This window comes from Micropterus salmoides, unplaced genomic scaffold, assembly GCF_014851395.1.
Source record: "Micropterus salmoides isolate LMB-PRFRI ecotype aquatic unplaced genomic scaffold, ASM1485139v1 Ms_hic_scaffold_2, whole genome shotgun sequence".
Classification (NCBI taxonomy): domain Eukaryota; kingdom Metazoa; phylum Chordata; class Actinopteri; order Centrarchiformes; family Centrarchidae; genus Micropterus; species Micropterus salmoides.
Genome location: NW_024041150.1, coordinates 37,770,563 through 37,893,602, shown reverse-complemented (window position 1 = coordinate 37,893,602; position 123,040 = coordinate 37,770,563). Strand labels below are relative to the sequence as shown.

Here is a 123,040-nt window from a genome sequence, read left to right as displayed (position 1 = left end):
ATTTTTTATACATACCAGGACAACAATAGACATAAACCTATACTAATAAAATAATAATGTTGTTAAATAATATTTTTTATACTTTTTGCTGAAATTGTTTTACTGACAGTATTACATGAGACTGATAATCACATACTGTGCAGATGCCCTCCTCAACATAGTTTCACGCGATCAAGCTCAACATCTTTCACCAATAGTGACAGAACTGCCCATCCCTCCCTATAACCCTTTAGCTCCTACGTTGGTTTTTTGAACCCATGCCTCAACATACACATCTACACCGAGGAAGTGGTGAGCAGACCATTATGCTGCCTTGAAATGGGTCATGTTTACCGTCAACACACCCCAAAGTTCCGTGAACATGACCACACATGTCATAACCACAAACTCACAAGTTCCATTTGAAGGCAGAATCATCAGACGTGTGTCAGTCAGCAGCGGGAAGGATGAAGGTCGCTGTGTTATATCTCAGCCTTTGTGAGAAGCATGTTTTCCTCTCTGTGCTTTGACTTAACAGTAGATCTCACAAGAAGTTTTATTGACTCAATCTCAGCAAGTCTAAAATAACTCCTGAATCTTCTCTTCTCTCTCTGCTGTGTGTTTTCATCTGACACCAGAAAAAGTAAACAGGTCTTTATGCATGGTTGTCTTTAACTGTTTGGCTCAAGTAAAATAAAAAAACTTTATTTTAAATTCAGGTTTTCAGTGGGGTAGGGAGGCCAAAGTCACAAACCTCTGACAATTGAGGTGTTAAAGAACAAGAGATTAAGAAAGAAGCTGTGGCTCCACGGCTTTACATTACAAGTTTTTAGTTTATCATATTGTCTTTGTAAGTTGCAGAAAAGATGTTGATCTTTCAAAGCTATAATTGGTGTTTGCTAAAAAAAATTTTAGTTTAGGAGCTATGCCCTTCCAAATTGAAGGTTTTACAGCTTTTAGCAGACTTTTCCAGTTTTTTATTTATCTCTATAAGCACAAAAAAGGCACCAAAATGTAGCCACATGCCTTTTCTCCCTAAAAATGTCAAAATCCTGGTCAGTGGATGTTTAGTTTTTTATCTCTGATCCTTAATTGATTGGAAAGTCTCAGTCATCTCCCATTCCCTCTCTGTTGTAGCTGCAGGCTGAGGCTGATCACTAATTCTTTAACTTGCTGTATCTTCCTCCCTGTTTGGAGTTTGGACACAAGAGGTATATTTTCATGCTCAGCTACTCTAGCACAAACTAAAAAGTCCAAAATGTTGGCTGTAAAGCTTTTTCTATTAAGCAAATACACTTTTTGTATCAACACATCTAATTGCTATGGTGTTTGAACTTGATTACAAACTAAATATGGTTAACAAATTCTCGTCTAATGTTAGTTCATTATAGCTTTAAACTTTACACAGCTGTTTGTTGTTGGAACTTAATGATGCTAATTTATTCTGCCATTTTTTGGCATCTACTCTCTCCGTACCGTTTGTCCTACAAACTTGGTTTCAACTTCAAATTGTACATCTTCTTCATGAGATGGGTGCATCACCTGTGTAGCTATATCTGTAATGGTTGATTTTGTATTTTATTTTTATGCATTTAAAATGAATGGGAGCTGCACATTGCACCGACATGTGTAGCAATCGCTAAAAATAGCTGGCAGCTCTCACACGCATATTCTTAAGGAAATGCCCATTCTATAGTTCAAAATAACATCCGTAGTGAAACAAGGAAACAACAAGATGTAAAGGTGACAAGCTTGCTGAGTGTCCACACAAGTGCTCCTGCTTGTTCACGTCAACAAAGTCATGTAAAGTTTGCTAGAGGTGCATTTATGATTAAAGTCTCACTTTGGCACCATGTGTCTGTTTCTTGCAGCCGCTCTGAGCGTCCTTCCCAACAGATCCCAGTTCTTTCAGTACGAGTCTGTCTCTCTGAGCTGTGGGCAGCAGGGAATTTCTTCTGAGTGGAGCGTTAAGAGGAACATATCCAAAGACAAATGAAGAGTGTCTCAAATTCTGGCGAAGAAAAGATGAATCACACTGCTTCACAGTTGACCTTTACCCTACAGACACTGGAGTGTACTGGTGTGAGTTTGCAGCAGGAGAGCGCAGTGAAGCCGTCAGCATCACAGTGACCAGTGGGTTTAAACATTTTCCTCCATACGACTTTCTGTGAAGCGACACAAAAGGGTTGTTGTCACCGTAACTGACCAAGGCTTATAGTTTCTGACAGGCAATTTGACAATTCTCAAATGCTGGTTGGGGCACCTAGTTCAAGAAATACAATCTGTTGTACAGTCAAAAGTTTCTAACAACATTATTTTTTATATTTTCGCAACAAGCAGCTTCTTGTGGTGTACCAGACTGTCTTTTCTAAGTAGCATTTGATGGACAGAGCATGATGTTATGAGGCCACAGAAGTCTCAACCTGCCTCATGTTGAGTTATGAAATTATTGTATGGATACAACACTGTGCCTTGAATAATTGTGTTTGTATGTCCCACAGTGGACGGCATCAACTGATCCAAGTCAAAAATTACACTGGCAAGAAACAATGTTATAAATGATCATGTGTAGATTTCTTAAAGCTTTGTGAGCTCAAAACTTCCTTGTATTTCTGTCTGTCCCTGAGGTGGCACTGTGATCCTGGAGATTCCTGTCCTTCCTGTGATGGAGGGAGACGATGTGACTCTGAGCTGCAGAAACAAGAACATCTCCAACCTCATAGCTGATTTCTATAAAGATGGGCGTCTCATCAGGAGCAGCTCTACAGGAAACATGACCATCCACAGTGTCTCTAAATCTGATGAAGGACTCTACAAGTGCAAATTCTCTGGAGCTGGATCACCAGACAGCTGGCTGATTGTCAGAGGTGAGATAATAAGTTTCATCTGCTTACAAACAACTGTTTTATTTTCCAACTTCAGGCGATGTAATGTGCAGTAAATATGCACAATATACCCCAAAATGTACCGCTAGTTTGTTACATATCTGAGTTTAGATACCTTTTATTTCAGCATACAGTATTTATGGAAATCATTCAGCACTATTATTATGAATACTTAAACAATTGTGAAAGATATCGGCATATACACCATGTAGGATTATATGTTTGCAGGAGAAAAGCTTACCTTCTATAGTATTGCATGTTTTTCCACCTTTCATCAGATTCTACAGCCGTGCACCTGCTTGGTGCTATTTTGTAAATATCACTGTGAAACTGATTTTCACTCTGTGATCAGAGGTTTATCTTGCATTTGGACTATTTACGCTGGTTTGGGGAATTCAAGAAGTTTAAAATTGGGACATGGCAGCCACGTCATACTTACAGCCTCCATCCTTAAAGTCTTAACATATGTATGTCATTTGATCGGTTTTAACTTGTAGACTGAAATAAAACTCAGTAATCTCCCTGCAGAGCCAGCAGCTCCTGTAACGTCTGCCTGCAGTCTGATCCATCATGTAGTCGTAGCGAGTCTTTACCTGCTGTTCACCATCGTCCTGGGACACATAATAGACAGAAGAAAGAACAAAAGAGGTGAAAACTAACTCTGATGGTTTTGTTTTGGATGTCCAAAGTTTCTGTTTCATTCATTCTTCTTCTCTCTTTTTCCTTCTTTGTGTTTCTTCTTCAAGCAGCACATCAGCTTGTTGCAGAGGACAGAAACCATCATGTCGTTATGGAGGTGGAATAGATTGGACCACACACAGATATAATAATGTTTATACATGTGTCTGTATTATGTTTCACACGTGTTTATTTCATTTCATGCTCATAAAAGAATAAATGCTTTTCTGTGTAAAGAAGTAGCCTGTGACAAACTGACTGGCAATTGTATTCATATTGCACATTTGATTACAGTTTGACTGACTGCTCTGTACATTAAAGTGCACACAGCAACAAGTAAACATATTATAATAATTGATATACAACAAACACAGACAACCACCCACTTTTCACACAACCATCCCACAGACACACAAACACACAATACTAATCACAAGCCTGAGAAAACAGACATGTGGACACAGCTGTGACAGAACTCAGATTATCAGATTATTATTATTAGCTGGTTGGTTCCAGAGAAGCAACAAGAGAAGCTAAAAGCACCTTCAGCAGATCTGGAACCAGTTAGAAAACCACCACCTGTCAGACATATACTGGGCAGCCAAACCATTAAGTTTTTTTTATTGTGTTTTTATTATGGTTTCATTTTCATGCATAATTAAACACACCAGAGAGAGAGAAAACATCAGCTCATCAATACAAAATCAATAATTGTATTCAGCACATGTGAAAAAGAAAAAAATAAACAAATAAATAAACTTTTCATGGCTCAGATGTACACTTAATGAACTACACCCTCAACACACCCAGAACTGGTAAATTTAATGTAACTTTCATTTAATCGTATTTGTTTATTTGACACAGGCAGTGCTCATATCGGCAAAGTAGCTCTAAATGAGCCAGAGTTAGCTCGACAGGCTAAGTTGTCCCTGGCCAGTTACTAAAAAGGCAACCTAAAAAAAGAATTATAATTCAATATTAAATTATAATTCATATGACTTATTACAGTCAGCACATAAAAGCTATGTACAGCCTACAGAATAATAAACAGGTATTGTGCATAACAATAACTAGGCCTACCCTGCGAGACAGTGTTTTCAGGTAACTTGGACAGGAATAGATTTTTCCTGTATGACAGGAATCTCCCATTCCCAGCTGCATTTGAATGTAGCATTAGCCCGTCTAAAGAGCTGTCCGTGGTGCTGAAACCCAGAAACCCCTGAACGTCTTCTCCGCCCTCATTAAATATTCAGATTTTCCGTCTCGTGCCGTCACGTGGGATCACGTGAACCCATCATCATTTATATTATTAATCTCTAAAAAGCACCACGAGAGCACGACGAGAGCGTGCTCTGGCTGTGACGCGAGGAGGCTCGAGTGTGGCGGAGGGCGACGTGATAACGTCACAGAAAACGTGACGCCACGCTCTCAGCCGAAGATCGTTTGTGTTCGAAAGACCACTGTTACCACGGCAACACCAGAGAAACAGCCAGCTTAGAGCCGCCCGGCGAGACTGTTTTCAGGTAACATGAAGTGTTTTAACACAAATATATGAGACAGAGAGAAACAAAGCTGCTATGTTAGACAAAAAATAAATAAAGTAGGAAGCTGTCAGGAACTATAATCATCTTCTGAAACCTCAATGTGTTGACAGCCTCAGTTTTCTTTGCGGTATATTAGGAGATTACAGAACAATAGATCAATTTAGATTCAAATTTAAAAGGGAAAAATACAAACTGACATTATAAACACAAGACAATATAACGTATATATAACAGCTACACTATATTAATAATGTAATAATGTAATGTCGGCTACATTACACTGTTTTACAGGTAGTGGTTGAAGAAGTAGTCCTGCAAGTCATGCATTTAAACAGTAGACTAGGCTACTTAAAAGTAAAAGTAGCCTAGTCTACTCATAGTGCGGTAAAATGTTCCCTGTCAGTGTTTCACTCTTGTATCTGATGTTTCTGGATCAATATTCCTGCCGCATTACATATGCCTGGCCTATGTTACATTTTGCTGCTGTAGATGTTTAAGGTTGAGCTATTAACTCATTTGTCCTGCTGGGTAGTTTAATCTATAGAAATGCATCATGGTCTATAAAATCATCAAGTGTTTATAGCGCCGCTGTCCTGTGAGAACTGTAAATCTCTGAAAGTCAAAATTTATTTTTATTTATCTTAAGAAAGAGGAACAGGAACTCTTCATCCTTCAGTTTATCAGAAACATGCACTTTTAATTTTTGAAGTAGGCCTGCTCAAATAAAGAAGCCTAGAAGTAGCCTACCTTTCAAATTATAGGCAGCTTACATCGACATGTGGAGTGAAAAAGTTGGATCGATGGCAACAATGAACAGTTCAACCACAGACTGTAGAGTTCAACCAGCAGCTTTTTATGGTTAATGCCATGGGAAATAACAAACTGTTATTATTAGCCTAAACGCTGTTATTTTAGTTTGCTATACTGATCAAAATGATCTTCTCCTTTTTCTTCTATAGTACAGTAGGCTTACTGAGTCCACCACTTTCTGCGTTCTTCCTCCGATGTTCCTGCAGGCTGCAGACTTGTTTACCATTTGGGGGATCCATCTCATCATAACTAGACGATCTTTGTCTCCCCTCTCCCTCTCTCTCTCTTCCTCTCTCTCCCTCCCTCTCTCTCCCTCTCTCTCTCTCTCTTCCTCTCTCTCCCTCCCTCTCTCTCCCTCCCTCTCTCTATCTCTCTCTCTCTCTCTCTCTCTCTCTCAGACTGAAAATAGATCCAGCTGGGTTTGGTCTGGCCACCATCGGCTTCACCACTTTGACCAAAATAAAGGGACAAGATCGACGCCTGGCGACCGTTAACCGGAGGATTTACCGCCGTTTTTTGGTGTCTCAACAGCCTACATATACTTAAAAAAAATCTTATTTAGCCTAGGCTATATATTTTTGTTTTTCTTCCCGACCGAAGTGATGTCTGTCGCGGGGTTGAAGAAGCAGTTCCATAAAGCCACCCAGGTAAGGAGAGACCGTGCAGTCTGTCTGTTTATGTCTGTGTTGGCTGTCTCATTCACATTTCATACATAATCTCTTCTTCTGATGCTTCATTTCGCGGGGAAACCGTTAGATTGATGGCGCATGATGTGAAGTAAACATTGCATTTTTAAATGCACTAATATCACTAGAAAACGTGATTTTATCTTTAATAAACGCATTAAATTCTGCTTTTATTCTTCCATTTAAAGCGCCATTTGCACATGCAAATTGGAGATATATATTTATGTTCAGATTTTAATTGAAATTAAGCTGTTTAAATCACATTAAACATAAATGTAACGGGGATTTCTGGAAAGAATACAGGCTGTTGTCTCGCGGTGTTTTAGTGCGGGTTTGCGTGCAAAAGCGGGGTATACCCCCCTCACACACACCCACGCACACGCACGCACGCACACACACACATGTATTATGTAACGGTATGAGTTGAAAGTGTGTGTGTGTGTGTGTGTGTCTGAAGAGCTGATTGGCTGTCTGCACACAGCAGGGAATTCCCTCCATCCTCCTTTTTACATCCCTCTGTTTATCTTTATCTTCCCGACATCCCTCCATCACCACCCTTAGGCTATGTCCTTTCCACCTCCCCATCTTCCTTATTCCTGTAACTGTAGGCTACACATCCATCCCTCCATCATCCCTCCATCGTTATGGCGCTCTGCCTTCCCTCTAAACTTTCTTCCATCCCTTCATCTTCTTTTATGAGGCATTTGAACATGCTTCCATCTCTTTTCATTCATCCACCATTCTTGTAACCAGTCCTTCATCCTTCCATCATCCGCCTCTCCATCTTCTTCTATCATCCTTCTATACACGCATCCCTACATCTGTCTTTTCTCATTTCCCTCCATCCGGCTAACTTCTTTTATGGTTCCTCCACCTTCCTCACATGCCGCCGTCTATCTTCATCCATCCGTTATTCTTCTAAGTAGTCCATCTCCATTTTCCTTCTTTTCGTTCTGTAGTCATCCCTCCATCATCTTCTTTATTGTCCTCTGTTTACGTTACTTCCTTCCCTCCATCTGTACATCCTTTCTGTCAGCCCTTCATCTTCCTTTTCCACCTGTAGTCATCCCTCCACTAATTCCCTCTAAATATTCCTCCATCCTCCTCTACATCATCGTCATCAGCATCAGTCTGTCCTCCTTTCTTTTCATCTCTCCATCCTTACTTCATCTTCTTTTTGATGCTTCTAAATATCCCTCATCCTGTCTCTTCATCCATCCAATATTTTAGTAACCACCTGTCTTTCCCTCTGTAGTCATCCCTCCATTATCTGTCCATCTCACATTTCTTCTACCCTTTCATATTCCTGTAACATAATTTCAAACCTCCATTCCTCTGTCAATTATTCCTTCATCTTCTGTACATCCCTGTTTTTTCATCTTGTCTTTCCTTCCACTCTTTTGTCATCCCTCTAAACATCTCTCCATCATCCATTCATCCTATTTTATGATGCCATCCCTCTTCTCTACATCCCTACATCCATCTTTAGTTGTCTTGCCTTTTCATCCATTCATCAGCCCTCCATCTTCCTTTTTCTGTCTTCTATTCACCCTGTGGTCATCCCTACATCATAAACACCCCTCTATCCTCCCTTTCTCTTCTTTTACACCTCTTTTATTATGCCTCTTAACATCCCTCCATCATCCCTGTAAACACCCCGCTGTCGTCCCTCATTCACATCCCTCCATCACTCTTGAATGCCACTCCTCCATCTTTCTTTTCCTGAAATCACACCATCCTCTCTGGTTGCTCATAACATCCCTCCATCCCTTTTTATAATCCTTCTAATTGCCTTCTCATCCCTTCATCTCTTTATGGCGCCTTTCTGTTTCTCAATTTTTTTCTTTAAGTGGTCCTTTCCTTCCTCCCTTATCCCTTCCATCTTCCTTTTTCTCCATGGTCATCTTTCTTGTTCATCATTCCTTCATCATTTTTACATCCCCCATCTTTCTTTTAAGCCTGCCAGTCATTCATCTGTCTTCTCTCTAAGCATATTTCCCCCCACTCTGTCATCCCTTCATCACCTTTCCACAAATATTATAATCACTTTCATCACTTTATTTTCCATTTTCCTTTTAGTCATCCCTCCATCATCCTTTGAGACGATCTTCCATCATCCTTTTCCTTTAACCCTCTTTACATCCTTCCATCCTTCCTCCCTCCTGTCTTTATTTTCATCTTTCATCCATTTGTAAACATCTGTCCACCCTTTATCTTTTCTGTTGGAGCATCCAGCCTCACCCATGTTGCTTTCATCTCACCATTACCCCTGTAAACATCCTTCCATCTTTCCATCGACCCTCCATCACCTATCCTTCTATCATCCTTCATCCTGCATCAAACTTTGACATTTAGCAGCCCGTCCTCACCAGACAAACAGCCCTAAAGGTCGATTATGCAGAAGCTTATTATGACCCATATTTACATTTTTAGCCAGGAAGAAGTCAGGTGACGTAGAGCGAATAAGTCTGTGTCAGGAGGTGGTGACCTGGTTTTAACTGCCTATTACTGTCCTTTCATAATGTCAAATTTCTGAATGAACGTAACAACAAAAGTGCGGGTATGAAATTCAAAAGCAGCATCTTTGAAACATCACACACTTTCTTTTGTACCAATCAACATGACGCTGACCTTTTCCTTTCAGAATAAAACAATAGACGCTGACATGAGCGAAAACAGAAAAGTGATTCATGAGTAATGCCTTTGACCTTTTTATCCTCTCTGCTGTTGGCTGCTCGCTGATGTTGAGCGTGAATGCGAGATGAAGGCAGATTTTAGAGTTTAACGTGACAGACAGAAAGACAGACAGCGGCTGTGTGAGACTGACCTGACGTCTGTTCACTCCACCCAAACACATTACACCACCTCCTCCTGTCACAGCTGTCGACTGTAAATACAGTCTGCAAACCTTTTTGTCTACAGCCACGTGTGTGAAATCAGTGGAGTGACCCTTTAAAATTACTGCTGCAACTAATAATGCTGCGACTGCTTCATAGTTTATACTATGGCTACTAAAGTTAACACTTAAAAATGATGTAAAACCTGAAAGCATAAAAGCTTATTGATTTAAAAACATTAGTTGAAGAAATTGGTGTTTATGAAGACTTGCAGAGAGAGTTAGCTGCATGGACACAGTTTTGGATGTGCAAACCCGTTGGCTCTGTAGGTGAACTTTAATGTCAGATATCTTCATCTGAGCATAGATCTGTTCACCACTGCTACACAGTCTAATTCTAATTCCTGCTGCGACTTCAGTCAATGATATTCTCATTTATGGACATCTTATTCCACTAGAAATTAATAAGAGGCATGAATGTTAAAGAATTTGACACTGTTGTGACCTGGCTCAAAAGGCCACAACAAAATCAGAATCAGAAGGAGCTTTATTGCCAAGTAGTGTTTTACACATATGAGGAATTTGCTTTGATGATGAGGTGCTACACGTAGACAAACATGACAGATATAAATGTAGAAATGTAGAAATATGGAATAAACAAAAGCTATTATCTAAGAATAATAAAAGAATAGACAAAAATATTAAAAGTATTTGCAGAGAAAGAACAATGTGGCAGATATATGCATTACTCTGGTTTGTGTTGTGCAGACGTATTGCATAGGAAGAGAATATTATGTACATGAGTATATAAATATAAAATAAAAAACAACAACGATTAACAATTAACAAGAAATATGTGCAGTATGCCAGGTTTGTGCAGAGACATTTGTGTTATTTTTAAGGGGGGGAGTGTCAGTGGGGGAGCTGGGCCTCGTTTATGAGGCTAGCTGCAGACGGGAAGAAGCTGTTTTTGTGGTGAGAGGTTTTGGTCCTGATGGATCGCAGCCTCTTGCTAGAGGGGAGATTCTGAAACAGTTTGTGTCCAGGGTGGGAGGCGTCAAAGTGATGGAAGATTGCAGCCAATCACCTTCTCTGCAGAGCGAATGATACGCTGCAGCCTGCCCTTGTCCCTGGCAGTGGCAGCAGCGTACCAGATGGTGATGGAGGAGGTGAGGATGGTCTCAATGATGGCGGTGTAGAAGTGCGCCATCATTGTCTTTGGCAGGCTGAACTTCTTCAGCTGCCACAGGAAGTACATCCTCTGCTGGGCCTTTTTGATGATGGAGGTGATGTTCAGCTCCCACTTGAGGTCCTGGGAGATGATGGTGCCCAGGAAACGGAAAGAGTCCACAGTGGCGACTGGCGAGTCACACAGAATGATGGGGGAGGGTGGGGCTATGCTATTTCTGAAGTCCACAACCATCTCCACTGTCTTCAGAGTGATGAGCTCCAGACTGTTCTGGCTGCACCAGGTCACCAGATGGTCGATCTCCCACCTGTAGACGGACTCATCCCCACCAGAGATGAGCCCAATGAGGGTGGTGTCGTCTGCAAACTTCAGGAGCTTGACAGACTGGTGACTGGAGGTGCAGCTGCTGGTGTACGCAGAGAGACTACCTTGAGGAAGAGAACGTAGCCTTGAGGGGAACCGGTGGTGATGGTTCTGTAGTTAGAGAGATGTGTTCGCATCTTCACGTGCTGCTTCCTGTCTGTCACAAAGTCAGTGATCCACCTGCAGGTGGAGTCAGGCACGTTCAGCTGGGAGAGCTTGTCCTGCAACAGGGCCAGGATGATGGTATTGACAGAAGAGCTGAAATCCACAAACAGGATCCTGCTGTAGGTTCCTGGGGAGTCCAGGTGCCGGAGGATGTAGTGAAGGGCCATGTTTACTGCGTCGTCTACAGACCTGTTGTAGGCTCTGTAGGCAAACTGCAGGGGGTCCAGGAGTCGGTCTGTGATTGTTTTTTAGTTGGGACTCAAAGGACTTCATAACCACAGAGGTCAGGGCAACTGGTCTGAAGTAATTTAGTCCAGTGGTCCTTGGTTTTCTGGGGACAGGGATGATGGTGGAGGCTTTGAAGCAGCCTTAAAGATGTCTGTGAACACCGGAGACAGCTGATCAGCACAGTGCTTCAGGGTGGATGGGGAGACAGAATCAAGTCTAGCTGCTTTGTTGGGTTTCTGCTTCCTGAAGAGTCTGTTGACTTCCCCCTCTGAGATGAAGAGGGGGGGGGTTGAGCTGGTGGACTGGGACTGGGGCTGAGCAGAGGAGTCACAGGGGATGGTTTCCGATTGGCTCTCGAAGCCGCAGTAGATGACGCGAAGCAACACAAAGGAGGTGAACCATATCTGCACAGCTGTAGGGTCGACATGCATACAATCACTGGCACACACGCCTGTGATGGTTAGGGTGAGGGGCTTCAGGGAGCTGAACGCCTACTATACCTGTACAGCGTACTTATCTAACAAGTTACTAGCTACACATGCGCCTCCAGTCTACTCTGTGTAAGCCCAGGGTGTCTCATCCAATCCAAACCTTTCTAAAGATTCCCAGCCAAGAGGATGAAGGTTTTTTTTATTATTTTCTTTTAGTGTAAGCTTGATCAAAAAGAAAAAGAGGAAAAGAGAAAAACAAAACTCCTAACCTTACATAAAGTCTGAAATGTGGGAGTTTTGTGTCTCTTGGGTAACGTGCAAACGTCAATTTAGCAGCATCATCGAGCTAAATATGGAAAAATTATTTTGACCATGCTTTAACCTCCACGCACTGTGTTGTGTTTGAAACTGTGAGTCAGAATCAATGAAAATGTAATTTATTTCACACATGTGACCCTAAGAGCTTCACTGACGTCGTTAAAAACTGTAAAAGATCAACAGGAGGAGGAGGGCCGATTTCTAAAGAATACTGTCTGTCTTTTGTCCTGACTGTCAACGGGACACGTTCCTGCACATTTGTTGCAAATGTCAGATGAAGCGATAAAGAGAGGAGATGGTGTTTATTGATCCCTGAGGGGGAAACCAGGTCACTGCAGCAGAACAGAACTGGAAATAAAGATTAAAAGTACAGCGGCAGCAGAGACAGAGCGCGTCCTGAAGGCTCAGACAGCTCCAGGGGACAACATGAACTGTGAAACAGCAGTGGTGGAAAATACATTTACTCAAGTACAAATCTGAGGTACTTGTACTTCACTTTTGTCTTTACTTTTTTATTCTACTTTTCCACTTCAGAGAGAAATATTGTACTTTTATCTGACCGCTTTTCAAATGTGAAGATTTACTTTTAATTGTTCAGATCATTTTGATAAATGTGTCAGTAATGTTGGACTGTTGGTTGGACACAACACACATTGTGAAGGTCTCACTTTGGGCTCTGGAGTAAACGTGACGGCATGTCTTGATATTTACAATTATAAACAATCGATTAAAGGACAAAAAAATCAGTAGATGAATTCATGATGAAAATAATTATGAGCTGCAGTCTGACAAAAAATACTTCAAAGTTAGCTCCACCTCAAAAACTGCAGCAGTAGACTCCTGCTTTTACATTAATGCATGAGTAAAAATAATCTAATGATATTGTATATAATAGTACAGTCGCAGGGAACATTTTACTGCACAGAGAACTTTTACTTTTAATAATTTACTTTCATTTTTTCTGAATACATTTACATATATTTATATAAGTGTCATTTTCAATGCATGACGTGTACTTGTAAGGATCTGAATACTTCCACCACCCCTGGTAAAACATCCACTCTACTGTAACCTGCTAAAGCAATTCAACTTTTAATATTTTCTAAGCCATCCAGCAGAGACGTATAAGGCTGCTCAGACTGCTGATCAGAGTCTGTGCTCTTATCGAATTGTTTTATGTTTTCAGGGATTTAACTCATGTGGTAACAGCAGGAAGGGATGTTGCAAATACAGCAAAATGCAGCAGTACATCATCAGTAGAGTTTTTGTGTGTTTCACAAAATTAAATCGTCATTTCTGATACCAATTACGATTTACCATCGTTACAATATAAAAATTATACCTCAGGCAAATGGCAACAAATCTATCTATCTATCTATATATATATATATATATATATATATATATATATATATATATATACATATGATTTTTATTAAGTATCTATCCATCCATCCGTCTTCAACCGCTTATCCTGCGTACAGGGTTGCAGGGATGTCAATGTAAAATAATATTATTATTGATGTTATTGTAGCTGTTGATTAAATAAGTAAAATCTGAAATAATTATTCATTTAAACATTACAGCCAAAATTCTTTCTAAAATAAATCTTTTTATTTTTATTCATTTTCAATAGTTTTGTTTTTAAAGTAAGACTTAAGAGTCTTCGGCCGTGCTAACCGCTCTGTGAGGCTCTTGTTAGGCACAGTGGTGCTTTGAGCTAAATGCTAACTTAAGCATGCTAACAAGACATTTGCTAATGAGCACATAACATACTATAATGTAACATGTTGGTTTTTCATGGGATGTTTCCTTTCCTTTACATATAGAGATAGAAATGAATCATAGATGGATCACATACCAGTTAGATATTGATCACAAATCCAGATTCTGTATTTTTCTCTGTGTCACATGTTTGAGCCGACGCGTGGCGTCTCTCTGAGGTGAGATGTCAACAGTAAGAGGGTGAGCAGGCGGGAAGCGAGGCCTGAAATAGATCTGTGAATCAACGGAAGGCAGAAAGAGAGGGGGAGTCAAACGGCACGAGACGTCAGAGACTGGTAACTCTGGAAACCAGGAAGGGAGGGAATCTGTCCGTCTATCTGTCTATAAATATATGTCTCTCAGTGTGAATTGAAATTTGAACCTGATACATTGTCTCTCTGGTGTTGATTAACCATTAAGACGTCGGCCGCTGTGATGTCTACGTGGTTTATTCATGCCAAGCAGAGCGCGGCACACACACAAGTAAAACAGACCTGTAACGGGGGCAGCGTGGGTGGATGCTGTGTAGCAGAGGTGATGGATAATTACAGATGATTATGTGCAGCGCTGCCACAACATAACTTCTAAGCATTAGAAAGTAATTACAGGTTAGAAACTGTAATTTGGTGTAAAAAATAACAACAACAATAAGAAGAAATAGCCACAACCCTTTAAATTCAAAGGTACAGTGCTTCATTCTGAAATTAAGACTCATGTGGGTATAATTTGGTTCCTTCGGTCTAATTTATGTTGTTGCTTGTTTTTCTCCAAAGTCAGACTTAATTTCCCATCAGGCTGTTTCCTTCACTCTTTCCTCCTGCCTGAAGAGGAACAACTTGTTCAGTCACTCTTACCTTTTTTCCACCATCTGCTATACCTAAACTCGTAAACAAAACTTTTATTCTGATAAAAAGGGCTCCTCTTTCTTTCTGTTTTGTGCTGTAAAGCAATCCAGCAGATTTATCTCCAAATCCTGGACATTTCGCTTTAAAATTCACATTAGAAAACACAAAACAGTGTTTCCCCCAGGATTTTGTGAGACTATGGTGGGTGGACCTTGGACCCTCTTGGGGGTCCAAGAAAACTTTGTTAAATACAGTAATCTAGTACACTAAAGGCAAGATCTATGAATAGTTTTGCACTCTAGTAAACAATTTGATCATAAACACATTGTATATAAATGGTAATGGACACATGTAACATGTTTTAAACCTCCTGTGAATATTATCCAATTTATCTTGTTTCCATACATTGTGTTAACACCTTATTTTGAACACCGGACGTTGTCACATGCGTATTCTCACGCTAAGTTCACCAAGTCCGATGCAAAACACAACGTTAGAGGTCTTTAATGTTATTATGATAAGTTTAAAAGTGTTTATTCGGGTTCATTTTGACACCATGCCGTAACAAATTAGACTGTGGGGGCCACCATAGTCTCGGTTATTAATGTAAAACGCTGGAATACAAGTGACCAAAGGCAATAGTGTGAAGACCATAAGGAGCAAATATTAACAACCATGTTAACAAACAATAAACAAAACAGTTTGAAAGAACAGACAAAATCTCCTCTATCCCAAAACAAATACTCCAACCACACATGCAACAGTATTGCCTTTGTTATTACTCATACAAAGTTAAAGTAAAAGCTGTCCGTCCTGAATGAAAAGCAAAGGGCTCACTGCAGCCCCTGCTTGACTGTATGAAGGACATCAAAACGTGGATGAACCTAAATTTCCTCAACCTAAACGGAGACAAGACAGAGATGATAGTGTTTGGACACCCTGAACTGCTTGATGTAGATTCTCTCGGCCCTTTAACTTCAAACAGCCGCTCAACTGTGAGGAGTCTTGGTGTTGTATTGGATGGTGCGTTTAAATTTGATAAACAGATATCCGCCACTGTTAGATCCTGCTTTTTCCAGTTGAGAACTACAGCCAAGGTAAAGACCTATCTCCCTCCTAAAGATTTGGAGAGGGTGATTAATGCCTTCATAACTTCCCGCCATACTATTGCAACTCCTTATATGTGGGCTTAGACAAGTCATCCATTCAGCGCCTGCAGTTAGTCCAAAATGCTGCTGCCCGCCTCCTGACAGGAAAGAAGAAGAGGGACCACATCACACCTGTGTTGCGCTCCCTCCACTGGCTTCCTGTTCACTACAGGATTGATTTTAAAATCTTACTTTAAACTTTTAAATGCCTTAATGGATTGGCTCCATTGTACTTAACGGAGCTTCTTCACGTTCATACTGCAGCAGAGATCCACCAGTCTCCTCCTCCTGGATGTACCCAGAAGCAGACTTAAAACCAGAGCCTTTAGTGTAGCTGCCCCTAACCTGTGGAACAACCTGCCAGTCCATATCAGAAATATCAGAACGGCCCCAACTCTCGAACGTTAAATCACTGTTGAAAACACATCTCTTTTCTTTGGCATTTCCTTTGAGTTAAGTCTGTTATTATTCCTGGCAATTTTATTATCACCATATATCGTATACTGTATATTATAATGTTTTATTGCTGTACTTTTACTGTGTGCGTAGTGTCTTGTTGTTGTATTTTAACCTGTGAAGCACCTTGGTCAACCTTGGTTGTTTTAAGTGTGCTATATAAATAAATTGATATTGATAATATTGACACAAAATCAGTAAAACATTAATGCACCACCTTTAATTTACAGATATGCAGTCGTGATAATGCACATTTGTTAAACCATTTTCAGATAAAAAGCTGTAAAAACCTGCCGTATTCGTCCTGCTCAGCACCACACAGCAGTTAGAGACAAGCTGGTGAACATACTGGAGCATTTAGCAGCTAAGGAGCCAGATATTTCCCTCAGGAGCTGGTGGCATTTCACCTAATGAAGAAAACACTATTGGATGAGTTTAGTTTTGAACCATCTTACAGTTTGTTTGGCTGCACTGTAAAGACACGTATTTCGTCTTCGGTTGCTTTTTTTCTGATGCAGTAGCTGCATCAAGGTTTGTTTGTTGCCCCCAGACGCTGTCATTTTGAATGGACCTCTGGGAGCTGGAGTATTTAAACACACCTGCTGTTTCTGCCAGGAACCACAGGTGTAGGCAAATCAAACATATTCATACAAAATAGGCCTATACCAGAACCTCTAATTTATTTAAGTCAAACTTTTAGTCTTAGCAGCTTTAGCATGAACGTGCTTGTGTCAGTGAACCGGTATTATCTCAGTTTTGTGACCTTTATTTAACCAGGAAGTGTTTTCTTTCAGATGAAAGACGGTGCAAGCGAGCGCTCTTGCTTTCTATTGGCTCCATTGGGATTGTGCTCTCAGGTGTGTGCTTATTGGCTGTGGAAGGTGACTCAGCCAATTGGATGTGAGGAGTGGGCGCTGAACATGAAGTCTCTAAGTGGGGAACATTAAAAGTTGATGTGAACGCCGACTTCCTGTCTGCTGAGACTTAAAACTAGGACACATCACAGCACGTGTGTTTATATATGTGGCTCTCCAGTAGTTGCGTTTTCACAGATGGATAATGAAAACTGGAGCTGAGCAAGTGTTGGCAGCGTGAAGCCCACTATTAAGTCACCGTGCCCTAGAGCAAGATGGCTGCCACTGCCGCCGCTGCCAGCAGAGACAGGAAATAGGACACCTCAGTCCATCTGGCTGAATAAAACATGAGAGAGCAGGAAGGAGGTTAAAGTGACAAAGTAAAAGGTGGGTTTTATTTGTACAAATTACCTCAATCTTTCATCACATTTTAGAAGAAGCCTTCATGTTGTGATTTAACGCAGACTCTCAAATCTTACTCCATGTTTACCTGTTATACTGAACTCCTCTTTTTAATTTTATTTTCGTTCAGTAATTCTTCCCAGTTGCTTTGGCTTTGCATTTTGATTAAACTCTTTTTAAGCTGCTGTCAATTAAAACATTTTCCTGCACAGATATTCCACATTAAAAAACATCCTTTGGCTTAAAGGACACAATAACTTTAATAATTATAACATCTTGGAGAAGTTCATTATGAGCACCAGAACCAGACTGAGAGATTAAAAGCTTTAGGAAACCTTTTCAGGTGTTTTGAGTTAATTAGCTGATTAGAGCTCTTCATTCATCTTCATCGACATTTTTGTATAATAAATTACTTATTCAAATATATTTTGAGATACTGGAGTTTTGATTTCCATGAGCTGTAATATTTCACTTTATGTGTGATGAATCTAGAATATATGAAAGTTTCACTTTTTGAATGAAATTACAGTAAAGAAATAGCTCACTTGAGGCTCAGGTGTACGTTTATCATATCACAGTTAAGGGGCGTTGATCGGCCCGATGTGAAGCGGAGTGCCGAACAAAGGCCCTTAACTGCTAAGGAACATAAATCAAAGGCTATAATTTAACTACTTATTTATTTAATCTCTCTGGTTTCAAGACCTGCATCAGAGAGTTTTTGAATTGTGGCACTGCAGTGGTTTGTGTATCTTTGCCGTGTCCCTACTTGCTTGCATATTCTTGGCAGCGTTGTTGCCAGGTGATACTGTGGTAGACAGGTGCAGTACTGATACTGAGCCTGGTGTTACTTTCTAGCTTTACTTTGTCGCAGAGTGATACGGATCTGTATATAAAAGAAAATAGATCACAAGGCAAATGACAGTTCGTGCAAATCTTGTGCTTTTTTTGAAAATATCATATTTACTGTTAGTTGACCTTTCAGAGCAAACACAAAGTTTAGAACCATATAAAATCACATACAGCTGTACAAAGGATAAAATAAACGTTGAAATATGTCTGATGTGCAGTGAAGAGGATTTGTTTATGGTGTGAGAAAATAACCTTTTGATACTTATATATTAGTGCTGGGCAAGGATTGAAATTTTTAATCGCGATTAATGGCATCGTTACGCGTAAAATTGAATAATGAAATCTAAAGCAGTGTATTGCGCAATTTTAATGCACGGCTATATACACAAAAGTGTAATAACATGTGGTTTGCAAACACTTTAAACAAATAAGGTGCTTTTCCCCTATCAGTATTCCCTTTACACAGTAGCAATATTTCTTGTAAATCTCAACCTAAACATTAATGTAATCAAATCAAATATTAAACCAAAGCTATTTGCCACTGTCGGGGTCGGTGCATGTGTTCACTTGCACAGACTTCCCTCGGTTAAAAACTTGAAATGTCGTGATAATTTTACAAGCAGAGACCAGGTAACGTTGAAGCAACCTTGAACATAGGGTGCAGATGTTGGTTTCGGCTGTTTGAGTTGTTTGATAGGCTGCGTCATTAACAAGCAAGCGGCTCACCTGCTGCCGTGGTGGAAAAATATGGAAAAAAGATGACAGCATCTGCCGAAGCCACCCTCCTCTGCTGGGTGATTTGCAGGCTGATCAACATCCCACCCCTCCTGTGACCCATGGTATGACTGTATGTGTATCCTGAGCCAGTGAGCAATGGACTTTCAAAATAATAATAGTAAAATAAAAACTGCGTTAATGTGCGATAAAATAATTGTTTGCGTTAATTAATGAATGCGTTTAATAACGCGTTACATTTACATTTACTCATTTGGCAGACGCTTTTATCCAAAGCGACTTAAGTTTAACGTTTACGTGCCCAGCACTATTATATATATATATATATATACTTAGTATACTTAGTAATTTACAAAAAGGCTTTTAATATTAAAACATTTGCTGGTGTTTTACTGATGATAGTGTAAAGTGGGCGACACACAAAATCAGACAAGGGCGCATCTGGATGTAACAATGGACGCTCCGGCTAGTAGATAACAAAACGAGTTGGGCGATGCTTTGGATTTTTTCAGCATGGTGGCCAGATCAGAAATGTTAGCATTAGAACTAAATAGTACACTAAAATATTTTTATGAAAACATTTGAGGAGAGAAGTAGGCAATCAAGTAACAGATTACTGATTTAGATTTGATCAGCACTGCCTAGATTTACAGTCTGCTGTGAGTTTCGTGAGCCTGGTGCATTGGTTGAGTGTCTTGTTTATGCAAATACAGATACCAGGAACAGGTCAGTCAACTTGCCGCGGACCTGCTGTTGAGTAAATGAACAGTATCTATCAATGGATCCAGTGTGTCTCCAGCGTAAAAATGGCAAACTTACTATTACCTACACATTTCTAGGCTCTAATTCCAAGATATTACAAGGACAGAAACCCCTTGATTTTGATAGAAACTAAAAATGCAGATGTGGAGAGGTTTCTATTTCTGTTGGAAACGGCAGCTGAGACAACAATCTCACCACAAGGTTGAGTCCTCAGCAGATGGCTTTTGAGAAAAAGAGAAACGACACGCTCTGTTGTTCTAATGACGGACTTTTCGGTGGACACATGAGCTGTTAAAGTGTTGCTCATTTCACCCCTCCTCAACATTTCAGGACCATTATTTGAATACTGGTTGAAGAACCAAGAGAACTAAGAAGAACCCAAAGAGGCGGGACGTAAGAAACAAGGTAGTGTGATCCAAATCAAAGTCGCTTCAGACCGCGACCGTAACCTAGCAGATGGTGTTACTCACAAGTCCACAACCACACAACATCATTGTTCCACATCTTACAGAGTCGGAGTTGCATCGTCTTTTAGGACTAAACGTTGAACTGTTGCCGGTGTTCTGACGATCTCTGCTGCCTTACTGAAAAATGCTACCATAGCGCAAATCGATAGACTCGACTCTACTCGGCCCTGCTCCGTTTTCCATTAGACAGTATCCAGAGATAGTACGTAGCTTGTCGTCATAGCGACGCCACACACAACTGCCGCGACATAATGTTCAATGCGACACACACACCAGCGATCTACACAGCTTTTCTCTTTTTTAAATTACGACGGTGTTTTGACGGCGGGAGCAGAGGGCTCTGTGAGCAGGCAGCTGGCCGGCCTCATACGCTCCTCCCGCAGGTTGGTGCAGGCTTCCCCCGCAGCCACTCACGGAGCTCCTCAACTCCGAAAATATTCAAGCACATTTTTGTTCCGCCATCAATTCTCATAAAACTGTCAATACTGGAAATCTACACAGCTGATTTCACCTCAAAACTTCTCAGAAGTGGATTTAGTGATGAAATTCCATACAAAAACTGTAAAATATAAAACTTTCTGTTGCTGGCCTCTGTCTGGTGCAGCAATGATGATGCAGTGAATAGTGAATATTCTCTCTGACCAATCAGCAGTCTGTCCTGTTTTCACGTTACATTTTAGTGTCACTCAGCTCGCTTGGAACCTTGATGGAGGTGAGGTGATATGAAAAAAAGTACCTGGAAGCAGGTACAGGTACAACATTTCTACAACGGAAACCCAAACAAAGGCGAGTCGAGCCAAAGGGCCTCCGCTCAGACTAGCTTGGTTTGAGGGCGTGCCTGACCCCGCTAGCCGCTTGGCAAGCTTTATGACGCATTTTCACTGTGACATCACAAGTAAAGGAAGTGAAGGGCTGGACTACAAACGAGCTGTTTTCAAGCAGTTCAGAGCAGAGCTTTCTGTGGGAGATGGGAACTCCCTTTGGGCTGGACTTTGGGCTTTTTCACTTTGCAAACCTGTTACATGCACAAAAAAGAGATATAACTAAAGGGAAAAAGCCAAACAGCATAATACCACCTCTTTAATATTTTGTCAATGATCAGATGAACAACAGCAACAGATTGGTTCGATGTCACATTTTTAAAAGTACAAATAAAGCAGATGGAAAGGATCTGAATCACGTTGTCTCTCTTTCTCTTGTTTTGCTTCCTGATCAATTGAACCTCTCTCCGTTATCGTTGGGACAGTGTTGTCGTGGCAACAACACACGTGCGAGAGAAATGCACACACACAGAGACATGCAGGGCTGTGTCCTGGTTGGCTCGCTCAATAATTGATCAGCCTTGAGGGCACTGCGCCTGATGTCGAAGCAGAGAAAGGGAGAGCAGGGTGTTTCTTCCTGTGTCCTTCGGTGTCAGGTGTGTTTTTCAAACGTATTGCCCACCCCCCTCCCGACCTTTGACTTCTGACCTGCTTTTGGTTTTTGGTGATGTAGCTGCAGCCATAAGCCACTGAGGGAATTCACAGCCTCCTTTGAAAATCAATGAAAGCTGGAGGATTGTAGTTTTTGTTCACCGAGGCAGAAACCCTCTCATTGGTTGGTTTAAAAATCAGGGTCGGAGCCACACGTGTCAGTAGAGCTGCAACGATTAATTGATTGGTTTATTGGCAACTATTTTTGAAAATTGATTCATCAGTTGGAGTTATTCTCTGTAAGTTCTCTGGTTCCAGTTTCTTAAATGTGAATATTTTCTGCTGTTTTTACTCCTCTGTGACAGTAAACTGAACATCTGGACAAAACAAGACATCTGAGGACGACATCTTAAGTTTTCGGAAACACAGATCGAACAATTGTCACCATTTTCTGACACTTTATTGACCCAACAACTAAATGATTAATTGAGAAAATAATGGGCAGATTAATCGAACATGAAAATAATTGTTAGTTGCAGCCCTAGATGTTAGCGCCGTTTTTCTACGTGTTAGCAACAATAGATATGCAACAACCAGTTAGAGTTTCCAAATAAAACTAGTGGTTAATGTTATGAAACATCGCAATTTGGTTAGGTTTAGGCAACAAAACTACTTCATTAGGTTTAGAAAAAAGATAATGGTTTGGGTTAAATAACTATGTTATTTGCGTGACTTAAATAACGTAAGTTAATTTACATTACTTATAACTTACATAACTTATGTAACATCCGTAAAGGAAGACTTTTCTGGTTATATATAGTACTTTAAGCATTGAACAATGGCACTAGCCATAGCTTTTTGACGCTAAGGGAATGAGAACGAGCTGGAGTTCATCTGTTTGCATTCTTCTAGTTTGTTTCAGGTCAGTTTTTATTTACATCCTTACAATGTTTTTATAAAAAAAAGGCAGCTACCTCTGAATGTTAATGAGTTTCATCCCGATGCTCTGACCTTATGCCCCCCTTTCAAAATAAAAGTAGTGTTTGGCAGCTAAAATGACATATTGACACATTGATGCTGACGGCGATGGTCTGGCTGTCTCTAAATATAACACAGAGGTCGAAGTGTGTGTGTGTGCGTGTGTGTGTGTGTGTTTGTGTGTGTGTCCAGCCTGAAAACAAACTAGTCTTCTAGAACAAGAAGGAAAATGGATCCACAGAGTTATTTTTTTGTTTTGTTTTGTCTTTGTTTTTTCGTGCTGTCCCTCCTCCTCTTCACATATACAGGAAATGTTTATACTGTCACAATATAAAGACGTAGTGAACACATTGCTGAGCTGCCATGCATACTAATGAATCACCATCAATCTGTCTCACACCCTGCCTCACTTTATCGTCTCTCCCACACTCCGTCTCTCTCTCTCTGCAGCACTCTCCAATTCCAAATACCCAATTCAGAGTAATTGTCTATATTACAGCTGCGTTTTATGAAAGTATGTGTCTCTCTGGTGGACATTGTTATTGCCCCATCAATCCTCACAACAGGGTGGCCCTGCAGGGCTCCGGCACTCTCATATTTCTGAATGGAGTTGTCTTATAATGTGGTTGAGTCACAGCTGACAGATCACAGAAAGTCTCGGCCAGGCTACCAACTCTATTATTTTAGAGTGGCGAAACTTTGTGAATAATGTTTTTATTTTGGTAATTAATAGTATGTTTTAAATGTAAAGACGTCGCACTCACTGTTGTTGACACCAGACATCTGGTTAATATTAAGCTGATATTTAAAAGGTACATAACGTAAGAGAATGAAGACGATGGAAACTTGGATGAAAACAGTTATGATAAAGTTATATGAAATGTGAACATACATTGCTGGCAATTTTATAGCCCCCAAACAGGGGGAAACAGTTAGAGGAAACACTCCAGGAAGACACTGCGCTCATTTAAGAAAAACAGCACATAACAGCTCGTTATTTTTACACAAACAAGATATAATTTGTTAATTAGTGAGGATTTTGTCACACTTGGGCAGGGCTAGCTGTTTCACCAAGTCTTTATGCTAAGCTAAGCTAAGCTAACTGGCTGCAGCTTTATATTTAGTGGGCAGACATCCCACTGCTAGCATTATAGCTCTCTTGTAACTCTCTGTAAGAAAGCTTTCCTAAACTATTGAACTATTATTGAAAGAGATTTAACATTCTGCAGGATTACAGTGTAGAAAAATACACTTGTACCACAGTGTAGAGAAACAAAATTACAGAAAATATCACTTATATGTATAATTTTCAAATTTATTTTAAACGCACAGAAAATTGTATGGAGTTTGGTTGGTGGCTAGTCAAATATCTATCTATAAGTCGTTGGATTCAGCTGGAGGAATAGGGCTTTATAATGTGAGTATTAAAATCCCGGCAGAGTGGCTCTGGTGGAGGTATAGTTCACTGCAAAAACTAAAATCTTAGTAAGATTAATTATCTTAATTGAAGGCAAAAATATACTTGTTTTTTGTCTGACAAGATATTTCTTCTTACCAGGCAGCTTTTATGTTTGAGAATTTCACAGTTTTTTTGGCATTAAGTAGCAAGTGAAATATTCTTGTTCTGTTGGCAGATAATTTTGCTTATTTAAAGTAATATTTCCCCCATTTTAGTGCTTTTTTTCGTGTTTTTGAGAGCTCCATTTTTGCAGTGTAGCAGCTGTAAATGGGGAAAAGAATGACAAACAATACAGAATAATCAATGAGATCAGATCTAATATCTATTGTAATTTTAAAGAAGCATCAGCTTGTGATACAGAAAAACCAAACCTATATTTTTATGGTTATTCCTCAGCATCCTAGAAGGCTCCAGTGTAGTTTAGAAAACCAAAAGGATTGTGTTACTCATCACAAAGCAGCTGTCAGGAATATTCCCTAAACCCCGCAGACTCACGGCCTGTGGCTCCAGCAGCTCCATGCTGGTGAACGAGGCAGGGACTGAGGGCACTGTAATATACTTTATGATGTGAATACAAATGAGTGTGGAAACAGATGAGAGTGTCTGAGCTCTGAGACACTTTGATGTCTCAGACTGAGTCATTTTATTGAGTCTTTCAAATTAGATTTTTTTTATTCAGGCGTCGATCTTTGTTGTCTCTTTGGCCGCCTGAATATCTCATCTCTCGATTCTCTGTATGTTTTTCTTTATATCTATTCACTTTTTATTGCAACGCTGAATCTCTGCCCGTAGTGTGACATCCTTTCTATGTGTGTTACAGAAGTAGTGAGTGACCCCCGTTGCATAACTCATCGTCATACCATCTCACAAGACTAAACAGCTACTGAAGCCTGTGAACAGCATCAAGATACGTTTACAGTTTGAAGAAAGAGTTTTGGCTTAATTCCTGTTGGCTATTTCAACATTTCACTGCAGCATCACTACCATTGTGTCCTGAAAGAAAGATCAATGTAGGAACCAAATTTCATGGCGATCCATCCAACAGTTGTTGAGATATTTCAGTTTCCCTGATGTACAGCATATATTTTGTTTGAAGATTTGAAGACTGGAAAATTCCCTTTTATTCACATCCCAGCGTTGACAGGTGTGCGACATGTCAGGCACCAAACCAGCTGATATTACTTACTGGTCCAAGCCCCACGTTTTATTTCACAAAGCTCACGCCAACGAGTAAAAGCCAGTCCGATATTTACTTTGTCTGGTCCCTTGCTCGGTGTCTCTCTCTCTCTTCCTCTGACGTCTTCTTCTCTCTTTTTGCAGACTCTGCTATGATAGCCATACTGAGAATACCGAGTTATATCTTATAGCTAGCTTGCTGAAGAGTCTTGTTGGTGTGTGAGCAATGACAGAGACGCCATTCTCCCTATTACAAGTCAGTTTACCATCATAGTGATTTTGAAACTGTCGTTTTAAGATAAAATAACAACAAAAAGTTGCTTTAAAAGTTTAAAAAAAATATAAGATGTTTGTTTTAAGCATGCGGACAGGTGGGTTTCTAGGAAATGTGCCGCATGAGGTAAAAGGACAAGCAGTCACCCGTACTGTCTACTGTTTACAGTAATTATTCCAAGGTGTCACTGTGTCAACAAAACGGTCCATCTTTAACCTTCACAGCTCAGCAGAAGGAGCCGTGGGAATATGAAGCGAGGCGACGCCAAAACACACAAACCTGAGTTTTAACTTTTCTTCTTAGTATATAAAAAGAGGAAATGCAGTTTGCAGTTTCTTCTCCACACTCTGCTGTGTACTGATCCCGACTGTTTGTAGTCCAAGGACGTAAACAGGAGTAGTTATGGATCTCTGGCGCTTTGGCTAATTGAGTATAGACCAGCTATCGATCAGGGATTGATTGTGCATTAACATGACACCCAGAGGAGCGTCTCAAGAGCTGGAAAGAAATGAAAAGACCATTCAATTTTCTGCTCACTCGCTTTTGGTTATGTATGTCATTTATTTTGAAAAAAGAGTTGGCGAATTTGTTATCTTGGTCACTAACACGACGATAATGTTGCCCAGTTTTTACTTTGAAAGGAGGTTAAATAAAGCTGGATGGTGCAACACAGCTAACATGCTACGATAGCTTCCTCCATTTTGGACTCTCTGTCTCCCCAAATAATCAATACATGTCAACACTGCTTGCTATTGGTCGCACATCTGAAGGTCAAAGTTTAATCGAAATTGAACTCGACAAAAAAAATTGCAGAAAAATATGTTTCTTCCCTCCTTTAAAACTGATTAAAAGTTTCTAAACTTTCTGTAATAATGTGATTATGGTACTTTTTAAGCCACGTTTGTGTAGACACAGGAATAAAGGCATTTGGACCCAAGCGCAGAACACACAGGCAGAGCAATAAATGTTTCTAGTGTTTATTTAGAAACAAATTAAGAGGGAACACAAGCTTACAGGATTTGTGAGGCAGGCGGAGATCAAAACCAAGCAAGCAGTCCAAACACATCCAGAGGGTACAGGCACGTCCATAATCTACAAAGACATCAATAGACACAGTTAACACTGAAGACAGGCAGGGACACGTGACGAGGTCAGGAGGAATGTAGAGACAAGCCGACACTGAACAAATAAAATACTTATATAATAAAAATAATATACAAGTGGGAGGTCAAAAACAAGTCACAGGTGGAAACAGTCAGGGAAGAGTAAAGCAATCAAACCAGAACACCACAGCAACACAACACAGAGACGAGAAACCACAGAGACAGGAAGTGAAAAACACAGACAGAAGAGGAAGTACTTAGAAAAACAGGAAATACCAAACGAAACCCCACAAACCAGAATCATGACAGAATATCCATTCATCACTTAATAGTAAGAGGTTCTTTTGTATTTAAATGTGTTGAAATGTCACATTGTGTGCTTACAAATCTTAATCATACTGTGTCAGTCGTGTCTGTGTGAGTCGAGTCGTGTCTTTGAAGGTAACCACAATACCTTTCTTCTCTTCCTCTTCTTCTTCTGCTTCTGTTGTTATTGGCAGTAATGCATGGGTGCTGCTGAGGTGTTTGTGTTGTCTGCGAGCTGCTGCACTGCAGCTGGTCAGAGGCTTCCTGCTGGAAACTCACCGTCGCCCCTCCTGCGAATTTAAAACGTGTCTGCAGAGCACTGAAACCTGCAGGAATTATAATGCAACACGTGCAGCTGTTTGCACACAGAGAGCTTTACACTGAGCCCCCCACCCCTGTTGTTTTTGTTTCTCCTGTCACCTTGTTTTCTCTTGTGTTTCATCTTTTCCTCTTAATTTCTTCTCTTCCTTGGTCGCACCTTTCCTATTCCCTCTCCTCCTTCCATCATCGAATTTCAAATTTTCTCTCATCTATCATCCTACTTTCTCTTCTGTAATTAACTCTAAATCTCAGGAATCCTGAAATTCGTCCTTTCCTCTTCTCCTCCTCGTCCTCCTCACCGTCGGTCCCCGGATCCGATCTTTCCCGTCCTGTCTGGCTCAGATCAATCTGTTTGATCCAGTTATCCACTGAAAGGCAGCGTAGATTCTGATCACAACTCAGAGAGGGCTTCGGATCAGATTTTGTGAACTTGTCTTGTAGTTTAGATAAAAGGTTGTGTGATCTCTGTCTCTCTGGGCATCCTCGTGCCCTTGTGTGTTAAACTAATCTCTCTCAAAGCTTTGTTGTTTAGAGGAACTGGCTGATTCTTCTGGGGTTTTTCTTGCATCCTTTTTCTTCGTGTCTCATGCCTTCATTCTGAGTCTCACTAACTTTTTCAATCTCTCTGCTTCCTGTCATGGGCTTAAAAGAGAAGGAGGAGTCAGTGTCACAAAGCAGTGCAAGTTTTAAAGTACGGTATCTCACACTGGGGAACACGTCCTCATACCTAAACAACAAAACAGATGAGGATGTGTATACAATATACAGTAGAAGACCGCTTTCCAAAGCTATACATATGAGCGTTTCCCATACCAGTCCAGTGGCAGGCGTAGAGGACCTTCAGTATGCTATGTAGGTCATGTGATCAAAGTCACATGACGTTTAACATGTGATAAAAGATCATGGGGTTAAAATAGGTACATTACGTAAGTCATCTTTTATTTACCTTAAAACAAGTCAACTTTGACACGGGACTCAGACCTCATTGTCATGAGTGAAAGTCCTGAGTTTACTTACCGTTCTCTTCAGCCATACGGGCTGTTTTAGCATCGTCCACATCATTGTTTTGGTTTTAACGAACGTTTACTCTTTTGGATTTTAGTCTCTGCAGCACACAAACTCTGAGAAACTCACTATACATCACCTGCTCAGCACTTGCTGGTGAAGAAAGTGGAGCATTTAGCAGCTAAAGAGCCAGATATTTCCCTCTGGTGTTGGTGGAGCCTAAAAAACAGAGTGAATATTGGACTTACATTCATCAGGCGGATACAAACACAACTCTATAAAAATGCTGTGTTGTTTTATGTGATGTGTAAATAGACAACCTTCTGGGGGGAAAAAGCCCATATAGCAACGCTGTTTCTCTTAACACAGAACATGTCGTGTTTGTTGACTAATTTGCATTTTGAGTTTGGATCACAATGTGGTCAAAATCGAGGTAACGGCATGTTACCTCCAGATAATATCTCTAGAAACAGGTTACATGTAAACACCAAGTGGACATCCAGTCTGTCTTCTTTGTTTTCAACTTTTGTCCTCTTTCCTTTTCTGTTTTTTTTGCTCTGACTTCCTTTTCTTTCTGTCTCTCTGTCTTACTTTTTCCTGCCTCTCTGTCTCTTTTCTTTTACCTCTCTGTCTCCTTAGATGTACTTTTTTCTCTTCAGACCGATTTGTAGCTCTACATGTAATAAAATAATAGAAAGCTGTAACTGTCTCCTCTTTTTTGGCTCTCATTCCTTCACTCTGATTTACCGCAGGACTAAAACCTCCCTCTCGCTCTCTGTCTGGTAATGAAATTTCGTTTGCAACTCATAGTTTCTCTCTGATGAGTACCTCGTGAAGAGACTAATTTTTATTCCTCAGATATATAAAGCTGGTAGAAAGCTGGAGAAATAGATGTTTGGGTTTCTCATTGTGCGTCCGTAAAAGCTTGCATAATTTCTAAACATTCACCAAACCTGTGCATCTTATGATGTAACCATCCCTGCTGCTATTAAAATAATTGCACCGCACATAGAAACCTGGCTCAAAGACAAAGGTTAGACCCTTTCTGTTATAAAAGCATTGCTGGCTGGGAAGCAAAGCCCAATTCAAGTGGTTATTTGAGATTCTGAATCATGTTAAAGCAAAACTGCAGCTGTCACATGATTATCTGCAGCACGGTTTGTCTTGATTTAATTCAGCTCCACACAGAAGGTGATGAAACTGAAAGCAACGGCAGCAACAACGACAGCTGAACCTCTTCACCTCCTTCCCACAATATGATGATTCTGCTTTCCAAAGATTGCACCCAGTCAGAAAAGTTAACTTGCAAACACAAACAAAGAAGAAGGAGATGGCAGGGGGAGCTCCTCCTTTAATGCCTTATAGAAATGTTAAACTTCAGACTTCCTATTATGAAAATCTCAACAACACAGAAACATAAACTCAACCCCTGGATACAACCGATGGAAACACACTTGTGTCCAGCCCGTGCTCACCAGAAAAACAGCCATATAGGTTGATTATCGGCATCTTATTATAACCCATATTTATGTATTTTGTTAGACCACGACCTCAAGATGCGGAAGAGGTCAGGTGACGCAGTATAATGAGCCACAAAGTCCTTGTAAGGATGAGTCAAAAAAACTTTCACTCAAGAGTTCCAGGTTTGAGTCCCGTGTGAAAGAAACAAAGTTGAGATGTTTTAAGTGAAATAACATTTTGAAGATGACTTACATAAAGTACTTGGTTATATAAGACCTCCCCTCACTGAACCCATGGCGTGCAACAAAAAAGAAAACAAGAAGAAGAACACCAAAGCATGGGGAATGTTGTGTCCACATACTTTTGGCCATGTGGTGTACAGTTTCTGTTTAGCTTCACGTGAATTACTTTTAAACCCTTTTGTGTTGTTAAAACTTGCAGATACTGCAGCGTCCATGTTTCTGTTTTTTTCATTTGGGCACTTGAACGCACCAAAGTACAAATTATGAACCACAAGCTCAGAATTTCTAACCTAAAGAAAGAAAACTTAATCACTTAATGATGATTTCCACGTTATTAGGAGCCTGTAACATTTTTCAAAAGCCAACATCAACAGAGGTTTATAAATTATAAATTAGATTTTGCATAAATAGCCCGAGCTGGCCATCAATCCAGCCTTTTATCCATCTACAGTCCAAGATGGCGTCTGAGTGCTTTGGCAGCCGTTCAGACAGATAGATGAGCCGAGTCCGGCTGCCAAGCTCTCCTCCCCGGTTCCTGTTTCTCCCCCTGATAGGCTAATTCTCCTCCACACAAGATTTCTATCAGCAGGAGAGGAGGGATATCTGCTTCATCGGCTGTCAAGGCTCTGTGACCTCTGACCTTTGACCTTCTCGCTGTCAGCCACTTGTAATGACATCCTTGTAATGAAGCTTATTTTTCTCTATAACTCATTGGGAAGGCCTGAAAAAAAAAAGATTAAAGAGGAAGAAACAGGGAAGACATGAGAGAAGGAGGGATTGAGGACAAGTGAGCAAGAGATGGAGGAGGTCGGAGAAAATATAGCTGACGAAGTGGGAGTCGCAAAAACAAAAGAGAGAAACTGACAACGGGCAACTGTGGAGGAGGAGAGAGATGTAGAACAGATGGGGTTTGTTAATGCCTCAGTGGTCTAAAAGGTGATTAATTCTACTTTCCCTGTGTAGGTGTGTGTGTGTGTGTGTGTGTTTAGGCGGGTTGGTGGGTGTGAAACTACTTTCACTGCCAGCACCCATGGGTCCATTTTGAGTTTTTTTTTCCTGTGCCACCAAAACTTTTCTGTTTGTTTGTGGGTGAATAACAAATCCAGAACAGTACACAGCAAGCGTCTCAACACAGCGCCCTCTGCAAGCCATGTACAGTACAGAACTGTAGATAGATAGATACTTTATTCATCCCTGAAGGGAAATTGCTGTGTTGCAGTCTGCAGAGGTGTACATGAATAAAATAAAATAAAATCACAGTTATAAAACATACAGAACTTACACAAAACATATACCATCATCTCAACAGTTTCCATTAAAAGGCCACATGTCTGCTGAGAAATCATAAACAATCATTTGCTGTCAAAGTAATCCAGTGATGATTGTCATTGTACATTCACGGGTACATTACAAACAGGAAGTGCTAACGTACATGCTTTTACTTGTGCTAATATGCTCAAATGTAAACAAATATAGGCTAAGGCTAAAAAACTAAGCTCAAGGTGTAGCCCAACGCTAACTAACTTGTGCTAAATAATACATGTGCTCCTCCATTTGTCTAAATTTCACTTCTCTCCTTACTTCTAATAAGCCAGATGAATACCACTACTACTTTTTCTTCTTCTTCTTCTTCATACGTATTTAACATAGTGACAAAATACGCTCTGTAGAGCAGTTTGTCCATTTGGGCTACTGTAGAAACATGGCAGTGCATCATGGTGACTTCATTGTAAGAGGACCTGCGGTGTATGCACATAGAAATGGCTCATTCTGATGTATAAAAAAAAATACGGTTCTATATGTAAGGTCTTCATACACCACTGAAAAATAGTTCTGTCAATAGATCCTCCTAAATATTATACACACTGGACCTTTTAAGATGAGCATATCAGACCCTTGTTTCATGCCTCATGTTCCCTCATGAGCAGTTAGGGGTTCGAGGCCTTGGTCAGGGCACTTTTTGGCAGTGGTTCATGCTGGACTCGAACCAGCAACCCCTCCGGTTACCAAGCAAAGTCCCTTAAAGACTGAGCTAACACCACCTTTTTGGCTCAGGCCTCATGTGAAGTCTAATCAATGTCAAAATCCAATCAAACGGACATAAATCGACATCAAAAACATCAGTGAAAGAGAAACGGCAGAAGATACTAACTCTGCTGAGGGAGATGGATTTATGTAACAGTGTGTCAGTACACCTCTCTGCAACCAGACTTAGTGTTCCTTAAAGACGAGCGTCTGTGTGTGTGTGTGTGTGTGTACGTGTGTGTGGAAACATGAGAGGACCCAGTCAGATCCCTGTCTCCATGGCAACTGCATCTTTCTGCTCATCTGTCTGTCCTTCTCACTTTTCTATCCTGCCACGGTTTTAGATTGTTTTTACATTTCATGATATGTTTTTTTTCCTACTCAGTCGCTCACTCACTCGTCCGTCTCTCCATTTCCCTCCATCAGGATGACTTTGATCAGAGCATGGCCTCTGTAACACACGTGCAAACACCCAGGTGCTCAGGTGTGTCAGCGGTTACATAAACACATGCACACGTTTACCTTTATGTTTGCATGGCTTGTTAGTTTGATGAAGAAGACGTGCGACATCTGCTTCACATACCAGAAACACACACTTAACTAAAACCACATCACAGTCAGGAACAATTTATAAACGAGCTTTAAAAAAACAATGGATATATCATCATTATAATAGTATGGGTTTTAAAAAAGGAAAAATATGGTCAACTTTGCAGATATTTTACTTGTGCATAAAATGTTTCAATCAATAAATTCATTTAAAAAATCTTAACTCATCGACCAGACCTACTACCAGAGGTGACTGTAAAAAAGCATAGAGAAAAAGTTTCTTGGGCAGTCGGCCTTTTCCTGGAACACTATACCCACAGAAACACAAAATATTTCTTCTCTCACCTCCTTTTCCAAAGATATAAAACAGCGGTTACTGGATAATCAAATATGCTGTCATAACTTGCAGTAGTGTCATTGTTTCTACAAATAGCTGTGCTCATATGCTGGTGTCTTTTTTTGTCTTTTAAGTGTCTTTTATGTCTTTTATGTTTAATTTGTGCTTGTGCGATTTTGTCTATGCTTATGTGCTTTGTGTTTATATGATTTGTGCTTATATGTTTTATCCATGCTCCTGTGTTCTCTGTTTGTTTTTATGTGCCTAAGTATGTTTTAATGTTTTCTGGTTTTTGTTATGCCATCAACCTGCCAGGGAATGCAGACAAAAATTTGCCTGTATGGCTAAATCTGGCCATTTACATATTGGTCTTAGTCCTTATGTTGACTAATGTGCACTGTACCTTTTAAACACACAAACTTGGTTTTCCCGTGATAATGAGTTAATTAAATTTGTTTTGTCGACATCTCAAGTTATTTATGTCATCTGGAAATAACAAATGTTGTTTTCTTAAGATAATGACGTAATAATATCTGGCCCGCGGCCAGATTACTTTGATAGCGGCCGGTGCTGAAATAGATCTGTCATGACAGCAACAGTTACTCACATACTCACTTCCTCTTAAATGATTGTGCCTACAAAATAAAAGTGCAAGAAAGTGTTTTTTTGCAGCAATGCCTTATTTCAAGTTCAATTGAGAGCTTTTACTTTGAAAAGTTCTGAAGGACATTCAAAGGAGTCTGTGCCTTGCTTGACCCACCTCTGAAATATTGGATTTCCCTGAATGAGAAGTGCAGGACTTTCCTCTGCCTGGAGATACTGGGGAAATGTGTCCATAGGTTGATGAATGTGGACCAATCACACGCGCACGCTCCAGCACATGCTTTATTGTGAGCATGTGAAACAGTCTCTTCACAACAACCCTGAGATTGAGAGTCCCATGCTCCCACTGAGCTAACCAGGGATGCTGTAATAAGACATTAGCTGTGTCTCAATTCAGGGACCGTTTCCTTCGAAGGCTGTATTTGAAGACCGAATACGTCACAGTCAATGCAACTAGGCTGTCCCATTTCAAAGGCTCCTTCATATGCGTCCGACGAATGAAGCCTTCTTTTCGTCTGTTTGGAGGATCCAACAGCTGGATCCTTCGCAGCCCCAGGTATCCCGACATTCATTGCGCACCGGTTGATTGTCCCAGCGTAAATAACGGCATCGGCTGTGGCTGTGGAGTTGAGCCCCCCGGATTTTACCTATAAATGTAAGTATTGGATTTCAACTCACTTCAAAAGCCAACTACACAAATGTAAAAAGAGGCATAAAAGCGCAATGTGTCATTTAAAGATTAGTATTGTGGAATAAGTTAACGAGAGTTTAGTGATTGGCGAGCTAACGTTACCTGAGGTTATTGATGTGCTAACATTAACATTAAGTTAAACTCGGCTGGGCAAGTTACAACCTAAAAAATAAAGCCTTTAACATCTTCACTTAAAATCGAAGAGGTTCAGATTCAGACCTGCGTCTTACCGAGATTGTCGCAATATTATACATCACTAATACTTCATATTATGTACATGAAAATAACGTTACCACGTAACGTTAGACTAATTTAACGTTAGACGGGTTGTGAACCCTGCTTGGTTTTCAGACAGTTAACGTTAGTAACGGTTACAAAAACCTTGGGATATAGTACACGGTTAATGTAACCAGGTTATTTTGTGATTTATGCTGCTTACTGTTTGGTGATGTGAAGCATAAAACTTACTTGAACATGTGGTTTTGTTTTAGGGAACAAGGAGCAAACTGCCCTGTTCATTAAACTGAGGGGGGAGAGCGACCACCTCTTTCTGCCAAGGTGGCTTGGAGGTAATTAAAGTATCAATAGCCCTTTTGTAATATCTGCATGTAATCATCTTGTACTTAAAGTTACAGTTAAATGAGCCACCATCCTATTCAAAGCCTTTAACAATAAGAAAACCAGTAGATGGGGCGGCCCTTTGTTGTGTTTTTGTGTTTCTGTCCCGCCCTGTCACCTTTTCCAGTCTTCACAAAATTACCATTTCTTTTGTTTCTCTGTGATTAGGACAATTTTGGAGAAAATGGGCCTGTGGGGGAAGGTGACTTCCCTCCAAACAAAAAAAAGTGGGACAATAAAAAAAAAATACAAAGTATGTATGTGTGATTTGAAACTTATATATTCTGTATACATTTTTTTTTTTATAATTTTTGTATAAATCGTTCACTGTGTAGCATAAAGGGAACTACAAACTGCATTCATCTTACAACCCTGTTTTAATATAATACATACATTTACCTTGTATGTTGTATATTCATTTAATTCATTTTAGTCATGCACATTAATAAACACAGTTGCTGAAATTTGTTTTTCTGCTGTTGTCATTTACCATGATTGATTTCCTGTGCCTTAGGATTGCAAGTGTCCAGGGTCAGGAGAGGGTGTAGGGGGGGAAGCCCACTGCTGCAACTTGGCCCTGGTTTGTCCTCATGGATGAGGTGTTGGGATAGAGGCCTTCCACCACCCCACCTGTCGTAATTGCCTCTATCCCTGAGGACACACCAGGGCCAAGTAGTGCAGTGGGTGACCAGGAGGAGGAGGAGGAAGAGGAGGAGAGCCATCTGAGAAAGAGAAAGAGGGACAGAGAGGATGAGCTGCTTCAGCTTCTTAAGGAAGACATTAGGTTGCAGAGAGAGGCAGAGGAGAGGAGAGAGAGGATAGACAGGCTGTTCTCTCTACTAGAGAGACCTGCAGAAAAATAAATCCTTAAATAATAATATATACAATATTTATTAATTAATTCAAATAAAATATTTATTAAATAAATTATTTTATTTTCTGTGGTCTTTATAACTATAAGTATTTACAACACAGTGGATCGAGGCATTGCAAACACTCTGGAGACCACCCTGTATGATGCCCCACTTGCCAGCCAGAAGAGAAACACCAGGGTCTCAATCGTGGCACCCCATCCGTGTCTCCGTTCCTGGTTTAGGGGGCCCAGTAGCACTCCCAGGGCCTCCCTGCTCAACCGGAAATCCGGCCGTGTGTCCTGCTGGCTAAAAAACCTGTCCAGCACAGGCACACTCAGATTTATCCTGCAGTACAGGGGCCGGGCTGGTTTAGGGAGACAAGTATGAAGTGTAGAGAGCTTAGTTAGATAAGGCTTGTATATCTTTATATTCAACTTGCTTTAGCTGATCAATGACAAAAACACTGTAAATATTTTAATATTAAAGTAAGGTTAGGTTTTCTTTAAATATGAAATTATGTTGTTAAAGTGAAATGGCAGTAGCAACAAACTACGTTAACTGTGGTTAACATAACTGTTTAGCTTTAGGAAGCCTATAGTACCTAAATACATATAAAATGTAATGTTTCTTAGTTACTTTCCCCCGTATTTACCTGGCCAGGGTCCTCTCTCAGCCTGAGGTACATCATGCGGCGGCGCCGGCGGTGAAGTATCTCTAGTTCTTCTATTAAGAGGTAAAATATAAAAATTAAAATATTAGTCTCCATGCAGGTGGACCGCAGCTGTGGAGGTTGCTATGCCACAGGAGCGGTGCTTTCCCACGCATGGGTAAGGGCGGGGTCAGTTGATGACGCAATAGAAAGTCCTCCGTAGACCAGACCGTCTCATTTAACAACGGTCGGTTCGGCCTTCGTAGGCCACGAAGGCCACGCCCTTCGAAGGATGAATTGAGACACAGCTATTGACTATATGCCCGATGCCAAAATTACTTACCGACCCCTGTGCTAGACTTTCATTTTGTTTTCTCGAGATCTCTAATTAATTATGTCATTATCTCGGGAAAACCGAGTTTAGTTATCTCAAGATAATTGTCCCGTTATCTCGGGAAAACAATATTTGTTATTTTAAGATTATGACATAAATAACTTGAGATCTTGAGAAAACAAATTAAATTAACCCGTTATCATGGGGAAAAAGAGTAAATAAAATGTATGAATGTGTGGCCTCTTAGTGCTTCAGTACAAAAGTACTTCTCTTGCACAGATATGCTACATTACTAGATTGTTAACACTGAATCATAAATGTGTGATTTTACTTTTGTATCTGGTCGAGGTTAATCAGTTCTAGGTACAGTTTGGTAGTTTAGTCAAGTATAGTCACCTGATAAATGTGAGGGGTCTTAGGATGACTAAGAGAGGAAATCTGTTTTCAGTTTTTGGACTCTTTGCATTTTCTGTGAAATACTGGATAGTTATACCTCTTTGTGCCTCGAGCAGTTCATTTAAATGAAAACATGTGAGAAGTGGAGAAGTGAATTGTCTCTTTGGTGGACGTGCTGCAAACAACTCATGCACATCTGAAATGTGACAAGGAGACACAAATACGCTGATTTTAATCTCTTAACAGTGTACATCATAAACGTATTGTGTTTTATGTACAATTCAAAAAGTAACTACAGTTTAGCTGTTGGATAAATGTGGGGGACTTAAGTACTTTAGTAGATTAAGTTAAATTACTTTCTACCACTGGATATAAATCTCATTGAAATGAATATCTGTTGAATATTGCATCAGTGTTATGATACAGTAAAGCTATATAAAGCTATATAAGTTGGTCTTCATTCTTAAGATTTTAATCTGCCTGTGGAGGAAGGACATTCTTAGTTAGACAAAAGAAAATATACCAGAGAAGTGTGAAAAGGAAGGAGTGAAAAAGTGGAGCAACAATACAGAGCATTTTATACAACACTTAACATCTCAATCCGTCTTTGTTAATTTTCCAGCGGCTTTTTATGTTTGTTGCAATGGGAAATAAAAAACTGGGTTATTATACGCTGTCGATGTTAATTTGCTGTCTTACAAAAATCTCTCTGCAGAACTCTCCTGTTGGAGCTGTAGGTAGCCTGACTGAATGCATGCAGTGTATATATATATATATGCTGCATGCTTGAGTGTGTGTGTGTGTGTGTGTGTGCGTGTGCGTGTGTGTATGTGGGTGGGTGGCTGATGTGAGTCAGGATTGTGGAAAATCCCTCTGCCCCTCCTTCCCTGATATCTGAGGCGATTAGAAATCGGGAGGTGTCACTCTGCGGCACTTCCTGCGATCACGACAGAAAGATGTATCCAAGGTTAGGCACTGTGAAAGCAATCGGACAGATGCTGCGATATTTATGAGTCAGCTTTACTGTGTCCACTGTGTCTCGTTAATAGAGACAGGCCTGTTTACATCTGTTTTAACCAAAAACTTGCTCTGGTCTCTGTAATTATTACGGCCTCATCAAGCTCATGCAGGTCTAGACAAGATCTGATAACAAGAGTCCAAATGGCTGGCAGAAGAGACACCCGGAGTTATAGTTGTTACACAACATTATGTAATTTCATTATGTAATTTGTTCTTTCAACACCTTTATTCTCCAGACCTCCATGAGCTCGGCTAGACAGACGTCTACTAGTGTTAGAATGACAACTTATTTTTGTTTCCCGATCAAGTCCAAGTCTCTCTACTCTTCTAAAAGACAGAAGTCGGCTCATTCAGGAGTTTTTTGGATGATATTTGAGTTATATATATATTTGAGTGTGGTGGTTCTTTACCCAGGAAGAAAATGTAAATTTTAAAGTTAAATGCATCAATCTGGTGCACTGTGAGAGAATGCTTCCGAGCCTAGATCTATGAAGAACTTTCTGCTCCAGTAAACAATTTAATCATTAACACATCGGGTCACACCCACAAAGCTTGGTAAATGAGACAAGGCTCACAAAAATGGTTAAAACACAAAAGCGCATACATTTGAGCTATCAAATAAATTTAAGTGGTTACCTGTGTTGGACTGGTTTAGTCTTTAGAAAATTTTAAATACGCTGGATTAAATAGACTTGTTTTGAATGAAAACCGTTTTTTTTTTGGTGCCAAACCGAACTGTAGAACATGACAGGTGATCACCTCAGGACAGCACCAGTAGCTCTTCCTGGATTTTGCTTTCTCATCTTGAAATAATTAAATAATGCTCCTGATCTGAAAATAAAGGGTTCAAACATTAAGCTTTAAACTGTTTTACTTAAACTTGATTAAATTTGCAAATAGCCTGCATTTACGTTGCATGATGAGCATCTATTTTGATTAACAATTAATCATTAAAGTCATTTTTTAAGCGAAAGTGCCAGACAGATTTGCTGTGATAGTTAAAATGCCTTTGGGTTTAATACTTGAAGGCACCGTCTTGGGTTTTAGGACACTGTGATAACAAGAAATTGATTGTTTGCTTTATAAAATGTCGGATGCAGATTCAGGTCGTGTGCTGTCTCTATGAACTCTTGTCAGAGTTCACTAGCTTTTAAATGGATCACAGTAAAAATAATGAAACTCGGCTCGTCTGCAGGGAGGCGCTCGGCCCTTGATGAAGGATTTCTAATTAGAGGGAGGAAGAGGCTGTTGAAGAATTCAAGCTGTTTGTTCGCTGCCTTCAGACGCCAATATGCAGATGAATCAAACGTTATTGACTCACTTTAATGGCACAAATAATAATACTGAGGCCTTGAAGGTTAAAACTCACACAAAGCAGTCCTTGTTTTCCGTGCAATCAGTCGACTAATGTCGTCCACAAAGGTAACGTCTTAACTTCATCTTCAGTTTCTACCATGTTTTTTTTTATTTCTGTCTCGCTTTCCTACATTTCGTATTTTCTTTTCTTCTCATGCCCTTTTAACAGCACTCTCCTTTGCTCTACTCTCTCTTTCATCTCTCCATTAAGACTTTAAAAGCCGTCCGGCCTTTCTTCTCTCAGGGTGGGTTAAACAGATTACAGTCTTGGAAAGACAGAAAATCCTAACCCTCTCTTTCTTCTTCTTCATTCTTTCTTTCTTTTACAGAAAGTCAGTGAAAAGGTTGGAGGTGCAGAAGGAACCAAGCTAGATGACGACTTCAAAGAAATGGAAAAGGTAAACATATCTATGGGTCGATATGTTCACACAAAATGAAAAAGGAAATACTCCAAACCAAATGAAAGTCAAACCACTGACGTACACATAAAGACATTCAACAAATAAGTTTATAATTATGTTCTTACGAGGACAAACCATCCTTGGTTGAGTGCACTTTCACCACTCTCATATATTCAGGAAAAGGTTATATGTTTTATAGCTTTAGAAGATTTTTGTTATTGTTTGACAGAGCCAGGCTAGCTGTTTCTCTCCAGTCTTTATGCTAAGCTAAGCTAATTGTAGCTTAATATTAAACGAACAGACGTAAAACTGATCAATCTGTCAAGCGAATAAATGTATATGTACACAAAATGAGAGATGGAGTAAATCTTTATTACTTGTTTATTTTTTAGGTAAAGAGCTGCTTGCTTCTTATTAATCAATGTACATTAATATCTAGATTTAATCATCGTTAAGTTAAGGTTTATGTGATGTAATGTTGTTTAATATCTCTCACAATTTTCCTGATATCTTTTCCTCTGCAGAAGGTGGACATCACCAGCAGAGCGGTGTTGGACATAATGACCAAAACTACAGAATACCTACAACCTAATCCAGGTATGAAGTGCAGTTAAACTGCATGTGGGGGGAGAAAAACCTTCGGCTGGGTCACACACTGCGTAATCCTTCTTCAGTAAAACAAATAGATTACATTAAGTCATTTAACTGATGCTTTTATCCAAACCGATTTACAATTGCTATATATATCAGAGGTCGCACGCCTCTGGAGCAACTAGGGGTTAAGTGTCTTGCTCAGGGACACATTGGTGTCTCACAGTGGATTTGAACCCAGGTCTCTCGCACCAAAGGCATGTGTCTCATCCACTGCACCATCACCACCCAAATACATACAATATAGATTTACTGTAATTTCAAAGCAACTGAAAAGGCTCAGGCTAATCAAAAGTCTCAGATTGGGTATAAAATTTGAAGCAGGATCATATGCCATTATGCTTTTATCGACCTGTAGCCCGTTGTCATTCCCAGGCGTCACATAGCTACACTTTTGTTACGTCCTTCGGTGTCTGGTACCAACGCCTATAGCATCATTGTTCAACGCTAAAAGTAGGCTAGAATATAACCAAAAGGTCTCAGTAAGGAGGTGGATGGGTAGGAAAACCAGATTTTCACCCAGGAGAACGGTGTTTGTTTCTCTTGTGAAGCAACAAGATTTCTTTTATGAAGCGACATCAAGCGGTCTTGACCTGACATCCATATGTGATGCCCTGGGAAGAGAACAGGTTGCGACGTGATGGCGCCATTACACCAAGAACTACACTGTATAAGTGAAACTACTGCCAATCTGTACCTCACTCCTTAACTAACTTGCCTGGTTACACACACGCTCTGGTCTGCACAGGTCAAGATGAACTACCTCTCATATGTGCTTCTGATCAGCGCTTCATGTTGTCTATGATCAAAATTAACAAACAGGTTATGCAAGTTTATATATTATTAACGTCCAGCAAGGAAATGGTTCAGATCATGTGTTCCTTTCCATTGTTGCTGCACAACACACCTGTCTGCTTGAACTGTTATTCCCACGTGCATTAAACGTTTGACAGCACAGACATTTAAAGCTCCTGGAATGGAAACTTTGACCATCTATTCCCTGTGATTAGAAGTGCTTATCAGCAACTTCCCAGCTCTACACTGCAAAGTGACCTTGTTTCCTACCACCGTCCGCGTGCTGCTTTCTGATCATGAATTCAATGTTTCTTTGATTAAAATGAAATGCACCATGACTCTGCAATAAATTAGCACATTCTAGGATGTAAAATAGATAGCAATAAAATATTTACCACACACATCCAACTGCCACAACATGTCGCCTGAATTTCACTCACTCACAATCTAACTCTTGCCACCCTGCAGCATCCAGAGCCAAGCTGAGTATGATCAACACCATGTCAAAGATCCGCGGGCAGGAAAAGGGACCTGGTTACCCACAGGCTGAGTCCGTGCTGGGCGATGCCATGTTGAAGTTCGGACGGGAGTTAGGGGAGGAGTCCAGCTTCGGTAAGTGGGAGTACACACATATTAATGGTGCTGATTGATATCTGTAAATGCCTGTTAGCTTAGTTTTAGCTAACTCTGCTTGGGAGGTAAAGTTGCTCTTGAAGTGAGAGGAGCTGCTGGTTCTGTATTCCCATTTTAATTCATCGGGTGTAACCAAGTTCAAGCTTTTGGTGTGACTATTGAGAAACAACCAATAAACTGCAAAACCACAAGAAAAGGACAGTGGATTTCAAAGTTAAGTGTAGTTGGAGTCCACATGGCCCTCTCGACACTCAGAGTACTTGTACACCAACTAAACACACACTAATCAATGCAAAGCCTTGGCTCTATTAAACAATCTGTTACCTCTTCCTGTACAGGGAAATCTTAGTCACAGAGAGGCAAACTTTCTCTTACCTCTTTTACTATCCTCTCAATATTTTCCGCCCCATTCCTCCTCCCTCTCAATTTTCCCTTCATTCGTCCCCTCCAGGTCTGGCGCTGATCGATGCCAGTGAGGCAATGAAAGAACTCGGGGAGGTGAAGGACGCTCTGGACATGGAGGTCAAACAGAACTTCATTGACCCGCTGCAGAACCTCCACGACAAAGACCTCAAAGAGATACAGGTGAATAAGACACCAGTTAAAAGGTCACCTGATACCATTAGTCCTTAATATATCTGAAAAATGGAAACTGTAATAGAAGCTAGAGAGATATCTTGCAGTTGAATAGTTGTTCATTACAGTTGCCGTGTTGTTTATCACTTTTTCCCTCCACTGCAGCACCATTTGAAGAAGATGGAGGGCCGACGCCTGGACTTTGACTACAAGAAAAAGCGTCAGGGGAAAGTGCAGGACGACGAAATCAAACAGGCTCTGGAGAAGTTTGACGAGAGCAAAGAGATCGCAGAGCAGAGCATGTTTAATCTGCTGGAGAGCGATGTGAGGACACTCATTTACTTTGATCATTGATTAATCTGCTAGTTATTGTGTTGTTAAATCAATTAATTATTTGGTCTATACAACATCACAAAACAGAGTATTGTCTGACCAACAGTCCAAAAACAAATAATTCAAATGTCTTTAAATGTAAGACGAAAAAAAGCAGTAAATTCAAGAAAGTAGAGAAGCTGGAATCATCAACAGTTTTTTTTATAATTGATACTCAGTTATCAAGTTAGTTGCAGATTAATCGACTAATCAATTAATTAGCTCTGGTTTACTTTAATGACAGTTCACCAGAAATTATTTTGTTAAATTGTTGTTAATTGTTAATGTAGTTTGTCAGTGTAGAGAGTGCAGTGAACGTCTCGGCTCTGGCCCTTCAATGAGCAACAAAAGTGGAAATTTGCAGAAAGAGAAAGAGCTGTCACATGTTGACATGGCTCTTGTGTTACTATAGCTACACACCGTTTTTGACAGATCCCAGTGTGTCCAAAACTACAGTGGAAAAACAAAGGGCAGCAACGCTGTGCCGTGCCAAGCCAGACTCAGGCCCAGCATGGGTACAAGACAGGAATTGGCAGGCAGTGGAAACAATGTGTGTGTGCGTGTGTGTTGCAGATAGAGCAGGTGAGCCAGCTGGCGGCGTTGGTTCAAGCTCAGCTGGAGTACCACAGCCGCGCTGCCGAAATCCTCCAACAGCTCTCCAGCAAGATGGAGGACAGGTATTGATCTATGTGCTTGTGGTAAAAATAAACCAGTTAAAATGGATCAAGGCAGTAAGACAAACCTTTTTTAACTGTGTCTGGCCTTTACACAGGATAAAAGAAGTGTCCAGTAAACCGAGGAAGGAGTATGCTCCTAAACCCAGAATGACCCTGGAGCTGCTGCCCCCCAGCGAGAGCCACAACGGGGGGATACATTCTGCCAAATCGCCCGGAAGATCACCAGGTAGAGTGTAGTGCTGGCGAATGAGTGCTTGACCTTTTTCTTATTTCTACAATTGTACTATGTTTTTCTATTTACAATGTTTTGTAAACAGTGAAACGAAAGAGGAATAAATTTGCTGGTGCTGTCAGGTGGAACAGTGAAATCGGTTTACGAAAGATGGCAAGCTATCTTAGCCAAGTCACACCAAGTATTTATGACTCAATGATCACCTTATCTGACACATGTCTTGTAGTCTGATTCCAGCATAAACACATTAATGGCGGTAAGAAATGTCGCAGGACACATCGTCCTCGCAAGCAGCCAATAAGCATGCTACTAGCCACAGCAGGATGTAAACTATTAACTTTATAGTACTCATTTTCTAACCTGGTATCCTGGTCCTCTTTTGGTAGAGCCAGAGAGTAGAAGTACATAACTGCAGGAATTCAGACTAGATGTACTTCTTTACGAATCATCTTTACATTTCAATTGTTGCTGTCATAACTGCAGAATCGTACTGGATGTGCCTTGTGGAAGTCAGCACATTTGGGGTAATAGCTAAGTTTAGTTGAACTCTGGCTGCTTAACCCGGTAATTTAGCAAAGTGCTCGTCACTGTGGCTCGTGCAGCTGCCAGAGAGAGAGCACATTGGACATTGGTAACGTCGATCTGGTGTTAAAGCCCTGATACAAAGACAGCTCCAAAACTGAAACTCTTTTGCCAGAATAAAGTATTTCTGGCAAATGTCTGCTACAGTCAGACAGTGAACAAAAAAGATTTCTGCAAGTTTACTAATGAAACACAACAATTACAATGTACTGTGTACAAGGTACCTTGGAAATTATGATTAGTAAAACCTCCCTTTATGCACCTTGTGGCTTTACTTTCCCCGAACTTATTCCAAGGAAACATTTGAGCAATTTCTTGGCTGTACAAACAGAGTCAGAACTTCATTACCCAAGAGGCAAGAGCTTCAAAGAGCCCCTAGAGGTTTTACCTCTCTCTGACTCTCCTCTTGCTAAACCTGCCTTTTTTTCTGTGCCCTCACAGCCCCCTTGGACCAGCCCTGTTGCCGAGCACTCTACGACTTTGAACCAGAGAATGAAGGCGAGCTGGGCTTTAAAGAGGGCGACATCATCACCCTGACCAATCAGATCGACGACAACTGGTACGAGGGCATGATCAACGGCCAGTCGGGCTTCTTCCCCATCAACTACGTGGATATCCTGGTGCCGCTCCCTCATTAGGTTCTGCCAATGACCTTACCCTACCCCCCACCCCCACCAACCAATCCAGACACCCCGAAAACAGCCTGTATTTGCATAAACAACAAAACACCTTCTGCTTCTTCTTCTTCTTCTTCTTCTGTGCTTCTGTGAGATTCTGCTTTCACAATATCGACTGAAATGACTGCGACGGAGACGGGGTGGATAACATGAGGCAGTAGGACAGTGATGTAGAGTAGAATTTTAGCGTTAGAGATGCAGAAGAGAGGCATTGAAAGGGACGAAAAGACGAAGACATGATGACCTTTTACAGTACAGTGCTCATTCAGTCGTGCTCCGCTCAGCCGGGCAGCGCTGGATACCAATGAGGCTTTGGAGACTTATCAATAAGGCACGGTGTAAATGTACGTGCATGTATCTGTCTGTATATGCGTTTCGACCGGTTCTTACTCTGTTATGATAAAGCCAGCACAAATTCCAGCTCGTCAGTTAAACTGCCGATGGCTTTTTAGTGATACTTTCGTCTCTCCTTAAGTTTCCTGCGATCTTTCTCTCAAAGTACCTCTGTCTTTTCTACCTTGACTCGCCTTCCTGTGCTTTTCTGTCTTCTTATCTTTCTTTGTTCTGTCCCTCCTTGGCTCGCACTGCCTCTTAGCATGGCTCCATACCGAATGCAGACCTCTAACACATGATCCAGAGCTACAGTCAGTCATCAGACCCTTCTGTCTGAGTATATCTCATGCTCTTGTAACATCCTCTGCCTTTCTCAGAGTCTGCATCAGATGTAAGCTCAACGGCTGTATGCATGAACCAGCCAAATCAAAGGTTTGAGTGATAAGACGCCAGCGAATGTTGTTTTCGGTAGTGCATCTTCAGAGGAAAGCCGTATCTGCAATAAGTAGATTTTTTTTGAGAATGAAGCAGAGAGGTCTATGGTTTTGAAACCCATTTATCTGATAGTGGGACTCAGCATGGGCACAGACAGGTTTTAAACGTTTAACAGGTAAGAAAACTCATTCAACACGTCAATTAACATGCCAGCTGAAGCGAGGAAAAGGAAAACACTGGGTTCCATGATTTCCCCCGACAGCAGTGATATGCTAACACAACCAGCACAGACCAGTTGTACTGAACAGAACTTCTCACCGGGTTGGAACCGAGAAGTCATGGGTTATGAAAAGATGCTCTCTTTTCTCTGTATACTATTCTGAGTTACCCATTCAAAGTATTGTGTGTGTACTGTTTGGAGTAGATGCTTGTTGATTCGCCTTTTTTGGGTCTCTTGCATGCAAGGTAGATGGTAACTGTTCTAAATGTCCTGCTTTAGGTCCTCTACTTTCAGTTACATTTACAAAGGCTCAGTGTCCTTAAGGCAACAGAATATCCTCCATTAAGACAATAGGCGTTTTTGCACCGTAGGCACTTTTTTGTAGTTCTAAGAACAGTTGGAAGAACCGCTCCCCTTTTTGTTGTGTCCGCACTGCAAGAGCTGGGAACGATCGTAGTTCTCAGAACACCGTTTTTTAGGCTCTACTTCAGCGTAGGTACTGTCCCGGCACAAGAGGAACGTCGAAAGATGTAAGTTTACATTGACTGGTCGAGCGGCTGGTTTGTCTCAGCCAGCAGCTAAGTTTACAATAACCTGACTGATGTTAAGATATATGGCAAGCTAATCTGAACAGTTGGACGACATACAGATACCTTTCATTTCAGTATGTAAGAATTCGCTATTAGCTGAGCTAGCACGTCAGAGCATATCAATACTACAGTCTTCAATAATTTTGCCCTGATGCCTATTTAATACGAGGTTACTAACCCATCCCTAGGTATTTCCCCCTGAAATATTTTGTTCAAGTGACATAAAACAAAATTTACCTGTCCTTGTACCTTGATGATATGAAGTAATGTTACTGCCAATTGTTGTAAGAGTTTTCATCTCTTAGCTCGCCATATTGCTCTTTTAACCGCATAGTTCGCACATATTTTTTCCAACTCCGTTATTGTCATGAAACTAACGACCCACAACAAACACGTGCTCACAGATCCGACCACGGCGTCTTCCAACTTGTTATCATGTGTTGTTGTCGTATGTCGTGCGGAAGCGTCGTTGCTATTCAAACCACTACCGGCCAGCCACGTCACTTCAGCATTCATCTTGGCGGAGTGAATGCAAACAGAAGAAAAGCCCTTGAAGGTATGTAGTTCTTGGGGGAGCTCCCCAGTTCCTCTATTATTATTATTATAGATTAAAGAACCTCCAACCTACCCATTACATTCAAGAAACTTCTGAACATTGCAGAACCTTGGTCACACTTTGGACTGTGTAAGAATGTTCTTGGACTTTATAAACAAGTTGTAGGGTTCTCGTATATTCAGGCGTAATCAGAAGCTACGTCCTTCTACAGCAGGGGTCGGCAAATAAATCTCGCATCAGGCCAATTTTTTTTAAGCCATTGCATGGCGGGCCAGAACAAAGTCAAATTATTTTAAATCCTTGTATACTCATGCGCACGTTTAGCTTGGCGGTACCGTGATACTAGTTTGAAAGGTTGTAAGATCGACTCCAACTCACTGCGGATATTTATTTCTTTAACAAATTGATTATAAGGACACTTTTGCACATACTCACAATAAAACATGTGCTGCTGCAGTGTGTGCGTCCCAGCGTTTGATACCCATTCATAAACCTAAGGACGCTTATTTTCATTTCCCTGAGGAAATTCAGGGAAATCCAATCGCACGTTTACTGACGGCTTTTTCAGAGGTGTGTCACGCAGGCCAGAGACTCTTTCGAGTGTCCTTCAGAACTCCTTAAAGTAAAAGCTCTCAATAAACTAAACATAAAGCATTATAGCAAAAAATGCTCTTGTGCTTTTATTTTGGAGGCACAATCACTTAAGAGGAAGTGATTATATGAGTAACTGTAGCTGTCATGACTGAGATCTATTTCAGCACCAGCCGCTATCAATTTCTTTCGGGCCAGATATTATAGCTGGCGTGCCGGTTCTGGCCCGTGTGCCGCCTATTGCCGACCACTGTTCTACATAATGAAGAATTAATGCAGGATGAAGAACCCTTCAGATATCCTGTGCTAGTTCTGGGAAAGCTCATAAAATCACATTCAAACATACCAAACAGTTCCTTTAAGGTCAGTAGGCGGTCAGTGTTGGTGGTAACAATTAGCCGTGCTAGTTCCCTGGAGTATGCATCGCATACAGTATAAAGTGGGACTTCAATTCAGTTCAATGGCTACAACTGTTACTCCACCAAAGTGCCGGACACCTGTGTTGGCATGCATTAGAGGTATTCTTTATAAGGCAGTATTAAAGAGTATACTCTGGTAAAGAACTTAATGAAAGGTTGATGTTATGGACTGTTAAAGGTTATTTAATAATTCAACATTTTATCACTGATGTTACATTAAACAGATGGAGACAAATCTACATTTTTACAGCAATGGAAAGAATCAGTTCATGTTAAAACAACTGCAACTGTTGTGGGGTTTTGTCTTTGACAGAACATTTTTAAAATAAATATGTTATCAATTTTTTGTCTCACAGCTTCAGGCTGACGCACAAAGTTTCGGGAGTCGTTGACTGTTGCTAGCTACAAGAAAAGCTGGCAGGTAATTTCACATACAGTTAGACAGATGACTCCATTTGAGTCAAGAGATTTAAGATATCTGTTCAAATGTGTTGTTCTGTTCAAACGAAACATAAAACTGAAGAACTTGCTATTATATTCATGGCTGTGTTGGAATGGGCATTCAGTATGGTGCTGGGTTTATATCGACTCCATTGTACATAAAAAACTGAACAGTGTCAAAGGTCGGATAAAGAGCCTGAACTGTACCGAGGCCACCTCTGCTCTGGTGCACATAGGAAGGTAAAGTCAGTCATCGTGACAGAGTTATTGTTCTCATTTACCATGTGAACATGATTAAAATCAAATTTTAATGAACATTTTTAAGGGATAAAGCTTAAGGTTTTTCTATCCAGGCATTTTTAATTATTACATCATAAAATTACATCACAAGGAGTCTGCACTAGCACGACTAATGCTAATGTGCCAGATGTGGCTAGCCAGCTAGCCTTTTAGCTTTACATTCTTACATACTTGAGTTTTAGTGATGCGAAATATTTTAAAGTAAAAGTTTAGTAAAAGTTAAAAAAATGTACAAACGCTACAAGTTTGTATTCTGATAATGAATTCTCAATAGTTGTACTGCATTACAACCCAACGCTGTGGTGACTGAAGTGTGCTGGGGCTTATCCAAGGTGCATTGTTTGTCAAGCTATGGGTCTATGAGTCAGGGCCATAAAGTAATATAAAAGTAATGAAGTAATATCTTCAAAGAAAAAATAACTTATAACATATGTGGACGGAGGATGGGAAAGATTTAAGAGTTCCTCTTGAAAGCTATCATGCTGTTTTTAGACACAAATAATAATAACAATGAAAAATAAAAAACTGCAGTTTTAACAAGAGATTCAGTATAAACTATTGAGAGTCAATAAACATCTAATACCAAGGCAATAAATGATCTAACAATAAAATTAAATGTTTCAATAAGAGGAAGAGATGGCTCTGAAGGAAATCTATCTATCTATCTATCTATCTATCTATCTGTCTAAAGTGGTATAGGAGTTAGACATCTCTTCCATTGCCAAAGCACCTGTGTGACAGCAACAACACAATCAACACAAAGTATAAACAGTCTCTCTAGTTCTGTTTCAGGGTTAACAACTGTGTGTTCAGTGTTTTTCAGTTTTGTCTTTGTGTTTTGGGTCTGAAACCTGATTTTCTGAGTCCGCCTGTGGAAAGTCTGTGAGCTGCATGCAACTGAACCGCTTTATCTAATCTAAGAATCTAAGCGAATCTAAGTTCACAGATTAATTTTCTATTGTTAAATTACTGTATGTATTGTTTGTTTTTTTATCTTTTGACTTGGTTTAGCTATATTTGTATAGTACTCCTCTTCAAATTACAAAGTGGATTAAGACTTTTGTGAATTTTCTTGAATATGTTTATTTATATTGCACCTTGTCCGAATTGTTTTCCTGCTCTTTTCTTATTTTGAGGGGGGTAGTTTTCTTTTCTTTTGTGCTGATTTGCCCTCTATGGCGACATGTATTCTAACCTCAATGAGGGACTTGTACAGTGTTACACTCCATTTTATCCTTTTTTGTCAACCTCGGCCACATTACCTCCCTGAGTTAAATTTCATTATCGCTCTCTGATTGTCAGATGCAGCAAAGCGATCCTGTTTCCTCAGAGACATAGCAGGAATATTCTCTCTGGTTCGGCTAAACTTGAAAAGAGTCTGCTTTTCTGGCTGACTTTATCTGCGTGTGCGGCTAAATTCATGTTAACTCTTTCTAAAAACATCTACCTTAATGTCCAATCAATATCAAAAACTCATTAATAAACTAGTAAATCACACACAGGGGCAGCTGTGGCTTAGAGGCAGAGCAGGTCGTCCACAAATAGGAAGATCAGATGTTTGATATCCGGCTTGGCCAAGACACTGATCCCCAAAAATGCTACCGAAGGGCATTAGTGTAAAAATATGTGTGTGTGAATGGGTGAATGTTGACGTAGGCTAGTGTAAAGCGCTCTTAATGGTCGTTATATGTGAGTGCAGTCTTTACAAAAGGAATCAACACCACTGTTACTATTAACTGAACTATTGTTGCCTCCTTGAATCCTTTTGTCTGTGCATTTAATATGAAGGTACAGAGCCAGTTAGCTTAGCATAAAGACTGAAAAAACAGTTTGCCTTGATCTGTCCAACACCAGAGCTTAATCAAATAATTAATCGCCTTCTTACCGAATTAGACGAGAAGATTGATACCACTATCCTATGTGTTTAATATGAAGCTATAGAGCCAGCAGCCACTTAGCTTAGCTTAGCATAAAAACTGAAAACAGGGAAGTTAGCCTGGCTCTGTCCAACAGTAAAAGAGTTAATTAACTGCTTAAAAGGAATAGTTAAGCATTTTGGGAAATATGCTCATTGGCTTTCTTGCTAAGAGCTATGAGAACATTGATACTCTCATATCTGTACAGCCAGCAGTCAGCTAACTTAGCTTAGCATAGAGAGTGGAAACGTGGCGAAAGAATTAGCCTGGCTCTGTCCAAACGTTTTTTTTTTTATCTTTTAAATGGACCTAACAGTAACTCTAAAGCTCAGTATTTGTGAGTAATTTAAGGACATTTAAGAGATAAAATTATTTGTTTTTCATGTGGGGTTTTTAGGCCCCACCCAAGTGGTTTAACTTAACCACTGAGGTTACTTCTGCTCTCATGACCGCACAGTCTGCACTATGATTTTGTGTGTAATATTGTGGCCTCGGTCGGACCTGTGGCTGTGTTACATAATGCTGTATGCCTTGTGGCTGTATAAAATAGCCCCCATGCTTAAGGGACCTGGTGTCTTCTAGTGAGCTACGTGTGTGTGTGTGCGTGTGTGTGTGTGTGGGGGGGGGGAATACACACACCTTGTTGCATTTTATTTATGTATTGTATGTATTAATTTGGTTATTTATTTATTTATTTATTTGTTCCTTGTTTATTGGTTTGGCACCTGTGGCGTATTTGACAATTTGTCAATACATTGGTGTATGATGTGGAGGAGGGGAGGGGAGGTGAATGGGTGGAGGGAGGGGGCACGTGGTCAATGGAAAAACCTAGCTGTGATACTAACTCTTAACTGTTGCTCTCCTCGTATTGGATGATGATATAATCTAAGACCACTGTATGTTTAACTGCTTGTCGTGAAGATGATCTACAGTGTAATGACAATAAAGAATTAACACTATGATGACACTCTGTAGACAACAAGCCAATCTGTTCTTTATAGATGGATGGATGGATGGGAAACAGAGCTACAGCACCACTGGCTGTGCAAATGTGGAAATGCACCAACAAACAGCAGTAAAACTAGAATGTTAATAGAAACGATCCACATCTTCAAAGGTTTGTGACTTTTATTTTTGTATAATTGGGACCCACATATTCTTAGGGCTGTAAAAATCAAATCACACTTTAAAAATGAGGTTCAGAAATTTTCTTTTTTTGTCTTAAAGTTTTACATATTCTCTAAGCTACTGTTAGTAACGTACAATCTTATGTTTATTGTTAACAAGGTGAAAAGTTGGTTACTTAAGTAAGTGGTCAAGTAGCCTATTGTCCGTTTATGCTACATACTTTTCACTTCTCTGCATGTGCAAGTGCTGGTTAGTTTTCAAATTAAGATTTTACAAACCAAACGTGTTTATAAAATATGATCTATTGTTAGATTTAACAACCAAAAGTATAAGAAGAAGTTAAAAGTAGCTCCACCATCCCCAACTACGCCAGTAAATTAGGCTACAACTTAACATATTAAGACATCAATAATAAGCTATAGCCTAACACAGGCTCTGCATTATGATAGGGCCTACTTTTGATACTTTAACTGACATTTTGACTAGGCCTAGTACTTTTACTTGGACTAATGGAGTGTGTTTAAAGTGTGTTATTGCTATTTTTACTTAAATAAATTATTTGAATAGGCCTAACGTTAGGCCTACTTCCTCCACCACTGACTTGACACTTTTTACACAGTCTCTGCAGTTCCACTTCCAGGCCACATATTATAAATTATAAGTAAACTATAAACAAATTTTCACTAGGGAAAAATATCCTGTTTTCTGTGTTTGCAAACTGTTTGGTAAAATACTCAGACACTGTTCTTAAAGCGATTTATGACAGTACTGTGTGCAATCATGAGCCAACAAGGCCGCCGGTGGCGTGTTTCTCTCATTTCTGCCGTTTCCCTCCTATATCTGATGCTTTCAAGTACTCCTCAAAAACTCGAACTTTATAGCTCTCTCCCATTTTCGCGCAAAAATCAAGTTTATTTTGCCAAAAAACTATAATGTGTACAATTCTTAACTGTTTCTTGTAGTTTATATGTGAATAAAGGAGGGAGAAAAGTAGGAATTTGCATTAGTTTAAAATATCCATTACCAACTGGATAGGCCTACAGAAAGAACCCAGCTCTTAAACATATTTTTATTTTTTCTCTATTTAAAGAAACATAATACATTTGTGTGTGGTGATGGGACAGTGGATAGGACATTTACCTTTGGCGTGAGAGACCCGGGTTCGAATCCACTGTGAGACACTAATGTGTCCCTGAGCAAGACACTTGCTCCTAATCGGGTTGATTTATTTCTTAGGTCACCAATGTGCGCTGTGAGTGTCTATAATCTGAGGGCAATTGAACGCAGCAAACGGTTTGACCCACTTTTCACACGCGCCACGGGAACGTTTCAGGTTCGCCAGAAAAAAACAGAGAAGTACCGGAAGTTAATACCCTGCCTTCAGAATAAATGTGTACATTTCAATCAACTTTTATCTCAGACACGTAGGTCCGTATCAGTAAAATAAAAAAAAAGACACGATACAAAATAAAGCACCAGATGATATCATAACAGACATTTTGTTCCAGTGTTTCCAAAAACACAAGGAATAGCTGGTATCACCTATTGTAGGATCAGATAAAGCTATAATGATTATATTTTTTGAGTTAATCAGCCAACACATAAATTTATGCATAAAATTTCGCAATACAGCATGAAGACCGGGAACATTACTCGTCACAAACATATGACTTGCACTTGTCCATCTTGGGATTCTGAATGCATCATTAAATGCTACCTGCAGCTTTTTCATTTTCACTTTACTATAACTGCACCCCAGGAAGGCTATATAGAGTGGAGTACAGTAAACTTTAAAAAAACAAACAAGCTATTTCTTATCATCAGAACACATATGAAATATGCCTGCCGGCATTGTCACCATCACATAATTCATCCCTGATTATATGACCCAAATATCTTACTTTATTCACCACATTTAACACTTGATCTGACAGACAAAAAGTAGGAAAGGTATGTAGGACTATGTAGGACAATGAACGCGGTCTGAAAAGGATCCCTGATGTTATACAGTTATTAAGTCGTTAATCTGTTGCTGTACAAACATCCTCTATTTGAGAAAACGTCTCATAGCGTTCCCGCAGCGACCATGATTGTGAAAGTCTTAACCGGAAGTGCTTCGTGTCCTACTCTGAGCTACCTTCACACTGGTTCCGCGTGTTGATACCGAAGAGAGAGGATCTAGGAGAAACAAGTTCTTCACACCGACACGAACCCAAACTCAGGCCCAAATAAGAGGAAGATGGACATGAAGAAGAGGGTCTCCTTAGAGCTGAGGCACCGGTCGCCGACAGAAGTGAGTAAATCCCGGTTTGTTGTCTTTGTTTATCGGTTTAACGTTAAACTTGAACCGGCCGGAGAAGAGGAGCACATGGCAGGGTGTCTGCAGGTCCCGAAAAGTGCCCAAAATGAGTGTTTACTGTTTAAAGATAAACCCCAAGATGATATAAACTCTGGAAGAGTGTTTAATTAAGTCCTTTTAATGTTTAAATTCACCACCGGAGCTCCTTAGTTTTATCACGGGTAAACAACGCAGCTGTTTACCGCCTTGTTTTACCTTCACATATATTCTCACCTTTAAAGCTCAAACTTGGCTTGAACGCTGTTTAATTGTTAGTTATAAACAACATATGTGAACTAAAGTTGCACCAGCCTCCTTTTGGGGCAATGAAACGCATATCCGCGCCCCCACGGGGCCTGGCTAATGTCTGGGACCGCTTTATTTCTAAGTTATAAAACGTGTTGTAGCTTCATTAACATGCGCAGGTACACAATTTAAAAACACAGTGCATTTTAATTTGTTCTGCCGAAGAAGTCTAATACCAACTGCATTTAAACAATCGCCAAATAAGTAACAGTCAATAACGATAATAGTAACGTTAGCGGTATAAAACGAGTCGTCACGGTGTTGCTTTTATCGTTTAAGTTTAGGGGAAAGCAGGAAATGCGTCACTTGTTTTTTGTGTTACGCACCGTAATGCCGGTTATATCTTGACACATTATTAGTAACTACAAACCCATCTTAAATCAAGCTTTACAGCGTCCAGTTTATACGTTTAAAACCCCTCTTATATGTTATTTATCACATGCCCAGATATTAGACGCAGCCCGGGTTCATAACGTGCTGAGGGCGCGGAGCCAGCGGCGTGCTAAACGCTAACCTGCTAACGTGGCTACTTTAAGTGCGCTTGTTTTTCTACAATCTCCCCCTTTACTCCCCTAAAAACTTCACTCTTAACCGTGTCGTTTTCACGTTGGTCGTTCGCGGGGTCAGGATTTGGTATAATTACAGCCAGGATCGGTTAGCAGAGCTAGCAGGCGAGCTAACGTAGCAGCGTAACATGTGTTGGGAGTTTACAAACAAAACGGGACAGGGGTCCTTAAACGTTACACGGAGACCTGACAGACTCTAGCTCTTCATCTGGGATGCTCTGATCAATAAACAGTAATTGGAGGTGAGTTCTATTAAAATAATAGTAATTAATTAAGCAAAAATGCCAAATAAAACTAAGCTTAGCATGTGTGGAATAATAATAAATCTAATATTTACAGGGTTTTATGCTCTTGTTCAGACAAAACTTGTGAGGGACAAATATATTTCAGACACTTTATGGACCAGAGGCTTAATTGATTAGGCCAGAGAGTTCTTCAAACAGTGTTAGGGGACGCTCAGTGAATGGGAGTGAAACAATATTACATTAGTTATCAAAAGGATGTCACAAAGTACAGCGTGGCACAAGGGTCTTTAAACATTACATTGAGTTATTGGAGGTGAATTCTGGGAGCGAATAAATTTAAAATAAGAACAATTAAATTAAGCTTTTTAAAGCCCAAAACAGTCAGCTTTGCATGTGTGAATAATAATAAACCTAATTTATAAGGGATAAATTAGGTTTTGTTCAGACAAAACAAATGAAAAATTGTGAGTGGCTTGTTTTTAAAACATTTCTGACACTTTATTGATTAGGTCAGAGGGGTTTTTTAAGGTGTAGACCAGGCATCAAACTGTTTCTACATCCACACTACTACGTTTTTGTTTTAAAACGAAAATGTTCTCCGTCCACAGTTTTAGCTGTGTGTTAGAATTGATCTCTGTTTAATTATTAAAACGACTGAAAACACTCTACTGGCCGTTCACGTGCACTGAGCATGCCAAGGTGTAAACAGGAAGCCGACAGTCTACTCTGCAGTTGTAGAAGATTGAGCATAAGAAAAGTACCACTACAAACGAACGAAGAATTGCAATGTCCAAGAACCACACAAGAGATGTTTGTGCATGGACTGACAACAGTTACTGAAGGTAACACTGGAGTACAACGCGATTTTGGTGGCGGAAAACAGACTTTGAGTCGTCGCAAAGTAAGTACGGCAACATGCACAGTACAAAATATTGTAATAAAGATAACAAAACTTAAACACTGTCAGTGGCATCGTGTTTTTGCTTTGCATGACTTATAAAATCCAATCGGGAAGACGCACGTGAGCGTCATCGTTTTTAAATTCCTCCGTTTTCGCCTGTCCGCTCTAAAACGCTACCCAGAGTTTTAAAACAAAAACCGGCACAGCAGCATTTTCAGACTTCTCCGTTTTAGTCTGTGTTTTAAACGAAAACGTGTCGATGTAGCCTCGGTTAATGGAAGTGAGTCAGTATCACATTAGTTATTAAAAGCAGGTCACAGAACAGCCGGTATGTGTGTCATTTGGTTAAAGAGTTCAGAGATACAGCGGTTTTAAGGAACTGTTAAAATTCCTGAGGACAGACTTTATGTATTTGGATAATCTAACATAATCATGATCCTGTAGGCATCCAGGAGTGAAACCAAGCAGGTAAATTGTGGCCAAGCTTTGTCTGAATGGAGGCCCGTGCAGTCTCAGACCCTGCATCAGGCATGTCAAAAAAAACTGACAGGTTAGTCGACCGTGAAAATGATTATCTCCTGGTCCTCATTATAACCGGGTATTGTTAGAAATTGATGCATGTACGGATTCAACACACAGTGTTTGAATTATCGGCTCATAGAAGTGAGCTTCAGACACAGTTGAGTTGCCAGTGAAAAGGCCCTGCCCCTGATATGTTCAGTAGTAGTAATGAATGATGGGAAATACCGGGATTTTACAGCACTGTCATCTTTCACTTTGAGAAGGCTTAACACCAAGTAGCGGCGCTTGTGGGTGTTAAAATGACTGTGAGTTAGTCATACGGACACAAGCCATCGTCAGATCAGGAAATTAAGGCCATAGCAGGGCTGCATGAGCCACCAGCCAGTTAAAAAAACACCAGAACTGCTGCGTATAAAATCTAAACACAGAGGAGACCAGTTTGTATTTAGCTATAAAATGCTGCAGTTGTTGTGATGCACGCGCCTCGTTAACAGCCAGCCAATCAGGAGCCAATTTCAGCCTGTGTATAACTTAGTGTGTCAGACTGGACTAACACCGTCTCCCTTTCTCAGGTCCAGGAGCTGGTCCTGGATAACTGTCGCTCCGGCGAGGGGAAGATCGAAGGAATCACAGCAGAGTTCTCGAACCTGGAGCTGCTCAGCCTCATTAACGTCGGCCTGACCAGCGTAGCAGACATCCCCAAACTGGACAAACTCAAAAAGGTAAGAGGACGGGACGCTTTCAGAGTGACTGGTGCACGATATGTTTCATGAACAAACATGTACGTATCGTGGTTACAGTGGTGGGACTCAATACATTTACTAATTTTGAGGTATTTTCTTTTCATGCCCTTTTCTACTTCCCTACATTTATCTGACAGCTTCAGTTACTAATTACTTTACAAAATAAGCTTTTTACCCAAAAAACACGAAGAGTTTATAAAATATGTTTTGCTATATATTAAACTAACCAACAGTTCAAACAGATGCAGGTTTTAACATAGTGTTAAAATGTTGTGATGTTGGTACAAAATAGTTCAACCTCAACAAGCAGTAAAATCTGGCTTACATCAGTGTTTGAGTAATAAAAATCTCATTACATAATACTGATATAACAATCACAGGGGGCATTTTACTGCATTAAGTACTCAACATTTTCAGTGCAGTACTTTTACTTGTAATTTTACAGTGTGGTATTAGTACTTGTACTCGAGTAAAGGATCTCAATACTTTGTCCTCCACTGTGTGGTTATCTTGGTGGTGTTTGCAGTGACTTTATTTATCAGGGATGTGATTTTTGTCGGCCCACGTGAATCATGCAGATCTGTAATTTAAAAAAAGGGGGGGGGGACATCTAGAGGCAGACGTCTGTAAAGTTTTCTTCCTTTCAAAGTATCAACCAGGATGTTCGTTTGCGTTCAGCTGCCCTTTCCACACCTGCGCAGTATGAACCACAGTCGCGCATCAGTGGTACGTAACGTGTTGGCCAGTAATACTGCAATATTACTTTTCCCAGTAAAGAATAGTGTGACAGATTACTATTGGAAATAGTAATCTGTCACACTATTAACTAAACAGTAATGTTATTACAGTTACTAATCATATTAGGGCTGCGCTACTGAACGCACCATCCCTGATGTGAATGCGCAACCGCGCTGCAGCTCAGCGGCGCTTCTGCTGTTCAAGTCAGCTGTTAGCCAAAAAGGAAGACAGGAGAACAGGGACAGAGAGGTATTTTCGACAGCTGTAAGTAACGTTGTTGCCATTATTGTGTCATGCAAAGAACATTGTTGTCCGTTGTAAACTTTGTGCGACCAGCAAAAAGCTTTTAACCGCGAACAATTCTACATTGACTGACTTAAACTAATTGATCAGCTAAAGCAAAACAGCAACTCCGGCCGCTACTGCCAGTGATGCTTGGACTCATTGAGAGAGAGTGGCGTTATATTATCCAATAATAAGTAGGCAAGAGTAGCTAATATTACTTTTTTAAGGAGTAGCCTATATGCTAAGTAACTAGGTAAGAACTAAATTATTTCTGAGAAACTTGCCCAACACTGAGTTGACAATAAGCATCGGATAAATTGGGTATGTTTTGATTATTGCTTGTTAGAGGCTAATGTTTACTTTGACTTTGTCTATTGATCACTCGTATAGCCTGTATACACTTTGCTGTATGAATGGTTGCTTTTTAAGTCTTTATGTCCTTATGTTAAAGGTTTTGGCACGTTATAAATTAATTTCTTGTGAATGGTTGTGACGGGGTTTATAAGGCCTTTTCAGACGGCTTTGATCCGCGGGGTCGCTCTGCGCTCCTCATCAACAGACAGGCAAACAAGCACTCCACGAACTCCACGAGGTAACCTGGGCAACGGCTTCTGTGTAACTAGCGTGATCCCGCAAAACTGCCGCGGTTCTCGTCTCACGCCCACTGCCAGAGTTGAAATACAACATTTTTTCCTACAGTTTATCAACAGACAGACTGATCTGCTGTTTGATCCGAGTTTCCTAAATAATATAACTGTTTCAGGCCACCAGGTCTTAAAAAGGAGACAACCTTTGCTGCTGCCTCTTATTCATTAAAAATAATCTTCTTAACTTCTACCAAACTAATTTGAAAGTTAGTAGTTATATTATTTAGTTATACAATCAATTGTTTCATGTTGCACATGTAGCTGTTGAAGTTTGGTAAAAAATGAATACAAAATAATAATTATAGAGGTGGCGAAGGCGCAGTGGATTAGACACTTGTCTTTGATTCCCACTGCAACACATCCACCAAATAAGTTATTATCATGGGTCCTGCTTTACCATCCATGTTATAATAGAGCCGGCGCCAGTTTTATCAGGGTGTGTGTGTGTGTGTGGGGGGGGTGATAAGCTGATGAGCAGAAACATCCTGTTTGCAGCTTCTCAGTTCGAGGATTTGATGCTGCTGTTTCTCATGTACGATCGTAAACTGAGTAACTTTGAGATTTATACTGTTCAGATAAAACAGGCAGTGTGTTGGCTTTTACATTTGGCTCAGTGAAATTATAATTAGTAATTTTATTTTCTTGCCAAATTTAATAATAGATTATTTAAAAATTAGAAAAACTAGTCTGATCTCCAATCATTGTGATCAATAAAGATTAAACTCTAGCACAGTGACTGTGATTGTTGTTTAGGTTCGATTCATAAATCAGAAAGACTTGGACTGATGAATGTTTTGATTAACAGACTAAACAAAATTAAATGTGTGATTTTGTCTCTCGTCCCTGCAGCTGGAGCTGAGCGACAACAGGATATCAGGCGGCCTGGAGGTCCTGGCCGAGCGGCTGGTGAACCTAACGCACCTCAACCTCAGTGGAAATAAGTTCAAAGACATCAGCACCCTGGAGCCGCTGGTGAGTCGAAGTAACTCGTTCACCTGCTGAAATACTGAAACAGCCGGCGGGTTTCGGATCATCCCAAAAATATTTTAATTCATCATCAAACATGTTGCTCTTCTTAACTTCATGCTGCACGTGTCAAACTGGTGATTAGTAATTTCTGACTTCCTCCTCCTCGTTTTCACACCAAAGAGGGGGAAGTTTCTTCAGCGGACCAAACAGAGAAGTTGTTCATATGTTCATCTTCAGAGATTAAATGTGTTGAGGTATTAGTGCTGACAATAACGATAAATGGTGAGATAAACAAAACGCTTGAAACGCGGGGAATCAGAAAACTAATGTCGTTTAGTTATGGGCACTGAAACAGAGTATTAAACAGGCCAAGTGGGGAAAAAAACAATTTCATTAATGCATCTGTTCAACAAGCATAAACATGTAGAAAGAAACAAGCTGAGAGGAAAGGCGTCTGTCTGTAGTCTCAACTGTTTCATTTAGTTCAACATGTTTTAAACTCAGCTGCTGGCTGAGACAAACCAGCTGCTCCTCTCTACCAGGTAACTTTACCTGCAGGCAGTGACTAACAGCAGGGAGGAGGAGGAAGGACTGATGCTGACTGATGTCTGAAATCTTGAATCTTTCTGTACGTCACTCAGTATTTTGATGTCAGATACTGAGTTAAAACAGTGGCACGTGTTTCAGACATTGTCTTCACTTGGTAAAATACTTGTGTGGTGTTACGTTACAAGTCGTGGACCAGGTAAAGCAACAGTGAACACGCAGAGTGCCGATGTTGGTTTCGGCTGTTTGATAGGCTGCGTCATTAATAAGCCGGCATGTGGCGCACCTGCTGCTGTGATAACAGATTGCGGTAAAATCTGGGAAAAGATATGAGAGTCTGTGTCTTTTGGTCAACTTTATAAAACATACTGCTGATGGAGAAAGTCAGGAGAGCAGAGAGAGGCGGGACAAGCTGGTGTGTTTCCAGTGAGAGACCAGGGGTTTAACTGTAGAGGCGTGCGAGTGTGTGGAGAGAAAAAGTCCGAGGCAGGTGCGAAACAGGTCGATTTTAAAAAGGTGAAACATTTAGTAATATTTAGAGCCTGACCGATTTATCGTTTTGATAATAAAGAGAAACGGTCGGATCATTCCCTCATGTCATGAGTGTTGCACAGTTTTCCCAGCAGAGGGCGCTGCAGCTCCTCTGTTCAAAACACTGCAGCACCACAGAACAAAACATCAGCTGACCGCAGTCTACAGGAGCTCAGAGCGGCTCACTAGCGGTGAAGAGCTCCTGGTAGAGCTCACACTCGCTGTTCACAGAGTTGGTCTTTAGCCCTCATCACTTTTCCTCTTCGGACCACAGACTTCCTAATCCTCCTGATTTCACTGCCCTCTCCAGGCTCACAGCAGTGGAGGAGGCTACGCTGCTGACGGACGTGAATGTGGATTTATTTCGGAAACAGTTTGGCAGTTCTAGCAACCGGTCCGCTCATTTCTCTCCAATTTATGACGCCAACAAATAAATGAATAACCGTGAGCTGAACAAGTATCTAACACACAGTTGCAGGTCCTCGTTGTAGACAGTCGTGTAGTAATAGATTAATCCGAGGGCAGCGTTTCCTCTGCGTCACTGTATCATAGAGCGTGTTGGGAAATCGTTTCTGTAGCATTGGATGGAATTAACAGATTGCAGGAGATAAATTAGTCCTTGTGGCGGATTATATCGCTCCCACAATACATACACTATTTAATGTTCATTAATGGTAGTAGTACTCTATAATTTATAATAAATCAGATATTTTAAAAATGTTTTCCGTAGTTTTATACATTTGACTTTAACATATTTTGTTTATTTCTAACGATAAAGTTTATTTTTAACTGCATTACGTCAGTCATGGTATCCTGGTGAGGTCTCAAAAGAACTAACGTTAGGGATAATCTTTGTTTGTTATGCATTAACATCGGCCGAAATATCTGCACATAGGATTTTAAATCCTCAAGTATCGAAATAGGTATGGGACATAAAATCCCAAATCAGCTGAGCTCTAGTAATTTAAATTCTAACCCTGTTCTGAATTTAAAAACAACCAGGAAGCTGATACGCACTCCAATTTATTTTAATAGATTTTCTTCATATAATGTTTGAAGTGCGATTTTAATTCACATTTTTAATTTGTGCAAAAAAAGTAGTAGAAGTAGAGTAGAAAAAAGCCAGAAAATTGGGAAAAAGTCAGAATTTCATGAAATATTTTTATGCTTTGCTGAGAGAGTAACGAATACTCCAAACTATTCTCTGTCCGGAGCTTCTACTTAAATAAAATATAAATGTTAGCAGACTAAAACATCCAATCTGTGCGGAGCGAAGACGAGACTGACCTTCCTCACATTAACAGAAATATCATATTTCCATCACGTCTTCCAGGTTGTTTTTGTTTGTTGGAGCTCGACTGGCGCTCGTCCCAATAACCGATCAAACAGGTCAGGTAACCTCGTCTGTCTCTGCCCCGTCAGAAAAAGCTGCCCCAGCTGAAGAGTCTCGACCTGTTTAACTGCGAGGTGACCAACCTGGCCGACTACAGGGAGTCCATCTTCAAGCTCCTCCCCCAGCTCATCTACCTGGACGGCTACGACATCGACGACTGCGAGGCCTCCGACTCTGACGGTGAGGGGGACGGCGTCGAGGATGAGGACGAAGAAGGTCGGTGTTTAAACAATGTTGCGTGTAAAAATAAAGAATTGTCTCATAATAGGAAGATAATTTAAGTTTTTCATCGTTTTTTTTTTGTGAATTTCCCCGTTTCTGTATTCCAGAGGGCGAGTCGGAGGACTTTGAGGAAGAGGAGGAGGAGGATGAAGAGGACGTAGTGGCTGAAGATGACGACGATGATGATGACAGCGGTGACGATGAGGTGAGTCTGGATTTATAAAATACTTCTGCACCAACCTCGTATTAAAAAAGTGTTTCAGTTAGTGAATCAGTCTGAAGGCCACGCCGTCTACACAGAGCTCTGAGGGGGAGGAGACGGTCGATGGTTGTGTCTCTGTAAATAAAGTTTATTATAAATAAATAGTCTGACCACGCTGCAAAACGCAGAAATCAGCCGTACTGTTCAAAGTTCTATTTATAACAATAAGAAAGTTCATTTTTAAACTGCATTATGTCATATTAACGTGGAGAGGTCTCATAACTACTCACAACAAATGTCAGGGATAATCTCAAGTCAAAAATCGGTCAGTGTGTGAGAATATCGGACTTTAAAATCCTCATATCAAAATCGATATTTGTCTTAAAAATCCCGCGTCGTGTCCCTGTAATATATATATATATATATATATATATATATATATATATATATATATTACAAGAAGAAACTGGAAATGACGCGAACCTACAGACAAACCAGCTGTTGTTTGTTATTATGAAGGAAAAGAATCTGGCTGAAAAGATGGTTTAGCACACGCAGGTAGCAGAGACTGTCTGAGCTACCGAGAGAGCTGGAGGTCAGTAAAAAGTGTTCTGGTCCTGGGATTTGAACATCCATCTTTTCTGTCTGCAGGACGGAGAGGTGAACGGAGACGTGGACAGTGAGGACGATGACGAGGATGAGGACGATGACGAGGAGGATGGTCAGTAGCAGCGTGGCTCCTTTACTCCCGCACAATCCTCTTTGAGCAGCTTAAGCATTTTATTTAACTTTTCCTCCATCAGCTCGAGGACTTTTATTCTCTTTGTCGCCAAAAAAAATCTATTATTTAAATGTTTACTTTGTGTAACTTCATGAGGAGTTGTGGTTTTTAAATATTTCCTCATAATCTAATTTAAAAAAACAAAATATATATTTTTAAATCAGTCTACATTTGTGGTGATAAATCCTTTGTGCTGTATATTCCCAGGATCATGTAATGCTTATGAAGTGGCTGTTGTTAAACCTCCTCCTCTTCCTCTGCAGATGAAGACTCGTCTCCGGCCAAAGGAGAGAAAAGGAAGAGGGACCCTGAAGATGAGGATGATGAAGATGATGATTAAGGACCCGTGGACACCCCGCAAACCCCTTGACCCCCTCGTCCGTTAACCTCCACCTTCGCCCTACATGACCTCTCCAAATCCCCAACCAACGCTCGCCCTCCTCCTCCTCCCACACTCGGTCGACTCCTGGGCTGCGTCTCATTTCTCAAACTGGTTTCCTTCCCGCGCTCTTGTCAGCCCGCCTCCCACAGAGCGAAGCACCTGTCGGACAACTTCCGTTAATCTATAAAATTAAGTTTACATGTTTCTTAATTTTTTCTTTCTTCTTCTTTTTTTTTTTTTTACCCTTTTCGTCTCTCAAAACTTTGTTCCAAGCCCTGACTTTTGAAATTCATATTTTCACCAGACCCCAGTTATTCCTCGAGTCCGCAGAGAGACGAACGTCTAATAACATTTTAAAAGTCACAAGTTCCCGCTAAGAGCTCAACCTGGATTAACTTCCTGTTGCTAATTATTACTGTCTGGCATCTTTCGCGAGAGCTTCAAATTCACAAATCAGATCAGAACAATTATTTTCATGATCAATTAATCTGCCCGTTGTTGTCGTGTCGAATCATTTTGTCTGTAAAATGTGAGATTAGTGTGAAAAATGCTCATTATGATTTCCCAGAGCAGAAAGCGACGTGTTTGTTTCATCCACACCGTCCAAGCCCAAAACCCCAAAGAGAATCCGGTAACGCTCACATATGACAACGGACAGCAGAGTTTTAGAGGCTGAAACCAAACGATCTTTGGAAGTTTTGTTTTAAAAAAGACTTGATTATCAGATTAATTGTATCCTGTCAGTCGCCTGATGGTTTCAGCCCTTCAACACCTTGTTGCTCATTAATTACAAAATATGGAGCAACATTGAGCATCACAAAGGCGAAATTTGGACCCAACTGATTTCATTTAATTTCCCAAAAGCCGCTCTTATCTTTATTGATTTTGGTGTTAAATCTGGTAAAGAATATGTATGAAAGAGAAGCCTTGTGGGTAATTTGAACTCTAAATCTTGACCGCGGTAATAGGAAGTAAATGCATCACGAGTCACAAGAAGCTGAAAAACGAAGCATCACAGAGGCGAGACAGAAGATTAAGTTACTCTGTGTAGTTTTCTTCTTTCTTTTTTTCTAAGATTACAAACTGTCTCGATCACGGGAGACGACGTTGATTTATATAATAATAATAAAAAAATCACTTTTCTTTTTGTCGCTATGCAATGTCAAAAAAATAGTTTTGACAAGAAAAATAATAAGTTTGTGTTGCGTCTGAAGGAGGCGGAACAAGAGCTCGCGGGAGTTAAACGGCACATTTAGGAAGTAAAACCAAACCCTTTATTCCTCCTTTTCATTTCCCCCCCACCCCAAATGTCCCCATGTGTGACATCGCCACTCTGGGACTGAACCAGCAGCTATGATGTCATCACTGCGCTCCCAGCAGGCTCTGTGATGTCATCAATGGACAGTCAAACCTAGTGAACCCCCCCTCACCTTAAACCTCCATCCCCCCCGCGGCCGAGCGCGCTCAGGGCAAACTGTGTTCTCTCTTTTTTGCCAACAGAGCTTTTTAAAAGAAATATTTTTTCAGAGAAATTTTTTTGTTTCATTTTGTATTGTTGTCTGGGGTCTCTCTCTCTCCCTCCCCCCCTCTCTCCTTCCCTCTATCTCCCCCGTCCCTGCTCAGTAGAGAGATCCAGCTGATCCTTCACACTTACACTGACTAGTTGTTGAGGTTGTGTTTTTCTTTCCTTTTATTTTTTTTTACTTTCTGTAAGTTAAAGGAAAAACAAACAAAAAAAACACACAAAAAGGACTTTGTAAATAAAATCTTAACATTTTGCTCCTGGCGTTTCCTCTCTGGCCTTTTCTCTCCTTCATACATGAAGTTTCAAGTCATGAACAAAGACGCTTTTGAACTGAAGGTGGCGCCATGATGGAAAGTCAGAAATTCACCAAAGTAGAGCCTGATTGATCAGCGAGTCGAGCAGATTTAATGGCATCTGCGTATGTCAGCTCACAGATAACGAGAAGTTTCAGTAGAGAAATGTTTATACACTGAACAAAATTATAAACGCAACTCTTTTATGTACAGAGTCTTAGATCTTTGAGTTAAGCTCATGATGAATGAGGGCAAAAACAAAAGTGTTGCGTTAATAATTTTGTCCAGTGAATGTTCAGATATAATTTAGAAACCGTGACGAACCAATAAGGAGTCAAACTACTTAGCAGTGATGGAAAGTTACTAAGTACATTTACTCAAGTACTTAAATACAAGCTTGAGGTATTTGAACTTGTAGTTGTACTCGTCCTGTTGTACTTTTTAGTGCACTACATTTTGGCATGTTATGGAGTTTGCCGATCTAGTTAATACAAAATATATATAAATAATATAAATAACTGATAGGTTATAGACGTGGTTCCTGTGCAGTACTAATTTTGATTTTAGTCATTTCCAGGTCTGGATAACTATGGAAAAAAGAAAAGGGAGTATGGAAAATATGATCCCAGACTATTGGCCCTACTCTGTTGTGATATATTGATCTCAAAAGTGTTTTTCATTCTGTTTGCAGCCAAAATGTTGACCACCGTGTGAGGGAGCGTTGAAATCTATGTCAATATGAGGGTTAAGGAATCACTGATGTACTTTGGTTAATTATTTTACAGGAAATGTTACTTATTATCTCCCCACTTCGTCTTAGAGCTGTGCCAGTGCTGGAAAATGCTCTGGCTGAATCCGTTATTCCGGTACAGGAGGAAATAAAATGCTCTGGCTTGTAAGTATTTCTTTAAACCATTTTCAGTGTGTAGGTTAATGCTTCCGGGGTTGTTTCTGTTGTTTCACCTGAAAATAAGGAGGGGAGGAGAACGCCAACTGAAAAACTGTAAGATTTAAATTAATAGCTCAAGCTTTTATTTGCTTCAATCACTGAACCCACCCTGCCTGTATTTAGGACCTTTAATTCCTTAGACACCAAAACTCTTGATCAGCAAAGGTGGGAAATGGGCAACGATCAAATTGTTTATTTCAATACAGTAAAACAATCCAGTTTGAATATTGTATAAAAATGAGAACATCAATAATGGATCATAAATTAGATTTAGTTCTTAGAGAGAGAAACTACTGTAGAAAGGATAAAAGCCGAAGATTACTGTAGGTATTTCAACATAGAGTAATTTGCATGAAAGACTGTTTTTTATTACTTTGATCAGTGGACCCTTACGGACTGAAGGAATATTAATAATCTGGAAACGGACACACATTCAGACTTAATGATGATCACAAAAGGTCATCGCCTTTTTTCGTCTTTGCTTAGCATACCAGTGAAACTGATTAAACTGTGGGGAATCGAACTGATCTGAAGATTTATATTTTTATGCTTAGAACGAGCTCACACAGTTGACCATGTGGGCTTTCAGAGGTTTATTACATCCAGACGACTTCTATAAAAAACAGACCCGGCTTCTAATTGAGACCTGCATTTATTTGTCAAAGCGTGTTAGCCGCACCAGGCCACTAAACGGGAAAGGCAACATGTCTACTCAAGTTAAGAAACAACACACAGACACTTCCAGTTATTTTGGGCAACATAAGCTCCACTTTTACCAGCTGCAACGTTAAAGTGATGAACTCATTAATGCTAAAACTTACTTGCGTCAAATTTTAATGCAAGACTTAAGTGTAATCTGGCCGAAATCTGCCATTTTGAGATAATTGGCTGATACCTGCACCCCCAAGGCCGATATATCTTCCTAAATGACAGCAGATCTCATCTAAAAACATTACTAGCTAGTGTTAATATATGTTGTTACTGTAGAGAATAATGCGGCTGAATGACGTCCCTTCTGACAAACTGTACCCCGCTCAACCATAAACACCAGTCACACTGTGAAACCTAAAGCAGAACCCAGTGTTTCTCTTTCATTCATTAATGAATCTAAAACAGCACTCAAAAAACGTGTAACAGAGTATTTCAGCACTGTTGTGTTGTTACTTTAGCTCAAGTAAAAGATCTCAGTACTTCTTCCACCTCTGCGGATCAGTGCACATCTTTGTCACAGTTCTGTAATATCAAACTTGTTTTCACTGCCCCAAAGTGGCCACAGGTTAGGTTACTGCGGTAATGCTTAGTGAAACTTAAAACCCTGAGTTAAGCCCAAAGATAGCTGGTTAACCCATTATTCTTTCTTTGTGACATGGACCCGTGGCGTTGAGGACACAAATATAGACACTATTCATTATATGTCTGTTTGGTGTTTGCTTAGAAGTTGCCTGAATCAATGGCTTTAGTTTATTATTTAATTACAAACAATTATGTGCAGATGACAGTTTCCTATATGGGTTGAAAATGTTTGAGTGGTTTGATTGGTTCAGTGCCAGAAAAGCGGTGTTAGAGCTGATTGGTTGAATCAGAAGGTCGCCCGCATGTTGTTTCTGGCGTTTCTGATGTCCAGCTCCAGCTGAGCGATCCTCACCTGCACAACAGAAACAGCTGACTTATTGCCATTAAAAACAAACCTTACATTACGATGTTAAATGGTCATATGATGGTCCATTTTGTGCAGACATTTAACCAACTGCTAATAATTTGTCTAATAAACAATTACATTTTGTTCCTGATTGGCCCAGTGGAGATCAAATGTTTCGCTGTAATGTGCCGCTGTGAGAAGCTTTCATCTTTCAAAGTGTTTTAGCTTTGATATCAGAATGTCAGCTGACCGCCCTGTGTTTGTATGAAGGACAAAAAAAAAAAAATAATAAAAAACTAAATGCAGAAATAGGTGAGAAATACATTTTGATAATGAAAATGGCTATTTCTGTACTTCTACATTTATTTATTTATTTATTTATACAATTTAAAACGGATTTCTGTATTTCTACGTTTATTTATTAATGTTTGCTTTTATTTATTTCTGCATTTCTGCATTTATTTATTTATTTCCACAATTAGAAATTTATTTCTACATTTATTTATTTCTACAATTTAACATTTATTTCTGTATTTCTATGTTTATTTATTTATTAATGTTTGCATTTATTTATTTCTGTGTCTGTATGTAAATTGTTTGGGTGGGGCCAACATCAGTCTGAAGGCGGATTGGTTACAGCGATGTGATTGGATGTACACAGAAGCTTAGCCTTTAAGTCTCCACCAGCAGTGCTTGAAGTGGGTCGGTACTCACCTATACAAGGTGCCGGTACTCTTTCTTCTCTCTCCATATCAGGTTCTCTGAGCGGTTCATATGGCCCTAAACAAACTGCATTACCCAGAGGACACTATGTGACCCTCACCTGTTCCTGTTCTCGCCAACCTGCTTTTCTCTGTCGGTGGAGACTGAGTAGGGAGAAGCTTGTGGGCCTTGCTTGTATACGTTCTTTTCATAAAGGTGCTCATTAATGCCACTTTTCGTGAAGCGACCAATCACAGCCTGGATGGGGCGGGACATTAAAAGAGGTTGGTATGTGCAGCAAGCTTGAGAAATGTTGAACTCATTGTTGTGCATTAATATTTATGGTTATTAACACGTTAGCATTAACAGATTAGAGACTAACAACCGTGCAAAGCATTTTTCTTGCACAATAATTTAACAAATGACAACCCATTAAAGAGAACTGCAGTTTGTCCGACTGAAATTAGCTTGTGTCGTGTAGATGAATCGTTTGCTTCTGTCTGGTTTGCTGTGCGGCCCCCAGCTAATCCTGCTTCAGACTTCTGGTGGCACCACCCACTCAATTAGGATAAAGGCACAAAATAAATAAATTTAGAAGAAAATGTAGAATACAGACTTGGCTTTTTTCATTAGCAAAATGTATTTATTTGTAATTCACTTATGTATTTAATTATTTTACTTATTGTCCTTCGTATGTGTGTGTGTGACTGTATTTGAATACTAACGTCTTTTTGATTAAGTTGTTCTCTCAGGTCTCGAATCTCTTCTTGCTGTCTGTAAAATGCTTGCAGGAGCTGAAATAAAAAAGAAAATTTAAATACGCTTCTTGGCGGGAAGAGGAGGTTTTGTCGTGTACACATCTGATTAACTCGCACCTCGCTCTCGGTTGTAGGTGGCGGCCTCTCCGCTGGTTCGCAGCAGTGTGGCGTGCAGCAGTACGTCCACAGTGGGATATGGGTCTCATCTGGCTGCCACCCCGACAGATCGCTCACCTCTCTGGGGTATTTGGCGTCCTGGTAGGCCAGCTGCTCCTCAAGGAAGGCCTCAAGAGAGATGATCAGTTGGTTTATACAACAGCAACACAGCTAGACAGAACTTTGAGCCACATTAGTTTACTGATGGAGAGAAACATCTTATTAGTGATTATACACTGTATGGTAACAGGGTAACACTATCTGTGGCCTGTTGCCTTGGGCACTGCACGGCACAGGAGCTCAGCGTTCAGTTTTTGTATTAATTGGTCTGTATGGCAACGTTTGAACGGATCGTCACGAACCTTAAGAAATGAGACCCCTGACTTTCTGTGGCCTGATTTCTATGTAAAGTACCGGCACTACCCTCAACACAAAGTCCAAAGTCAAAGCTAACATTACTGTAAAACATGTGACTTTCATTGTGATATTGTGGTTTTAGCTGGCTAATGTTAGCTAACGTTAGCTTGCTTGGGTATTATCTTAGTTGGTTGATGTTGTGTGGCAGCCAGCACCGGATATATAAAATATACTGATGGTGTTTTCTAGGTTTGTTGTTTTATTTTGTAAATTCCCTTGTGCTTTCCTGCATTGTCACTGGAAATATAAATATACAAAACTTAAATTAATAGCCCAGGTTTTTATTTTCTTCAATCACTGAACTCACCCTGTCTATATTTGGGATAGGTGTCTATAAAGAGCCGGCCTTTTATTCCTTTTGCACAAATCAAATAGTTTATTCCAACCAGTATGAATATTACATGTATAAAAATTCGTCTATAAGATATTACGAATCATTCATTTCATCGAAGCCAACCTCAAACACAGAGAGAAAAAGAAAGCGAGACTGACTGACCAGACCGCTAAATCTTTTGAATCGTGGAGAACCTAACCGATCTAACGATGTGTAAGATGTCCATATTGAGAATAGTTTAAACATTTATCTTGGTATGCCTGATCTAAGCAGCTTAGAATTGGCTCAAACAGGTGATCCAGTGGGCTTTAAGAGTTTCATACATCCAGAGAACTTGAATAAAAACCAGACCAGGCCTCTAATTGAGACATGCGTTTATTTGTAAGAACATGCAGCCACACCAGGCCAGTAAAAGAGACAGGCGTCTAACTGGGACTAGGCTTTTAGTTCATGTCCAGTATTGTAGGCCTATGTGTAAATGGTAACATGAATGAGTCGTGTAATAACTGATCTTACAATCACTATCGTAGGCTTTCCAAACTTTGACTTTTCTGTTGCATCTGTTTAAGCATCTGAACTGTACACCACCACCTTTAATCATACGATCTTGGCAGGAAGATTCAATAATGGCCAGTGCCGATACTTCTTCTGCGTTACCTGAAGTACATATTCACATACTGAATTTGCTTGGCTTGTTTTGTACTTCAAATGTCATGGCATTGCTAACTTCATGCAGTTCTTCTATTAGCTATTTTACACTTGGCCTCTGCACTGTGCCCTGCTCCAACTTTGCAGTGAACACATCTCGTAGCACTGATCATGGGTAGAAGGCCTTGGAATTAAAACCTCGAAGGCATCAAAGATGTGTTCAAAGGAGTGGCAAATAAAATAACAAATCGTCTCAGCTGTTTCAGGTTTCTGTGCTTCATTTTGACGTGTTTCAAGCCGTGTTAACTAAACATACAGTGTTCTACCTCTTCCATAAAGTCCAGGTCGGTCCTGGTCACTGCACCGATAGCCGGACCCATCTGGAACCTCAGGGAACCCAGCTGCCTCACCAGCCCCTTCTCAGCAGGGGTTTCTGGGTAAGGGTTGGCTACTTGAGTCCCAGGCTTCAGGGACATCATAACCGGGCCTGATGGAGATATAACTAACTGAAACTAGATTCACATATCTGTCAGCTATTTTGTCTCAAAGGCACTAATTGCATTACTGACCTCTGTTGATCCCTAACATCCACTCCTGAGCCGTCATGGCCGCCTGGTTTCCAGCTGTCATTGGATACAGATCCTCTTGGAAAAGACCTGACTGGAGGGAAAAACGGTAACACTTGAGCATCAGCTTTTATAATGCAGAATATAACAAGGAAAGTTGAGATAAACGCTTCATTATAACCTCTTTTCGTGGTACGATCATTGAGAGTGGTTCCACCAGGTCTTTGATGGCAATCAGGCGGTAAAATCGGAAAAGCTCACAGGCGCTCACGTCCAGGCCGCGCTTTGGCATCACCCCTGATATCAGGTCAGAGGTCAAAGGACATTTGGAGTTGGTCGAAAAGCTTTGGGACACAGACTTTAAAATGTGAAAGTCTGTTTTTCTTTTAAAAAATGAGCGGGAGGTAAAGTTAGTCTTTTCTTTAAATAATAATTAGAACAGCTAGCCAAAGGTGGTTCTTTCCAAAATACGTATTGGTACAGCTAACATTTTTGTTTTTTTCTACAGTAAGTGTAGAGTTAGCTATAGTTAGCTATATAGTTTTTTTTCTTATATTGGTAGCCTACAGAGAGCTTAACATTGGTCTTTTTTTGAAAATAAATATTGGTACAGGTGCTTTGGAGTTGGAGTGTTTCTGAAATAAGTTTCTGTGCTGCTAGCTAAGTTGTTTTTTTATCCAAAATAAGAATAGCTAGCTAAAGCATTTATCAAGTATGGGATTACCTAACATGACCGAGTATAGATGTAGCTGACGTTTGTCTTCAGCATTTAGTATTGGTAGAGCTACACTATATGGACTGAAGTACAGAGACACCCCTGTCCTAATAGTTTTGGGAGGGGCTGTTTTTTTCACGGTGTGGCCTTTGTTGAGGAAAATCTTTATGCAACAGTATGTCCATGTGCACAAAGCCAGCTCCATAAAGAAATGGTTTTCCCAGTTTGGTGTGGATTGAGCCCTGACCTCAACCCTACCAAACACCTTTTGGGATGAACTAGACCTAAGACTGCAATCCAGGCCCTCTCGTCCACCATCAGTATCTGATCTCACAAATGCTCTTCCCACAGTGAAACTCCAAAATCTTGTAGAAAGTCTTCCTAGAAGAGCGGAGGGTGTTACAGCTGCAAAGGGGGGACCAACTGTCTATGAATTTAGAAGGGGATGTAATACAAGTAATGAGTAGGTGTCCCAGTACTTGTGTTCATATAGTGTATCTTAGTTGTTTACTTTCTGTTTCTGTAAGTAGTGTACAACTTACACAATATGGTCTAATTACTAAAACTCGCTGAAGTTGAACTGAACTTGAGTTTCAGGGTTGAAAGCAGAAGTAGAGTATTTTTAGGCTAAAGTTTTAGGGTGCTAATTGAGTTTAGAGGTACATTTTAAAGTATTCAGACATAAAACGTTTAAGTAACACTTTTCTGCTGGTGTCTGTTGAACTCACCGAGTCCTTTCTGTGGCAGCAGGGACCTGTACTCTCTCAGGAAGCTGATGTACGGTTTCTCAGTGCTCAGCTCGTAGTACCGGATGTTCCCGTCACCCTAAAGCACACAAATGCATCACACCACTTATAGTGACCCCAAATGGTGGTTCTCTGTAATGCTGGTCAAGGTATTTAAGGATTAATTGGCAGTTAGCACTAGTTTAGAGAAGAAAAATCAACAACTAAACTGACACATTTAAAAGTGACTCAAATTGCAAAGACTTATGGGTCGACGTGGTAAATGTGTGTTGTGTGACCTTTCCAGCCAAGTAAAGCATGTGCGTGTCTGGGTCGTAGAACGGAAACAGGACTCCAGCAGACCCGTCCAAATCTTCTTCATAGAGAGGCTCAGATAAGTCGTCCTGCGCACAAACCAACACAGACGGGTCAGAAAGACAGGCTCTGGATTTTCTCAATACCTGCTTAACAAAAATGTCAGTTTGCAAAGGTTGAAGTAAATCTGGTAGACTCAGTGATGGACTGAACTGTCCGGTGGCTGCGCTGCTTATTACATCCGACCACCAGGCTTTGAACTGACCAGTGAGCAGCTAACCAGTGTAGATTTTTATCCAGAACGCTGAAGTCTTGCCAAAATAGAATATGGAGGTATATTTACATGGACCATAAAACATCTCGATAAATCCTCTTCTGTTTTGTTTAACCTATTTTTAGATTTCTACCTGTCCTGGATTGTATTGGGCCAGTCACAACCATTTATCTAATATGGGCCGGCTGACAGAGGTGCGTCACCAATGCAGATTTGAAAATTGACATGTTTCACTGCCCTGAATGGTATAAACCAATCGCTCTACGTATTCCACTAATCAATCACTCAGTTTGATGTGTGTGTGTTTGTGTGTGTCTTACAGGGTCCCAGAGGACGATCTGTCTCTGGTTCCAGGGTGAGCTGCCGGTGGACAGAAGCATCTTCAACCCTCCGATGTATAAAACCTTACTGGCCCTGTGGGTCTTGTTGCTGGACACCTGCAGAAACATTAATAACAACATTTTGTTTTCTGTTTTCACACAATCAGACAAAACGGAGGCCTCAAAAACACACCTGCAGAATCTTTCCTGTCCTCGGGTCCAGGACTCGAACCCGCCTGTCCTTGGACGTGACCGCCAGTCTGCTGCCATCACTGTTAAAGCTGACGGACAGCAGCAGCGTATCAGGTGGGTAGCGGTTGTAGATGGGCTTCAGAATGACCCTGACTGGGTACCTGAGCACTGAGCCTACTTGGGACACATCCCAGAGGAGGACCTGGGGCATAAGAGAGAAGTCAGGACTGATAATGCAGGTTGAGTTTGCAAAAGCCTAAACACACGTAAAAAACATTGCTGATGAAGTCATGTGCACAAGTTTACACCTGCAGGATATCACTCTGAAATTACTGGTAATATTTTAGTTTAATTAGAAGTAGTTGAGGCTCGACTTCCAGCAGTAGCCAATCAGGTTCCTGACCTTGTAGTCGTAGGCGGAGCTAAGCAGCAGGTTCTCAGCTGTTGGATGCCACTCAATAAGCCCCACCCTCCTGGAGTGACCAATCAGAGTCTTCCTGGCCTTGGTGAGGTTTTGTTGGACACCACAGACGGGGATGTCCCAGATCTTCACCTGCGTACACGTACACATACTGGGGTGTTTTCATTATACTTGTGAGGACTAGATAAAATGTCCTCGGACCTGAAGTCTAAAATGCATTTTGGCCCCCACAGAGATATATCTTTCTGAACAGGAGTGGAACAACGCTTACAGTGCAATCCTCTGAGCATGAGGCGACGCAGTGATCGTCAAACGGGTTCCACTTGACGTCCAGGACCCTCCCACTGTGACCGCACACCCTCGGGTGCTGAGGGTCCACCCTGCCCGTCTGAGAGAGATAAAAGCATTTACCGTCTATGCCACAGCTGCAGAAATGATCATGCACACCAACTTACTTACAGCTTTTCTTAACAAATAACTGCAGAACATTCGTAGAGAAAAACTCATTTATTCTTTCATCATATGATGAAACAGTTTTATATAGAATAAGAAGAGCTCATTGACTTCAGCGTGAAGGTGCGCAAGTCTGACTCGCACAAACATTGCCCCATAGTGCTAATAGTGTTCAGAAACTCCCCAGGGTACCTTTTTAACTGTCAGGGTGTACTGAACACACGCGGCAAGAAACCCTGGAGGGCAGTAACAACATTTTTTAGCTGGTGTTAAATACCAGCCCGTTCTCATTCCCAGGGCATCAGTAGCTATGCTTTGTCACGTCTTTAATCTTCTGGTACCAACACACACGGCACCTTTTCGCTTCATAGTTCAACGCACTGGGGAAAGCCCCTTGAAAGCGTCATTGTTCAACACTAAAAATAGTATAAATAACCAAAACGTTATTTAGTAATAGTTCCAACTATGAGACTGGTGTTCGTTTCCTGAGTGAATCAAAAAGTCAACATTGGATCCTTTTAGTGATGTTTTATTTAACTTGTGTAACTTACATAATTTAAGTCAGGTGAGTAACTTATTTTTATTTATTATTTTATTTTATTTAGTAAGTTATTTTAATCCAAACCATGATCTTTTCCTAAACCTAAACAAATAGTTTTGTTGCCTAAACCTAACCGATGTGCAATGTTTCACAACTTTAACCACTAGTTTTATTTTGAAAGTCTAACCGGACGTTAACTTGACCGCAGAGACCTATTGTGCAACAATGATGCTGAAGGGGTCTCCAGGGAATCCATATGTGACGCCCTGGCAACGGGTTGTAAAAACTCTTTAAGTCCTCTTTCTTCACTAAATGTGTTCAATCTGTACAGTTTGTTCTGTTTTTCAGAAAGTATCTTCTTTTTGTCTCATTTTAAGATGATGAGTCAGGACTACACACATGATGGATGGGCAGGACTAAAAAGGACCCGCCCCCGGCGCACTCAGTCACCACGGCCAAGAAGCAGGGATTTACTGAGCAGTAGTGGTTGTCATGGACACTGCGTGTGATTGGCACCCCATCATAGCTGTGATCCTTGCTGGAAGGCTTCCCGAAAACGTGGCGAAACTTTGAGCAGCGGAAAGACGAACGCCACGACATCTGGAAGACAGGAAGGTTTTAAAACTTTATTCATTTTTACAGTTACACTTTCTTTGACACTTTCATCCTGAAGACAGGAGGGATGAAAAAGTGTGTGTGTGTGGATCTACGTTATCTCATAATTGTGTTGTGGAAATTCAGCAGCTGCTTTATCTGGTCTTATCAATAATGCAATCAGCTGTCATTATTGGCTTTCATAATCTTATCAATAATAAATACATTTCTTCACTTGCTGAACTTCTTAATCATCCGGCCACATACACACATACAAACTGTTAAATCCATCATCCAGAACAGTTTGCTTGTGTCATTAAAGATTCATAAGTTTCATACAAACTTCCTGTTGATACAAATTACTCCCCACCTTTGACCTTTACTGTGGCTGGAAAAGATCAACTTACTGTAGAGAGAGGAGGGAAGAAAAGGAGAGACAAAGACAATCATGGCTGCAGCCGTTCATCTGAATGTACTTTTACCCAAGTACTGTATCAGAGTACAATGTCGAGGTACTTTTATGTATGTTATATTTTATATTTGTATTTTTACTTCTACTTCACTACTTTTCAGAGACAGATGTTGTGCTACATTTATTTGGCAGATACAGGTACTGATTACTTTTCAAATTAAGTCTCAACATTAAAAAAGATACAACACATACATTTCATTTAGTCCTCGTCACATTTCAGATGTCTTTGTGCTGTTACTTTATTTCCCATCTAAACGTCTCACATTTTATTTAAATAACTCTGATTAAATGATCCATTATTTCACAAAAAAGAAAATATTTGAGAAAAGTCCAGAATTATATATGGAATATATATATTTTATGTCGACGACCCCTCAGATTTATATAGATAAAACTAGTGATCTTTAGTTCTCACTTTCATCCTTTCACTTGTGATCCTAAATATTTAATAATGATATGTTTTTACCTCTCTTTCGTTTATCTGCATGGATCCTCTTTGAAAACCAGTTTGTCTAAATCAATCCTAACAAAGTTCCCTTCACTTTATTCAAATAAAATAAATGAGGGACAGCCAGGTGTTTGTTTGAAGGTGCGCACCGTGAGCCTCCACGTGTTGCATCTAATTCCCCATTAAGTCTAATAAACACATCAAACACCCTTTAAAACTTAATGTAATATAAATTAAAACACATTTTCTTACCTCAGGCGGAGTCATGTAGAGTCTCTGAGTTCTCTTCCTGCAAACAAACTTCTGTTGTTACTGTTAACAACGTTATTCGGACTATTATTGTGATACCCACCACCACACAACACCTATTTACAGCTAGTACTACTACCAAAGTACTGCAGTACTCTTCAGTGCGCTGGTACAAGGACAACTGCTGTGTCCTGCTGACTTCTGACTGCAGTATGTGTGAGTGTGTTTTCACTCCTGATCCATGACGTCTTGCCTCCCCTTCCACATTAGCAGAGCTGTTTATGCACGGCTGCACACGCACAAACACCCCTCTCCATCCGATACTACTGCCACGCACACACACACACGATAACACACAGAACAAGTGCCACACTAAGATGACACTATTAATGTTCATTATTAAAAATCTGTTGGTGATGAACAATGATGTAGCTAATGACACGCTATGAGCTGAGAGAAAGTATTTCATCAAAGCTTGATCGACTGCAGTTTGTGCTACAGGTGAATCTAAAAAAATGTGAATATCATGGGAAAGTTCATTGTGAGCACCAGAACCAGGCTGAGATTAAAAGCTCAGGAAACATTAGCACTGTACTAGTGTCAAATTTAGAAATAAATTATGGAAGAAAATGAACTGAACATGTCTTTGCAAAGGTCTAATTTTGTTAGTACTTTTGATTGAAGAGCACTGATCTAGTATTATTATAATTATAATTTGAAGTAGTAGTATTAGTGACAACAGCTTTGGTGTCGGCAGCAGTAGTGGTGGAATGTGTAACATTTACTCAAGTATTGTAGTAACATATTATGGTACTTTACTTGTGTATTTCCGTCTAATACTGCTTAGTTACATTTTAGAAGGGCATATAGTATTTGTTACTCCACTGTATTTTATTTTACAGTAGTCAGATGACATTGAAAACAACACCAGTAGTTTCACAATATACTTTGACACCTTTCAACATTTGACATTGAGTCTGAGTCATAAAACTAAAACAGATTTTTGTTTCAGACCTTTAATAATAATATTTTACTGCATAGCCAGGGTTTAAATAGATGCTCCACCTGGACCAGCTCCAACAATAAATGCTGCTTACATGTTACAATAAGTACATTTAGTAAGGATGCCAATAGATTAATAGATGTCAAATTTCAAGCATTCATACTTGCTAGGTTAGCCATTGCTGGTAGACAGCAAAGATAGCTAGTCTAAGACGTTATAGTGTGCTGAGTACTATTTTTAAAATCCAGGATGTAGAGACTCATATAAGATGTTGTGTCAGAACAGACCTTCTGGTTTTGAGTGGGTGTGTCTGTGGGGTTTCTAACTTCCACAGAACAAGGTTTAGAAAGTGATTGAATACACTGAAAAGTTTTGAACCAGTTATCAAACCCCTGCCCGTTTGAGACGAAGGTTTGCCTGCAAGGTTCAACTTAAATTTAATCAGTTTCATTTTACCATCAGAGCTGCCGAACAAAGGTAAGAAAACTAAGTCTGACTATGTGTGCCAATACTGAGAGGTTTATAGACTTTAAATGATATTATAAAGGCCATAAAGCTGCTGATTCTTGATTATTATACTGATTAAAAGTAAGTACGGCAGTTTTGAAATGATGACACTGATCAGACGTGTGAGTTACCACATTTTTTGTGCCAAATTTTCTAAATAATTTTCAATATCAATAAGAAGTAATTATAAATGTAAAACAAGCTTGGCCTGAGACTGGCATTCATTTGTTAGTTATAACCACTGTTAGATGAATTATTGTGCCAACTTACTTAGCATATATATATTTTGCGTTCTCTACCTGAAAGTTTCTCTTAATATCTATATAAATAAAAAGTGATTAAATTAGCAAAACAGGGGAGAAATCATTACAAATGTTACAAGATGTTGACTCTGTCTTCGCTATGTGCTTCGCTAAGGTTCATGACCCACAGAGCTGACAAAATGTTGTGGTTACAGGAGGCCTATGTCATTTTTTTAAACAACACACTAATCGCCCCAGTTTCAGTTTGACAATAAGGAATACTTTTACTTTAGGTACTTAAAGTACATACATTTTCTGACAATGCTTCTGTGCTTAAATATATGTAGGATATTGAATGCAGGACTTTTACTTGTACTGAGTGTTTTTACATTGTTGTATTGGCAGTTTTACTTCAGTTAAAGGATCTGGGTATTTTTTCCACCAATGGGTATTCGTAAGCTACAAGGTAGTTTATTTACTATGTTACAACACAAGGTTGTACAACTAAATAAAAGTTTGTAGTCCCTTCATGCTACACACACAGAACTTAACAGAGAATTACATCCATGTTAAAATGTGTTAACATAAAAGTTCATTGTGTTCTTTGATCTGTCTTTTAAAAATGTACTTTAAAGGATCTGGAAATTAAACCCCATCAAACTTTTAATGTGACATTGCTCCAAGAGTTCAAACACTCAGTGAAAGAAAGAGCTGAGCTGACTGTTGCTTCTCACCATACCTTGGTTCAGGAAACCACCACCCACTACAGAAGGGACAAGTCAAGTCACAAAATAGTCCAGAATTTCCAGTTAAGACTGCTTTATTGCCAATTGTTGTAGATGTGTGTGTGGTTCTGAAATGAGGAATAATATACAGAGTAAGGAAACATATTACAACCCATTAAACCAGTCATAAAGAAAAATAAATAAATAAATACCGCTATACTTAAGACGTTCACAAAGTGGGACCACAGTGATGCCAGCTAACCACTTTTACACACTAAGTTATCCCACTAGAGGCAGAAAGTACCACTTGAAAATAGGAGGTGTTAGGTTCCATGTGTTGCTGGCCTTTTTAACACTCAGTTCAAACTCACACACACACACACACACACACACACACACACACACACACACACACACACACAATCCTCCTCTCCTCATTCAAATGAACTGAATGAAATGAACTATGTTGCTGTGGCAACATGTAATGATGTCATAATCAGTCACCCAGTCCTTGTGGTCTCAGTGTGTGTGGTTTATAGAAAATAATGCTGTGGTTCTGCTTGGCCCTGACTCTCTCTTTACCACTTCCTGAAAGGCGCTACTAACGAACACTGACATACATAACTGACAAAAAGCTGCTGATTCTTGTTTATTATACTGATTAAAAGTAAGTACAGCAGTTTTGAAATGATGGTACTGATAAGACATGTGTGAGTTACCACATTTTTTGTGCCAAATTTTCTAAATAATTTTCAATATCAAAAGCTAAATAAATTGGGACATAAGTAAAAGAGAAGCAATTACAACTGTAAAACAAACTTCAACAGCCACACATCACTTTGCAACTTTATAAGACAGTAAACACCTCAACCGAGAGAAATCATTACAAATGTAAAAAGCTGCTGACTATTTTAAATAAAGCACTTAAATGCTCATTTCTAATGACTTTTGAAAACAGAAAGTACTTCTTAGAGTGGCTGAAAGAGAAGGAGAATAGACTGCAGAGGGGAGATTATGAAGACTCGGGTGCACAGTCAGTGAGACAAAGTACAAATGTATTCAGTTATCCTAATGTTACACTTGTGAGCTGGCTGTCTCACTTGGCCCTGACTCTCCCTGCAACAAATGTTTGTGAACAGTCTTCAGTGCAAACTCCGGTGACATGCCATTGGCCAGCAGTCTTTTTACTGTTTGAGTTTTAGAATATAGTATGTGTAGCAGCTTTCCATACAACTTACAAGCTCGTCCTCCTCAGGAGTTTCTACTCCTTCTCCTGTGACCTCTGGGCTCTTCTTTTTAAGACACTGTAGGATGCTCATCTCTGTGTTAACATTTAGACTTATTTTGAATAATTTATGGACACATAGCAGTGACACAGACAGCATCAGACATCAGGACACAGGGATGGTGCAGACAGAGGCAAACAAATGGTTCAGGAGTTTGTCCCTGGTCAGCCCACTCTCCAGACAAAGCATTTGTCGGGGGCCTCTGGGTCTTTAGAAACCTTTATCTCTGTATAATTGAGAATTTTATGTAAGTAGAGAACATAATGAGCCTTTAAAATACATTTTCAAAACTAGAAACACCTCTTTAACCCTCATAGAGTAAAGTAATCACTTCAGCTGAGCCCTTGAGTACAATAAACAAATAAATAAGCCATACTATCATCAATCTTAGTATAAACTGGTGCTTTGGACTGTGCTAGCTTTGACTCTGTTGTGCTATTGCCCTCATCTCTGCTGTCTGTCTCATGTTCCCCATATCAGCGATAGTACTGGTGCCGCTGGCCAGTGGAGCACTCAAAATCTTTTAAAAAATGACAAACCTACTCCAGTAAAAGTATAATATAGTTTATCTGCTGTGCAACAGGTGATTTGTATAATTTAATTTGCTTTGCTGGTTGATTATCTGTAATTTAGCTATTTCTGTTGAATACAATTATTTTCCTTTTTAAATCTCCATAAGATTTAAAAAGATCACTTTAAAATATCACACTTGCTGCCCAGCACTATTGCAGCAAACTCCTTTTTTACTCCCTTAACTTTTCAGCACAGTTGTGTCGCATGTTTTCTATTGGCTATATGATTTTTGTCCGGGTTTCAGCCGTTTATTTATGTCTGATGTGGTGTGTGTGAAATGTGGGGGGGACATGTCCCCCAATAGGTCCTATGTGTATGTGTGACAGTTTTTTTGAGATTGAGAGAATTTATTATGAGTAAGCTAGAGAATAAATGTGTGTGGAAAGAGATTGACATGTGGATACATGGTGTACACCAGAATCTATCAACCTAAATTTAATTAATACTTAATTTTGATGTTATTATATTTGGAAGGACAAATGTTTGTTTACTTTACCTGCTCGAGATCATTTTAAAAAACACTTCAAGGTTCACAAAGGTTGTCCAAATAGTTGCTCTGCAGCTCAATGGCATCACAAGGAAACGGCTGCGGTAATACCAAGGAGACGTCTAGGACATCAGGCCAGCTGGAGCAGACACTGAGGTGCATCACTTTAATGGTGAGGAGACGCAGACATTCACCACTAAAGGAGAATTGTATATTTGATGCCATCTCTGTCAGTTACTGAAGCCAAAGAAAGAAAAGAAAAGAAAAGTTTTCTAAGACTCACTTATTAAGGCCAGTTATTAACATGATAACTCTGCTTTTCCATGTCTGTGCTTGTCTCCTTTAGGATTCCAACCAACACTTGTCTACCACTTTTGGACAACACTCCCATCCTTTGGGCACCTCACAGCGGTGAGAAACTCCTCGAACAATGTCTAAAATCTCCAACAACCAGCAGAAACAGAGAGCTAAAGATAATTGTCTCAACAACTAATTGATTACAATTAAAAGTGTGTTATTTTTCTCGTGGCACAGACTATATCATAAGTGCATAACAAACAAATATTAGTTTGTGCTTGACTCGTTAGGCAATACATGCGATCCAGGTGTCATTTGTAACTAATCATAGAGTAGAAGAGTCTAAGTCTCATTGACTGAGTTCAGCCTGCATTGTTTCTATTATAGGGATGAGTGAGTACACCACTATCTGTATCTGTATCTTTTTTTATTTTATTGAATGATCTGGATCTGGATAAGTATAAGCCTGAAAATGGTTGGAAATGGGTTGATCCGAAGTTGCTATATTTATTAGAAAACTATTTACAGAACAGCCTCAGAATTGAGCTTCAGAGCAAAGTTTTTGAATAGTAAGATACATATAGAAGGTTAATGGTTTATCAGAAAACAGAAACGGACACATTTTACTCTGTTGATACTCTTCTATCCTTCTGTTTCATGTTTCAAATTTCAACACTTGAAATCCAAAAAACTGTTTAAATATATCAAAACAATTGTCATGCTTGGTTAATGTGAAAAAGTTGGTGTATCTGTTAAAACAAAATGTGACAATGTGCAATGGAAACAGAGTTAGTGAATAAATGATGACATAACTTAAGCTTCCAGTGAAAAGACAAAAACGTCAGATCTGTGTATATTGTACAGATACTGTGCATATTAATACATGAAACGAACACAAATTTGATATTTCCATCATGTTTCCCATATTGTTTTCCATCTTTTGAGCTTTGACGTCACCTCATTACATCCTCTGTAGTGGCTGAATATCTCCATCTGAAGAATTAGCAACACCAGCTATTTATCCAATTAATAAATAATGGATGGAAAAAGATATTAATTAGCATTTTATTTTGACAGTATTCTAGAAGTTCAGTGCTACACTTGGATGGAAACTTGACTACTGTCAAAAGAAAGAGTTAGAACATTTATTTTATTGTATTATGTCTTTTGAAAATCTGCCAAAACTAGTTTAAAAGAATCTAGAAATGAAACCCAATTATATTTTGATGTGAACTCAGAGAATTGATGCACAAGTGCGGATGTTCGTTTTGTAGAACATCCAGTTAACTTTCTTAATATTGTGGTTTGCTTGAATTTAGTGTCCTGTCCGTAAAAGTTGCTATAAAGCAGTACCGTCGGCATCATCATTATTATCACCACCATTTTCTCTAGGTGCTGTAACATCCTGCCCGGGAACTGTCCAGAAAACTCAGTTATTGTCCGTGAGGCGCTGAGGATGAACCTCCCTCACCACCTGGTCATCAGGAACGTCCAGCGCAGAGTTCAAACCCATGGTGCTAATTATTCTGACCTGAAGGAGCTGGTCTCAGACCTGTTTGCACAATATGACAGGTCCTGCTCCATGGAGAACCAGGAGGTTCCCATGGAAACAAACCAGCTGGAGGAGGCACTAATGATGAAGAGTGTGGTGGTGAAGAAGGCTTTGCAGATGGGTGTTCCTCCTCACCTTATCAAGCCAAAGGTTCGCGTGTTTGAATATTTCAAACATAATAAATATAATCAAATATAATATGTTTGAATATTTCTGCCTCCTCTTTTCACATTTCTGTATGCATTTCTGCCTCATTATGCAAATGAGGAGGGTCTGTGTCTCAAGGGGTCAACTTCTCCCCTATTGGTGGATCAGTCAGAGACAGAGGTGGACTCTAAACTCACACATCACTAAGCCTTACTCCTCACACTGTCACAAGAGATGGCTTTCTTTAGTGAACGGAAGCGATTAGTAACTCTATCTGAGCAAATTTCTACCAGTCATGTCTTCCTTCCTTTTTGTGTGGATGCTCTGACAGTGTTTTCTGTTTACTGCATGCACGGACACAGAGCTGCGGTAAAAGAAGCCATTGTTTGTGAGAAGCACACAGTCAGCAGCTAAATCTGGAGTGCACACGTATTCAACTGGTGAATTCAGTTTTAACAGAACAGACAGGAGACAGGCAGTGTTGGAGAGTTTGTTCTGTCAGTTTCTCTCTTTACAAAGACAAGTGTTGCAGTCTGAGAGTCTGATCTGAAGAGAGGCTATCAAATCTCAATAGTACTCGATGTGAGCACCACATACAAGATCATTTATCAAATTACGTTGGACTTTGTAAAATTAGCACAAAGACACACGTCACTATGTCTGGTTTTCAAAATAAGGTGTTAACACAACATATATACAATATGAAAATAAGATTAATTGGATTATATTCACAGGAAGTATAAAACTTGTTACATGTGTCTATTAAAAGTGAAATAACACTACAATGTTATGGGAAATTACTTTAATTAGATTTAAGTACTGCAGTTGTACATTGAAATATCTTCCTTTCTGATAGAAAGTCTTCTTGACACAACACATTTCTCCTTAAATTCTGATTTGAGTTGCGGACAACTCTGACCACATGAATTTAAAAAATGAAACATTTCACTGCCCAAGTCAGCTATAACAGAAGGATTGTTCATTAGGCTACATACTGTACAGTATTTGTGGACAGTCAAATCAAGTCAAGTTTATTTATAAAGCGCATTTAAAAACAAGACAGTTAAAACAACAACAACAACAAAAAAATCAAGAGCGCAATTTCTCCCAAACAGACTCAAACGTGAAAGAATAAAAATGCGTTTTAAGACGAAACTTAATTAAAAGTGTTGATGGTGGGGGATGATCTAATAATCTGGGGTAGATTATTCCACAATCTCACCACTGCAAAGGTACGATCACCATTTCTTTTTTCATACAAGACTGTGGGATTGTTAAAAGGGATCGGTTTGATGATCTGAGGGGTCTGGAAGAGTGATAAAACATTACGAGTTCTGAAATATAAGATTGAGCCAGTTCATGTAACGCCTTAAAAACAATAAACAGCACTTTAAAATCGACTCTATATTTGACTGGTAACCAGTGAAGAGCAGCCAATTTTGGGGAAATATGGTACCTCTTCCTTGTACCAGTTAACAATCTAGCAGCTGCAGTTTGAACAAGCTGCAAGCGTGAATTTGAGAGGATATAAGAGCATTCAAGACAGTTTCTAGGTCCTTTACAGATAGAATGGATTTCAGTTTTGCTATAGTCCTTAAATGAAAAAAGCTAACTTTAACAACAGAGTTTATATGTTTGTCAAATTTTAATGCCGAATCAAGGATAACACCTAAATTCCTAGCAAAGGGTTGAACATTTGTGGACGGGGGACAGATTTTTTGATAATTCCTCTATTCAGTTAGGGGAACCAAATAATATTACTTCTATCTTATTCTCATTTAGTTGGAGAAAGTTTATTGCCATCCAATGCTTTATATCATTTAGACAGTTAAAAATGGACTGCAAGGACTTCCAATAACCTGGCTCAGAGGTACAGCTTTGTATCATCAGCATAAGAGTGGTATAATATATTATGTTTACAGAGAATGGAGCCCAAGGTGAGGATATACAAAGAAAATAAGATTGGCCCCAGGATTGAGCCTTGAGGTACTCCGCATTTCATTTCTGCTTAAGAAGAGGAAATGTTACCAATGTTAACAGAAAAGGCCATATCTTTCAAGTAGGAGTGAAAACATTGTAGCGCAACACCCTGGATACCAACCTCTTGCTGGAGGTGATCCAGGAGGATGTCATGATCAACAGTGTCAAAAGCACAATTTCCAGTATCACCAAACAGCAACAAATCATATAGTACCTTAAGCAGTGCTGTTTCTGTGCTGTGATGTACCCTGAAACCTGACTGAAAGTTATCCAGCACATTGTCTTCAGTTAAAAATGAGGAGAGTTGAGAAAGAACGACCTTCTCCAATGTTTTGGACATAAAAGACAATTTAGAAATGGGCCTAAAATTGTTAAAATCTATAGGGTCAAGATTTTTTTTTAATAAGAGGCTGAACCATAGCATGTTTAAAAGTGGATGAAACAATTCCATTTAAAAGAGAGCTATTTATTACAGACAAAAGGCTAAGACCAACAACATCTAAAGCCTCTTTAAAAAGACGCGAGTGTCCAATGATGTCAAGGATGTCTGTGACAGTGGTATTAAACAGTGACTAGTGCCTCTGTGCCCATGGAGGCGGACACTTTGTGAGTTTAGCAAAAGGAGAAGCTGTAAAGGCATCAGAGAATTGCCTATATATAAATATAATAAAAGATAATAAAATAGTATCTGGATGATACTATTTTATATAAGTCGATTATCTTATTAGCTCAACATTTAAAACAGGAAAACCTAATGCTAAAACAGGAAGAAGAGATGGAGCCCCAGCTTCAACGGTGTTGTACCGAGTTGTCCGCACCTCGCTGGACTTTCGGATAATTTATCGTCATTGATGAGCCTCACAAAGAATATTTTATCATTTTTAAATGCTCCGTATTTGTATAGCGCCTTTCTAGTCTTTTCGACCACTCAAAGCACTTTTACACTACATCTGCATTCACCATTCACTCACATTCATACTCTGAGCCTAAGTGCTCAAAGAGAAACTAACATTCACACGTTCATACACTGGTGGAACAACCACCAGAGGCAATTCAGGGTTCAGTATCTTCCCCAAAGACACACACATGCAGCCTGGAGGAGCTGACCTTTCGATTAACGGGCAACCTGCTCTACCTCCTGAGCCACAGCCGACTATTTAAGATAGACCCGCGAGGAACAGCGTGCAGCACGGCATGCACAAGACTCTGCACAAGACCGGTGAATGACAGGCGACAGAGAGAGAGAGAAAAGGGTCTTCAAAAAGCCTCAGACTATAGGCAAGACTTGACAATTCTGATTCGACTATATAAATCCTTAGTCAGGGACAGCCCTAATACATTTGTGTCTCATTGTATAATTTAATTACATCCTACATTTATTTATTTACTTTATTTTTTGTGCATTTAATCGGAGGCTTATTTATTTATTAAGCATTTACTTATTTCTGTATTTATTTCTGAAACTGTCAGGATCTGTCCTCTACAGTCTTCTCAAATAAAGGAGAAAATTAAATGTTAAATGTCATGCGCATTGAAGTTCAATCAATCAAATTTGATTTAAAATGCAAAATCACCAAATGACATGGTCCCAGCACACTTCACAAAATGATAAAATTATTTCATAACTTTAAGCTAGCTAAATCCTGCCCTAACTAAAAGCTTTATCAAACAAGTTTAGGTGTGGTGCTCTTATACTGGAGTATACTGACAGGTGTTTCTATTATTTTGTCCACTCCATTAATATGAATTAGGCTAGGCTAAATAACAGACGACCCTCTCTAAAATACCTTGCATTTCTATGTGAACATGAAATGTTAACATTTTTATTTTGTGACAAAGCTTTAAAATCGAAGCCTCTTTGGGCCAAATTCATTATTTAACCACATCAAAAGTTTAAACTGTAAGAACACCTGTAAATTAAATCAGTAGTTGAACCTGTTCAAACAAATGATTATTTACTCATTCGTATGCATGTTTTCTTCACATTATGCACACTTCACAAGCCCAGTGGTCAAAAAGCTTCTTACTTGAAGTGAGAAAAACATCACAATGGCAGCATTTTACAAAGAAAGTATAAATCAAGGAAATATTTACTATTCTGAGTTTCAACATTTTGATGCTGTAATTAATTTGATTATTGATTAATCAGATGTTGGCATTCGTTTGATATAAATGAATATTTTAAAAAAGAAATATTTAGACATCACACTGTGGTCTCTGGGAAAATGTGGTGGGCATTTTATTGTATAACATTCTACAATTAATCAATTAATTGAGAAAATATTATGCAGATAGTAAAATAAACCAAGATAAACTTACCATCTTAGATCAGAGCTTCATCAAATCCGCTGAAACAGTCAAGCAATCAAAGTCATTTCCTTTTATTAAACAGTAAGCATACCTTAAATACTAACTGTGTACGGAAGTCTGAATTTATTTTCAGTGGAGGTGCAGCACCTCCATCAAGATTGTTCTTTTTTTTTCACATGCGAGACGTCAACGAATTACTGATTACAGAAGTACAATGGGGATTTTCCCTTAATGGTATTTGTTCCCACAATCTTCTGCAATCTTGCAGAAACCACTGTGAGACTTTTACTGTTCTCGATTATTTCAATTTCATGCATCTTTATACTTTTTATTCCAGTATATTTTTCTATCAGCTTTAGCTACTTTTCATTTTACAAACTTTCATCCCCTTTTGGTCCAGTGGAAACCAAGTATCTAGAAAATGTGTTGATGTTGAATGTTTGTGATAAACTGAAGGATGAAATCTTTATGGGCTGAGAAAGTCCTCCTCCTCCTTCTTCGTCAGCTAAATAAACTATTTAAACCCTTCTTGGATCAGCTAGAAAATGTATCGTCACAAATCTGAAAACAGGACAGTTTCTCTGAACTCTTGATATGATAGTGAACCACTGATGAGGAACATTTTACAGTACATTTAGCTGATAATATTTACATACCTTTACTTTGAATGCAGGACTTTTACTTGTAATGTAGTATATGTATACTACTTATAATACTTCTTAGACCTCTGGTTTAAGAAACACTGGGAGCAAATTATACGGCAATCGTGAAGTAGAACTAGTTTAATGAGGAGTAGCCGGTTTGGACATGGTAGCAGTGCCACTTGTCCTCACCACAAAAATGGCAATTTAGGTTAATTATTGTACAGCTTATTACTGCTGTCAAAAATGCCCCTGCCATTCCTGGAATATCACTTCCACTTCCATTAAATATTCCTGCGATAAGCAATCTGGCACAAAAAAAACAAACAAAAAAGCAATCTGCAATCTTGAATAAATAAATGTTTACTGTTTGTTGATTGATTGATTGAATAGGTAGCGGTGTTCCTGGATCTGTCTTTTCTAAATTCTGTCTGTCTTTCTTCCTTGTACTTGTACTCACTGTCATGGTGGCAGTAGTGGGCAGCATTAGTAGTTAGGGGGTTGTTGGTGGCATGATAGTAGTTTGGGGTTTCATTCTGTTTGGATAACGCCACACTCAAAGGATTTATTTTATACCTATTTAATATTTTTAAATTATAAATGTATGAAACTATAAAACTTCACACCAGAAATAACTCATCAGTAATACCAGTGTTTAGGTTCTTGCACCCACTGATATCACAAATTTGAATCGCTGATTACCTTTCCACAGCCATTATTTACAGTGAGCTTAGTAGAAGAATGGGTAAAGAATCAGCTCGCTCTTTGGCTTTTTGACTCATGTTGTTAGTTCAGTGGCTGATTAAGTTGTTGAGCTTCTTAATCTCCTTTCAGCAGGAACAGTGCAGCTGGGGAGCTGATAAAACATCATGTATTAATCAGAAACATCAAACTGTTTGTTCAATTAGGCAAACAAAAGTTCTCTGTAGGCTATAAACAAGCTACAAGTTAGACTTTCACAGGAGCCGAAAACCACTCATCGTTTTACTTTATTGATGCCAATGAATGAAAATAATTAAACTATGGTTGTGCCAGCTGCAGTCTTTTTATTGTAGTCAGCCAAGAAAACACACAGTGAGTGAGTACATACATTTAAATTTATATATTTAAACATAAATTTGAATCACAATATGCAAAAAGGACTGGGAGTTGCAACATGTGTAAATCAAAGCAGTTTTGTAAAAGCAGATTAGGTGTAGTGAAATGTAAAAATAAAATAATCTCATACTTTAAGTATTCATTTTTAAAACAAGTTTTAAAAGTTGAAAAAAAAAAGATTTACTAAACGGTTAGAAGAAATAGGATTTCCTCTGTGAAATGTAAAAATGAAAACCCTCTTTTTACCTGAAACTTGAAGTGATCGTTGATAACACACACAGAATAGGCAACACAAAATTGCGAGTAGATGCTAAGGAACATGTGAGGAACGAATCAGAAGCTACTGATAATTCATGATTCGTTAATAAGTGGTTACTAAATAATTGATGATTAAATGATGATTTACTAGAATGGAAACATTTATGAGCACACAAAGAACAATGAAAAATGTTTAATTTACACAGTTTATTAACAACATTTTATTATAATCATACTCAAAATAGTCATAACATAGAATGTGCATGTGCTCCTTCTTCTTGTGTGCAGTTATGGTGTGAAACCAGTGGAGGATTGTGGAAGTGATGACCCTGGTACCTGGACACTCGGCAGAGGCCCAAAATATTTGCTGTTAGAATTTCTGATTCTGATTCTCATGGCTTTCAAACACTTTATCAACCAAAATAGGGACTGAAACAATAGACCTGTGTAGCCTAGAACAACAGCTGCCACATTTTACTTATTTTAACGCTCAAATAGACTGTCCATGTGGAGGGCAGATATCATGGATCATGATCAGACAGACAGAGCTTTATTTCAGAACAGTGATCAGGCTCATTGATCATAATTAACTGATTACAGTTTGTGAGATCCCATGGTGTGACTTACCATTTATGACGTTTAATACTGGTCACTAGATGATGCTCTGACACCGATGTAAATAAGCCCTTCAGGGACTGTGGGACATGACTTGAAATCTACTGTTTATTCAAAGTAGATCAATGAAGCATATATGGATTCTACAAGTTATGTAAATTTCTTCCTGTGAGATGCATACAAAGGACACTTTGTCTTATCCAGTGTCAGTTATCATCGTAACAAATGAAACTGCACAAATGATTACAAAAAGTGTTGTACAGTAAAAAAACAAACAAACAAACAACTCATCCTGAAGCTTAAAAACATTTAAAATAGGTTAAACCTCTATTGATTTATTTTTTAAAGCAATAAGTCATCTTGATTAGTTTGTTATGTATATAGAAAGTTTATGTCTCTGTGTGTGTACTGTGTATATATATATATATGTATATATATATATATATGTATGTATTTATGTATTTCAGCCTGATATGGGATTTTTAAGACTGATACTTCTAGTGAGATTTGAGGATTTTAAAATCAGAGTTTTATTATTCTGTTATTATTCTTTTATTTTCCCCTTCTTTTCAGAAACACATACAAAGATTATCTCTAACATATGTTATGTGTAGTTTTGAATCCTCTTCAGGATTACTTTCTTAATTTTATAAATAGTACTGGGAACAAAATTACACCTGAGTTTCCAAAAAGGGAGCTGCAGAGTGCCCTCTGGTGGACAAGCTATGCAATGACAACTCTCATGGGTGAAAGAGCTGTCTTCTGCTTATTTCTAATTGTCATTTATCGCTGCTGATACTGATATATCTGTAATTTGCTCATATTGGCCAATAATATCAGCATGACAATTTATTGGTCAGGCTCTAATACATACACACACACACACACACACACAGTATGTTAGCTGCTGATCAATTTCGAAAGTTGTAACCACAGAGTGTCCATGTTTTTCATCAAAGTAGAAACCCAAAGAAACACCTTTAGTGAGAGATGTGTTTTTTTAAGATAAAGGAGGGCCAGATATTGTGGTAAGTGGGCCATGTGGCAGGATTATATGTTGTGATGTAAGACATGGGTAAATTAAAATATGGGAGGGCCAGATGTAGAACATTTAGTATGTAATGACGTAGGTGGGCTGGATGTAGATGCTTCAGGACCCGACATCGGGATGACAACACCAGATGTAGATGCGGGAGGATGCTACACAGTGCTGAGTACTATTTTTAAGATCCAGGATGTGCGAAAATGTAGGCCTACTGAGATGCAGTTGACAGTATGATTCAAAAACACTTTCAAACAAGACCATAACCGCCCCAGTATAGTTTGTGATGTTTCCAGGCAGGATGTTTTCTACTGCTTCTCTGTAAAAGCTGACAACAACTTTGCGTGAGAATTTGGTCTTTTTAAGCTTCCTCAAGAAATACAGTCGTTTCTGAACTTTCTTCCCCAGCGTGGAGATGTGAGACGACCACGTCAGGTCCTCCGTGATGCTGATTCCCAGGAACTTCAGGTAAAGGATCTGGGTATTTCTTCCACCAATGGTCTTTTAAACATGTACTTTAAAGGATCTGGAAATTAAACCCCATCAAACTTTCAATGTGACGTTGCTCTAAGAGTTCAGACATTCAAAGGTTCAAACTCACACATGCACAATCCTCCAATATTCAAAAATATGATCTATGTTGCCTTGGCGACAGAATGCAATGATTGGTTGACGATGTCATAATCAGAACAGAATCAGTCTGTCTTTGTGGTTTTCAGTGTGTGAGTGTTGTTTATAAAGCAAACAAGACTGTTCTTCTACTGCCTCTTCGACCAAAACAGTACAGGGTTGAGGAATATGTGTGTGACAAAGCTTTGCAAACTTTCAAATCACACACGAAACTACTGTCTGTTTGAGACAAAGGTTTGCCTGTGAGGTTCAATTGACTCATTTCACCATCAGAGCTGCTGAACACAGGTAAGAAACTTTGGTCTGACTATGTGTCCCAATACTGAGAAGTTTATAGACTTTGACTGGTATTATAAAGGACAAAAAGGTGCTGTTTTTTGATTATTATACTAATTGAAAGTAAGTACAGCAGTTTTAAATTGATAGAAAGACGTGGAACCACATATTTTGTGCAAAAATTTCTAAATAATTTTCAATATCGAAAGCTAATTAAATTGGAACAAAAGGAAAAGAGAAGCAACTACAAATGTAAAACAAACTTGCCCTGAGACTGGCATTAATGTGTTAGTTATAACCACTCAATGAAATATTGTGCTAACTTACTTAGCATATATATTTTTTTAAAAAGGTTTACATTCAGTGAAGAAATCTGCCTTTTCAGCCTGAAATAGTTTCTCTTAATATCTTAGTCTGGAATAAAGGAAACTCTTGCCCTTGTGAAGAGTTGTTAAGTGTATTGTCTATTTGTTGTTTGTAATGTATGCACTTGATGTAGAGCCGAAAACAAATCCCACCGACATTGTCGTGTGGCAAATAAAACAATCTATCTATCTTTTCTCTCTGTTCTACTCTTTAAAAAAACAACCACACGTCACTTTGCTACTGCATAAGACAGATAACACCTCGACTGTATCTTTTACACATAGTACAATTATGTTGCATTTCAAAAAGTGATTAAATTAAAAGGGGAGAAATTATTACAGATGTAAAAAGCTGTTGACACAACAAGTTTCAGTTTGAGATTAGGTGATTTTTTTCATGAGTAAGCTAGGAATACGTCTGTGTGGAAAGAGACTGACATGCCAATATATGCTGTACAGGAAAAAAAACCCAAATTTATCAGCCTACATTTAATTAATGCTTAATTGTGATGTTATTATATTTGTTTAGTTACCTGCTTCAGATCATTAAGTTGAATCAGTACCTTCTCTGATGCCATTTTAAAAAGCATTGTCCTATGTCCATATAGTTGCTCTGCAGCTCAATGGCATCACAAGGAAACGGCTGCGGTAATACCAAGGAGACGTCTAGGACATCAGGCCAGCTGGAGCAGACACTGAGGTGCATCACTTTAATGGTGAGGAGACGCATGCACATTCACAGATCATAGTCATTCACCACTAAAGGAGAATTGTATATTTGATGCCATCTCTGTCAGTTACTGAAGCCAAAGAAAGAAAAGAAAACATGAGTCTCCCACTGACTCCCAGATTGTCTGAGTTTTCTAAGACTCACTTATTAAGGCCAGTTATTAACATGATAACTCTGCTTTTCCATGTCTGTGCTTGTCTCCTTTAGGATTCCAACCAACACTTGTCTACCTCTTTTGGACAACACTCCCATCCTTTGGGCACCTCACAGCGGTGAGAAACTCCTTGAACAATGTCTAAAATCTCCAACAACCAGCAGAAAAAGAGAGCTAAAGCTAATTGTCTCAACAACTAATTGATTACAATTAAAAGTGTATTATTATTCTCGTGGCACAGACTATATCCAGAGTGCATAAGAAGAAATTCTTTGTTTGTACCTGACTGATTGGGCAACACATGCGATCCAGGAGTCATTTGCAACTAATTGCACAGAGTTGCAGATTCTAAGTCTAAATGACTGAGTTCAGCCTGCATTGTTTCTATTATAGGGATGAGCGAGTACACCGCTATCTGTATCTGTATCTCTCTCTCTTTTTTTTATTAAGTAATCTGGATCTGTACTCTGGACAAACCGGAAGTGTTATTCAAGCCTGAAATTGGTATGGGTATTTATATGGTATTTACAGAACAGTCTCAATAGTACTAATAGTAATAGTAATATACTAAGGCTTTAACGGTTCTGAAACCAAGACCGAAATCGCGACACAAAAGTCCACGGTCTCGTTTCGTGGATCTGAGAGACAGAACCGTGACACACCCGCTCCCCGGACTGTCTCTCTCATTAAGACAGTGCAACTCTGGCGGCGGCGGCGGCTGGTGGGTGCTGTGGCATAGGCGGAAATCACGGGGGGTTCGGGGGGGTCAGGACCCCTCCCTCATCTGAGAGTTGTCTCAACCTAAAAAATATTAAATAATATATTTAAAATTGTGTAATTAGTAAAACAATACAAACACAAATGGGGCAATAAAAGTGCGTTTTAAGTTTAGAAGAGTTCCCCCTCCCTTGCCTCATAGTGGTTTGGTCCACTGCCTGCTTTGCCCATTACATCACCGACACACACAACTCTCCGGAGGGACAGAAAGTTTGAACCGCTTTAGTAGTTGTGGAACTCCTGAAATGTTATTTAGGGTGTTGGGCTGTTTTATTAATTTATTAGAAAATCAGATGAACTGATTATTTTCTCTTTATTACAGATCATGCTGAGTCATTAATAAATTAATCATGACAAAAAAATATGATAACCAATCTATGTTTCCATGAGTCCGATAGCCAATGTTGTCATAACATTACGTAGTTTGGTTGGTAGCTTTTCTAATAGCTTGTTGGATTGTAAGTGGGTGGTGATGGTGCAGTGGATAAGACTATGCCTTTGGGTTCAATCCTCCACTGTGACCCATGACTGAGCAAGACACTTTACCTCTAGTTGCTCCAGAGGCGTGCGACCTCTGACATGTATAGCAATTGTAAGTTGCTTTGGGTTGATCAGATAAATCAGGATAAACGCGTCAGCTAAATGAATAAATGTAAAAGTAAGTCACCCACTACGGCTAGAAATGCACCGATCATGTGTCCAATTTTCTGCAGGTCACATTGAACATTACACACACACACACTGCGCTGCATGGTGTTTCACGTCATGCACACAGCGGCACAGACTCATGGCACACACACATACAATCTAAAACATGTCATAAGTACTCAATACGCTCAATATTTAGAAAGAGACACATCTTATATTAAGTTAGAAGACAAAGTGGATATTTTAAAGCACAGATGAGGTAAAGCAACAGTGAATACAGCTGTTGGTGCTGATGTCATTCATACCAGGGTGGTCTTTATTGGTTATTAACAACAAGCCTCCTCCACAGGAAGCTCATGCTGCGTTCCATTTACCTCGGAGGTCGGAGGTTGGAGCTGGGAATGACACCCGAGTTGACGGTGTTCCAGTTAAGAAATTGGAAATCCGATTTAAGGCGGCGTTCCCTTTAAAATTTTGAACTTTGAACTCGGAAATTCCGACTTCCCTTGTCAAATCAAATGCACCATCATCTACTGCTGTGAAAGCGGAATGGCGGGTGAAAAGTACGAAACACAAGTTTTATAAAACTGCTGACAAATAAAGTCAGAGCAGAGAGAGAGACGTGTGTAGGTGTGTGTCTAAAGTGAAAAGCAAGGTGAGCAGGTAGTTTGAGTAAACTAAACTAAATAAGGTGGAGAATAAAGTAGAATTAAAATACTGAGATTAGAAATAGGGTAATGTATTCTTTCAAATGTTTTCAATGAAAATATGATTTTAAATGGCTTAATGTTTTTAGTTGGATTTTATTTGTAGCTACAAAACAGCTCCCTCCAGTGAAAATGCGAATGTAATAATCATTGTTTTATTATGATCGTAGCCAACGTTTATGCTGGTGCTGCCTAATAAAAAGAAGATTTTCCAATAATGAAAAGTTACAAAAATGTTTGTGTATGCTGTCAATTATAGTTGTTAGAAAGAAATATCCGGAAAGGTCAGACCTTTAAATAATCTGTAATTGGAATCAGCCAGGAAAAATGCAATTGGTGCATCTCTCACTACAACTTTCAGGGGGATAAGCCTGTGTGAGTTGATCTTGGGCTAAAGATCTACCACTGTGTTGGGTTCTACTCAGTACGATGAGTATGATGTTAAGTTGCAGATTAGGTGGCTTGCTGCAGTTGAATATCTAAGTAAGAGACGTCCTCTGTCACAGAGGAACCTAAAATACTATGTGGAGGATGCCAGATAATTAGGATAATATGACAGATAGTAAACTATGTCATATTTAAACAACTTTTGCTTTGTGTTGTTGGCCAGATAAAAAGACAGAGATAAGAGTAAGTACAAAAAGTCATGGCAATTTGGTAACATCACAGTCTCCATGTTAGAATAATGTTATTAGTAAGATTTCCTTCTGTGTACACATATACAAGTACAATTTGGCTGGATTATTTGTGTCCCCTTCAAATATTTCGCTTTAGAAATTTTATGTTTTTTGCCCCCCCCCAACTGTTGGATGAATAACATCTCTCTCTGTGTTTCTCTGCAAAATGCTAAAGTGGGTTGCCAAATATACTTTGGCAGGTGCTACTATACCTGGTCGAGAGTTAGAATTTTTATTTCATTGTATCCCTAGTCTGTCTTTTAAAAACCTGCCAAAAATAGTTTAAAAGAATCTAGAAATGAAACCCAATTGTATTTTGGTATGAAGTTGCTCAAATTTTTAGACACTCAGAGAATTGATGCACAATTGCAGACGTTCCTTTTGTAGAAGAACATCCAGTTAACTTTCTTAATATTGTGGTTTGCTTGTATTTAGTGTCCTGTCCGTGAAAGTTGCTTTAAAGCAGTACCGTCGGCATCATCACTATTATCACCACCATTTTCTCTAGATGCTGTAACATCCTGCCCGGGAACTGTCCAGAAAACTCAGTTATTGTCCGTGAGGCGCTGAGGATGAACCTCCCTCACCACCTGGTCATCAGGAATGTCCAGCGCAGAGTTCAAACCCATGGCGCTAATTATACTGAGCTGAAGAAGCTGGTCTCAGACCTGTTTCCACAATATGACAGGTCCTGCTCCATGGAGAACCAGGAGGTTCCCATGGAAACAAACCAGCTGGAGGAGGCACTAATGATGAACAGCGTGGTGGTGAAGAAGGCTTTGCAGATGGGTGTTCCTCCTCACCTTATCAAGCCAAAGGTTCGCGCCAAGATCTTATCCAACAAAGTCGGCTACGCTGACATTAACGAGCTTCTCACGGATCTGAACTTAAAGTAGAGGAAAACTGCAAATCAATAAAGTTTTCCTGTTCATGCTCATGATTATTTTATCCAGAAAAGTATGTCCGTCCAGCAATTTCTTCCTGGAAAAATAATGTAAGACAATCTTTTGGTTTTTGGGATAAAGCAGGTTTTATTGTCTTTACGTCTCTTTAGTTTAGTGTGTTTGGGATGAGTGAAGCCTGATGGGCAGGTTGATGCCATTATCAACTTGTCTGAGCCGCCTTGCAGCAGCCCTGACAAAATAGCAAAACGTTTATGTAAATGGAAACGGTGGTGCCTTGAACACCCTTTTAATAAGGCTGGGTTCATACTGCCTACTACTGATTGGGTAACACCTCTGATACACCAAAAGAAACGTACCTCAAAACCTGTTGCAAACGATTTTGAGGAAACATGTTATAGAGAAAATATAGATGACATTCCATCAAACTAATTTTGACAGCTACTTCCGGTACCACCCCCAAACCGGACATGTGTATGTAACTGATAAGAGGGGTGCGTACATCCTTCCGTTGTGTGTTTTTGACTGATAATTGGAGGAGGTTTTTCATTGATTTGGAATCAAGTCAGTCTTTATTATTATACAAGTAAAGAATAAATTGAAATAATTACAGTAAAGCGGTAAAATGGTGTAACCAGTGAGTAAAAATTACACAGCATATTAAATTACCTTCAACAGCATGCAGCAAAATAAGAGAGAGTTCCAAAATTTAACTTTGTAAAATCTTTGCTAAAGCTTTGTGTGACAAACTTACCATCATTAAAGAACTAAAGAATAAATTGAATTAATTACAGTACAACAGTAAAATAGTATAACAGTGAGTTAAAATGAAACAGCTTTTTAAATTACCTTCAACAGCATGCAGCAAAATAAGAGAGAGTTCCAAAATTAAACCTTGTAAAATCTTTGCTAGTGCTTTGTCTTACAAACTTGCCATCATTATCACTCTTGTGAAAAGCTGTCTAGTCTTAAACTTGTGAGTCTGTGTCTCTTCTTCTCTGTCCTCTCTCTTTCTGGTGTAGCATAGGCTGTGCAGGGTGAACTGAGGAATGTGCTCCAACCCCCACACCTCTTTCCATCCCCCCCTGCCTCTGTTTTCTCAGTGAGCCGTGTTGTGTGTTTTAACTGTCATTAGCATCTTCAGGTAATCTTGTAGACCAGTTATTATAACTATGGTTATCTATAACCCCAGACTCTGGGTGTTAAAAACGGTCTGGTTTTATCAGACAGAGTTCGTTTTCGAAACAGGAACCTATTTTTATCAGCCGGAGACCAGAAGTAACGGCCCCCAACCCCTCACCAGTTATCTCCCACATGCAGCGCAGCACTCAGGGGTGTTTTTTTTGTTTGTTTTTTTTCTTACTTCTATAAGTACCCTACCAGAAATCCAGAGGTCTTCACACTACTGACCTCAAACCAGAGTGATGGCCCTTCAAAGAGAACACGGTACGCATTCAGCCTTTCCTCCGTAACTTAACTTTCATTCCAGCTTGTTTTCAATTAACAGTTTTTGACTTAAACGGCAATGAGCTTCATTCAACCACATATCACCGTGAAGGTAAGAGGGCCTACTATGTAGTACTGTGAAATAGAATTATTTTGTATATTGTTTTTACAGATTTCTACTCAGAGGAACAATTAGGCGCTGCAAGGGAGAATAACATTCCGTCAGATGAGGTGGTAGAGCTCGGAGGAGAAGTCGGTAAGTAAGGTTACCTTAACTTTTAATCAGTGTGTAGGTTTTATTTATTTACAAACTTTTACGCAGATGTGATAACAGTACTCTTTTCTTTCATTACACCCGCAGCTGGTGCGCGCGATTGTGAACAGCACTTTATGCAGGGTCTCTCCCCTACCTTTTACGAGGAGAGCGCTCCGGTTCCGGAATCGGATCAGCCCTCGGTTTCAGTACCGCAAGCGTACATAACACCGGGGTCCCCGGAACACGATGAGCCGGATGTGTCCCCGGAATCACCCGTCGATGATGTAGAGCGCTCCAGTCAGGCCGCAGATGGGAGGTCACGTAACGGATCACCGGTAGAAGCGCGGGGACTGACAGCGGAGGAAATCATCATTCATCCGGACCCAGCAGAACCGTGTACGCCGAGGAATCAGGCTGAGCCTATACCGAACAACGGACCTCGGGAAAGGGAACACCGTAGAGGGCTCAGCAGTAGCAGGAGCAGGAGCAGGAGCAGCAGGCCAACCACACGCTGTAAGTCTAATTGTTTATTATAACGCTCGGAGACAGCGCATTTTATTTAGCTCATGTAATATCATTAACCAGCCAACAGACGCCGCTCTAAAACCATTAACCTAGCAAATATGCAGTCGTAATAAAATAGTTTAGTTTATATACACAGATTCCCGTGATACCATGTTGCTGATTATTAGGCTATGCAATTAATGAGTTAAAAGTAATCCACACTAATTTCTCAAATACAACACCATGTCAAATGTTCTATGCAGGAAGTAGTCTTATGAGTTATTTAAGCTGACTTTAAAAGCCATTTTGCTTCTTTTTCATAAAGTAGGCTATTACTGTGGTGTTTTTGGTTGGTTTGGTTTTTTTTTGCAATTCTACAGTGTTTTGGTACTGATGTCTGACATTCAGGGTATTTAGTTACAAGATAATGTAAGAGTTTTAAAAAACGGTAATGGTGCTATGAAAATAATTTTAAAAAACTAGTTTGCTTGTTTGCTATAAAGTATTAATGTGGTGATTTTTAGGGGTGAAGCCTGACTTTCAGTATTAAAATACACAAGAGGTTAAAGTGTCTTTGTTTTTGTCTCCCTCCAGCAAACAGACCCAGACCAATCATGAGAGGCTGTCAGAATTGCTGTCGGACTGCCCATGATCAACTAGTTTTAATGAGTAATGCTTGCCGACTAATGGTTAAAATGCTGGCTGTCTATAGTGATCATAATTAGTAAGGTGTTTGATCTGAAATTGTTTCAAATTATTTTTTATTTGTTTCATTGGGTAATTGTTTTGTTTTTTTGTTATTCATTTAAATTTATGACGTTGATATTTTTTAAGGTTTAAGTGTGTTTTGATTTTTTATGATAATGGATGAAAACAAACCGTTAGGGCTTAGGCTGAGTTTATCAGACGAGGTAGATCAACATTTTCAGAATGAGTCAAACTTTCAAAATGGTATAACTGAAAATAATATAATTGAAAACAAGACCTCCTCCAGTCAGTTCTTAGATCTGTTACACGCTATAAATCAAGCTCTCGTTGATCTGGAACCCTTAGAAAATGAAATACCAACGAGCAATGTATTGGCCCTCCAAACAAGGTAGACAACGTCTTCATAGCTGCTTTCACCACAGCTTATGGGCGTCTAAAGTTGTACAGTTATTTAGAGCAGCTGCAGGAGAGGGTCTTGCTTGACCTGGGTAATTACATGGGAGATTTGACTGATGAGTTAGACGGTGATAGCATAAAAGCATTCGCGGCTGCGGGTTCTAAAAGTTATGCTTACCAAACTCAAAACAACAAAGTAGTACTTCGTGTAAAGGGTATCACTCAAACGCATGATTGTTGTGAACAAGTTAACTTTAACAGTGTCAAACAGTTGGTGGAGAATTATGTGGGTGTCATTGAAACACCTCAGCACAATATTGTACAAGATAAAAAGGGTTTTTTTCCTTAGAAACACATCATTCAAGAATAAATTTAGAGTGGTGTATGACAAGAGACGGTTACTGTGCCAAGGTCAAACCCTGCCTTTTGGCTATTAAAAATTAAAAACAATTAAATGTTTTCATCCTATGAAATTGAGTCTGACCCTAGACTAAGAACACCTTTCTCCTGTCAAATCGTGGGGCCAAGCGGGTCGGGTAAAACTTATTTTGTAAAGTCTGTGTTGGAATCCTGTAATCATGTCATGGACAACATGCCTAGTAATATTGTTTGGATTTTTACTTAACCGATGTACACTGAACTGCAAAAAAAGAATAAAAAGATCAAGTTTGTCGAGGGATTGCCTGATTCTTTTGATGATGAAATTCTATTCCCACCTGATCAAAATCATCTTATAATTTTGGATGATGGCATTTTCCAGGCCTCTGATCACCCTGAAGTTGTGAAAATTTTCACACAGTACAGGCATCGCAAAAAAAATGTGTGTTGACTCAAAATGTATTTCACCATGGAAAGTACAGTACAGCACAGTAGGACAATTATCTTAAATAGTAACTATTTGGTGTTGTTTAAAAAACCCCGAGATAGATTACAGAGGAGTATATTAGCTCAACAAATATTTCCCTGACGAAAAGCCTTTTTCTTACAAAGTTTTGAAGATGCTACCAAAGATCCCACTGGTATTTAATCTTGGACCTCACACCTAGTTACCCAGAACCTTACAGACTAAGATCAGGAGTACTACCCCACCAGTGGCCCGTTGTCTATCTTCCCAAATCAAAGTCCTGATCTAACATGTCAGCACGTTTAAAAAGGAATGCCCCTTTACTGAGGGCTTTATGTCACGCCACACCTCAAAAGTGTAAAGATATTCTCAACAATTGCTCATTGGACTTTCTTCAGTCTTTGTGTGAACTCTCTTTGAATCTTTTAAAAGGAAACATTCCTGTTATGAGGGTGGTTTGGTGTGGGGACAAAGAGGACCCAAACGCAGTACTCTGAGGGAAGGAGACCAGGGGGTCCCCAGGGCGGAGCAGAGGGACCTGAGGGTCTGGGCGGACCAGGAGAGCCAGGGAGTTCAGGGGGGGCGGCCCGAGGACAGAGCAGGGGGAGCCAGGGAGGTCCGGCGGACAGCCCGAGGACAGAGCTAAGGGGCGAGACGACCTCTCCAGAGGCCGTGGAGCAAGGCGAGACAAGCCAGAGACTTCGGGCAGACGGCCGAGGGATGGGCTAAGGGTCGAGACGACCTCTCCAGAGGCCGGGGAGTCGGGCTAGGGGCCGGCAGCGAGACAGCAGCGGGGGGAGTCAGGGACGAGGCTGCTGGGCTGAGGGCACTAGGTGGGGTTGGCCGGACCACCGACGGGGCTGGTGTCAATCAATCCACCAAGAAAACACGAGGAGCAGGGGTCGGCCGGACCACCGACAGGGCTGGACCAGGTTGGGGATCAGGAGGGATAGGCTGGAGGCTGGGGAACAGGCTGGAACGGCAGAGGGCTGGAGTTTACAAAATGTCTTGCCCACTTAGGCAGCCGACGTCGCAGCCATGGCCTTACGGCTATCTCCCAGTGAGCCTGTATGAGGGCAGCTTGGCGGGATTCGTGGTCAGATGCCAACTGCCACGTAGACCACAGCTCGGCCAAGACATCCAGGAACATGTCCCTCTCCGCTCTTAAGACTGCTGGTTCCATTGGTAGCTTGATCTTTCTGTTATGGGGTTGTGTGGTGTGGGGACAGAGAGGACCCAAACGCAGCACTCTGAGGGAAGGAGGTTTATTGAGAGGAAAAAGGGGTAGAGGGACTGGAGTGGAGGGAGAGGTGGATGCCGGGGAGACACAGGCACGGGGAACCAAGGAGACTGGGGACCAGGCGGACGGGGAACACTGGGGCCGAGGAAGCGAGGGAGAACAGGGAGGACGCCGTGGGGGAAGTCCGAGGAGGAGAGGACCGGTGGATGAGCCCAGCCGACTGAACGGAGGACGGAGGGTGAGTGTACCTGGGAGGGAAACAGACAGAGAGACAGAGTTAGAGATCACAGAGACAAAGCACAAGGAAAATGTGAGAAAACAAGAAACACGAGAGCCTGAACGTGGAGGTGGCACCGGGTATGGAGCAACGACGATCAAGCAAGAGTGGTGTGGAGAACCGGGGTTGAAATACAGGCAGGGATGAGGTGATTACTGGCAGGTGTGGCAGGCTGACGAGGTGGATGATGAGGTGCAGGTAGTTGGCTGGGCTCAGGAGCAGAGGGAGAGAGAGAGCACACAGGGGAGAAAACACAGGGAGGCAGGCAGGGAACAGAAAACCAAGGAAAAAGGCAGAAAAACTGATAAAAAGGAGAAAAAAAACAGGACACTCACCATCAGCCGGGCTGCCACCACAATACTTTTAGCTTTTCTGCTTTTTCAACCATTATTTCCATCCAAACCTCAACAGGTATCCTTAATGAAGTCTGAAACACGTCACATTCAGTATTGAAATACTGCAAAACAAATTGATCCAAAGCTTCATCTCTTTCGCTCTTCTGATGGCTTGCACGGTAGAACCATCTGACGGAAGCCGAGCTTTTTGTCTCCCAAACACTACAGGATACAATTTTTTTTAGGAACAAACACGGGTGGAACTTCCCGCTTGATTCTCACAGTTGTTTGAGTCTGCTTGTCTTTTGTAGCAGGTTCCTCGGACATCGCGGCTTTGAGATTGTTTAAAACCAACAGACTCAACACAGCCCAGTCCGTTGATGTGAGCGTTGCTTTTGCTGTGAGGGGTCCAAATGTTTCACCTTTCTCCAACTGGTAAAAACAAAGTTCGTTTACATCATAGTTGAACGCATACCCCCAGACACGTCCTGAATCTAAATTCCATTCCTCATGAAGTGTATCGGGGGTCGGCGTCTGGATTCGGCTCAAATACAACACTCGTTTCTTGGGGGCTCCTCCCGGGGTTGAGTTTTGATAACTCTTTACAGGTGTCTGGCTGATCATCTTCGAATTTGGCTGCTCTCTTGCTGATGTTGAGGTTGTTTTGGAATAATTTTGTTTTATGTTTCTGAATGACTAAATGGACTCCTTTTGTTTTCACGGACTCCCATCATTGGTCAATGGTAACCCCTCCTAGTCTCTTATCATTGGCTCACAGCTAACTCTGCCCATCCTGCACAGCATGTCGGAGATAACTGGTGAGGGGTTGGGGGCCGTTACTTCTGGTACAACCAGATTATTATATAGTCTGTAGTTCCAAACTCTTGTCTCCAGCTGATAAAAATAGGTTCCTGTTTCAAAAACGAACTCTGTCTGATAAAACCAGACCGTTTTTAACACCCGGAGTCTGGGGTTATAGATAACCATAGTTATAATAACTGGTCTACAAGATTACCTGAAGATGCTAATGACAGTTAAAACACACAACACGGCTCACTGAGAAAACAGAGGCAGGGAGGGATGGAAAGAGGTGTGGGGGTTGGAGCACATTCCTCAGTTCACCCTGCACAGCCTATGCTACACCAGAAAGAGAGAGGACAGAGAAGAAGAGACACAGACTCACAAGTTTAAGACTAGACAGCTTTTCACAAGAGTGATAATGATGGCAAGTTTGTAAGACAAAGCACTAGCAAAGATTTTACAAGGTTTAATTTTGGAACTCTCTCTTATTTTGCTGCATGCTGTTGAAGGTAATTTAAAAAGCTGTTTCATTTTAACTCACTGTTATACTATTTTACTGTTTTACTGTAATTAATTCAATTTATTCTTTAGTTCTTTAATAATAAAGACTGACTTGATTCCAAATCAATGAAGAAACCTCCTACTGATCCTTTGCTGGCCCCGGAGATTCCTCCTTTACTTATAACTCACTGCTATACGTTTTTTTAATGATAAATTTATTGGCATAAACACCTACTAGTTAATTTATTCAAGTTCATGTTTTATTACTTAAAGTCTTTAAATCAATGAAAAACCTCCTCCAATTATCAGTCAAAAACACACAACGGAAGGATGTACGCACCCCTCTTATCAGTTACATACACATATCCGGTTTAGGGGCGGGACCGGAAGTATCTGTCAAAATTAGTTTGATGGAATTTCATCTCTATTTTCTCTCTCATGTTGTTCAAATCGGAAAACTACGTAGTAAAATGTGCAAAGTTAACATTAGTTTCACCTACGCAGTGGTCACCACTAAATAAATACTTACTTTTTTAAATAAAATAAATAAATACTTTGATAGCAGCTGGTGCTGAAAATGGATCCCAGTCATGAAAGCAAATAGTTACTCACATAATTACTTCCTCTTAAATTACTGTGCCTACAAAATAAAAGCGTGACAATGTTTTTTTTGCAGCAATGCTTTATTTCGAGTTGAATTGAGAACTTTTACTAAAAGTCAAAGACATTCAAATGAGTGTGTGGCGTGCTTGACAAAACGCCGTCAGGCAACGTGACCTTGGATGAGCGCAGGGATTTCCTCTGCCTGGAGATGCTGGGGAAATGAAATTAAGTGGACCAAACACCAGGAAGCACGGATACCCGCCACGTTTGAAGTCACTTGGATGAACGGTTACTGACTCGAAATACAAACACACACACACACACACATATTGCTTCCTTTATTAGAGATTCATATTGTAAAAAAAAGAAAGAAATTTGAGTACATTTTCCTCTGAAAGCAAGAAGCCCCCTTCTTCTCTGAATTACAACCCGTGAATATGGGAAATTAAACTGCTCAAATAAAAAGCTAGTCATCAAACAACAACTCAGATTTGGATTGAATCCATGTTTTTTTTCCCACTGATTTTAAAGTTCACAGATCTTACACAACAATGGCAATTTAAAAAAATTACATTTAAGGATTTGGTTGATTTTTTAATATTTGAGCTGAAAAGCAATTGTAGAAAAAATCTAAATTCAGTCAGTATATAAAATAAGGATGACAATTCTTCAAAACTTTACTTCCATTCAAAATGCTTTGTAAAGGTCAAGAATTTAAGGTAAATGTTATCACATTTCAACATGCGGCAGCCACAGAATTAAGCTATTGTAAGCAACTTAGACTACTTGGTTAAGGTTAAACATTGTCATCAAGTTCATATTTTCATTAAGGGTCACTTGTGACGACTGGTAAGAGATTGGAAACACATCTAGCACTTCTTATACTGAACACTGGCATCGTCCAATATGGTTGTACTTGCCTGGCTGTTAAACAGGTATCAGCAAAATAAAAAATATACATGAACATAATAAGCAAGAGGTTAAAGAAGGTGCTGAAGAAGACAGAAGGCTATGAGTGGAGACGTTGAAGTGCTGAGCTGTTGTGTTAGTTTGTGATTCAGATGTGGGAACGATGATCTCTGAACTCCAGTTGGTTGTGTTAGCTTGGGGTTCAGACGTGGCAATGATATTCTCTGAAGTCTGGTTGGTTGTGTTAGTTTGGGGTTCAGACGTGCGAATGATGTTCTCTGAAGTCTGTTTGGTTGTGTTAGTTTGGGGTTCAGACTTTCGAATGATGTTCTCTGAAGTCTGGTTGGTTGTGTTAGTTTGGGGTTCAGACGTGGGAATGATGTTCTCTGAAGTCTGGTTGGTTGTGTTAGTTTGGGGTTCAGACTTTCGAATGATGTTCTCTGAAGTCTGGTTGGTTGTGTTAGTTTGGGGTTCAGACGTGGGAATGATGTTCTCTGAAGTCTGGTTGGTTGTGTTAGTTTGGGGTTCAGACGTGGGAATGATGTTCTCCGAAGTCTGGTTGGTTGTGTTAGTTTGTGGTTCAGACGTACGAATGATGTTCTCTGGACTCTGGTTGGTTGTGTTAGTTTGGGGTTCAGACATGGGACTGATGTTCTCTGAAGTCTGGTTGGTTGTGTTAGTTTGTGGTTCAGACGTGGGAATGATGTTCTCCGAAGTCTGGTTGGTTGTGTTAGTTTGGGGTTCAGACGTGGGAATGATGTTCTCTGAAGTCTGGTTGGTTGTGTTAGTTTGTGGTTCAGACGTGGGAATGATGTTCTCCGAAGTCTGGTTGGTTGTGTTAGTTTGGGGTTCAGACGTGGGACTGATGTTCTCCGAAGTCTGGTTGGTTGTGTTAGTTTGGGGTTCAGATGTTGTGGGAATGAAGCTCGTTGATTTCTGGATGGTTGAGTTAGTTTGGGGTTTAATAGTCATATAAGTTATTGTTGATGGTAGAGATGTTGTGATTGATGGTGCAGTGGTTGTTAATGTAATGTTGGTTGTTTCTATAGTTGCAGGTACAGTGGTACTACTGGGAGAAGATGGGCTGATGGCAGTTTTAGACGGAGCAGGAACTGCTGGGCCACCCCCTCGCAGTGCTCCACCTACTCCTGCTGCAACACCACCTCCCAGTGCACCACCAATTCCCAGTGCACCACCAATTCCCACTGCGACACCACCTCCCAATGCACCACCAACTCCAGCTGCGACACCACCTCCCAATGCACCACCAACTCCGGCTGCAACACCAACTCCTGCTTTAACACCACTTCCCAGTGCACCACCAACTCCAACAGCAGCACCACCTCCCAGCGCAGCACCAACTCCCAGTGCACCACCAACTCCTCCTCCCTGACTTTGACCTTGTCCATTATTTTCTGAATTATTTTCTTTCTTCTTTGTAGTGGTGGTGGTGTTTGTAGTTGTAGCAGATGTGGTTGTAGCTTGGGGAGGGCACTGGCAGTTTTTTTCAGCATTAAGTTCTGGGTAGAACTCAGAAACGGTTGTTTTGAGAGGACACTGTGTTCTGGGAAACACCTCAAATCTTTTTTCCCTTGTGCTCAGTTTTTGATTGAGTTCTTCCAAAGTCTTTGTCTGCATATATTTTGAATAAGGTTCTGCAATGTTTTCCCCCCAGTGAGCACTCGCTAGCCATGTCTTCATGTTGTGACTGTAACAGCAGAATGCTGACCAGAGAATGGATGGTATATTAATTTCTTTCTTGAGTTTGTTGTTAATGCTGGGCTTTGCCCCGGTCACCACAAAGCCTTCAGTGACATTATTATTGTCGTTGCAGAATTTTTGCATAACACATTTGACACAATTCTCCATTTTTCCCCAGCTGCCACTGTTGAAAGTCACTGCTTGTGGAACGATGTTTGTCAGGGTGAACGTTGAGAGTTGTTCATTTTTATCAAATGCATGACTATTTGGAAATAAATGACCCCTATTAAAGCCTTTTGTAATGCAACCTTTATAATCACTGTCGCTGGCTTGGTGGCTTAAGCCGTCGTCCCTCATGTTGCTGGTGTTTTTTTCTTCAAGCTGCAAAAGGGGGAAGGCTCAGTCAGTGGTATGATAAACTAAACTACCAGACAGTTTACAAGCAGTCATCATATTATTTCCTAATTAAACACTGATTAAAACAACACTGAAAGGTCATCTTACTGATCAGTGGAATAAAGTAAAAGGTAGCATATATACACTGAACAAAATTATAAACGCAACACTTGTTTTTGCCCCCATTCATCATGAGCTGAACTCAAAGATCTAAGACTGACACATTCTGCTTGTCAGCCATGTCTAGTTTGCACTCTGAGTTTTGCTCAGTTTATCTGTTATTTTTTTGGTCTGTTGTATTTTGGGGTTCTGTCTTGCCTGTTGTCTTGTCTTGTTTACTCTGTGTTTTGAGTTTGGTTTTGTTTTCATTCCTTAGTGTAACTCCTGGTCTGTGTATTTTTGTGTAGGTTGTTGTTTTTTCCATGTATGCTCTGAGTTCTGTCTGTGTTCCTTGTAGGTGTTGGTTTATTTGTGATCTGTTTGCTTGTGTCTGTTCCCCCAGTAATTACTCTGCTTGCTTGTCCACTAAATACTTTGAGTTCCAGTTAATGTATGGTCTTGTGTTTTGCATCTGTGAGTGTCTCTCTGTTCCCCCCTGCTGTCTCTCTGCCTGCCTCGTTAGCCCTGATCCCAGTCACCTGTGTTGCTCCCGCCCCGTCCCTGTGTATAAATGTTTGGTGTTTCTGTTCATTCCCTGTGCGGTCATTGTAGTGTTCACATTCAGTCGTGTCTGATTTGTTCTGCCTGTTCCTCTGCTGTTAAGCCTGTTGGATTTTGGACGCCTCTACTGCCTGTTGGTGGCTCTTTATTGTGGCCAGCCTAAGACACACCTGTGCAATACCCATGCTGTCTGATCAGCATCATGATATGCCACACCTGTGAGGTGGATGGATTATCTCGGCAAAGTGTTCACTAAAACAGATTTTGAGAGATTTGTGAACAATATTTGAGATAAATAGGATTTTTGTGTACATGGAGAAAGTCTTAGATCTTTGAGTTCAGCTCATGATGAATGGGGGTGAAAACAAAAGTGTTGCGTTTATAATTATGTTCAGTGGACTTTTACAAGGTCAAGGGATAACAATCTCTGTTCACGTTCATCAGATTAAACCAACATCATGGGTAAGAAGAATTTCACTTTTTAACATAGACGTTTTTCTTGATAAAACCAATCCGTTTTGGAAAAGGTGGCGTTGCTGTTTCTCTCTTTAAATGGAAAAACTAATGGATTGCTGACAGACTAAAGAGATGAGACAAAACCCTCATCCTACCTGATAGTTACACTGCATCAGGTTCTAAAACAGAAGTTAATTAGTGATAGTATTTTCACAAGTGAACAAAAGGAAAAACATACCTGTGGCTCTATCTTCCAAGGGGTTTGGGGTCTTCCCGTCTGTTGTTCCCCTCTGTACTTGTAAGCAGAAAACACTGGAATCTTGTTCTTGGTGTCGTAGAGCGTCACAAACCTTTTCTTGTTCTTAAAAGTCTGGCAAATGGGTGTGTATCGGTTCTGGTTCAGGATGTTGCCGCCCTCCAAGATTCCTGGGACCTGTGGTGGAGTTTTCTCAAGAAGAAACTCAGCACAGTCTGACATTGAATCCACCACTTCAGTCACCGTGGGAACGAAGGACAGTAGTAGGAGGACGGCAGCGAGGGGCAGGAGACACCATCTCTTTGCCATGATCACACACTGTATTTTTTAATCAGAAGAAATAACAAAGAATTGTTAAACATTACAGTTTACTTTTCCACAACAGCACCAACAGTTGGTTTTCATTTGCTTAACCCATAGAATGTGAACTTGTGTTGCATTGTTGTAGGCTATTAGTATATCTTGGATAAACACTTAACCAGGAATGTAAAACAAAGTCGCATTATTAAGAACCAGGATATTATAAAGGAAACAAGATTGCAGTGAGTGCAAATACGCACAGTGACATTTGAAGCATGTGAAAAGCTCCCATCAAGGAAACGCTTGTATGGATTTGCTTGTTAATTCAGAAAGACTGAAAATATTTGTATTTCACTGTGTCATAAAGCATTATCTGTTTATACACTTATACGATGTATAGAAATACCATTTAATGTTGCAGCTTGTCCAGGTGGACAATTACTTTATACTATTAGGTAGTTTACTGATTTAGCATTTCACTCCTGTAACCATGTCAAACAAGGAAAATAAAATCAACAAAATAAAAATAATAAAATGATTTACTAACTGTAAGTTTGCTAAATCCTGCCCTAACTAAAAGCTTTATCAAACAAGAAAGTCTTAAGTCTAGTCTTAAAAGTGGTGATGTTGTCTGATTCCCAAACCTGAAGTGGGACCTGGTTCCATAATAGAGGTGCTGATAAAGTTGCCATTATTCGTGTTAAAATCTGCTGTTGGCTCACTAGTTCCTTCATTGTCATTGATAATATGATTGCTACAGCTGCAGATGAGCTGAGCTAACAGATAGTTATGTCTTTTATTACAACTGTTTTGTTTTACCCTAACGTTAGCCCCACATGTGACTTCACATTCAGGGCTTTTTATTGTTGTGTTAGTCAACATTACACACTCAGTTGCCAGTTCATTAGGTACACGAGCTAAAACGAATGCAGTCTAAAACAACAGTCCTGTAATAAATCCTCCCTTCATGAAGTTTATAATGTTCAGATTTTGTTGATTAAACTTGGTAGGTGTGGCGCAGTTAAGATGTATTGTACTGACAGGTGTTTCTATTATTTTGTCCACCCCATTAATATTAAAGGCTAGTCCAAATAACAGACACACACTCTCTAACAATGCTGTAAAATTGAAGCCTCTTTGGACCAAATTGATTCAGCAGAACATCTGTAAATTAACAAATTAAAACAGTAGTTCAAGCAAATAATTATTTATTTATTGGTATGCATGTTTTCTTCACATTATACAAACTTCACAGGTCCAGTGGTCAAAAAGTTTCTCACTTCAAGTGAGAAAAACATGACAATAGCAGCATCTTTTTGAACTTGCTGAGCCATAGTACGATATTTTACAAAGAAAGTATATATCAAGGAAATATTTACTATTTAAACATTTTGATGCTGTAATTAATTTTATTATTGATTGATCTGATGTTTGCATTTGTAATTTAATATTTTAGGTTCTGGACTGTTGATAGTATAAAACAAGATATATTTAGACGTCACTGTGTGCTCTTGGAAATTGTGGTGGGCATTTTATTGTATAACATTCTACAATTAATCGATTAATTGAGAAAATAATATGCAGATTAATGGACAAAGAACCCATTTGTCAGTTGCGGCCCTAGAAAATAAACCAAGATAAACTTACCATCTTAGATCAGAGCTTCATCAAATCCGCTGAAACAGTCAAGCAATCAAAGTCATTTCCTTTTATTAAACAGTAAGCATACCTTAAATACTAACTGTGACGGATGTCTGAATTTTATTTTCAGTGGAGGTGCAGCACCTCCATCAAGATTGTTCTTTTTTTTCACATGCGAGATGTCAGCCAATTACAGGTTACAGAAGTACACTGGGGATTTTCCCTTACTGGTGTGTATTTGTTCCCACAATCTTCTGCAATCTTGCAGGAACCAAATGTGAGACTTGTACTTTACTCGATTATTTCAGTTTCATGCAATTTTATACTTTTTACAGTTAATTTGTGTCTGAAAGCTTGAGTTACTTTATATTTTATGAACTTTCATCCCCTTTTTGTCCAGTGGAAACCATGTATCTCTAAATTGTGTTGATGTTGAATGTTTGAAGTCTTTATGGGCTGGGAAAGTCGTCGTCCTCCTCCTCCAACTAAATAAGCTATTTAAACCTCCCTTGGATTAGCTGGAAAATGCGTCGTCACAAACCTGAAAACAGGACTATTTCCATGAACTCATGAAAAGCTGACTTGTTAGGGATATGTGGTTCTCACAAGGCAGCGACGCTACAAAAACATGACGTTATAGACCATGATGTATTGCTTTATATTAAACTACTCAACAGGATGTGAAGGAGTTAAAGTAAGGTCAATATCAGAAATTACGCCAGAACCCAGATTCAGACCAGGAGACAATGCAGCAGTGTAAATAGTTTATTGATGAAGGCAGAGTGAGCAAATTAAGGCAGGCTGAGGTGGTAGGGAGTTTCCTTCTAAGCAGTTGGAAAGTGAGGGCTGGCTGGAGTGTGGCTGGAAGGGTCGGATCTTCAGTTGGCTCAAGAGGCGTGGAACTGGCAGGCAGGCTGAGCAGGTGGAACGGACAATCTGGACACTGGAAGACAGAAATTAGTAAAGGCAAACTGGTAATTTGACAAACAGGCTTAGAGCTTGATGTTAAGGCTTTACGGTACACAATTTAACAATCCATCAGGGAATGAATGTCTGACCTCTCCTTAAGTAGTGGTAGGGATGGCTGTTCAGGGCCAGGTGTGTAATTACCAGCAGGTGCAGCTAGTGCCAACCCAGGAAGCCAAACACGCCCATAACTCAAAAAGGGAAAGGGAGAAAAACTGGCCAAACAAAAACAAACCAAGCATGCCTTACTCAGCTAAAGGGAAAAAACAAATGAAAACACACTGACTCAGTCTCAAACTCAGGTGTCACATGCAAGAGTCATGACAGTCAACCTCAAACAGTAAAATGCAACATACAGTTTAATGCAGCAGGAACATTAATCCAGAAACATCAGATATAAACACTGATGAGGAACATTTTACTGCACTATGATTACTCTTAGCTGATAATACTTGCAGACTTTTACTTTATTAAGGTTTGAATGCAGGACTTTTACTTGTGATGTAGTGTGGTAATAATAATAATAATAATAATAATCTTTATTTGTAGAGCACTTTTCAAAAACAAGTTACAAAGTGCTTTAACAAGTGTAAAGACAATAATACCCAAGAGACAATAATACAAAAACAATACAAGATAAAAGCATGAAAACATTGAAAATTAGTAAAATACAATAAAATAAAAGGGATAAAATAAAGTCAAATAAGATCAGGAAAGGCTCTCCTGTAAAAATATGTTTTAAGAAGGGATTTAAAAGAGTTCACTGACTCAGCTGACCTGATTTCCTCGGGCAGGCTGTTCCAGAGCCTCGGGGCCCTGACAGCAAACGCTCTGTCCCCTTTAGTTTTCAGTCGAGACTCTGGAACAGACAACAGACCTCTGCCAGAGGATCTCAAGGTACGTGCTGGTGCGTATGGGACTAAAAGGTCAGAAATATAACAAGGTGAGAGGCCATGAAGAGCTTTAAAAGTTATCAATAGAATTTTAAAGTCAATTCTAAAACGTACTGGGAGCCAGTGTAATGAAGCTAAAATAGGAGTAATGTGGTCATATTTCTTTGTTCTGGTTAAAAGCCTGTCAGCTGAGTTCTGGACAGTCTGGAGTCGATCAATAGATTTTTGGGTTAAACAGGTGAAAAGGCTGTTGCAATAATCCAGGCGTGATGAGATGAAGGCGTGTAAAATGGTCTCGGTGTCCTTAAAAGTTAACATAGATCGAATTTTAGCTATATTTCTAAGTTGATAAAAACATGATTGAACAAGCTTTGTGGTGTGCTGCTCGAAATTTAAATTACTATCAAACCAAACACCAAGGTTCTTTGCCACAGGCTTAATGTGATTTACTAGGGAACCAGTGGATGGCAGTATTTGTTTTGCCATCTGCTGGGACCCAATGACCAGGATTTCTGTTTTGTCTGAGTTCAGCTGGAGGAAATTATTTGACATCCATTTTTTAACTTCACAAAGGCAGTTGTTAAGTGAACTCAGCATTCCAGGGTCTGTGGATCTGACGGGCAAGTATATTTGTGTGTCATCAGCATAAATATGAAAAGAAATGCCATGTTTATGGATAATATGTCCAAGGGGAAGCAGATACAAGGAAAACAAAAAGGGTCCTAAGACCGACCCCTGAGGCACACCATATTTAACTGGACAGAATGAAGAGACATAGTTGTTTACAGACACGCAAAACTTCCTATTTGACAGGTAGGATGAAAACCATTCTAGAGCAGTACCAGCGATCCCCACCCAGTGCCTCAGTCTGTCTAACATGATGTTGTGATCAATGGTGTCAAAAGCAGCGCTAAGGTCCAGGAGTACAAGGACTGAGCACATGCCTTCATCAGCAGACATTAAAAGGTCATTGGTGACTTTAAGCAGGGCAGTCTCAGTGCTGTGGTACTTCCTAAAACCAGAGTGAACCTTTTCAAATAATTTGTTATTTTCCAGCACAGTGAGCAGCTGTTTGGACACAATTCTTTCTAGAATCTTTGCAGTAAAAGGCAGTTTTGAAATTGGTCTAAAATTATGTGGGAGGGAGGGATCTAAACCAGGTTTCTTTAAAAGTGGGTTCACGCAAGCCGTTTTAAAATAATCAGGGACACAACCAGTAGATAGGGAGCTGTTGAAAACAGAGATCAAAGGGGGCCCAACAGAATCTATTACTTTCAGTAAAAACTTTGTAGGTATTACATCAAGTGGGCTGGAGGACACTCTCATTTGTGATACTGTTTTTAAAATTATGGTATTAGTGTTTTTACTTCAGTAAAGGATCTGAATACGTCTTAGACCTCTTGTTTAAGAAACACTGGGGGCAAATTATATGGTAATCGTGAAGTAGAACTAGTTTTATAACAGGCACGCAGTCTGTCGGAGGTGTGAAAATGGTAGCAGCACCCCTTGTCCTCACCACAAAAATGGCCATTTAGGTTAATTATTGTACAGCTTATTATGACCCACAAGGAGGACACCTCTGTCATAAAAAAGCTATACTGTAATTTCCAAAAAGCTTCTGGGAGAATGAGACAAAACTGGGGCTGTTGTTGGGTCAGATGTGCGACCAGGCTGGGCCAGTTAAGCCTGGTCCCCACCTTCACCAGCTTTATAAACTTTGTCCAAAAATACTCCATTAGCTTTCTATTATACTTTGCAATCAGAAACTTCTCTGGAGACGGTCAAGAGTCGGTGCAAAAAGAGATTATCCCAAAACAGGACACATAAACCCGTACAACATCCCAGCAGGTCGGAGGATGAAGTCAACCCTATGGTCTGCAGACAGCTTTATATACCCCTTCTGGGCTGGTTTGCCCCCCCTCCTTTCTTTATGCTGAATTTCTTATCTTCTGCTTTTATGCTGTTCACATGTGTTGTTATACCACTTTTACAAGTTTTCCAGCTTTCATTCATCATTCTGTGTTGTTGACTTTCTATATTTTGTTATATTACAGGATAAGAAACTCATCATTTACATTGTAACTCAAATGTCACCCTTTTTCAGCAGTTATGCGTATATAATTTGACACACAATTATATTTCTTAAATTACTACAGGAATAACATATGTTGTGCTGTGCCTTTTATTGATGCTTGGTTTCTTACAGTAATCTTGTTGTTATACTGGCTTTTTACTACTTGTCTTCATCTATCCATCCACTTTCTGCCTTAGAAGCTCACCCACTCTGCCAAGCAGAGTCAGCAACTGCTTCGTCAGGAAGTTCACCAAATGCCCATGGGCAAGTTCACTTGTGGTTTACAATCAACCCCTTAATCAGTAATTAAGCATGTAGTCTTAATTGGTAATTAAGCATGTAGTTTTAATTGGTAATTAAACATGTAGACTTAATATCAGAAGACTGACACTAACTTTACACTTAACTATGTGAATGGTTTATTTCCCAGTGTTTTGTCTTATTTGCTTGTGTGTAGAGTTTTGACACAATGAGACAAGTTTTGAAAAACGTGTTCAAGCAACAGGCAAAAACTGTATATCAGAAACACCAAACTGTTTGTTCAATTAGGCAAACAAAAATTCTTTGTAGGCTATAAACAAGCTACAAGTTAGACTTTTCCTGGCGCTGGAGACAGCTCATTGTTTTACTTGATTGATGCCAATGAATGAAAATAACTAAACTATGGTTGTGCCAGCTGCAGTCTTTTTATTGTAGTCAGCCAAGAAAACACACAGTGAGTGAGTACATACATTTAAATTTATATATTTAAACATAAATTTGAATCACAATATGCAAAAAGGACTGGGAGTTGCAACATGTGTAAATCAAAGCAGTTTTGTAAAAACAGATTAGGTGTAGTGAAATGCAAAACTAAAATAATCTCATACTTTAAGTATTCATTTTGAAGTTGAAAAAAAAAGATTTACTAAACGGTTAGAAGAAATAGGATTTCCTCTGTGAAATGTAAAAATGAAAACCCTCTTTTTACCTGAAACTTGAAGTGATCTTTGATAACACACACAGAATAGGCAACACAAAATTGCGAGTAGATGCTAAGGAACATGTGAGGAACGAATCAGAAGCTACTGATAATTCATGATTCGTTAATAAGTGGTTACTAAATAATTGATGATTAAATGATGATTTACTAGAATGGGAACATTTATGAGCACACAAAGAACAGTGAAAAATGTTTAATTTACACAGTTTAACAACATTTTATAATAATCAGAATCATCATAACATAAAATGTGCATGTGCTCCTTCTTCTTGTGTGCAGTTATGGTGTGAAACCAGTGGAGGATTGTGGAAGTGATGACCCTGGTACCTGGACACTCGGCAGAGGCCCAAAATATTTGCTGTTAGAATTTCTGATTCTGATTCTCATGGCTTTCAAACACTTTATCAACCAAAATAGGGACTGAAACAATCGACCTGTGTAGCCTAGAACAACAGCTGCCACATTTTACTTATTTTAACGCTCAAATAGACTGTCCATGTGGAGGGCAGATATCATGGATCATGATCAGACAGACAGAGCTTTATTTCAGAACAGTGATCAGGCTCATTGATCATAATTAACTGATTACAGTTTGTGAGATCCCATGGTGTGACTTACCATTTATGACATTTAATACTGGTCACTAGATGATGCTCTGACACCGATGTAAATAAGCCCTTCAGGGACTGTGGGACATGACTTGAAATCTACTGTTTATTCAAAGTAGATCAATGAAGCATATATGGATTCTAGCCCGTGGGATATTAAACAGATTAACAATGTTTAATACAGTTTATGCATTTAGCAATGGAACTATCCAACAGAAGCATGTTTAGAAAAGCAAAAAGTCTGATTCTCTTGTGTTGGTCAGACAAGGCCGAGAAAGTCTGAAAACAGTAAATTTCTTCCTGTGAGATGCATACAAAGGACACTTTGTCTTATCCAGTGTCCTATCATCGTAACAAATGAAACTGCACAAATGATTACAAAAAGTGTTGTACAGTAAAAAAACAAACACTAAAACAACTCATCCTGAAGCTTAAAAACATTAAAATAGGTTGTTAAATCTGTATTGATTTTTTAAAGCAGTAAGTTATCTTTATTAATTTGTTATATATATATAGAAAGTTTTTGTGTGTGTGTGTGTGTATGTATGTATGTGTGTGTATATATATATATAATGTGTATATATGTATTTGAGCTTGATATGGGATTTTTAAGACTTCTAGTGAGATTTGAGTATTTTAAAATCAGATTTTTATTATTCTTTTATTATTCTTTTATTATTCTTTTTCTCCTTCTTTTCAGAAACACATACAAAGATTATCTCTAACATATGTTATGCGTAGTTATGAATCCTCTTCAGGATTACTTTCTTAATTTTTAAAAAGTACTGTGAACAAAAGTACATCTGATGTTCCAAAAAGGGAGCTGCAGAGTGCCCTCTGGTGGACAAGCTATGCAACGAAAACTCTCATGGGTGTATGAGCTGTCTTCTGCTTATTTCTAATTGTCATTTTTTGCCTGTAATAAACCCGATACTGATATATCTGTAATTTGCTCATATTGGCCAATAATATCAGCATATCAATTTATTGGTCAGGCTCTAATACATACACACACACACACACACACACACACACACACACACACAGTATGTTAGCTGCTGATCAATTTCGAAAGTTGTAACCACAGAGTGTCTACATTTTTCGTCAAAGTAGAAACCCAAAGAAACACCTTTACTGAGAGATGTGGTTTTTTAAGATAAAGGAGGGCCAGATATTGTGGTAAGTGGGCCATGTGGCAGGATTATATGTTGTATGTGATGTGAGACGTGTTTAAATTAAAATATGGGAGGGCCAGATGTTGTAACAAAAAGGCCAGATGTAGAAGATTATAGTATGTAATGACGTTGCTGGGCTGGATGTAGATGCTGCAGGACCCGACATTGGGATGACAACACCAGATGTAGATGCGGGAGGGCCAGATGTTATGATGTGTGAACCAGATGTTTCAGGGTCAGATGTTATGATGTGTGAGACAGATGTCGGAGGGCCAGATGTTATGATGTGTGAGCCAGGTGTAAATGGCAGAAGGGCAGATTTTATGGTGAAAGGGGATGATGTGATAGATGTTTGTTGGCCAGGTGGGATGGTTTTAGTGCCAGGTGTAGATGCAGATGGGCTAGATGTAGATGTTGCACAAGATGCGGTGTACGGATGGCCAGTTGTTACAGTAGGAGGACCAGATGTGGATGTGGAAGGGCCAGATGTTGTAGGTACAGGAACGGATGCATTTGTGAGTGGGACAGCTGAGGAGGTGAAAGGGGAAGACGTTGAGGTGTGAGGGGCAGAAGGGGTTAAAGTGGAGGGTGGACATTTGCAGTTTTCAAGTTCAGGGTAAAACTTAGTAACGGTTGTTTGGAGAGGGCACTGTGTTCCAGGAAACGGCTTAAATTCAGAGTCTGCTGTCCTCAGTTTCTGATGGAGTTCATCCAGAGTCTTAGTCTGCAGATATTTGTTGTCAGATTCATCAGGAACATTGTCACCCCAGTGCGCGCTTGCTATCCAAGTCTTTGTTTTGGAGCTGTAGCAGCAGAAGGCTGACCAGAGCATGGTGGGAATATTAATCCTGTTTCTGAGGAAGTTTGTGATGTTGGGTAGCGCTCCAGTTACCACAAAGCCTTCAGTAGCATTGTTGTTGTTGATGCAGTATTTGTCCATAACACATTTGATGCACTGCTCCATTCTGTTCCAGCTTCCTTGGTTGAATGTTTTTGCTTGTGGAACGATGTTGGTCAGGGTGAAGGTGGATCTTTTGTCCGTTTTGTTGAATCCGTAAGAGCTTGGAATTAAATGGCCTCTGTCAAACCTTACATTGTTTCTGTAATCACTGTTCCCAGCCTGGTTGGTGTAGGTCTTGTTTTTGTCTACATCCCACATGTTCTTGTTCTTGTCATCTTCGTTCTCAAGCTGGAAGAGTTAAAGGCTAAATTACTGATGCAGGCAGCGAAGTAAAGCAAATTAATTGTACAGTAAAAATGTCCATTTATAAAAAGCTGCAGAGAATGACTTTCTTTCTTTGTTTGGTTACATCATGAGGTCAATGACAACTGTCTCTCATGATGATATTTAGGGTTATGAAGCATAATAATGATCATGATGACTATTGTTGTTTGTATAAGTGCTTGTATTATTATTTTTGTAAGCTAATACTTGTAGCAACTGTAGAATAATACTTTCTTATTATCTTTTTTTTAATTTTAGAAAAACACACCTGTGGCTCAATCTTCCAGTCGTTTTGAGGTCTCCTCCCTCTTCCATTCCCTCTGTACTTTAAAGCAGAAAACACTGGAATCTTGTTCATGAGGTCGTAAAGCGTCACAAATGTTCTCTTTTTCATAAAAGTCTGGCAAATGGGTTTGTATCGGTTCTGGTTCAGGATGTGGCCGCCCTCCAAGATTCCTGGGATCTGAGGTGGCTTTGCTTCAAGGAGAAACTCCGCACAGTCGGACACCGACTTCACCACTTCAGCAACTGTGGGAACAATGGGCAGGAAGGCAGCGAGGAGCAAGAGATACCACATCCTCATAGACGTCATCGTCAAACGCTGTGTCTTTTTAGGTCAGAGGAGAGGAAAAAAAACAACCATCAAATAGTAGTTAAGCTTTGGAACTGAACATTTCACTTGTCATCCTGGACTCCATCCTTTTACTATTTGTACATGTCCATTGGAAAGTACAACTGCACATATAACTGTTCCCCAAATCGACCAGTACGAGCGTTGGGAAGTACCAGTCCAGCCACAGGTGTACCGGATGTTATATAGGTTACCTAAGTCAAGTGACGTTTTTTCAACGTGGAAAACGTTGTGAAACTGGTAGTTTGGTTAGGTTTTACCATTTGGTTTAGGCAGAAAAACCATTTGGTTAGGTTTAGGAACAAAGTCAAAGTGAAAAATTTTATTGACCTTATAACTTATCCACTTTGACTTTATTTCACACGGGACTCAAACCTCGGTCTTCTGAGTGACAGTCCTGAGTTTATTTGACACACATCTACCCCACCCAACACATTCTCACTCCCAGCTTGTTTACATATGACCTCTTGGTGCAGCTTCTTAAAGCCCTGGGTACCCCTTTAGCTTTGTTTTTCGATGTGTAGGGCTATGCAGTCAAGTTAGCGAGAAAAAAATGCATCGTCTGGTTAAGTTTGCAATAATAAATGTGTAATGTCTTGTAAAACCTTTAAACTGATTTCACTGTAAACTGTGAATGTGCTGCAGGAGAGCATTGTTTATCAGGCATAACAACAGTAACTATGGGGGCGGAACTTCGCTAGAAGCCGTTTGCAGTCATCACACACAGAGATGACATGATAGTTAAACACCAAATCAATACAAGTAACAACACTGTTTAAATCATTTCCCAGTAGGTACACATTTAAACGCATAATACAGCCAGAATCAGTTCATCTTGAATTTTAAAGGACAATGTACAGAAAATAACTTAAATTTCTTAGAGTGTACTAGAAATATGTATCTGGTCAGAATATATAGCCTATCATATCTATTTTTGTATATAGTAATAAACAAGTGAACTATCTAACAAGTGTGGCAACTTTCATATATTATACTTATATATTAGTTTCACTTTAGGTATTAATTTGGATATATTTAAAGTAGATTCATGATATATTTGATTTTGGAAAAAGTCAAGAAAGCCAACAATTTGAGTAAAATTTAAGTTTAGTTTTCTCTTTCTAAAAAACATTATTTACGGAAATGAGGCAGTCAGACCGAGATCACAGCGTATTCTTATATATATATATATTCTATATTCTTATTTAACAAGAAGTCATCTACTACAAGAATACATTTTTCTTTGTGTAAAAAAGTGTTACACTCATAAGATTTAATCAATAATCAAATAATTAAGAAGCACAAACTTTACAGTTGTGCTTCTGCAAATGAGTACTCTCTAAATCATCAATGTTGAATGCGACAGGCGAAAAAAGCCTGAAATAAATAAGAATTATGTATAAAAAAGTAAAAGAAAACTTACCAGCTCGTGTACAGAAATGAGTCAAATGGTGTCTTTGTATTTGTAGCAGCGAGAACCAGACAGAGTTCCTTAAATATCAAAAAAGCTTTAGAG

At 39.8% G+C, this 123,040-nt stretch overlaps 5 protein-coding genes and 1 long non-coding RNA gene across 7 annotated transcripts; 3 read left to right on the top strand and 3 right to left on the bottom strand.

Moving 5' to 3' along the window:
* The first annotated feature begins 4,992 nt into the window (after nt 1–4,992).
* Nucleotides 4,993–51,927, top strand: LOC119913004 (endophilin-A1-like). 2 transcript variants are annotated; one of them, XM_038732311.1, is made up of 10 exons: nt 4,993–5,065; nt 6,295–6,543; nt 39,893–39,961; nt 40,489–40,561; nt 41,879–42,022; nt 42,495–42,628; nt 42,785–42,943; nt 43,565–43,668; nt 43,764–43,894; nt 44,924–51,927. In XM_038732311.1, exons 2-10 carry the CDS (start codon nt 6,499–6,501, stop codon nt 45,118–45,120), a joined length of 1,056 nt encoding a protein of 351 aa, XP_038588239.1. In that variant the 5' UTR covers nt 4,993–5,065; nt 6,295–6,498; the 3' UTR covers nt 45,121–51,927. The 2 variants fall into 2 exon arrangements, with proteins under 2 accessions (XP_038588239.1, XP_038588240.1); XM_038732312.1 differs by lacking the exons at nt 4,993–5,065; nt 6,295–6,543 and adding an exon at nt 27,050–27,127.
* Nucleotides 26,655–28,812, bottom strand: LOC119913053. Its single transcript, XR_005446351.1, has 2 exons — nt 27,251–28,812; nt 26,655–26,785 (listed from the first exon to the last, which is right to left on the bottom strand). It is a non-coding gene; the product is annotated as an uncharacterized LOC119913053 (long non-coding RNA).
* A 2,296-nt stretch (nt 51,928–54,223) lies between the features above and the next one.
* Nucleotides 54,224–66,191, top strand: LOC119913027 (acidic leucine-rich nuclear phosphoprotein 32 family member B-like). The gene is made up of 7 exons (XM_038732340.1): nt 54,224–54,381; nt 57,539–57,688; nt 60,229–60,351; nt 62,848–63,034; nt 63,148–63,245; nt 63,894–63,963; nt 64,287–66,191. The coding sequence occupies exons 1-7, from the start codon at nt 54,328–54,330 to the stop codon at nt 64,361–64,363; spliced, it is 759 nt and encodes a 252-aa protein (XP_038588268.1). The 5' UTR covers nt 54,224–54,327; the 3' UTR covers nt 64,364–66,191.
* A 2,560-nt stretch (nt 66,192–68,751) lies between these two features.
* LOC119913044 (coronin-2B-like) lies at nt 68,752–78,320 on the bottom strand. Its single transcript, XM_038732361.1, has 13 exons — nt 76,748–78,320; nt 75,626–75,742; nt 75,337–75,486; nt 74,935–75,135; nt 74,742–74,858; nt 74,132–74,236; nt 73,836–73,932; nt 72,574–72,689; nt 72,396–72,486; nt 72,153–72,313; nt 70,389–70,556; nt 70,239–70,307; nt 68,752–68,817 (listed from the first exon to the last, which is right to left on the bottom strand). Exons 1-13 carry the CDS (start codon nt 76,946–76,948, stop codon nt 68,752–68,754), a joined length of 1,659 nt encoding a protein of 552 aa, XP_038588289.1. The 5' UTR covers nt 76,949–78,320.
* Nucleotides 78,321–99,984: 21,664 nt separating this feature from the next.
* LOC119913039 (pre-mRNA-splicing factor CWC22 homolog) lies at nt 99,985–102,725 on the top strand. The gene is made up of 4 exons (XM_038732357.1): nt 99,985–100,186; nt 100,359–100,442; nt 100,548–100,955; nt 101,541–102,725. The coding sequence occupies exons 1-4, from the start codon at nt 100,165–100,167 to the stop codon at nt 101,669–101,671; spliced, it is 645 nt and encodes a 214-aa protein (XP_038588285.1). The 5' UTR covers nt 99,985–100,164; the 3' UTR covers nt 101,672–102,725.
* Nucleotides 102,726–118,063: 15,338 nt separating this feature from the next.
* Nucleotides 118,064–123,032, bottom strand: LOC119912995 (flocculation protein FLO11-like). Its single transcript, XM_038732303.1, has 3 exons — nt 122,948–123,032; nt 121,162–121,500; nt 118,064–120,857 (listed from the first exon to the last, which is right to left on the bottom strand). The coding sequence occupies exons 2-3, from the start codon at nt 121,483–121,485 to the stop codon at nt 119,724–119,726; spliced, it is 1,458 nt and encodes a 485-aa protein (XP_038588231.1). The 5' UTR covers nt 121,486–121,500; nt 122,948–123,032; the 3' UTR covers nt 118,064–119,723.
* Nucleotides 123,033–123,040: the final 8 nt, after the last annotated feature.

Excerpts from the sequence above, each read along its gene's own strand:
- LOC119913004 (XM_038732311.1), top strand. The coding sequence starts at position 6,499 with ATGTCTGTCGCGGGGTTGAAGAAGCAGTTCCATAAAGCCACCCAG. Across the intron at positions 6,544-39,892 it reads AGTTCCATAAAGCCACCCAG|AAAGTCAGTGAAAAGGTTGG; the intron begins GTAAGGAGAGAC and ends TTTCTTTTACAG. Across the intron at positions 43,669-43,763 it reads TCCAGCAAGATGGAGGACAG|GATAAAAGAAGTGTCCAGTA; the intron begins GTATTGATCTAT and ends GCCTTTACACAG.
- LOC119913027 (XM_038732340.1), top strand. The coding sequence starts at position 54,328 with ATGGACATGAAGAAGAGGGTCTCCTTAGAGCTGAGGCACCGGTCGCCG. Across the intron at positions 54,382-57,538 it reads GGCACCGGTCGCCGACAGAA|GTCCAGGAGCTGGTCCTGGA; the intron begins GTGAGTAAATCC and ends TCCCTTTCTCAG. Across the intron at positions 63,246-63,893 it reads ATGACAGCGGTGACGATGAG|GACGGAGAGGTGAACGGAGA; the intron begins GTGAGTCTGGAT and ends TTCTGTCTGCAG.
- LOC119913044 (XM_038732361.1), bottom strand. The coding sequence starts at position 76,948 with ATGTCGTGGCGTTCGTCTTTCCGCTGCTCAAAGTTTCGCCACGTTTTC. Across the intron at positions 75,743-76,747 it reads TAGTCCTGCCCATCCATCAT|ACGGGCAGGGTGGACCCTCA; the intron begins GTGTGTAGTCCT and ends TATCTCTCTCAG. Across the intron at positions 72,487-72,573 it reads TGATCGTACCACGAAAAGAG|TCAGGTCTTTTCCAAGAGGA; the intron begins GTTATAATGAAG and ends TTTTCCCTCCAG.
- LOC119913039 (XM_038732357.1), top strand. The coding sequence starts at position 100,165 with ATGGCCCTTCAAAGAGAACACG. Across the intron at positions 100,443-100,547 it reads AGAGCTCGGAGGAGAAGTCG|CTGGTGCGCGCGATTGTGAA; the intron begins GTAAGTAAGGTT and ends TTACACCCGCAG. Across the intron at positions 100,956-101,540 it reads CAGCAGGCCAACCACACGCT|CAAACAGACCCAGACCAATC; the intron begins GTAAGTCTAATT and ends GTCTCCCTCCAG.
- LOC119912995 (XM_038732303.1), bottom strand. The coding sequence starts at position 121,485 with ATGACGTCTATGAGGATGTGGTATCTCTTGCTCCTCGCTGCCTTCCTG. Across the intron at positions 120,858-121,161 it reads ACTGGAAGATTGAGCCACAG|CTTGAGAACGAAGATGACAA; the intron begins GTGTGTTTTTCT and ends TAACTCTTCCAG.